General features: G+C 41.5%; 2 protein-coding genes across 2 annotated transcripts in view; both read right to left on the bottom strand.

The window, feature by feature from the left end:
• The window catches only part of LOC140494624 (acidic leucine-rich nuclear phosphoprotein 32 family member D-like), a 14,566-nt gene extending 6,795 nt beyond the window's left edge, over positions 1–7,771 (bottom strand). The window contains exons 1-2 of the mRNA XM_072594008.1: positions 7,095–7,771; positions 1,414–1,563 (exon numbers count right to left, since the gene is read on the bottom strand). Coding sequence (XP_072450109.1) covers positions 1,414–1,563; positions 7,095–7,148 — 204 coding nt within the window. The 5' untranslated portion in view covers positions 7,149–7,771. The remainder of the gene's footprint in view (positions 1–1,413; positions 1,564–7,094) is intronic.
• A 16,518-nt stretch (positions 7,772–24,289) lies between these two features.
• slc1a6 (solute carrier family 1 member 6) lies at positions 24,290–121,203 on the bottom strand. The gene is made up of 10 exons (XM_072594007.1): positions 120,809–121,203; positions 85,223–85,485; positions 78,516–78,653; positions 52,487–52,691; positions 50,952–50,994; positions 46,664–46,974; positions 33,101–33,334; positions 32,747–32,941; positions 28,621–28,755; positions 24,290–26,505 (listed from the first exon to the last, which is right to left on the bottom strand). The coding sequence occupies exons 2-10, from the start codon at positions 85,437–85,439 to the stop codon at positions 26,307–26,309; spliced, it is 1,677 nt and encodes a 558-aa protein (XP_072450108.1). The 5' UTR covers positions 85,440–85,485; positions 120,809–121,203; the 3' UTR covers positions 24,290–26,306.
• Between the last annotated feature and the right edge of the window lie 22,976 nt (positions 121,204–144,179).

Raw genomic sequence — 144,179 nt, 5'->3', positions numbered from 1 at the left:
TTTAATATGAATTGCAGTTTTTATAACTATCAATACAAGTTTATATAAAAGACAGTCCAAGCTGCAAACACCAACAGTAAATCCCAGTGGAAGTCACATACATATACCTAATTAGGGGTAGGGAAAATAATTATCGAATACCTTTCAACTAAGCTGCCTCTCACAATTTAGAATGGCCAATGACAATATCTGACACTTTTGAACTTGTGATCAAGATTCAAACTTCTAAAAGTAACTGGAACATGATGAATGCTCAGATCAACCTGAGGGGTAGGAATCTTGATGCCACTGTGAACAAGTATATAAGTTAGCTAATGTAAGTAACATTTCTAATTTACGATGGAGTATGACATCTCCAAGTGCTGAAGCTGAATGTTCTTAAATGTGTGCTTACTGGTGTTGTTTTAGCCAAGTGATAAGGCAGGCTGAATGCAACAGATTAATACCAAGATGCTGGCCTCCTCAAAATTTAAAGCAATTGGATACGTTTTTTTTAAAGAAATGCCAACTAGAACACAGCCAGCGACTGCCAATGAACTCAATTGGCTTCCCATTGCATCACTGAGGCAGTAAGTACTATTTACAGAAAACACTTCTTGAATTAATCATTTATTATCAATGGATCAAAAATCCCAGAATTGCCCTCATGGCACAATGACTAATTCAAGGCGGCTTACGGTTAATGTCACTTTCTCAAGCCAACCAAAGCTGGGCACTAAGTGCAGCCATGTTAGGGCAATTCATGTTTTGAGAATAAGTATACAATAACAAAATCAACTAATAAAATGAAAAATATGTTGATAAATGTACAATAACAGTGACTGAATACTCATAATGAGTAGCAATGGAAGAAATGTCAGATGAATCACTTAAAATACTTCTCTGTAATTTCATAGCAAAAATGAGAGATTTACCATTCACCGTCAGATTACAGGTTGAATGTGAACAGTGCCTTGGTTTAGTTTTCAATTGTTGACCATTAGCCAGTTCAATGTATGTATGCTAACACTGACAGTCAGTCATCCTCAGAAGCATTCAGCGCCCAATATTTACAATGGAAGATTAAGCCAGGCACGTATACATTAAGAAATCTACTGTACCAACACATCTAGGATTGTAAGTTTCCACCACATTATTAATCACTAAGAATAAAGATTTAATCAGTACTGAATTGAAGTTTAAATTGCTGCAGATATTTCATAAATGTACTTAGCTGAGTAGCTTTATCACTGTCTACTACTATGCTCAGAATTCAAGATCAATGTAGGAAGCACAAGTATTTATTGCTGAAAAACTTCACGGCTGGAAGACTGCACTGTTCATTGTAAGTCGGCACAGTTGACTGACTGTGTTTATAGTTTGACTTTTCTGGAATGATTAACTATTCAAAACATGAGAGCTTCTAATTCTCACCTTTCTTAGTTTATTTAACTTTGGGAGATTTGACACAGATGTCAGCATTACGTTGATCATACTGAGAAACTCTAAGCTTTCAAATGATGCAGTCAGTCCTTCAATTTTTCCATCATTTGACCTGCAATTGTCCAGAACCAGTTCTTTAACCTGTAAAAGAAAAACAAAGTGTTGCCAAAAATGCACAATACAATTCAGATAAATGCAATACACTCATTTTATTTGAGCCGTAAGTCAATTAAAATATAACTTTTTGCAGTCTTCAGTGTACTCTCAGGTGCCTTTCTTGTCACCTTTCTAAGTTGCCCCTTGCTAATAAAGCAGACAACCAGTGCAGGCCAGAATTAAACCCTAGCGAAATTAGCTCCTGCTCCAAACCTTTGGCTCTTGTAGCTCCACCCACCTTGGCTGGCTCAGGTGTACTGAAGCAAAACTAACTTACTACCTCTCAGATCCCATTCTGGTTGCATTTTCTGGATGTGTCTACAGTCACAGCATGAGGACAACGTACTGAGATGACGCAACCTGTTCATCGTGTCTAGATTCATTATTGTACTCACCCAGTGCCTCCGCTAAAAGAGTTAACCTTTCAACCATGTAGAAAGTAAACACGAAATGGGAATAAAACAATGTCAAAAAGATTAGTCAATTGTTCAGTGCTGGTATGGGGTAGAATTGGGCTGAAAGATGTGACTTGTCAACATTGCCCCCTGCTGGTAATGGTGACCTCCCAATTCAAAGGAGATTAAAATCTCTAATTGAAAACCTATACGTTGACTGAATATATGTTGATGGGATACATAGAAATTTTATAGCAGGAATTTGACAATTATAGTGGTGCTCCCTATTCTATAGATAGGAATTGCTACTGATGCTGTGGTAGAGGGAGTGCAGAATGAGAAATAATCTAATCTCACATAGGCAGAGGGGTGTGTGGCAGCATAACACCTGGAGATTGTAGAGCTACCACACCCAAAATAAACTGAGCGATTAGAAAGTCTACTGGGACACAGCAAAAAAAGAGGTGGGAGCAAAGGTCCTTCTTGAAGGCCCTGGATAAATTGCACTTTATTACAAACTAAAAATGAGTTAAATATTACAAAGATTAAAGAAAGTGGTCTTCGAAATAACTTATACATGGGGAATGGAGAAAACGCAACCCAGAATGGAACAATATTCTAGATAATGTGTTGGTGGGAACTGTAATTTGTGGCTTTTAGAGGAAATGATAGGTCAACTATTTTACATTGACTGTACATCAGCACAGTAATAAAATGTCTACTCTTTTTCTTATGAGCCTATTGACAAGTATCAGTCTTTAACAGAAATGAATTCCTGGTTCATCAGCTCAGAATGAACTAATCTGTGGTAAAAGGGGAAATGCATTCAGGGAGGTACAACTGCAGAGCTGTCCCTCAGTAATCTGGAAAATAACTCAAGTAGTGAGTACAGCTTTCTCAAAATTGGTCAAAGACCTCAATCAAGGAAGGAAATGCACTTTGACAGCACCAGGTACAACTTGAAGATGACCCAAAACCCTATAGTAATTGACAGGTCACTTGCAATATGCAAAAACACCAGAGCAAATAAACAGAGAAAGGAACCAAAAATAGCAGCAAAAGAAATAGTGGATTAAAATACTCAGCAGAGCTGGCTGAACATTGCAACATTTGTATTTTCCCAGTAACACAGTGAAGTTAGTCTGGATCATGTGCTCAGCTCTCACAGTGGGCCTTGACTCTATAATCTACTGAGTCAGATCTGTGTACTACTACTAAGCAATAACCAACAAATTAATCAGTTTATAAAGGTCAAGTATTTAAACAAACACTGAACTTGGGATATTGACAACATTCAAGGTAGTTAGCATGTTGCAAACTGTCTGCATAAATTGTTCTGATTGTCTGAAGCTTCAGGTCATAGCCCAATGGCTACCAGAGCTGAGTACACAAATACATTTAGCCAAAATTCAATAGCGATGAAAACAGTGCCGTACACAGAAACAGAGCTGAAGTTCCACCATCTACAACCAATGAAACTAAGATCAGACATTTAATAGACATAAAGTATATCCATGTTGTCAGTAGGATCCGATAACACATTTGCATTTTAACAATTGACTTGTGCTGCATATATTACCCTAAAATATTTCTGGTATCCACACCTACTAAGATTAAATTTATAATTCTAGTATCTGTCTAAGTTCAATCACTATGGTTTTATAACCTATCTTGGCAGATATAGTTCAGGAGTAAACAGTCTGGACCTGTATCTCACTGTAGCTGAACACCGTCACAGGATCTTGTACATGTACCTGAGGTGGAAGAAAAGGGCACTCAAGTCAAGACCTATAAAATTATACCTCTCCACAACAATATCTCAGCTCATGGAAATCAAGATCCCACAACCACTCAAAGAATAGACCCTTTGAGGAAGCCATCAAACATGTGTGACAGGTATTTCAAAGATTATCTAGGAATGTCCTGCTTGAAATTGGCTCCAAACTGAAACAGCTCCACAGTAAATTACAGGACTGTCAATGACTGAACTAGTCTGGCTCACTACTGACACCAGAGACTCCTACCCATGACGGGCCTTGATAGTTGACAGAGACCACGCTGCTGGGAACCTTCTGCCAGCTGCAGCTAATCTAATGTAAAACAGGCTCTGAACTGGACAAGTGACAGGAAGACACTTGATGCTCTGTGCTGATAAACTCCACAACTGCCTTTGCATATACTAGAGGATTATGTAACCTTTAACTATTACTACATTCAGGTCAAGTTCTCTGGGTCAGGTGAGAGTGACAAGTCCCTTCAAGAAAATTGTGACAATTCAACATCACCCAAGCAAAAAATGGCACTTGTGGATTTCCACATTGTCAGGTATTTGCCCCAAATCCTACACAGTAGTTTAGTGGTCAATACTGAACTGTAAAGTTGCTTTGTCTTACCAATTTTGCAATCAGATCCACAAGACTGTGCTGCTAATCATTGTGCAGTTCTCTTGAATTCATATCTGCTCTTGACATAAATACATTTCCATTTCCCAATTTGTAATAACTGAGTCAATGCATACTTCATTGGATATGAATATGTTCTACCTAGATAAATATTTTATTGCCCATCCCAGTTTTGCTTCATTATACTGTGGAATTAAAGAACTTCACAACAAAACATAAATAAAGTAAGCCATTGTTTTATGCTACTCATTAAGCAACATGAATCCCAAACAGATCATCAACATATTTTACTATTAAATCAGAACATTATTGCACTTTGAAGGATGCCAGAGAATACTTCATTGATCATCTGGTTACATAACAAAGCTATTTCAGAAAGTGTAATAATCAGTGAGCAGTTAAGAGTTGGTAAATGGGGAGGAAGAGAATTGTGGCCATTAAGAATCTTTATTTATTTACAACCAAATGTAACTGATCGTAGGAAAACAGAACATGAAATGAAAATCCAGAAGTCATGTCCATAGTTCACTCAAGTTTCTGTAAAGATATAAACGGATGAAGTAAAGAAGCCAACACCAAAAAGGCAACATTCAAATATCCATGTGCTGGGAGCAAACTTTCAGTAAAACCCCCCATGCTCACGGGAGACCCACAACAGAGTGTGTGGGGCGGTGGGGGGCGTGCGTGGAGGTGGGGGGAGTGTGTGGTGAGAGTACGTGGGGGGGGGTTTGGGGAGAGTGTGGGGGTGGCTGGAGTGTGTGGGTGTGTGTGTGTGTGGGGGGGGGGGTGTTGGGGGTTTTGTGGGGGGGGGGGGGTGTTGGGGGGTTGTGTGTGGGGGGGTGTTGGGGGGTTGTATGTGGGTGTGGGGTGTGTTGGGGGGTTGTGTGTGGGTGTGTGTGTGTGTGGGGTGTGTGTGTGGGGGGTGTTGGGGGGTTGTGTGTGGGTGTGGTGTGTGGGGGGGGTTGTGTGTGGATGTGGGGTGTGTTGGGGAGGTTGTGTGTGGGTGTGGGGGGGGGGTATTGGGGTGTGTGTGTGTGGGGGTGGTGTGTGTGGGGGGGGGTGTGTGTGGGGGGGGTGTTGGGGGGTTGTGTGTGGGTGTGGGGTGTGTGTGTGGGAGGGGTTGTGTGTGCGGGTGGGGTGTGTGGGGGTGTTGTGTGGGGGGGGTGTTGGGGGGTTGTGTGGAGTGTGTGTGGGGGTGGTTGTGTGTGGGGGGGGTGTTGGGGGGTTGTGTGTGGGGGTGTTGGGGGGTTGTGTGGGGGGGGGTGTTGGGGGGTTGTGTGTGTGGGGGGGTGGTTGGGGGGTTGTGTGGGGGGGTGGGGTGTGTGTGGGGGTGTTGGGGGGTTGTGTGTGGGGGTGGGGTGTGTGTGTGTGGGGGTGGGGGTGTTGGGGGGGTGTGTGGGGGGTGTGTGTGGGGGTGTTGGGGGGTTGTGTGGGGGGGGTGTTGGGGTGTGTGTGTGTGTGGGGGGTTGTGTGGGGGGGTGTTGGGTGTGTGGGGGGGTGGTTGGGGGGTTGTGTGTGGGGGTGGGGTGTGTGTGGGGGTGTTGGGGGGTTGTGTGTGGGGGTGGGGTGTGTGTGTGTGGGGGTGTTGGGGAGTGTGTGTGGGGGTGTTGGGGGGTGTGTGTGGGGGTGTTGGGGGGTGTGTGTGGGGGGTGTGTGTGGGGGTGTTGTGTGGGGGGGGTGTTGGGGGGTGTGTGTGTGTGGGGGGGTTGTGTGTGTGGGGGTGTTGGGGGGTTGTGTGTGTGGGGGTGTGTGTGTGGGGGGGGGTGGGGTTGTGTGTGTGGGGGGGGTGGGGCTGTGTGTGTGGGGTGTGTTGTGTGGGGGGGGTGGGGTTGTGTGTGTGGGGGGGGTGGGGTCGTGTGTGTGGGGGGGGTGTGTGTGGGGGTGTTGTGTGTGTGGGGGGTGTGTGTGTGGGGGGGTTGTGTGTGTGGGGGGGTGTGGGTTGTGTGTGTGGGGGGGGTGGGGTTGTGTGTGTGGGGGGGGTGGGGTTGTGTGTGTGGGGGGGGTGGGGTTGTGTGTGTGGGGGGTGTGTGTGTGGGGGGGGTGGGGCTGTGTGTGTGGGGGTGTTGTGTGTGTGGGGTTGTGTGTGTGGGGGTGTGTGTGTGGGGGGGGTGTGTGTGGGGGGGGGTGGGGTTGTGTGTGTGGGGGGGGGTGTGTGTGGGGGTGTTGTGTGTGGGGGTGTTGTGTGTGTGGGGGTGTGTGTGTGTGGGGGTGGGGTAATATTGCGTCTTTCCTGGAGATCGGGCCCAATCCAGGCGAGTCTCTCCCCCCCCCCAACAACACGTGGACAGGAGGCGGCCCGGGGGGGGGTGGGGGAACCCCCAGCCTCTCCCACCCCAATCCCCGGGGGTAGGGGCCTGCGGCTCGCACTCTCCCCCCTCCCTCCCCCCCCAATGGGCCCGACATTCAGGGCCGGGCGGGCGGGAAATGGGCGCAGGGGCCGCCCGGTGCGGGCCTGAACCTTTCTCCCCTGCCTCCTCCCAGTCCAGGCCGAGGGGAAGGGGGGAGGGTGTGTGGGGAAGAGGGCCCCCCGCACAAGGCCGCAAACTGGGGATAGGGGCCGGGACACCCCGTCCGCCCGCCCGGCGGGAAATTTAAACGCGGCCCGAGGTCTCTCTGACTCTCCCGCCCTCGCCGCGGCCACGCGGTCCGGTTCAATCCGCCTCTCCCCCACCCCCACACATCACCGCCCGAAATACCCCCCTCCCCCCGCGAGGCTTACATCCGCCGGAGTTCTGTTCCTCAGCTCCAGGTTGATCCTCTTCTTCATGTCCATGACTCTGGGGGGAATGGCCGCCGAGATCGCTTTCAATGAGAGGCAACAGACGGAAAACCTGGCTCAGCCTCAGCAGCTCCAACCGCGCCAAACTGCCGAAACCTCTGGGAGCAGCCGCAGGTCCGCCCAAACCACCGCCCTCTCACGGCGCCCAGAGCCACTGCAACTACGCACCCGGGTCCGCCCAAACCACCGCCCTCTCACGGCGCCCAGAGCCACTGCAACTACGCACCCGGGTCCGCCCAAACCACCGCCCTCTCACGGCGCCCAGAGCCACTGCAACTACGCACCCGGGTCCGCCCAAACCACCGCCCTCTCACGGCGCCCAGAGCCACTGCAACTACGAACCCCAAGTCCGCCCAAACCACCGCCCTCTCACGGCGCCCAGAGCCACTGCAACTACGCACCCGGGTCCGCCCAAACCACCGCCTTCTCACGGCGCCCAGAGCCACTGCAACGACGAACCGCAAGTCCGCCCAAACCACCGCCGTCTCACGGCGCCCAAGATATTGCAGCTCCGTTTCCCTACCCCCTGGCACGGGGCCAACAACGTCACGGCAGCCAGAACCACTAGAACTCTAAAACCGCGCCTTCACACCGTGTTGGTTCAAACCACAGCGCCCAAAACCACGACAGCGTCAAAAATAAATCCACCGGTCCTCCCAAACCACCGCCCCCTTACAGCCCCCATCGCAGCTGCAGCTCCGAACCCCAAGTCCTCCCGAGCCACCGCCCACTGTCGGCGCGCACTGCTGCTGCAGCTCCGAACCTTCGCCGGGTCCGCCACAAACATCGCCCCCTCACGGTGCCCACCTCCACTGCAACTCCGACGCAGAGTCCGTCCAAATCTCCGCCCCCTCACGGCGTCCAGTGTCTCGGCCACTTCAGCGAGCGTCATAGAAACCAGCGCCACCTGGGGGTTTCTTGCATCTTTGCAGCACAATGGGTTGGTGTCAGTTGCTGTTGACTAACATTGAACAAGAAACAGGAGCTGCCACGAGAGAAAAAAATAACCTAGGTGCCAGCCATTGATTAATGACAGACAGATTGGTGGCTTTCGTCATTTAGGATTCTGAAGGGGCTTGACAAGATAAATGTTGAGAGGATGTTTCCCCTCATGGGAGAGTCTGGGACCAAAGTCTCAGCAATTTCTTCTCTCATAGGATTCTGAGTCTTTAGAACTCCTTGAGAGATATGGGGTGGGGGGTGCAGGGTGGAGTCTTTGTGTATATTTAAGGCTAAGAGAGATGGATTACCTGACTGATTAAGAATCTGGGGGTAATGAAGGGCAGGAAAGTGGACATTAAATGTCAGATCAGCCATGATGATATTAATGGTGGAGCAAGCTTGAGGGGCCGAATGGCCTACACCTGTTCCTATTTCTTATGACCTAGCATTAAACAATGACCCTACCCACCATAGTAACAGAATGAACAAGTAAGAGAAAGACACAGAGACCACAAATAACTGATGCTCCTTGTCCAGCATTGAGTCCAGGAACAGAAAATGAACGAATATTAAGAAAGGATGATTAAAAATTGATCTGATAATGTACTCTATGAGCTGCTACCCATTGTTCCAAATAACCCCAGTATTGGCTTGCCTGAGGGCTGTTTAGTTCAGACCCAAGGATTGGAGAAACTTTGGTAACAGGTAACAACAGAAGCAGCCTGGAATCATCATGAGGATTGCCAGTGGCTGCATCCCCAGTCCAGGGAAAAAGTTGACTACAACAGTCTGGGCAATAATGTCACTGCAGCATTTGGTTATTAGATTCCCTATAGTATGGGAACAGGCTCTTTGGCCCAAGAAGTCCACACAGATCCTCCAAAGAGCAACTCACCCAGACCCATTCCCCCACATTTACCCCTGACCAATGCACCTAACACTATGGGGCAATTTTGCACGGCCAATTCACCTGACCTGCCCATCTTTGGACTGCGGGAGGAAACCGGAGCACCCACAGGAAACCCACACAGACCCGAGGAGAATGTGCAAACTCCACCCAGACAGTTGCCCGAGGCAGGAAATAAACCGAGGTACCTGATGCTGTGAGGCAGTAGTGCTAACTACTGAGCAACTTTGCTGCCCCAATTTAATACAGGAACTTTAGTATTAAATTGAAGTGATTCGTCTTGGCCAATATGGACTGAAAAATCTCACAAACAATGCAGTCAAAATGGTGTCTTCAGTATCTATGCATCATGGATGCTTGAGCAAATGAGGAAAAACCCGAGACAAATTCATAGGGCAAGGTAACCATTTGGGTAACTACATTCACAATTATTTAACCTCGTGATGATTCTATGGCTTTAAGAAGTGTGTTTTGTCCTGGTTTTTGAAATGAAGAAAAGTTGATACAGAGATGCAAAGCAGTCTGCTCCAAAGCTAATAAAGTAAACAGCTTGTTAGGCCTTCAGATATGTCCTTACTAGCTGCCACCTCAAGAATTTAATTCATGTCATTGTTCTGGCAATCCTAATTATATAGGGTCATAGAGTCATAGAGATGTACAGCCCAGAAATAGACCCTTCGGTCCAACTCGTCCATGCCGACCAGATATCCCAACCCAATCTAGTCCCACCTGCTAGCACCTAGCCCATATCCCTCAAAACCCTTTCCAATCATATACCCTGCCAACTGAATGCTGGACCTTCGTTTTAAGAGATCTGTAAATTATTACCGTATCTCCCAGTTTTAAAGTCATCCCACCCATCTTCCTTGATGTTGTGGAGAAATCCGTGACCATATCACCACATGTGCTACAGTACTGTTTAAAGCAGATTTCACGTAAGTGCACATCAGATGGATGCTGGTACCCACTAACTGGAGTAACACCCATTAATATTTTATATAGAGTACAGAACAAAAGGCTAATTTTAGGGGGGATTATGAAGTAAATTACCATAATTTACCATCACATGTGGTGGGGATAGAAAAATATAGTAGGCCCTACTTTAGATAGATGTTGTGTGTCCACCTCCACAATAGTCAGTCTGCATTTGATTTATTGGACAGAAAAAGCAAGATGCAGGTTTAGTACGACAGCCCACTGCATGATGAAAGCTATATGGGCAGCAGTAAAACCAACTCCTGTAGTATAACTCGGAGATAGTGCATTGCCACATCACAAAAGGAGCACCAGTATGGGAATACTCAACCCTGTTTTATAATCAACCAGACTGTATACCCAGGGCTACTGTCTCAGGTGGGAATAGTAGAATTTGTAGAAATCTACACGAGATAAACAATGAAAATTGACACTACATCTGAGACAGTTCTCCTACACAGTTCTGGTGTATAGAATAAATTGTACACTGCAACAACAAACCAGAGCATTGGCTAACAACATTAGACTTGGTTTGAGGATGGCTGGAATTGGGGATTGAATGTCTGGCTACTCCTATGGGCCAGGATCATCTCTCATCTCATGATTTGACGTCAGCCAGTTGGTATTGGTTTTATACTTAATCTGTTTGATTCATCGCATCAGAAGGACACACAAGAGATGGTTAGGAGTTTGGGATTCGGAGAATGCAGGATCGAAATGCATGAGGCAAGAGCCGGTATTGTGGGGTCAACATGTACAGATGATATAGCAAAATACCTTTACAATCCTAAACTCAATAGCCGGCTGATAGCTCCAGTTGGTGGAGTGTAAAGGGAAAGCCATTTCCCAGGAAGTTAGCTATCTTGGACCAGGCCAGGCTAAAAGGGGACAGCTGAAGGGGTAGAATCAATTACTTAGACCATTAGGATGTCTTCTGGGGAAGGTAGGACCTGTACATGAAGGATGGGTTGCACCTGAACTGGAGGGGCACAAGTGTCCTGGGAGGGAGATTTGATTGTGCATTTTGGGAGGGTTTAAACTAGTTTGGCGGGGGGGGGGGGGGGGGGGGGTGTGGGAAGCAGAGCTACATATCTGAGAGGGTTGGAGTTGTAGATGAGGCAGTGACAGGATGTAATGAATCTATCCGGAAGGTTTTTCATGTGATGAAACAAAGGGATCGATGAAAGTGTGCCTGCTTTAACGCAAGGAGTGTCAGAAATAAGAGTGATAGAGCATGGATCAATACTTGGGACTATGATGTTGTGGCCATAACGGAGACGTGGGTTTCACAGGGGCAGGAATTGTTGCGAGATGTTCCAGGGTTTAGAACATTTAAAAAGAACAGGGAGGGTGGAAAAAGAGTAGGGGGTGTAACATTGCTAATCACAGAGTGCATCACAGCTACAGAAACAAAGGTTGTCGAGGAGGGTTTGTCTACTGAGTCAATATGGGTGGAAGTTAGGAACAGCAAGGGAGCAGCCACCTCAATGGGAGTTTTCTACAGACCCACTAATAGCAGTAGGGAGATTGAAGAACACATAGGCTGGCAGATTTTGGAAAAATGCAAATGCAGCAGGGTTGTTGTTATGGGTGACTTCAACTTTCCCAATATTGACTGGAACCCCCTTAGGGCAGGTGGTTTGGATGGAGCTGATTTTGTCAGGTGTTTTCAGGAGATTCTCCTTACTCAGTATGTAGACAGGCCGATGAGGGGAGAGGCCATTTTGGATTTGGTACTTGGCAATTAACCAGGTCAGGTGTCAGATCTCACAGTGGGAGAGCACTTTGGTGACAGTGACCACAACTGCCTCACATTTACCATAGCCTTGGAGAGGGAAAGGAGCAGTTACCAAGGGAAGATATCTAATTGGGGAAAAGGAAATTATGACTCTATCAGACTGGAGTTGGGAAGTACAGATTGGGAGCAATTGTTCCACAGAAAGGGCACAGCAAACATGTGGAGACTGTTTAAGGAGCAGTTGTTGCGAGTGATGCACAAATTTGTTCCTCTGAGACAGGTAAGAAGGGGTAAGATTAAGGAGACTTGGATGACAAGAACAGAGGAGCTTCTCGTCAAAAGGAAGAAGGCAGCTTATGTAAATTGGAGGAAGCAAGGATCTAGCATAGCTTTAGAGGATCACAGCTTACTAGAACGGAGCTCAGAAATGGACTGAGGAGAGCCAGGAGGGGTCACTATAAAGGCTTGGCAAGAAGGATTAGGGAGAACCCAAAGGCATTTTACACATATGTGAGGAATAAGAAAATGATCAGGGAGAAGGTAGGGCATGTCAGGGATAGCAGAGGGAACTTGTGTGTGGAGTCTGAGCATATAGGGGAAGCCCTAAATGAGTTTTTTGCTTCAGTTTTCACTATGGAACGGGGTCTTGTTGTGAATGAGAACTTTGAGGAGCTGGGATACAGGCTTGAACAGATCAAGATTGATGAAGTTGATGTGCTGGAAATTTTGACAAACATTAAGGTTGATAAGTCCCCAGGGCCAGACCAGATTTATCCTCGGCTGCTCCAGGAAGCAAGAAAGGAGGTTGCTCAGCCACTGGCGAGGATATTTTCTTCCTCATTCGTCACAGGAGTCATACCGGAGGATTGGAGGGAGGTGAATGTTCCTCTTTTCAAGAAGGGGAACAGGGAAATCCCTGGCAATTACAGACCAGTCAGTCTATGTCTGTGGTCAGCAAAGTTTTGGAAAGAATTCTGAGGGATAGAATTGATGACTATTTGGAAAAGCATAGCATGATTAAAGGCAGTCCAGCGTGGCTTTGTGAGGGGCAGGTCATGCCTCACAAATATTATTGAGTTCTTTCAGGAGGTGACGGGGGACAGGTCAACGACGGTTGAGCAGTGGATGTGGTGCACATGGACTTCACCAAGGCATTTGATAAGGTTCCCTATGGTAGGCTTATTCATAAAGTCAGGAAGTATGGGATACAAGGAGATTTGGCTATCTGGATTCAGAACTGGTTGGCTGACAGAAGGCAGAGAGTGGTTTTAGATGGAAAGTATTCTGCCTGGAGGTCAATGTTGAGTGGGGTCCCGCAGGGCTCTGTTCTTGGGCCTCTGCTCTTTGTAGTTTTTATAAATGACTTGGGTGAGGAGGTTGAGGGGTGGGTTAATAAATTTACAGATGACACAAAGGTTGGAGGTGCTGTTGATAGTATCGAGAGCTATTGCAGGTTTCAGCACAACATAGACAGGATGCAGAGCTGGGCTGCGAAATGGCAGATGGAGTTCAACCTGGATAAATGCAAAGTGATGCATTTTGGAAGGTCGAACTTGAATGCTGAATATAGGATAAAAGACAGGATTCTTGGCAGTGTGGAGGAACAGAGGGATCTTTGTGTTCAAGTGCATAGATACCTCAAAGTTGCCACCCAAGTTGTTCAGAAAGTATATGGTGTTTTGGCTTTCATTAACAGGGGGAATCGAATTTAAGAGCTGAGAGGTTTTGCTGCAGCTCTACAAGATCCTGGTGGGACCACACTTGGAATATTGTGTCCAGTTCTGATCACCCTATTATAGGAAAGATACGGAGGCTTTGGGGAGGGTGCAAAGAAGGTTTATCAGGATGCTGCCTGGACTGGAGGGATTGTCTTACTAAGACAGGTTGACTAAGCTCAGACTTTTCTCTCTGGAGAGAAGGAGAAAGAATGGCAACTTACAGAAAGGCAAATGCAGGAATACAGGAGCGATCGATAGGGAGACATGGACATTCAGTAAAGATAAAGAAGGTGTCAGGTAAAATATAAACAATGCCCATCATTTGTATTGAGTATGTAACATTGGGACATCTGGTCATCATCGATATCCATGTTTTGCAAGAACTGCAATTTTCACAAACAGAAATGGAAGGTGAAAGATTGGATGGTGGAGAACATTGAGATGTAGACAAAGGGAGGCTTGAAGAAAACCAGAGAAGAAGCAACTCAGTGCCACTAAAGTGATAGTGAAAACAAAGAAGCAAAACATTGGTCAGGCCGAAGCCATCGTCTTTAGCCAACAGCTCAGACTAACTTTCCTTGTCCCAGTTTCATCTGAATCCCTCCCTGTCTGCCCTTTCAGCTGCATTTTCAATTTCAAATCATCAAAAATCTATTCTCCCACACAATCACCTGATATGCTTTCGATGTCACATTGCCAATTCAAAAACATATGAGTTACTAGAATCAGCGACATACTGAAATGACAGAAACAATAAAGGAATAATTTAGAGGAGAGAATAAATGAATCAATTACCATGACTTGGTAATTCTTTAAAGTTTAGTCAATAAATATTAAAATCAATTTAGTTTTTGCTGAGTGATATATGAAACTGGTAAAATGATTAAAGAAATTATATTAGCCTGGTGAATAGGTACATTATTGTTTTTTAAATTAATTTGAAAAGTTGAGACTAATATAATATTTATGAACTGAAAATTCAAAAATTGTTTGTTTAATTGGTTAAATATTAGTTGAACATGTAAAAATTATTATTTAGTACAGATGCTTGTATTAATATTGATGATTCAAATCCATGTCCATTAAAGATGAAGAACTTTTATGACAATTTAAATATAAATGATGATATAAGGAGTATACCCAACTGAAATAGTTATTTATATGAAATGGAGAACTCTAAAAGGCTTTTCTTTTATCTCCTCAGGGGCAGCAATGGGGATTCATAGGACTACGTCATAAGGTGGCAAAAGACTTAACCAAGTACCAAGGGTAAGAAAATCTTTGCAGGAGCCAAAGTTTATATAAAACTTGGGAATAGATCAATGAAGGTGGAAGAAGCAGATTACAAGCAAAAAAGACAGACTCAGGTTGAAGGGAGGTGGCAGGCAAAAGGAATGAGGCTGAACAGGCAGAAAATAACAGGCAGAGGGCCCTGGAGATCCAAGCTCGGAAACATGATTATGTTACTTGATTCTTGTCAAAAATCACACAACACCAGGTTATAGTCCAACAGGTTTAATTGGAAGCACACTAGCTTTCGGAGCGACGCTCCTTCATCAGGTGATATCACTATCACCTGATGAAGGAGCGTCGCTCTGAAAGCTAGTGTGCTTCCAATTAAACCTGTTGGACTATAACCTGGTGTTGTGTGATTTTTAACTTTGTACACCCCAGTCCAACACCGGCATCTCCGAATCATGATTCTTGTCAACACTCTTAAAATTTAAAAATCTGCGATGTGTTGAACTTACTAGACATATTTGGGCATGATTACTTGCAAACGCTTCCACCGCTGCATGAGGTATCATCCCCATCCATGTCCCTGCAGATCGTTCGTGTACTCTGAGATGGCATTAAAATTCTAAATCTCTGTGAGGAAAGCCTTAGGAGGTGCAAAAGTCAAAATAAAAAGTATAGACAGCAAACAGAAAAGAAAGGTGGCTAATTCTTCTGAACGTGCAATTATGAAAGAGGGAGATTTAAATACACTCAATGACATGCCACTGTGAAATTCCTGAAAATATATAATTAATCTGTTGTATTCTGACACTGTATCTCGTAGTGAAGGGCACTGCTGATCTATGACTGCTTGGTACTCATAATCAGATCCTATCAAAAAGATAAAAATCACACACCACCAGGTTATAGACCAACAAGTTTATTTAGAAGCACTGGCTTTCGGAGCGCTGCTCCTTCATCAGGTGGTTGTGGAGTATAAGATCGTAAGACACAGAATTTACAGCCAAACTCCACAACCACCTGATGAAGGAGCTTTTAACTTTGTCCACCCCAGTCCAACACCGACTCCTCAAAATCATGACTATCAAAAAGAGATATGTTGGGCAAAAATGATGTCTGGAAAGATTGTGCTTGTGACATATGTATTGATTTTAATTTGTCAGAAATATGTGCATTCTGATTACTGAGGAAAATTCACAACCAATTGTTCGTTATTTTTCATTTTGATTTTTATGATTTTGTTTTGTTCCATGCTACACTCAGTTGAGCTCTGTACAAAGAAACAGTTATTCAGGAGGTCAGCAACAACTTCTTCGGTCTGGACATCCCTTTGTTCTTCATTCTTCTGGTGCTGCACATCATAAACCATAACAGTAAGAAGATGGAGTTCTTGTGGCTCTGTAGAATGATGGCAATGATACTAGTACCCTTTGAACCTGAAACTTTAAGTTCAAGTCCAACTCCAAGACTTGGTGATCAGTGGAGTGTTCACAATGTGGTCCAAGCAGGATAAGAAGCAACTTGTTAATCTTCCCAGAAAAGGGAGTTGGGGAAGAGAAAAATGTGAGTGAAGGTACAAAGCAGCAAATAAAAGTGTTACTGAACCATCAATTTCCTTTTAGCCTATTTTACATTCTAATATTAAATTGGAGAGCTCCAGAACTATGAGGCTGACTTTGGATGCTTATAAAATAACACCAATTATTCACTCCTGCTTACTCATCTGCTGATCTGTAAATGGGCCACACTATGATTTAGAACACGGAGACAGAAATATTTGGTCAACTATGTGTCACAGTACAAGAAAGAAACTCAATCTTTCTCCAGTTTTGTTAGCAATTCCAAAGGACATTCAATTCTCTATGACTTCATGGAGAGTGGAAATATTGCAAGTTTTTTAATTGTCGCCTCTCTATGTCGAATGAGTAAGAGCTCGCAATGGCTGCACAGAAACAGTTGTGTGCTTGAATCATAGTTTATTAAATTGCAATCAGGAAATTCACATGTAGAATTGTGTCTAGTTTCAGGCAGTAAAACTCTTTTGCTGAAGGAGTTTTATAACAGGCCCACAAATCAGCATGTGCCTCACATATTGGAGTACATACCAGAGTCATGAGAGAGTATACTCCATTGATTTCAGTAAAAGCTATAACATGAATCACATATGGTGTGGCAATTTATGAACGAAATAACTCTTGTTTTGTTCTATAACACTATGTTTTTAATCAGAGATATTGTAGTTAGTAACTAAAATGATGTTCTTCTGCTATTTAACCCAAATATTGATCTCTTTATTTTCAATGTGTTGGTATCTTTAGTTAAATAGCAAATAATTAACTACAAATGGTTTAACTATTTGTCTGCCACTAAGCAGCTTATTTTTCCCATCTGAAGGTGGATTCAACTAGAGCTGGGATAGTGGTAATCTGGCTGTTGAACAGTGTGAATGGAAATTCCACTTCTGTTTCTGTGGTCAGCAGTTGACACGAAGGTACGGACAGCACGGGCCTTGGAACTGACCTATACCTACTCACAGGCCAAGTAAACTACTAAAGGAAACACTGAAACAAAACAAAGAACTGTGAATGCTGAAGATCTAAAACAAAAACCAAAATTGTTGCGGAAACTCAGCAGGTCTCACAGCCTCTGTTGGAAGAAAGCAGAGTCAACATTCTGAGTCCAGTGACCGTTCTTCCGAATAGAAATGTTAACTCTGCTTTTAGATTAGATTAGATTACTTTACAGTGTGGAAACAGGCCCTTCGGCCCAACAAGTCCACACCAACCCGCCGAAGCGCAACCCACCCATACCCCTACATTTACCCCTTACCTAACACTATGGGCAATTTAGCATGGCCAATTCACCCTAACCTGCACGTCTTTGCAGATGCTGCCAGTCTTGCTGAGCTTCTCCAGCTATTTCAGTTTTTGCTTCTATCCACTAAAGGGCCGAGTACAAGTACAAATTTAAGGGTTTGAAACTCTGGGGGAAGCAAATGGCCGTTCAGGGTGGTCAAGCTTCACACGCAGCACAAGTAGCCATCCATTGAGGAGGCAACTTAGGGAGAAAGAATTGTTATGTAAGTTGGGGCATGATATAATGTCCTAATTAGAGCAACAATTAATGAGGAAAGGGTGGAAGGGCTATTGAAGGTGCCAGGATGCAGCACACACTGATAGTTATCTAGATGGGGTTAAATACATGGGAAGGGGTAACAATAATGTCCAACCCATTATGATTACCTTAAACCTTTAACACAGACCCTACACAGTGGCATTTTTTCAAATACTGGGTTTGGGAAATGGAGTTTACCAAAAATGATTTAGTGAATGTTAATGCTTGGGTGCAGGTTCATAGTTTCTTGAAGGTGGAGTTGCAGGGAGACAGGATAGTGAAGAAGGTATTTGATATGCTTGCCTTTATTGGTCAGTGTATTGAGTATAGCAGTTGGGAGGTTATGTTCTGGCTGTACAAGGCATTGGTTAGCCCAGTTTTGCAATATTGCATTCAATTCTGGTCTCCTTGCTGTAGGAAAGATGCTGTTAAACTTGAAAGGATGCAGGAAAGACTTACAAGGATGTTGTGAGAGTTGGAGGGTTTGAGCTATAGGGCGAAGCTGCATAGGCTGGGGCTATTTTCCCTGGAGCGCTGGAGGCTGAGGGGTGACCGTGTAGATGTTTGTAAAATTGTGAGGGGCATGGATAGGGTGAATAGTCAGGGTCTTTTCTCTAGAGTGGGGAAATCCAAAACCAGAGGGCATAGGTTTAAAGTGAGAGGGGATAGACTTGGAAGAGTCCAAACGGGAAATGGTTTCACACGGAGGGTGGTGCTAGCATAAAATGAGCTGCCAGAGCAGGTGGTGGAGGCTGATACAATTGCAACATTTAAAAGGTACCTGGATTGGTATGTGAATTGGAAGAGTTTAGAGGGATTTGGGCCAAATATTATTAAATGGGACTCGATTTATTTAGAATACCTGGTCGGCATGGACAAGTTGAATAGAAAGATCTGTTTCCATGCTGTACGTCACTATGACTCTATGATTGATTGACAATATAGCAGCAAAGTTAGGTTCTTAGGCACTGGAACATGTCCAGGACCCGTAGGCGGCCTTTCATCCTGCCTGTTTTGGCGATGATCTATCTGTCTTCCCTGGCTGAGAATATCATTAGACAATCGAGCTTTCGGCAAATTAACTAGAGCCCCAGCTTGGAGAAAACCACTGCCAGTTCCATTTTTGTGTTGGAGCAGGGATTGGCAACTCAGAATCTAACCCATCTTTTATTTTCTGTCTCCAATGGGAAAGTCTGGGTCATGTTTAAGAGTGACATCTAGCTTTGGTGTCAAAGGGAATCATTGCTAATTTAACTGTTTTAGTTATACTTCCCATTAATTTCACTGCCTTGCCGGCTTTGATCAGGAGCTGCTTTCTTGATCGATTTCGCTTTCTATGTGTTATATGTTGGAATTTGATATACTTACTATCCTGAAAAGGAAACAGTCCTTGTTTCACCAGAAAAAAATGCATGTATGTACTGCCATATCGTGGACAATGTTTATATCATAAACAACATCAGCAAAGCAGATTATTTGTCCTTCTCACATTGCTATCTGTGGGATTTTGTTGTGAGCTATTTGGCTGTTGTGTTTTCCACATCACAACAGTGATTCCACTACATTGATTATAAGGTGTTTGACACATTCCAAGGCAGTGAAAGGTGCTATAGAAATGCATATAAATATGTGCATTCAGGCAAAATGCAAGGATGCTTAGGCTCTTTTTTTGGGGTGTTGCTGTCATCATGTTCACAGATGGTGGTGCATTTCAATAAACAAGAAGATGACAGAAATGTAAGTTGTAACTTCTAGCTGATTAGATTTCAAAACGGTTATCGGCAACTGTTCCAGACACTCTGTTGCAGATAGTCTCACATCCATACAAAAACAGGATTTATTTTCCAGATCTTCCATTGTGCCAGCATATACGAATGTGGTAGTATTTAGGATTCCAGAGATGTCTAGATATTCCAGTTTAAGGCCTCTAAGACCATGGGCACCTACATACAGCTGGTCTGCATTTGATTTACAATACTTCAATAACATGTTAAAATAGTATTGATATAAACAATTGTCAAACCATTCAGATAGTAACAAATAATAACAAATTTGGATTAATTAATTGATTGCTAATCCATAGACTGCAATTGTCATGAGAAATGTGTGGATCACTTCCCTGACATTTGCTCATCAAAATTATTTGTGGCTGACAATTTTATTCAAGTTTCCTGAAGAAGGGCTCATGCCCGAAACATCGATTCTCCTGTTCCTTGGATGCTGCCTGATCTGCTGCGCTTTTCCAGCAACACATTTTCAATTTTATTCAATAGACAAAAATATCATTTTAAGTTTTCCTTCTCCCAAAGCAGACTTCAAGGTGAAGGAACAGGTGGAATAGCAATGATGTGTTGGCATTTTTCTGCTTCACCAGGAGATGTGAGATAACCCTAGCCTGAACAGAATGCTTAGCCACCAATCTCATAAAAACCTCTAACCCTGGTTCAATAATGATTCTTTCAAAATCTGCCAAAGCTTCAAGTTCTTTATGGCTTTGAAACCATAACTAAAATAAGGAGTCAAAAATCACATGATACAGGCTCATAGTCCAACAGGTTTATTTCGCACTACAAGCTTTTGGAGCTTCGCTTCTTCAGGTAGCTACCTGAAGAAGGAGTGAGGCTGTGAAAGCTTGTAGTTTCAAATAAATCTATTAGACTATAATCCAGTGTTGTGAGATCTTTGACTTTGTCCACCCTAGTCCAACACCAGCACCTCAACATCATAAAATAAAGAGGGCTTTGTAATTTGGTGAAATCTGGAATTGCGCTGACATTTTACAAAACAGTGGGGGTTGGTTAATTCTATTGTCTGGATGGCTGGCTTGTGATGCAGAATTATGCCAACAGCTATGGATTCAATTCCTGTACCAGCTGATGTAAGAGTGAAGGACTGTCCTTCTCAATCTCCCCCTTACCTGTGGTGTGGTTAACCCTCAGGTTAAGTCACCACCAGTTATTTCTCTCTAATGAGGGTGTGGGACTATGGTGACTTTATCTTCACTCAACAATGTGGAGTAATAAAGTGGACTCCTCTCACACATGGTGTGTGGCTGTACTTTGGAGATATCACTGGTGTCAGCCTCTCCCATGCCAAAAGAAATTACTTTTTCTACTCAACCCAGAACTAGTCTGAAAAGCCCTAGATCAATTTAAAAGAAAATTGGACTCCTTCAGGAGTCCCACCTGCTGAGGAGCTGATACACATCCTTTCAGAGATTGGTGCCTCTTCACTCGATCAGGCAAGATCAGGTCCAAGTGGCAACCAGTAAGCAAACTCCCAGCGTTGCCTTATAATATATTGTTGATATGATGGATACCGACAGCTTCCTGCTGGACATATTGAAATAGCTGAATGAAAGCCTATGCAATTTCAGTAACCCAAAATGTGTGGCCAGCTGCAAAATTAGAGTATTCACTGCTGTCCTCAAAGTAAGGTAAGAACAATGACTGCAAATGCTGGAAACCAGATTCTGGATTAGTGGTGCTGGAAGAGCACAGCAGTTCAGGCAGCATCCAAGGAGCTTCGAAATCGACGTTTCGGGCAAAAGCCCTTCATCAGGAATAAAAGGTCTCACTGAGAGATCTGTGGTGAGAATACTAACTCCCTTAATCTATGATTGATTAAGGCATAATGGAGATTGCCAGCATTGAACTGTGGTCATGTCATGAAGCTGTTCCAGCAGCCAACCACATTAAAGAATTCTCACAGACAGCCAAACAGGGAAGCACTAAGAATCAAATAACTTCTTAAAATTTTATGTGCAGCAAAGTAAGGTTTGTGACATCCAGATAGGCATGAAGCAGAACTGAAATGATAGGCTGAATGTTATCAGAAATCAGTTAACTGTCAAGTTTGCCAAGTTTTATAGAGGGTTTCTCTCCGTGAACCCCAGTGGGAGTTGTCACCCTCACTTCTCAAACTTGTCTGTGCACTACATCCCTGTGGCCATTGTTTTTTGTATCCTCCCTCTTGGCATAGGTCGAAGTACTAGCCACTGCTGTCCTCCCAGGATTACAGGCACAGTACCATTTGTACAGCCCTGGCACACACCAGGATGGGTGCCACCATTTCGGGGCTGCCCTGCATGATCCATGTGAATTGCCCCAGACATGTAAGAAACTGAAATTGGCATCCAATTTGCTGAGGGGACCAGGTAGTGCAAAAGAGGACCATTCTCTTCCTTCTGGACAGAGGAGGCTTTGAGACCAGATTCTGCCAGTCTGGCCTGAAGTTGCGACCCAGGCCACTGCTGTTTCCAATGTCTGGAGAACAGCCATCAATTCAGGAAAAAGGTCAATGACATTCTAGGATCCACAAAGGTAAGTGCTACCATCTTCTCTCTGCTACCTCACACCCACACTATCTCTGCCACTGCACACATATCCCACCAGACTCATGATCTACCACTCTCACCATCGCATGCAACATTTTCCCTCACTTCCTTGCACCCACTCAATCCACCCACACCACTAAACCTGCTTACTCTCTGTGCAACTTTCTGACTTACTGAGGATGCGTCACTACCTCTCCTACACTAACAATTGTGACAGCTATTTTCATCTCATTCAATCCTTCCCTTTATCTCATTCCAGGAGAAAATGCCCACAATAGAATAGAAAGAGCCAAGATGGTGGGGTGCCCAACATTTGACTTCTCGCCCCATGTGAGGAGAGGATCTTGAAGCTTACTCCTCAAACAGCTAACTGATTGTGCCTGGGACTGAAATGCAGGTTGCTATTGACTTACTGTGTTAGGACCCCCAGACTGAAGACTGTCTTCCTTGACTGGACTAGAGACTACTTCTCTTTGAGACATGGCCATTTTGGTGAAGCACACGCAGTGAGTACTTTTTGCCTCATACACATGGGGTAGGTGTTAGATTGATGAGTATGATGCCATCCCCTTGACTGACCATTGCAAATAACTATGACAAGCTGTGCTCAAAGGCAAGGCAAGGATGCAGTGATCATCCAAGTAGACAGAAAGTGGACGAGTGCTAAGACAGCAAGTAAAGAACACTGAGATGCACCCTGCTTAAATCCATGAGTTGGATGTTTGTTCCTATGCGTAAAATGTTATGGCAGCAACATTGCAGTGAAAGATGTGTGCTCCAAAGTGCATCAATGAACTGTAGAACTGAACTGTCAGTGGATGGGAAATGTATGATGAGGGTGCATTGAGGTTAGTGTGTGCAGTGAGGTTGGTGTGTCTCCAGTGCCAACATCTGTGGACTCAATGGGCTAAATGACCTACTTCTGCTTCTGTTTCTTTGAGTCAGTACTTGCAGTTGCTGCTTTGAGATATTGTTGCTTGGTGTCCAAGATGAAAGAGCCAGGTTATCACTCTGACTTTCATGTCTGGAATTGTTGATGTCCAAGAGTGGGAGGGTGGGAAACTGCATGTCAATGAAGATGAGATTAACTAATAATGAGCAAGATTCTCATCTCACTATTCAACACTTGGTTGGAGAATGGGACGTTTTGCTCTCAATGTCAGGAATCTCCTTACTGCTGATCTCACCTGATTTTCCCAACTTTTTTGAGAATGCCCACATAGTTCAGTGACTGGGAAGTTCTTGCCCATCATACGCCAACTTTCAAAAATAACTAATTATTTTAAAATCTGGATTTAAAAAGTCATTAGGTGATTTTAACAGAGATATTTAACACCATGACAAATATGTATTGAGGTCAGATAGTTTGTTCAGCAGTATTACTCAATTATTACTCAGTAAAACACAGTTACATCTCGTTGAACAAGCCTTAATTTTTAAAATGTATTTTTAACTGTAATGCTAAAGTGGAAAAGGGGATATTCTCCCTTATTCAACTGTTTTACCAGTTGCTGGCTCAGGTGGGGGATGTCCACAGCACAGCTTTTATTGGAAATTGAGTGAATGATAGATCACAACTTCACTTCTCTGTGTTTATTTGTGCTTAAGCTGAACCCCAAAGCTGTTTTCAGATTCAGTGTGCTGAGCGAGAAAGCTGCCAATTTGCCACCAAAACGTCCACAAATTTCAGGCAGTATTCTGTAACAATCCTATTCTGATAGGATTGATTGTTGTAGCCACCCAGAAGAATATATCGTTCTCAGAACTAGCCTTCAGACTGGTATCAAAAAATATATGGAGAATAACAATTTTTAAAAATTCCAAAGCACAGGCTGCTTTGTTTAAAATTTCACATTTATTTTCCCTTTTTCAAGGAAAGCCTGATAACCTCTGTTGGACAATAAAGCTTTATCTATTTTTGTGTATGCCTGGGAAGGTATAACATTGAGAAAGAAGCAAGGCAAGTAATGGTAACTTATTCTTGTGCTAGGGTCTTCCTATGTCTCAATGCTTTTCAAATTTGTTACCAGCCTAAATGCCATTTGAAATGGACTGAGTGCTCCAAACAACATTATAGAAGACAGATAAATCTGAAAATTCTAGAAAACACAATGTTTGCAGGAATTAAATATTTAAATATAGCAAGATGCACACCCAAACTCAGTGTAATGGAGGAACAGTGGAGACTTTACTCAGAAGTGAGTCAGTGATATGGAAGTACAATGCCTTGTTTGAATTGAGTACACGTTTCTGATCTTAAGCCACATATCATTTAGAGATTAGAAGTACATCACAGATATTGTACATTTTACATCATCTGACAATGAGAACATCGGAAGGTTTGGAAACATTACGTTTAGAATGTCTAAAGGTTTTCTACGTCTTCTGATGCTGGGAGTGTGCATACAGTTTACTGAGTCTAATTGATGCAGTATAGCTGGAGTTACTCAAAGGATCTACTTTAGTGTTATTATTAGGGCTTCCTAAGATTATGTGTCTGCATCACCCTGGCAGATTAATGAATTGGGGTGTGCCTGCTACAATAACTAGCTAATAACATATTGTTCAGTATTATTTTACTTCTCTGGTCTCACGATGGTAAATAACAATAATTGGAGCAGAGCAGTTTTGTGAAAGAGGAGACATTGTGCACTTCCTGCTTTTAGGCCGGATCAGCTGAAGAGTATCAGAAATGGGATTGGATGATGTAGGAGAGAAGAAGAGTCAAACCAGACTCAAAACATTAACTCTGTTTCTCTTTCTACAGATGCTGCCAGACCTGCTGAGTCTCTGAGTTTATTTGAATACAGAGACTTGTAGGAGGGATTTCCTCAAACATTCCCACTTCGCCACACTTTCAATGTGGTTATTGTGGAATCCACCACGCCTCCCTACCCCTGCCCCAATAAGAAAACTGCAGGAGTTTGACATTAATATGCAGTAGTGCTAATCCAAGGCCTCATATGTCCCTTTCCTCCTCTTACACTGTATCTAAAATGGCAGAAATTAACACCCTATGTAACTGGATAATTGAGATCCTTCTGGGTTTCAATGGAAACAAAAATTGGAAGTGATATAAAATATTTTTGCCAGTTTACCATCATCAATTTTACACTATAGCACAAAATCGGTCCCAACACTCAAATGGATCTAGCACCACATCTTAACCTTTTAGGCATGACTTGCGTCAGATGAAGAAAATCAGCCCCTTGTTAGATGTCTGCCAAGACATCAAAACTCTGAAAAACGTAACCAGCTTGACACAGGAGTATGTCCCAATAGCATTGTGGAAATCTCAGAACAGATGGACACTATTTCAGCACTGTTTTTTGTTATTGCTCCATATCAGATCTACCTACTACTACCCCATTTCCCTGCACTTTCTCTGTCCCTTTGAATTTTTTTTGTTCTTCATCAAGTATTTTTAATGGAAGTTAATCCTTTTCTGACAGTGGGAGATTTCTTGTGTGCTGACTATAGCAAAATCAGTGATATATTTACTATTTCACTGCACCCTACACACAGCAGAAATCATGTCCCAGTTAGGAAAGTGCTACTGAGGCATCCACCTGGTTTAAAAGGCAACCAATTCCAGTTAAGGACAACTCCACATACATGCATGTACAAAGGCACACACATGTAAGAGACCTGTACACATGAATATGTATAAATACTGTCACACATGAGGACACAACTTTCCAAATTCAAACTGACTTGAGTGTGTGTTTATGCTTACATACTGTCTGAGATAGTCTCTATGTGCATGTCTGTGTGTGGATATATGTGTCTTTGTGCATATGTATGTGTGTGCGTGCATAAATATGCATGAGTATATGTGAGAGAGTGTGAGTGCTTTGTGTGTGTGTGTGTGTGTGTGTGTGTACGCGCGTGCGTGTGTCTGTCTGTCTATAATCAAAATGCACACAAACACAGGTGGAGACATTCATTCATGAAAATCCACACAAACATGGACATCCATATGTACATGAAAACACTCATATGTACACGCACACATAGGGATATACATGCATACAGGTCTGCTCTTACATTGAGAGTTTCTTACTGAATTAGGCTATTTTAGACATTCTTTTGTTGACTAGTTTGGTTAGAAATGCACAGACACAAAATTTACATGGCGGTATGTTTTTATCTCTACAGTACTAAGCCTGTCTTAGTTTCAGGGTCACATCATGGTCTCGCTATCCAAATGCTTCTGGTTTTCATGCTCTTGGCAGATGAGCTGATAAGGTTTCTCATTTTCTTCGATGACAGAATTTCCAACTTCTGCATCTGTTCTATGCAGTTCATGCCTTGACAGGTGCTCCACAATGCCTGCTCCCAGTGAATCGCCGAGTACATTTGTGGTGGTTCGCAAACGATCCCTGAGAAATAAAAGCAGCATTAATTTCCTTAGATTCAAGAAAAACCTGATAACCTCTGTTGGACAATAAAGCTTTATCTATTTTTGTGTATGCCTGGGAATATGTTGTGAATTAAATTCTGGTAATCTTACACTGTTTACAACAGGAGAATATTCTTTCATTGAGGGCGTCAACGGAAGATAATATTCTGGCCTTTGATTTCATCCATCAGACCTACTCCTTGGGATAAAATCCTTCCTCACAAAAACAACAGATTGGATTGCAGTCTTTTAGCTTTGTGTTTGATGCCTGTCAGAATGTAGCTGGCTGAAAGGAAACTTTGTGGCAAGTATATCAATGTCTTCAGAAATGCTGGGTAATTTTGCCATGACAGATTTTTCAGGGTGCCAAGCTTGTTTCGTCTATTCCCAGGTAACCTGAACATTAAATGCACTTTTTGATGCTTTTGATCACACCTGCCAATGGCTCTACTGCAGGGTAACTACAGTTTATTATCAAACAGGGAATCTTTCCTTTGGTATAGTTTATGAATAAGCAACTTCGTAACTGAATGATGGGGCTCTTTGTATGTGTTTCACTATTTCTTTTTTTCCCTCATGGTTGTCACTAAGAATACCATTACCCCTTTAAATTGGAGTTTCAACCCTGTAAGAGGATTTATCATATGCATTTGAGAAACTGTCTCTGAGGAGCTGAGTCGAGCTGGGAGTTTTCTCTCCATATTTAAATAAATTAACTCTGAAAGATTCCACTAGTTCATTTTTGCTTTGGATACATAGTAAGGTCATAGAACATCAGATTCATAGTTCAGACTCCTGGACCAGAAAATCAACATATGGCATTTATTGCCCTTCCCTACTTGCCCTTGAGCAGGTCATGGTGAAGTACCTTCTTAAGCTGGTATGTTTTGTGTGGTGAACGTACTCCCATGGTGTTACTAAAAAGGGAGTTCCAGGATTTTAACCTTGTGATAAAGCAGGAATAGCAGTATTCTTCCAAGTCAGCAGAAAAATTGACGTTTCAGGCAAAAGCCCTTTTTGGGCTTTTGCCTGAAACTTCAATTTTCCTGCTCCTCGGATGCTGCCTGACCTGCTGTGCTTTTCCAGCACCACACTAATCTTGACTCTAATCTCCAGCATCTGCAGTCCCCACTTCTCCTAGTTGATTTCTTCCAACTCAGGGCAGGCTGTCACTTTGAAGCAACTTTCAGGTGGTGGTGTTCTCATGTGTATGCGTCCCTTCTCAGTGGTAGAAGCCACATGCTTGGTGTACATTGTCGAAGAAGCTTTGGTGATTCAGTGATGGTAATGCCTCTGCATATCAACGAGAGATGGTGGTAGTCTCTCTTATTGGAGGTGGTCATTGCCTGGCACTTACGGCATGAATGATAGTTATCCCTTATTATCCTAAGCCTGAGTGTCTTCCAAATCTTGTTGCTTAAGGATACAAATTGTTTCAGTATCTGAGGAATCATGAATAGTGTTGAACATTGAGCAATCACCAGTGGTTATCCCCACTTCTGTCTTTATAACAGAGGGAAATCATTGATGGAACACTAAACTAAACAAAGATGAGTAGGTTATTGTTGAGTAAATGCTGTTTGATAACACAAACAACAACACCTTCCATCGCTTTGACAATGATTGAAAGCTAGCCAGATTGGATTCATCCTGCTTTCATAGAACAGTAGACCCTGGGAAATCCTCTTTGTGGTTAGATACCAGTGTTGGAGCTGTGCTGGAATAGCTTGGTTAGAGCTGCAGCCACTACTAGAACATAATGCTACAAGTATTTAATTTGCAATGTGACTATTATGAAAATGCTTCTGAGTACTATCTCTTATCAAATGTCAGAAGACATCATTGCAATATTCCATTCCCTGAGGTACTTGACGTTTAGCAAACTAGCTTAACTGTATTAACTCCAAAAGAAAAATCATGTTACTTCTGTTGCAAGAAGCTATGTTCAACTGGGTTAACAACATTGTCTCTTATATTAAGTAATTCTCAAGCTGATTAATCACTACAAAATAGTCTCCTGTTGAATCTTTCTAGGTAATAGCTTAGCACAAGTACTGTAAAGTTAAAAGACAAAAACAATACTGAGCCTTCGTACAGGAACCAGTCCACCGCGATGATCAGGGTGATGTCCTCTGTGGGAAGTCCAACGGATGTCAGCACTATCACCATGGTAACAAGGCCAGCCTGTGGTATTCCTGCAGCTCCAATGCTGGCTGCTGTTGCAGTGATACTACATAGTGAAATATTTAAGTTGAATAAACACTTCACACAGTTGAAATTACTACAGTTTTTATTACAAGAACAGCAATAAACTATTCAATCCTCAAGCATGTTCTGCTATTTAACTAACTTATGATTGATCTGCAACCAACTCCAGTTTCACACTATCTCTCCATATCCTTTGATATCATTTCTGATAAAACAGTAGAAAATTTCAAGTAATTCGTCATCTCATTTGAGGAATGGGAGCTCTATTGTTATTACTATCCATACAGGATGAAAAGAGCTCATGAATTTTAAAGATCATTATTACTGGTTCTTATGGGAACTCCTGTGGCTTAGATCCAGGAAACCAGGGTTCCTGCACCAGTGCCAGAAGAGCAGCATAAAGGTATTTCAAGATATTGATAGGTTAAATAAATGGGCATAATGGATTATAATGTGGGAAAATGCAAAGTTGTTCATTTTGGAAAGGAAAGGAAAAGAAATTACTTAAAATCATCAAGAAGTGACATCACGTAGGCATTTGTGCACAGAACACAGAAAGCTAGCACACAGTACAGCCCTTATTTCAAGGGAGTTGGACAATAAGAGGAGGGAAGTCTTACTGCTACTGTAGAAAGTGATGCCGAGACCACGTCTGGAGTACTGTGAGCAATTTTGGTCTCCTTAGTGAAGGAAAGATATCATTTCATTGGAGGCAGTTCAGAGAAGGATCACTAGGATGATCCCTGATATGGAGGGATTGTCTTATGATCAAAGATTAAACAGGTTGGGAGTCTACTCACGAGAGTTTAGAAGAGTGTGTGATAATCTCATTAAAATATATAGGATTCTTAAGGGGCTTGACAGTGTAAATGCTAACAGGATGTTTCTCCTCATAAGAGAGTCTAGGACCACAGGGCATTAAATCAGAATTTAAGACAGAAGAGGGGAATTTTTCCTCTCAAGAGGATTATGAGTCTTTGTAACTTGCTACAGACAGCTGTGGGGACCAAGTCCTTGTGTATATTTTAAGGCTGAGATAGATAGATTCTTGAGCAATAGGGAAATTAAGGATTACAAGGAAAGGTCAAAAAAGTGAATTTAAGGAATATTAGATCAGCCATGAAAGTAGGAATGGCAGAGCAGGCTTGAAGGCCTGAACACCCTACTCTTGTTCTTATTTCTTATGGTCACCTATGGCTATTGATAGAGACCTTGATCTGGCAACTGGGTCAGCATAAGGTGTCAGAATAACAGCCTGCAGATTTACAGGTTTTACAGAGGTGACTATCCTGACAACAGCTAGAAAATGTTTTTTGTAGAATCTGACAATGGTTTAGAGCAGGAGAAGGCCATCATACTCATCTTAGCCATGCCTGATCATTGATAGAACCTCCTTCCTGACATTTATTTTAGATTTGATTACTTACAGTGTAGGAACAGGCCCTTCGGCCCAACAAGTCCACACCGACCCGCCAAAGACCGACCCACCCAGAACCATTCCCCTACACCTAACACTATGGGCAATTTAGCACGGCCAATTTACCTAACCTGCACATTTGTGGACTGTGGGAGGAAACCAGAGCACCTGGAGGGGACCCACGCAGACATGGGGAGAATGTGCAAACTCCACACAGACAGTTGCCTGAGGCAGGAATTGAACCCGGGTCTCTGGCGCTGTGATGCAGCAGTGCTAACCATTATGCCACTGTGCCACACATTTTCTCTGTATCGATAAAATATTTATCCCTTCAACCATTTATCTAATTCTCTTTTGAATGATAATATTGAATCTGTTTCAACTATCATTTCAGACAATGCATTTCAGATCATAAGCCCTAACTAGCTTTTTTTAAAAAGCTTCCTAATGTCTCCTCTTGTTTCTTTGCTGAACATCTTAAATCTGTGCCCTCTAGTTAATGACCTTATTGACACGGGAAATAGTCATTATTTATTTTCTTTATCAAAGTCATATTTGTCCATTTCCCCAAATGTTGTTCACAATCTGTTAGACTGTGTTCTTGTGATGATAGTATATGACAGGTTTTAGCTATATATGAAGCTGAGATTTTGAAAGACTTTTGATGTCAAATCTTGTGTAACCCTCACAGAGAAGCTGGATGTTTTGGCCACATCTTGAGTTTTATTCAGCATTTGTACTGCAGCTCCATGATGCTTGTAAGGATAACACTGACTGAGATTCTTTGAGAAAGATATTGTGTTATCCATTGTCATTGATATCGTTCAATGTTTTCGTCAATGATGTGTTAATAAGTGATGGATGGTATGTTTGTTCAAATAGACTGGACAGATAAATATGCAAATAAAGGGAACAGAGAACCAAGAAGCATGAGAGAGAATTGTGCACAATAAAACAATGATAACTAAAGTAACAATAAAGAAAGAGGAAAATACATTAGAGCAAGACATGAGTTTTAATAAAAATGAAAGCAAATGAAAGAAAATATAAGTGAAATAGGGTGGATCTACTAATTATACAAAAGAATAAAGGATCGTATTATAATCCAAACAAAAAAATCGAAAGAATTATGGATGCTGTAAATCGGAAAGGTAAATAGAAATTGCTGGAAAAGTTCTGGTCTAGCAACATTTGTGGAGAGAAAGCAGACTTTAAGTTTTCGGTCCCCAACACTTGCCATGAGTGGACCTTGAAGGTCCATGCAGATGTAAAGAAACGTTATGGAACACATTGAGTGCCAGTGAATTATTGTTTCACTTGGAATAAATATAAGGTATGGGAGAAATTAAATGAATAATGTGCTGTGTCCTCAGCTGTTGCACAGACAAGTGGCAAAAAAATGGACACTGGAACAAAGGATAGTCTAAGGAATGATAAAATACTCTTGCTAAAAGTTGAAGCGAAGGAAATATGTGTCTAGCTGTGAGACCATTTTGTAAATGGCGGAAGAGGACATGTGAACACAGAGATTGCTTTGATGGAAGGCACAAGCGATGAGAGGGATAATGGATAAGACCAGAGGCTTAAGAAATAGGGTGGACACAGTTAAATATAATCAAGATAGTTGTGGGTGTCAGTGGTTTGTGGTGTTGTCAGCAGCAAGCCCAATCATCAGAATAAAACATACATAAGGTGAAAGAGAATCAAAGAATGGAACAGCCAGAGACAGTTACTTTGCAAAGATTAGTAGAAATGAGAAACGTTGCTAAAGAAACACTCCAAAAAAGGAAAGAGGAAGTGGCACTCATACAACTAGCAATATAATAGAAGAATTTGTTTGGAAATGGACGAGTGTCAGACTAGAGCAATGTTCCAGAGAGTCAACCAAATAACAGACATAACTGGGTTGATGCAATTTCCCACAGAAATGCATTTTATCAGCACGATGTGAATGAAGCTACCAGAAGATGTTCAAGGTAAAAATAAGTTCAGTCAAGTGACGAAAATGATTGTAGATAGGGACTCGTTCAATGACTGTTCAAGGTTGAAGTGAATGGTCCAGTTGGAGATGGAGGGTATAATGGAACTGGTGAAAAGGAAGTAACAGGCTGCAGGATGTACAACAGCAGAGACAGCCTGGATGTGTGTGACATTGCTAATGATCTAAAAGGATCAGAATAGTTTCATTTCAACATCTAGCCAAATATTTCCTGATACACCCCAGTACTTGATGGCACTAACTTCACATTAACATCAAGCATTCCTAAATTGATCCCCTTGGTTTAGATGTCTTTGAACAGTTTCAATTCTTTGTTTCTGTCACCTAGATGTATAAGTTGATGTCTTAAGTAGATAATGTATCTGGACAATAAGTACTTTCCTGGTATTCTTTTCTGAACATTGATATAAATTCATTACGTTTATTTCATTTGCAGGAGCTTTCTAGATCACATGGGTAGCTATACAGCTCAGTGGCACACAAGCAAATGAGATAAGTGTTAGCTGTAAATGTCAATGAACTGCAAAACTGAATCCAAATTGAATTTGAGATTTGGACTAACATTGATTTCAATTCAACTGCACTCTGAAATTCTACCTGATAGTTATGATTTGTCCGAAGTTTAGATCATAATTGTTGACTTGTGCAATAAAAATGGCAGCCAGGGCTTCATAAAGTGCTGTGCCGTCCATATTAATAGTAGCTCCAACAGGAAGGACAAAGCGAGTAACATGCTTGTCTACACCATTATTTTCTTCCAAACACTTGAAGGTGATTGGGAGAGTTGCTGAGCTGCAAAACAAATGGACTAATCAACTTAATTCATATTGATTGATGCAGAGGATCAGAGATGGGCAATTAGAAAGATTTGCAGAGGGAATAAGAGGAATGTAAATTGATAAAGAGAAAAGGAATCAATGTTTCTCGACAGTAACAGATGGATAATCTTACCTGGATGAAGTGCCAAGGGCAGTAATCAAAGCTTGCAACAACCCGCCAATAAAAACCCAAGGATTCTTGTGGGTGACTATGAAATAAAGAAGTGGCAGGACAACGAGTGCGTGAATGAGCAGCCCAATTATCACTGTCACAGTATACATTCCCAGTTGTCCACCCATCACAGTAAGGTCTTTCATTTCCATGATTTTGCCTGCAATCAGGAAGAGGATACCTATAGGGGCATACCTGTAATACAAGAACACAAAGCATTTTCTCAGTTTAGCAAGATCTTGCACCAGCTGAGTTTGGCTATGATTGTAAACAGTAAGGGACAAAATGGAGGTTTAAACTGGGTGGAGGTTGGATAGTGGAATCCCTAAAATGATGAGGGAAACCACTTCATTCCTGCCTCTGATCCAGTCAATACTGGCTTTGGAAGAGCCTTCCATGACAGAGTCACATGGTTGTGTTAGGCAGTGGGCCCTTAAAAAGTGCAAATCAGGGTCCTATGATGTTCACAGGACCTAGACTAATATTTTCAACAGTATTGGTTGGTGCAGCTACAGTGTATGGAGGTATGGCGCAAGAGGTGTCCAGTAAGTGAGATTTATTTTAATTTAGTTCCTGCCACCATGAGTATCAGAGCTGCTCCACTGGGAGCTAAAATCTAGCTGGCTCACACTCAGATCCCCATTTCCTGAAGATGGGTTGTCACAGATCTACACTTTTTCGGCCCAGTTTGTCCCAATGACAACAACTCTGAGCCAGTGGTCATCTTAGGACCATTTATTTCCCAGTTGCAGGCTGCCAGCCCTGTTCAAATGAAATTTGGTCCTTAAAATGGACTGGGCCTCCCATCACTGTTTCTGGGCAGTGTATAGGTGCCATCCACTGGCGCAACAACTAAAAACCCACCTGCAGCCAAAAGTCTATCTTTGAAACCTGTGGCAGAGATTCCAGAATTCAGCACTGAAAGCTAACCAGAAATATTGAGAGATGTTGCTGAAATGCATCAGGTCTATATTAAAACAACACATTTGTATTCATGATAATAAGAGCTAATTTCTTTCAGTAGCATGACCAGAGGTAACCTTGGAGAGACAATTGGCATAAGGAAAAAAGAATAAGATTTTATAGCCTACCTGAGGCTTCATTCTCTAAAGCAGTCAGAAGTGTACCGTGTATAGGGCGGCATGTAAAATTGATAGTGCTCTGGATCCCGTTAGTCTGCTAACTGGCAGAGTTAGGTTAAACTTACCTATGTGAGACGTACACATATGGGTGGAACAATTTTAAAACATAAATCTAATATTCAATACAGGGTTCACACCTACCACCTGGAAAAAACAGTAGGAGTCCCAGACTGAACACTTTTGGGAGATGCCAGACAATTTTTGTAGGAAATCAGTCACTTACTGGGCCATTGTTGGGCTTGCCACTGACTTAAGTCCTAAGGGGATTAGAAATCCTGCAACCTTGGAGCTGCTAGCCAATCTGAAGCTGACAGGTCTCATGTACCAGGTGTGCCCTTGTGGGTGCTGGACATTGCTGGTACTACACTTGGTCCTCTACCAGGGACTAGCGATGGAGCCCTAGAGAGAAATAGGTGTGTGAGGGAGGGGAATCCCAGTGAGGTGGGGTGGAGCTGGTTGGACAGGAAGGGCAGTGAGATATATTTTCTTCCATTCCTGATGTTGGTTTGGGAATAGTGTAGCTGAATAGGAGGGCTCCCTGCCCTCAACAGACTGCAGGTGTGGTTTTCCCAATGGTGAGGTCTCCACTGGCCAATCGGAGTGCTCTTAAGCAACTGCTAAAAGGAATCAGTTGGCATCTGGACAGCAAGTGCTTGATCCATCCTGTACCCTCCCGCCCAATCAAATGCCCTTCCTGATTCTAAGGATGTTTGCTGGGGCATGGAATTTCACTTCAATCATGTGCAATCTTGTCCACCTTTTGTCAGTTTAGATATGGAACCATTAAGAGGATTCGTATAGGAGTGACTAGGCTGACTCTCCACCTTGGGTCACCTAAGGGCAGTATTTTATACGCCTCCTTGTCCCCTGTGAGTATGTTGAAGCTTGCCCATCCTGGACCCACCACTTGGCAACAACCACTTACCATCCTGGCTGCAGCTGTGCAGATGGCAGCAGGTGGGTGACCACAGTGCCAAGGGAGGAGGGACAAGGTATTGGCTTCAGGTGGGAAAGATGGAGTAAGTGCCTCCTCTATGAGCAGTCTCTTGTAATTGTGCCCTCCCCCCCGGAAAAACCCCCTGCCACCACCCCCATCCCAGCAGTGGCCCCCGAAGGTTGATTCTTTCAGTGAGTCAGATGTCCAGCAGTTCTTGGAGGCAGGACATCCTCCTTAAATAGGGGCGGGGAGCCCAACTCCAGCCTGGCAATGCCCCTCAGGAGGGCAGCAGTAAGCATCAGGGGTACCTTTCCTACTTGCCTGCTGGTAGAATTGCCAAACCTTGGTAATGGTCCTAAACCTCCAGGAATTAAAGACCAATTTCCAGGGTTAGGCTGACAACAATTCAGGGGAAAAAAAATCAGTGGAGCATCCAAATAAAATAGTGTTTTCTTTTAATTTTCTTTGTGCTTTTTTGCTTATTTGGCATAAAAATATTGAGATATTGATATAACATTATGAGGGCAAAGATAAGGTAGACAGGAAGGAACATTTTCCCTTGGTACAGGGATCAATGACCAGACGGCATACATTTAAGGAAAGGGACAGAAGATTTAGAGATTATGTGAGGAAACACAGTGGTGATAGGTATCGGGAGCTCACTGCCTATGGAGGCAGATATCCTCATAAGAAGAATTTGTGAGGTCAAGACATACAAGGCTATGGGCGTAATGCTGGAAAATGAGATTGGAATAGTTAAATTCTTGTTCATGACCGACACGGACTCGATGAGCCAAAGGGCCTTTATCTGTGATATAGAACACAATGACTCTAAGAATCACCAATCTGGTAATAAAATGGCTATATGCTGTGCAATTGGTATGTGAAGCTAATGCACAGCATGAGGAGGAGAGTTGGACAAGCCAATGGTATGACTGTAGCTGGGAGGGGGGTGGATGGACCAGAGGTAACTGTTCCAGAGATGGTAGCCATATTTGTTGGGGCTCACGTAACTGAGAGCAGAAAGCATGCCCTTTTTGGCACTACCAGCCTAAGTGCAGCCAGTGATAAAGTTGATCAGTTAGTAAGATGTACAGGATGGCAGTTGTGCTCAAGAGGAGCGGAAAAAAACACCATAAAAGAGATCTGTTCCTTGGAAACCACTGCCAGATTGATCAGTGCATTGTTCCTATTTGAGGATGCAGCCTATTGGTGTCTAAGTAGATTATTAATGCCAAATATTTGCAAAAAGCTTTGTCCAGTTGTACAAAGGTAGTGGGAGGTTGGGACAAGAAGAGAACTAGATCAAAAATTTCAGAATACATGGTTCAAGTTAATAACAATTGAAATGCTCCCTAAAGAATCTAGGCAGTGAAACATTAAAGAAATGTATTGTGGTGCAGTGGTAATGTCTCTGCTTCTAGGTCAAAAGTTGTAGGTTTGAGTTCTACAAGAAGACTTGATTACTGGGGAAGGTGAGTTCATAATGTGGACAAACTGGCTGATAATCAAAATCTAAGTTCTTTCAGTGTGCCTATGGCAGGCAATAGAGCAGGAGACTATCTTAGTCAGCCATGTTTGATGCTGAATGGTACTCTTCAAGTTATAGCCCCTGACATCCAGTTCCAGAATAAACCACGTTTGAAAACAAACACAAACATGTGCTTTAACCGCTTCATGTATCACCAGACACAGAAAGCTTCTAAGAAACATTGATTTTGTAACTATTAGGATGTTTATGTATAAAAAAAATCTGAGCAATTTTAACTTTCCTTTCCAATTTGGCACAGTTGGATACCTCACACTGGATTATAGATGTTCAGTGCTCTTTGAACTTGGGCTATGCCTCTTGCATCTTCCATGAACTAGCTGGCTCATTTGATGCAGAGAGATTGTTTTGCAGACTGGATTCCAGGAAAACCAAACTTGACAAACAGAGTTCAATGCAACTGCTGTGAGCATATATGCTTGCCAGAATCTTTGGAACTCCCATTAAGCCTCATGAAAGTAGTGTCTGTGAAAACTATGTAAATAATTAGGAGTTGTCATTATGTTTAACTATGCCTCATTCATCTCCTGCTTCTTATGGCTTGGAGCTGTTTAAAATAAAAACCGATTTTCTCTAAATTTATTGCTGCTTTTCAGCTTCGTCTCTGCCTTGCCTTTTTTTTTTTGTCTTTGTGCTATAAATAAAGGCTAAATATTGCTTAGCAAACTCAATTTTTAACTTCGCAAAGGACACTGTCAGTCATTTAAGAATGGTTCCAGTACCTAATTTCAACTAAAGTAAAGATTGAGAGAAAATTTGATACAGCTCTTCAAAAGTGATGAAAGATGAACTTGACATGAATATGTGATTTATCTGGTCCAATTAATAGAGTCACAGAGCTTTCCAGCATGGGAAAAGGCCCTCTGGCCATCATGTCTGTGCTGACCATTAAGCATCTATCTGTAATAATCTCATTTTCCAGCACTTGGTCTGTAGCTTTTATAAGCTATGACATTTGAAGTGCTCATCTAAATACTTCTCAAATGTTGTGAGGATTACTGCCTTTACTATTCTTTTAGGCATTGTGATCCAAATATCCACCACCCTCTGCATGAAAACCTTTTGCTAAAATCCCCTTCAAACCTGCTGCTCCCTACCTTAAAACTGTACACCTGGTTGTTGACCCTTCTACCAAGTGGAAAGGTTTCTCCCTATCTACCCTGTCTATGCCCATCATTACACTGTACACCTCTATCAAGACTGCCCCCCACCCCACAACTATCCAGAACCTTTTCTGCTCTAAGGAAAACAAGGACAGCTTATCGAGGCTTTGTTCTTTGCTGAATCATTCCAGCCCAGGGAACATCATGGTGAATCTCCTCTGCCCCCTCTCTAGTCAATCACAACCCTCCTATACAGTGGTGCCAGAAACTAGGCACAGTACGTATATAGAATCAGATAGCAAGAGCAAAGTTTGGAAGTCCTGAGCAAAGTTGTAGATTACAAAACTTTATACCATCACCAGAATCAGAAAAAATGTTGATGGTTTCAATCTAAATTGACACATTTAAATGCAGCTGATTTAAGAGTCATAGGAATGCTCAAGAAACTTTGCTTCATTTTTTTAAACAGGGAACATAGAGGGAAAAAACTAATCTTCTGTGAAGGAGATCAACAGATGATGGGAATGAGGACTCCAGACAGATTAGTTTTAGAGTGATTTTTGGATGGAGTAGCTAACTAGTCGTCTACTGATCTGAATTTTCTACGGAGCCTCCAAAATGATCTATGTTGGTTTTACCATAGACTGCAGCCTAATATATTTAAGAATAAAGTATCAGACATATTAGAAATTAACCGATGCAGAATAATGGGAAATGCATTCTGCAATACTTTATTAGACATACTGCAGTTCATTAGAAATTAATTAATACTAACAGATAGATTGCAAATCTGTAGAAGCTGATTGATAATTATCAAAGATATGAGGCTTTCAAGTTTGATCCTCTCAGACAGGCTAGGATGAAGGGAGGTGTAAACCTCATGTGCACATATTTCATTGTGTCGACATCTCTGCAACCCCATAATTTTCTAGAGGGTAAATGCATAATGTCTTAAATGGAACCCACTCAGACCATAAGACATAGGAGCAGAAGTAGACCATTTGGTCCATTGAGTCTGCTCTGTCATTTAATGAGATTGAGGCTGATCTGATCATCCTCAAATCCACTTTCCTGCTTTAGCCAATAAGTCTTGATTCCCTTACTGATTAAGGATCTGTCAATCTCAGCCTTAAATATTCTTAACCATCCAGTCTTAACAGCTCCTTGTTGTAAAGAATTCCACGGATTCACTAATAGAACAAAGAACATTACAGTGCAGTACAGGCCCTTTGACCCTCGATGTTGCGCCAATCTGTGGAACAATCTGAAGCCCATCTAACCTATACTATTCCATTCTCGTCCATATGCCTATCCAATAACAATTTAAATGCCCTTAAAGTTGGCGAGTCTACTACTATTGCAGGCAGTGCGTTCCATGCCCTACTCCTCTCTGAGTGAAGAAACTACCTCTGACATCTGACTTATATCTATCACTCCTCAATTTAAAGCTATGTCCCCTTATGCGAGCCATTGCCATCCGAGGAAAAAGGCTCTCATTGTCCACCCTATCTAACCCTCTGATTATCTTATATGTCTCAATTAAGTCAGCTCTCAACCTTCTTCGTTCTAACAAGAACAGCTTCAAGTCCCTCAGCCTTTCCTCGTAAGACCTTCCCTTCATACCAGGCAAAATCCTAGTAAATCTCTTCCGAACATTTTCCAAAGTTTCCACACCCTTCCTATAATGCCGTGACCAGAACTGTATGCAATACTCCAAATATGGCCGCATCAGAGTTTTGTACAGCTGCAGCAAGACCTCATGGTTCCGAAACTCAATTCCTCTACCAATAAAAGCCTCCTTAACAGCCCTATCAACCTTCATGGCAACTTTCAAGGATCTACGTACATGAACACCGAGATCTCTCTGCTTATCTGCACTACCAAGAATCTTACCATAACCCAATACTCTGCATTCCTGTTGCTCCTTCCAAAGTGAATCACCTCACACTTTTTCACATTAAACTCCATTTGCCACCTCTCAGCCCAGCTCTGCAGCTTATCTATGTTTCCCTGTGACCTACATCATCTTTCCACACTATCCACAACTCCACCAACCTTAGTGTCATTTGCAAATTTACTAACCCATCTTCTATGCCCTCATCCAGGTCATTTATAAAAATGACAAATAACAATTGACCCAAAACTGAACTCCAGGATGAATATTTCCTATCAACTACCACTCTCTGTTTTCTTTCAGCTAACCAATTTCTGAATTTCTGATCCAAACTACTATTCAACTTCAATCATGTGCCTCCGTATTTTGTGCAATATCCTACCCTGGGGAACCTTATCTAATGCCTTACTGAAATCCATGTACACCAAATCAACTGCTTTATTCTCATCCACCGTTTGGCCACCTTCTCAAAGAACTTAGTAAGGTTTGTGAGGCATGACCTACCTTTCACAAGGTAGTAGCTGGTCCTTGAATAAGATCTACATTTCAGCTGTGCCCATCCCCTGCGGTTTCCTTCCCCATCCTATGCATCCTAAATCTTGCCTAATCACATCGTAATTGCCTTTCCCCAGCTATAGCTTTTGTCCTGCAGCATATACCTATCCCTTTCCATCACTAAAGTAAACATAACCAAACTGTGGTCACTATCTCCAAAGTGCTCACCTACCTCCAAATCTAACACCTGGCCGGTTTCATTACCCAGTACCAATCTAACATAGCCTTGCCCTTCGTTGGCCTATCTACATTCTATGTCAGGAAACCCTTCCGTACACATTGGACAAAAACTGACCCATCTAAAGTACTTGAACTATAGTATTCCCAGTCAGTATTTTGGAAAGTTAAAAATCCCCTAACAACTACCCTGACACACTCACTCCTATAGAGAATCATCTTTGCTATCTTATCCTCAACATCTCTGGAACTATTTGGAAGCCAATAGAAAACTCCCAACAGGGTGACCTCTCCTTTCCTGTTTTTAATGTCAGCCCATACGACCTCAGTAGACAAGTCCTTAAATGCCCTTTCTGCAACTTTAATACTGTCCTTGACTAACAGTGCCACACCATTCCCCCCCCCCCCCCCCCAACTTTTACTACTTTCTCTGTTCTAAATCCTGGAACCTGCAATAACCACTCTTGTCCCTGCTCTACCCTTGTCTCTGAAATGGCCACAAAATCAAAATCCCAGGTACCAATCCATGCTGCAAGTACATCTACCTTATTCCAGATAATCCTGGCTTTGAAGTAGACACTCTTCAAACATCTAAGAAATTCCTTCTTGTCTTTGACTTCAAAAGCCAACTTCCTATCTGAGATTTTGCTATCTGGTCCTAGACTTTTCCACAAAGAGAAACAACATCCCCACATCCATCCTGTCAAGCCCCCTAAGAATCTTTTGTGTTATAGTAAGGTTGTCTCCCATCCTTCTAAACTCCAATGAGTTCTGCACAACCTACTTAACTTTTCCCCTTAAGAAAATCTTTCCACATCCAGGATCAGCTGAGAGAACCCTTTCGGGAAGCCTGCAATGCTAGTGTTTCTTTCCCCAGATAAAGGGACCAAAACTGTCCCCAGTATTCCGGATATGCTCTAATTAGTGCCTTATATAGCCAGAGTCCCCTACTTTACTTTATTATCTGAGGTATAGAATACAAGATCAAGGAGGATATGCTGGAATTTGTATAAAATGCTGGCTAGTTCACTGCTGGAGTACTGCATGTAATTCTGGTCACCACATTAAGGGAGGATGTGATTACACTTGACAGGGTGCAGAAGAACTTTGCTAGGATGATGTCTGGGTTGGAGGTTCTGTGCTCTGAGGAAAAATTGGATAGGCTGAGCTTGTGTTCCTTGAAGCAATGAAAGTTGAGGGGATCTGACAGAGATGTACAGAATTATGAGGGGCACAATGGGTTGGGTACAAAGGCACTTTTCCTATCAGTAAAGAGGTTAGTTACAAGTTACCAATAGATAGAAAGCTAAGAGGAAAATTGAGGAGAAATCATTTCACTTGATGCTTGGTGGAATTCTGGAATTCACTCCTTGAAGGGTTTATGAGTCATAAAGTCTCATAACATTTAAGTGGTAGTTAGATATTCACTTGCATTGCTTTAGACTCCAGGAATGTAGGGCAAAAGCTGGAAAATAAGATTAGTGTAGTCAGATCTTCGTTAACTGGCTTCTATGTGATAGGCATGTTCGTTAATCTTAAAAAGCAAATTCTCCTTCAAGCACTGTATTCGATCCTTTTAAAGACCATTGATATCACTGAACTCACCGAAAACCTTTGCTTGTCCTTCTGCAACAATAAGGTTCCATCCCTTGTTTTCTTTTTCTCTCCAAAGTTCATAAACAAGTCACCCAACCTTTCACTGTTTGCAGATCTTCAATCCAACTTCCATTCCTTTACAGCTCAATACCAAACATACCCATTCAAAATCACAAACTACATTATTTGTGATTGTTTTATTCCTTCTTGATTCCTCTGCAGCATTTGATACAGTCAACAATACAATCCTTTCTAAACACTCCTCCGTTGACTAGCTCCTTCAGACTGCTCTCAGCTGTCTAATTATAGCTAGCAATTGCTTTTTCCCTAACCTTATATCTGTTCTCTAATTTTTTTTGACGTACAGTATTATTACATTGATTCCTGTTGAACTTCATCTACTATTGTTTCATCCATGACATATTTTGTCCAAGCCACTTTGTTGATCTGTGTTTTCTCTTTAAATTCAATTGTTCCTTCCTGACTAGCTGTGACTGAGTATTGTTTGACTGCAAGTTTTGTTTTGATGTAAGAGTAAATGTCCAGATGTTCATTAACATTGTCTAACTAGGTAAAACTGTGAGTAGAGGGCTTCTCTTTGATCCACAGCTCTCTGGCGCACATTATATCCTCACCCTCTGAGGGAATACCACAATGTGTGCAAACCTAACATCTGCTTAATGTATAGAGGTTAGAGAATGGTGATGTTATAAGGTCAGTTTCAGTCTTTGTGGGGAAGAATGTAGAACTTCTGGAAGGGAATTTGGGGCTTATTTGGTTATTAAAATTCCAGGACATTGGTCAAAGAACTGACTGAGCCACTTTCTGAACTGCACAGCATTTTGTGCATCAAAACTTCATGATGGACATGTCTGCCTTTCATATTTTGGAATGTCAATCTGATAAACTGTGATCAAGACTTTCTCATGAACTGTATTAGTAGAGAACTGTTTGTGTGCGTGTTTGGGGGATTGTGGGACAGCCCTGCTTACCAAAGATCCTTAGATAGCACCTTCCAAACCCACAACCACTTCACCTAGAAGGACAACGACAGCAGATACTTGGGAACCCCATCACCTGCAAGCTCCCCACCAAGCCACTCAACATCCTGACTTGGAAATATATCACTGTCGCTGGATCAACATCCTGGAATTCCCTCCGTAAGGGCATTGTGGGTTAACCTACAACACATGGACTGCAGCAATTCAAGAAGGCAGCTCACCACAACTTTCTTAAGGGCAACTAGGAATGGGCTAAAAATGCTGGCTGGCCAGTGATACCCACATCCCACAAGTAAATTAAAATAATAAAATCCACAGTATTCCATTCCCACCTCACCTTCCCTGCCATTTTATTAATTGGGCTCAGAGGAATTTCAATATTTCAGATGTGCCACATAGTCAGCCATTCATTGCATCAAAGTGATACTCATTTCAGGTGGTAGGAAGGAATTTGGTTTGACACCCGGAAGCAAATTGGTCTGCAGAACTAGCTAAGGTTTTATTAATTAATAATTTGCCTGTTTCGAAGTCTGGAAACTGGCAACTTAAAATTGGTTCACATTTTAATATACTTGCCTATATTTGAACAGATACATCAGATTCCTGTTGTCGCCTCTGAGGAATAATGTAAGAAGTAGTGAGGATCAAAGTACTTTGCTTTGCCCACTATTCTTCCTCCAGCTACCTGGAAAACTTGTAACCATGACAAGCCACATGGTTCTAGATTACAGAATGAAATTAATACTTTCAAAAATCCAATACTTACCTGAAACAGTGGGGCTTAGAATTGGACTTGGAAGCACCCATTAATTGTACACAGCTGATATAAAATGCACCAGAAACTATGTTAGTCAAGGAGTTATTCCACATTGCTAAATCCGATAGGAAACAGCAGAAGCAGGAGATAGGGACATTAATCAGCATGCAGTTCAATTTTGGAGCTCAGCACTCCCCTTTGATCCTCTCCTAACCTCCCACACACATTGACATTAAAGACCCATCCAATGAACTCGACACAAAGTGACCACCAACCAGTTATGAATTATTAGCTGATTAATTCTTCTAGATGCTGCTGCTATTCTGCACATTTTGTATTGTGCCATATGTGTGAAAAGTTTCATTTGCTACAAGATGCATTTGAGTCATGGTGAAATAATTTTTTCACAGCTTGTGCACACATCTATTTCTTCCATACAGGAGTGGCTGAAAAGAAGGGACCATGTGGGTGGAACGAGCAGAAGTCACACAGGGCAGGACAAGCTGCTAGAACAGGAAGCAGGGTCTTAAGCAGAAGGCCACACCTACCCAGAGTTTTCAGGTCACAAATATACTGACTCAACATCAGTGACTACCAATGTTCGGGATATCTAAGGGGGTCCCTCACTGAACTCTGTCAACCACTGCAGCCTCAACTCCAACCTCAAAGCAAGGCAAGAATCACATTTTCTTTGCCTGTGAAGGTGACTGTTGCGATGAAGTTTAATGACTGGCCTCCTTCTAAACTGCTGCTGGAGTTTATTAACAACACCTTGCACTTTGCAGGGTACTGCCAAGGGGGGAAGTCACTGTAAGAAGACAAATGGTTTCATCAAGTTTTGTCTTGCCACACAGAAGATGCCCAGTTTTAACCCAATCAAACCCACCCATGGCACAGGGTTAAAACTGGATCCAAGCAATCAGAGTGAGAATGAAAGCTGGCAGGTGTTGTGGACTTTAGCAGGCCACATAGTGTCATTAACTGTGTGCCAATGACTCCACATGAATGTTGCTTCTTATTCGCTCAAATCAACACTGTTATATATCTGAACAGAAAAGAATTTCATTTCCTGAACATGCAATTGCTGTTTCTATGCACATTGCATTATGCAGGACAGTATCTGGTATCCTAGTCACAGTCAAAATGCATTCATTCTGCAGCAGTCCTCTGTGACTGCTGGCTTTCAATCACTACAGCCTTTGATGATATAATCCATAACTAATGACCCATAGACATGAATGGAGCTGGCAGAAAATAGGAGACATAAAGCCACAAGATACCTGATAGTGCAGATTACTGCACTGTGGACACAATGATTCTGCTACCTTTACAGCTGCGGTGTTAAAATACTTGGTTTAACAGGTCTCAAGATTTGGAATCCTTCATGCTGGACAAACTTGCCATCATCATCAAAGCATACGTTCCAATCTAACTGAATCATACAAATTGCGTACAAGAATAAATTTGAGTATTACTAATAAAAAAAGACATGGTGTCAAAACCGTTTGTATTGCAGTGTTCAGGACAGTATCACAAGAATACCAAATTTCAAAGGAAATGACAATTTGTGCTGCATGGGAAGAGGGTGTTGATTGGTTGGCAACTGGACTCCGATTGGTAACGGCATTGCCATGGAGATTGGACTCGGAAATAATTCAATTCCCAGCTATGTTTAAATTTAAACCAGATCAGTCAATTCTGATCAGTCAAGGCATTCCCATGGGAAAGTAAAAAGAAAATGGCTGTTTCCCAAGCAAGGATAAACCAATTACCATTGTACAGCTAATAAACTAAAATAGATATAGGGAAGAGGAACATGTGGGATTTTAGAAAGAGGATTAGTGATGAGTGTACTCTCTTCTTCAATGGATTCCGTACCCCACTCTGATGATAGCCTCAGAAAAGCCCTTCTAATAATGGACTGTCCCCAGCACCATCTCCTCCATAGAGAATAGAATGTCCAGGTTTTTGTGTCCCTGTTTGTTAAGCTCCTGCTGCTTTCAGTTGTGTGACATCCTCTCCTGGAAAAGAAAAGGAGGTATGCCAACAAGTACAAGACAAGGTGGGTGATATCACTGTCATGGCTGAATTCCTGACAGTGTGTTCAAGTTGTGAGATGTGGGCATGAGGATTGCAACTGTGTTGAATGTGTGAGGATGAAGTGAACCATACAGCGTTAGTTATAAGTCCTGGTTGGGAGCTGAAAGGTAGGATGTGACGATATAAGCAGTGATGAGGTGAGTAATGCACTTGGTGGGATATGATGTTTGGAGATGCATTCACTGATTTTGACCACTCATTTGAGGGCATTAAGCTTCCTGAGATCAATCCTTGGAGCTATATTCCTGACATTAACCTCTGCAGTTCTTTGTTCCTACTGTCTTTCATCTACATCTCTTCTACCAAGACGAGCAGTGCAGAATCCAAACATCTGGGGATTGGGACTGCATTCTCCCATGGTCTGCACTCTTCTCCCTTTTCTCTTCTTCTACTCTTTCCAGGTGAAGTTCAATTTTGGAATGACTTCTGGCACCTGCTGCAACCAGAGTGCTCCTTTAAAAGTGTGGGATAGTTTTAAGAAGTGCAAGTTACCAACAACAGTGCGTCTCCGGCTAATGCGTCAAGTCAATGAACAGTATATGAAGTTTGGTCTGAACCTACAGAGCATCATAATGAGCAGTCATCAAGCTGCTTGCATTCCACTCAACACACCCAGGTAACTCGTGTGTTGTCGTCCCCCACCTGTTTTCGGATACTAACCAATTATAGTCCTGAATTCTAATTAAACAACAAAATACAACCTTAAAACATACCAGATTATAATTGCAACCAGTCTCATGATGGCTTCATTAAGGCAGTCAAAAAACTCCTTCAGTGCCCGGCCTTGCTGTTTCATATTGCCGATTACCAGACCGAAAGCAATGGAGAAGACAACGAGGCCCAATGCATTCACTGCATTGGAAGAACCAGCAACTGGAATAACCTCCTCAACAAACATCAACTCCTCTAAATTTTTGAAAGCTTCAGTTATGTTTTCTATCATGGATGGTTCAGTGGTGGTTGTAAAATTGATAGATGATGATGTCGGTCTCAAGATTTTTCGTGTGCCATAATTTGTTTTGTACTGCAAAAGACAAAATATTATGAGTGTTACCATTCAGAGACTTACATTTCTTCTACTTTTCCCCTATTTATCTCTTTCTTACTTTGGAACATGGGGAAGGAAAAGAACATTCCATACTCTTGAACCAATTCAAGTAGATCACGGCTGATCTGTACTTTTATTCCATTTACCCAACTTACCTCCATCGTCCCAACACTGGACTAGCAAAATGAATTAACATTACTCCTCTCTGGAAATTAGTTTCAAGAACTGAAGATGGGAGCAAGTGTCATGGACTCACAAAGCACATTAGGTGGCTGGGAACAATATCAACAAATGGATTCAGATGAAAATGAGGGCTAGAACCTGTCTTCCAATTCTTCTTTAACCAGGTTCCCTATAGCACCATTTCTTAACTTCTCAGGCAATTGCCAAAGTTTATTTTCTTTAAACCTCCTGAGAGTATGAAAATTATTTTCAATCCTGATTTTACATCTTGCCAAACATTTCCAAACCTTGTTTGAATTGTGACATCCACTCTGCTACCCCCTTTCAGACTTTGTCTCTTCTGTTGCCACTTCTTCCTGTGTTATAGTTTGCCTCCATTTGTCTCGTTGAATCTCAGTGGATTTAACATTGTCGAGGAGACTGTGTACGGCTTGTTTCAGAGGGCATTCTGTTCTCCTTATACTGCCAAACATTGTTCTAATGTGCAACTGGTTGTTTCTTTAAAGGAAATATAACCCACATATTCTATTTGCACTTCTTACATGTATAGCTGACACTTTCCAGTATGATCATTTTGTTTGGCACAGCTTCTTCAGAGGGCAAGTTCATCATGCTGATGGTAATGATAATAGCTTGCTGTGTTGAGGTTAACTGAAGGCTGCTGTTGGTGGAACACATCTCTCTAGGAATGTCTGGAGAACTGCATTTAGTAAAATCTACAGTAAGCTGAATTCTTTCTCAGGATAAAAATGACAAAGTTTAACATGATTAACTCTCTTCACAACAACTGCCCTTTAGATTTTAAGATGTTGTTCATCACACTCTAGTAGAGTCTGAACATGAAACTAATTAATGTGGTGCCAGTAACATTCTTAAGGCAGCAAATACACATGTAATCCTCTATGATTATCTGAACACTCCCTGTGATGTAGATATGAACAGTTATTGAAATAACTTAGCTAATACTAAATATTATACAGTCGAGATATGGATTTGAATGTATGTCTTAGATTCCTGTATGTTCATATCTGCAATGTAATTTCAAGGCTCAGGTCTTTTCTCTCTGTTTTTAATTGGTAAAAATGTCACAATTGCATTAACAATAATATCAGGTGCTACTGTACTACTCTACCTGGTTGGCATTATTTTGAATGCATTAATATATGGCTATTACAATGATGCTACAATTATCAGTACTGTACAAGTTGTTCTGCAATAATGCATGTTTCGTTAATGCAAATTTGCTGTAATGCGATTGATAAATTGGGGACACTGTTTCTAAAGCGCAAACTTTTAAAGCATGTATTAGTTATAATGTGATTCCGGTCCCATTAGTTTAAATGGTGCTAATGTTACACAATTTTCTTATAATTTGAATTTGCTTGAGAACGGAACCACTGCATTATAGCAGGACCGATTGTACTAGTATTTCTGGAACTGTAAAGGACTAAGGATTAAAACATATGGCATGGCTACGGGAACCTGACTTAAAAATTGCATTTAGTAAAATCTACAGTAAGCTGAATTCTTTCTCAGGATAAAAATGGCAAGGTTTAACATGATTAACTCTCTTCACAACAACTGCTGATAAAGAACACATACACCTAAAAGTCACTATCCTGGAGATCATTATGATAACAGCTAGCACTTGAGTACAATGTCAATTCAGATAAGTAAAACCACAATCTGATAATGGGACCCACGCACCAAGTCTTATTAACTTTTTGGACGCAATGCCTTTGTGAGACAGACTGCCCAGAATGATTGTGGCCGAGCCCTAGTTTTTCAAGAACAAGTTAAAAAAAACGGTTCTTGGAAGTTGACCAGGCAACTAAATTACAATGGGAAGGCCTTCTCACTCAATGTGGGATAATGATTAGTAATGGTCTATAACTGAAGCAATGACCGAGCCACCTATAATCATACGACACCAAAAGATACATGGCAAAGATCACAACCTAATCTAAATGATTACATTTGTTTGAACAGAGATGTAGGTATCAGTCACCTCCAGGTCAGACTCTTTCTGAACATAATAAGTATCACCCACTTGAGCATTAAATTATATATTGCCTTGATGTTTGAGAGCCTTTTTTAAAAAAATCTAGTTTTTGTAATAAGATTGAAGATTCAATTCTCTTGTAGAAATTAGAGTTAATTATCTGCTATTTTCAAAAGATTATTTAGCTCTGTGATTTATACTCTCAGTATAATTATATGCTTTCTTATAATATTAAAGTTCGGTGTTTACTTACAATTTAAATTGTCTCATCTAACCTTCTATTGGTGGGGGATTTCTGATGACCTTTGCAATGTTTGGGAAAGTTACAATCTAGCTAAAGAAAAAGATGCTTTTCAGACTATAGGGAAGAAGCCTTGACCGATTTCCTTCCTGGGGTGGAGAGTTAATTGGACTCTTAGGGCTCAGATAGCATGTCCTCGAGGCAGCTCCTTTAGGCTGAAGTTGTGGGAAATTAGTTGAGAGGTACATCTGATCTTTTTGGCTCCAGGTGAGAACTTATGATTATAAAAACATTTTGCAACAACTTTTCTGCACTTTACTTTAAAATCACCAAAGACTTTTAAGGGGGAATAAAAGAGGGAAACTTTGATATCGATTGATAGTATAAGGGTATAGTTTGACACAAGAGTTAAAATGATAGGAGAGAGAAAGCAAAATAGAGACAGAAAGGTCACAGACAGGAATTTCTGAGAGCACTGCGTGGATATTACAGCCAATGTGCTGAAGTGGGACACTCTGGAGGCCAAGATCATAAGACTGAAGGCTACAGGAAGGAAAGTGAACCCTGAAGAGATGAGTGAGGCCATAGAGAGTTTAAATATGAGGACAACTATTTAATATTGGATATGTTAAAAGGCCAGGAGCCATGTAGGCGAATGAGAACTGAGATGACTAAGGAGCTTGATTCTACATGGGGCAAGGTACAAGTTGGTTGGAACTTACCAAGCGCAGTCAAAGTGTAACCAGCCAGGAGAGCATTATAGTAATCAGGGTGAATTAACTGTTATATGTCGTGGGAAATATAATTGAGTTATAATGTTTTCCTGCATAACAACAGTGGAGTAACACAGCAATGTGTGAAGTAATGTCAACAAAAACAAGAAACATTTACTGAATTGTTTTCAACGGTAATTCTTTTGGGATGCTTAGAAGAGCTAGATGATGAAATCTCAAGGACATGAAATGTTAACTCTGTTTCTTTCTTTCCAGCTGCTGTCTGACCTGCTGAGTACTTCCAGTATATTTTGTTGTCAGATTGCCAACAACCACAGAATTTTGATTTTTTTTTCCATAAGTTTTCGAATAGTTTCTGGAAGAAGAAATATACTGGGTTCCAAACTCTAATTGGAACTGGAATGGGTTATATGCCTCCCTAAGTCTAGATATCCTTAAACTGCATCTTCAATCTACTGGTGACAAAAGCAGAGTTGGAATATGATGTGTTGATTAAAGATAGTGAGCCTTGGAATGTTCAGCAAAAAACATATTTAAAAATGTCAGTGCCCAGTGGATGATCTGTTGAATGTAATTGATTCCTTTGTGGAATCAATACAATTGTTTAGAAGGATTTGGGCACCCTTCCAGGGGGGAAACGTTGCCAGCTCTTGGTATAGGTACATCTGAGGACTTTAGAGGGTATACTAACTTGAAACATCTCAACCCCCCGAGAAGTTTCCCTCCTCAAGAAAAGACTAGGAATCATTTCGAAACAGATAAAAATTTGAGGCTTTGTTTAGTAACTACTCACCTGTTTGAAACAAGCCTCAACTAGATTGGGTGGGAACATATTCCTGTTGAATATAAAAGGGGAAAATTAGTACAGTGATAAGAGTTATGCATTTGTTTTTCAGTCCGTGCTGTGATATGTATGCTGTTGCCCTACACATTGGATTGAGAGAATGATGAGAGCAAATTAAGGAGTATAGGGCTGCCTTGGACGGTTATATCAAACCAATCTAAAGCTATCATTAAGCAAGTCTTAAGTAAAATATTTTAAAACACATTTTTTAGATTACTTACGATGTGGAAACAGGCCCTTTGGCCCAACAAGTCCACACTAACCCTCCAAAGGGCAACCCACCCCCATACATTTACCCCTACACCTAACACTATGGGCAATTTAGCATGGCCAATTCACCTAACCTGCACATTTTTGGACTGTGGGAGGAAACCCATGCAGATATAGGGAGAATGTGCAAACTCCACACAGACAGTTGCCCGAGACGGGAATTGAACCCGGGTCTCTGGTGCTGTGACAGTGAATCACAAAATAAAGACATGACAAATAAAAACGGTTGAGACTAATAAACCACTGTTCGACAGAATGTCCTGAATTCCAGGAGCTATGCCTGTTGTGAGCGGTGTAAAGTAGGATTTCAATGCAACAGCTTGCTACTCCATCATTGAAAATTGGCTACAACAAACACAGAAAATGCTGGAGAAGCTCAGCAGGTCTGGTAGTACCTTTGAAGAGAGAAACAAGAGTTAACATTTTGAATCCAGAACGACTTATTCATCTGAAGAAGAGTCATATAGACTTGAAATGTTTCTTTAACTCTATTTCTTTCTACATAGATGCTGCCAGACTTGCTGAGTTTCTCCAGCACTTTCTTTGTTTGTTTCAGATTTTCAGTATGCACACTTACTTTTGGCCAAAATCATCAATGGGACTTAGTCAATTTGTTGGTTGCTCCTTTATTTAGCTGCCTTTCAGTTGCTGTTTGGATATATTGTGGCACCCATTGCTGTTGTACATCATATACACTTGCCTCACGCAGAAGTAAAGAAAAATTGCTAGTGTGATCTTGTATGAAAGCAAGAATTTGCCATTGTTTGCACACTGAGCAGAACTTATAGGTTTTCTGGAGAAAATCCACTAATTCAGCCTGTATTGGGACTGACAATGGAAAGGTTGTTGAGTGAAGAAGCACTCAGCTCCTGTCTGGTTGGAATCTCTCCAAGACACCAGAAGGAAGCACAAACCTGATAGAGTCATAGAATTGTAGAGTCATCCAGCATGGAAACAGACTCTTCAGTCCAACTAGTTCACGCTGACCATGTTCCCAAATCAAACTGCTTCCACTTGTCTGTGTTTTCAAACCTTTCCCATTCAGGTTCAGCCCCAAATTCCAGTCAAAAGATCAAAGGATGGCATCTTAGTGCCTTAAGTCTGTTCTTCAATTCAAAGCCATCTCCACAAAATATAAGTCCATCGAAGCCGCTAATTATATACTTGTCTGATTATTACACAACAAATTACTTTTCATTTAGAGATTCACTGACCTGATTAGGTCCATGAAAGCATCCGCGGCCTGCACCTTCTCAATCTTTCCTTCCCGATGTAGGTCAACTTTTGATCCTTTGCCAGGATGGATGATCATTACCATGACAATTCCAATAAACACAGCGATGATAGTGGTTACCATGTAGAAAACAACAGCTCGGATTCCCATTTTACCAGATGCTTTGCTGTCCAGAGCTGCCATTCCTGATTGATACAAGGTCAAGACAACAACTCAGATGTAGACTAGTCTGCAAGGTACTGGCAGAAACTATAGGGTTACATTAAGACTAGAAGCTCTCGATCATTATTACAAAAATTACTTGAAGCTTGCTCATTACATTCACTATAAAGAGTCGAAAAGTGTGGTGCTGGAAAAGCTCAGCCAGTCAGGACGCATCCAAGGAGCAGGAGAGTCAATGTTTCAAGCATAAGCTCTTCATCAGGAATGTGGGGGGCCCCAAGAGAGCTGAGAGGCAAATGGGAGGGAGATGCAGATTGGGGGAAGATAGCTAGGGAATGTGATAGGTAGATGAAGGTGGAGGGTGATGGTGATAGACCAGAGCAGATGGTGGAGTGGATAGGTGGGAAGGAAGATGGACAGGTAGGACAATTCAAGAGGGCAGTGCCGAGTTGGAGGGTTGGTTTGGGGATAACGTGGGGGGATGGGAGATGAGGAAACCGGTGAAATAGATATTGATTCCGTGTGGTTGGAGGGTCCTGAGATGGCAGATGAGGTGTTCTTCCTCCAGGCGTCGGGTGGCTAGGATTTGGCGGTGGAGGAGGCCCAGGACTTGCATGTCCTTGGCGGAGTGGGAGGGGGAGTTGAAGTGGTCAGCCACAGGGCAGTGGGGTTGTTTAGTGCACATGTTTCGGAGATGTTCTCTGAGACATTCTGCAAGTTGGCATCCTGTCTCCCCAATGTAGAGGAGACCACATTGAGAGCAACGGACACTGTAGTTGAGATGTGTGGATGTGCAGGAAAATCTCTGCAGGATGTGGAAGGATCCTTTGGGGGCTAGGATTTGGTGGTGGAGGAGGCCCAGGACTTGCATGTCCTTGGCGGAGTGGGAGGGGGAGTTGAAGTGATCAGCCACAGAGTGATGGGATTTCTGCCTTTGGACCCTCCAACCACACGGAATCAATGTCGATTTCACCAGCTTCCTCATCTCCCCTCCCCCCACGTTATCCCAGATCCAATCCTCCAACATTGCACCACCCTCTTGAACTGTCCTACCTGTACATCTTCCTTCCCACCTATCTGCTCCACCCTCTGCTCTGACCTATCACCATCGCCACCCCCCACTTTCATTTACCTATCGCAATTCTAGCTACGTTCACCCCAGCTGCACCTCCCTCCCATTTATCTTTCAGCCCCCTTGGGACCCTCCACATTCCTGATGAAGAGCCTATGCTCGAAACATCGACTCTCCTGCTCCTCAGATGCTGCTTGACCTGTTATGTTTTTCTAGCGCTACAACGTTTGACTCTGATGTCCAGCACCTGCAATCCTCACGTTCCCCGACATTCACTATGAAAGCAATCTGTTTTGTAACCTGTTCAGAATTAGCCTTGATGGAACTGATGTCAATGTTACTGGAGTAATAATCTTAGAACCAAAGGCTCATGTTCTGGGTGACATGGGTTCAAATCCCACCATGGCAGATGGTGAAAATTGAATGGAACAACTGTCTGGAGCAAAAAATTAGTGCCCACATCCACGAATAAATTTAAAAAACATTGCTTTCCTAAACAACTCACTCACTATCACACAATTTGTAGAATCATTTACACTTAGCATGAGGTAATTTTGTCCATCAAGTCCATGCTGTCCAGTCCAGTTTGTCCCACCCACCTTGATCATCTCAACTCTGCAACTTCATTTCCTTCAACCCCTCTCCAATTTCCTTTCAGAATCAGTGATTGCGTCCGCTTTCAACATCGTCATGGGCAATCAGTTCTGGCTCCTTGTGTAAAAAGTTATTTATCACATTACCCCTTGGTTCTTATTCCATCATCTCAAGGGAAAAGATTTTATTCATCTATCTTTTATAAGCCTGTCATAAGCTAGTACACCACTATCAAATCTTGCCTCAGTCTCCTTTATTTCAAGGAAAACAGCTCCAGCTTCACCAATCCCTAACTTATGAATTACCGGCCTCTCATCCCTGAAATTATTTTTGTAAATCTCCCCTGCGTTCTCTCAAGCACTTTTATATCTCTGTTGAAGTGTGGTGGCAAGAACAGTGTACAATACTCTAGTTGGCACCTAACCAGAGTTTTAAGTTTCAGCATTTCTGTCTGACCTTTATTTGTATAAAGGTGCAAGGGCCCGAAAGGGTTACTGATGAGGAGTGCATTAAGCATCATCCAATATGAGGATGTCATATGGGACAAATAATAGCGCTGTATCTTGAAGGAATTTGATGTAACATTGTAGATCTCCCCCAAGTCTCAGTAGCAGTGACTATCACATCAAGGTAACTTGACCTAATTATTATTATTTAATCAACAATATACTGTTCAAGACTAAAGTGTCTTTTCATTAGGGTCCCAACCATTTTACCTCTGCCAGACTAGATTGAGCAGTCCATGTAGATCCTATCCAGGAAAGAGAAAGGTGGCAACAAATCTACCAAATGGATTGAACAACATGAGGAGCTATGCTGAGGATTCATCTTACAACATCTTTGACTGATTGTCCAAGATCCCATAAAGTTTACCAACAACTCTTCCAATATCCCCTTCCAGCTTCAAAGATTGATTGATACTCATGAACCCACTAGTTTCTTGTGCATACTTTTTATAAATCTATAATTAAGTCTCTGGCAGTTTCCATCTCAACTGTCAAACTGCATCACCTGACATTTCCCTGTGAAATTCAGTTTACCTTATAAAATTAATATGATTTACATAAATTTTTAATACTTAAACTTAAACACTATCATTTAACTTTCACTCCTAACTTAAACTTATGGATTAGTACCATACTTCCCTTTACAATTGTGCTTCCCTCCAACATTATCTGGTTGCTGCTACAATACACTCAAACACAAATTGCTGCTATGAACTAACTGACACAAACTGTATACAAAAGATGTAACTCTATAACTCTACACATCCAAGAAATAATGTTGTAGCTTTAGGCATGGGTACCGAACAGAAGGAGCTACCTTACTGTAATTCTCAAAAAAATTATTTTTCTTTGTCATTGATCTCTGTTTCCCATCATTTAAATAACTACTGGAGACTATTACATTTTCGATTGAGGAAGTGATTTATAATGAGAAATCTTTGCTTCCTTACAGAACAGGGAAGCAAATGGAAGAGCCCAGATTGGGAGAAATGTAAAATGAGGCACCAGATAAAATATCTGGTTCCACAAATTAACTTCTACCGCTGATATCAACTGACTTAGAAGGTTTAATTAGATTTCTCTGCCCGTTAATATCTCAAAAGATGGCACTCTCCCTCTACCCTAGGAGACTATTAATAAGGTATATGAGCTATGGGCTGAAGATATGCAACTCACTTGAACACAGATTACAGATTTATTTATATATGTAAAAATCACAACGACAACTTACATTTAATTAGTGTTTTTAGCATAGCAAAATACTACAGATTACTTACAGTGTGGAAACAGGCCCTTCGGCCTAACAAATCCACACCGACCTAGACCCATTCTCCTATATTTACCCCTGCCCCTAACACTACAGGCAATTTAGCATGTCCAATTCACCTAACCTGCACATTTTTTGGACTATGGGAGGAAACCAGAGCACCCGGAAGAAACCCACGCAGACACGGGAGAACGTGCAAACTCCACAGTCAGTCACTTGAGGCGGGAATTGAACCTGAGTCTCTGGTACTTTGAGGCAGCAGTGCTAACCACTGTGCCACCATGCTGCCCAGGGCACTTCACAGGAGAAACATTAAACAAACTTTGAGATCTCAGCTTCCTTGCATTTTTTTTGCCACTGGATCTTTCCAAATAGCTTCAAGTGACCTCTGTCAAATTTGCCAGGCTATAGTTCATTACTATCTAAAGGGCATTAATGTTTTATAGCTCATAACTGTATAAATGAAACCTGTAAAACAAAAATATTGCACTGTCAAATTCTACATATTGACGGGGTGCCAATGTTGAAAGGCATACTGTCTTGGAAGTTTCATTATAACAACCCTCTGTATTTCTGGCCCTGGCTGACCTGCTCTTTGTTGAGCAATATACTGTGAGGAACAAGGATTGATTTGAATTGGCGAATTGCAACAGGCAAACTAGACAGCCCTGTCTTTCCTCAATGTATCGACCTCCTACTGCTCTGAAGGTCAATTGGCTTTACTGGAGGCACCCCAATCATACCAGGGACTGCAGTGGTTCAAGAAGGCAACTCACCACCACCTCTTCATGGGCAACAAGGGACAGGAATCAACACCTGCCCGGCTAGCGATGCCCACATCCCATGAGTGAATTAGAAAAAAAAAGGTGCTCATTGTATTCTCAAATCCCCAGATTTGGGATGGGATCAGGCCAAAGACAAATGGGTAGATAGAAATCTTGCCTCGCTGTACTTATTCTGGTGGAATATAGCATGTGGAATGTATACACTGTTGAATGTTGAGATTACCTAACATACCAAAGGATGAACCTTCACAGTTACCACTGGGCAGAAAGTGACTGTACAGCAGTGTGCCCCAAAATGAAAATTAATCACCTTTGTTACTTTCAATTCCATCCTTAGCCTGTTTCATGCTGTACATGAGCTGCCTATTTTAGCTTCTTGTTTGTGTTTAATTAAATCAGTCATTGTCCAAACAGTAATCTGTTTTATTCAATACATTATTTAACTTCTGAGTTACTTCTGCTCATTCCATGGACTCTCTTGGTTTAGGAACATCTTAAAAATGTAATAAATTCACAATGAGTTTCTGAATCCAGTTCATTAGTGTAAACTAGAAATAGAGATATTTCCACTGCTGAGCCTGGGTCTCTGCATGAGTACTTCCCCCACCCTGATTTCATTTCGATAATAAGTAATCTTTGTTTTCCATCCTTCAGCCAAGTTATTATTTATTCCAAACACATTAACTCACAGCTACGAAGCATAATAACAATCATTTGGACAGTAACATTGTCATCCATAATCTGTAATAATGACAGTTTTTTGGAGAGTAACACTGACACATTTTGAAATAAAGACAAATATTCAGATGTTTGGAGTTGGCTTTTCTGATCCAGCAGGGTTCCTGCTAGAAATGGGTCAGGGCAGGCCCCAATTTGATTCTAGTAAATTTTATGGGGTCAGATTCTTTATTGCAACAAGGGCACAGCACCAGCTCTTTTAGCACTGACTAATGGAGGGAGGCATGGGAAATCCGGTGCTTTTGAAGTATTAACATAGGCAACAGCTTATTCAGCAGCTGGGAGTATAGACTTTGAACAGTGAGATAAAGAGCACTGTGGCTGTGGATCCTGCAGCAGGACACTGAGCTTCGAGTTCAGAAGCTGTTTTGTGGAAACACTTTGTTCCATGTAAGAGACAGAAGGCAGCAAATGCTTGTGGAGCATGGGAGGGAGCCAGAAGGTGGAATTGATCAGACTCAGAAGGAGGGAGGTCACTTGGTATTCAATGCCATCTCCACCAACATCAAATGGGAGTTTCATTGTCAGAAATCTTATGATCTTGCAGGACAGATGAGGGCAAAGAGGTGTTCAAACCTTGTGACTATTTGCATCAATCAGTATCATTGGAAGGAGAGTGCCCAACACCTGTGACATCCAAGCTGGATGTCAGGCAAGGTTGGATGTTTTAACATTTTTCTTAATGAATCAAGTTTCTCACTCATATAGTCAACATGGTAATGTGTCGGTCATTGCACTGCCAATCCCTCCTTTGCTTATCCTTGCCATTGATTGCTAACTTCTGTCTCTTACTCCTTTCTAAATCCAAAAGACAATTTAGGCAATTGTAGGAGTCTTTTGACAGGAGGAAAAAAAGGCAATGTTGCTGCTCTCATTCTTTAAGAAATAGACAGATCATAGTCAGAGAGATGTACAGCACGGAAACAGACCCTTCAGTCCAACCTGTCCATGCCGACCTGATATCCCACCCAATCTAGTCCCACCTGCCAGCACCTGGCAGCCTCCACCACTTCCTCCGGCAACTCATTCCATACACGTACCATCCTCTGAGTGAGAAAGTTGCTTCTTAGGTCTCTTTTATATCTTTCCCCTCTCACCCTAAACCTATGCCCTACAGTTCTGGACTCCCCTACTCCAGGGAAAAGACTTTGTCTATTTATCCTATCTATGACCCTCATAATTTTGTAAACCTCTATAAGATCATCGCTCAGCCTCCAACGCTCCAGGGAAAACAGCCCCAGCCTATTCAGCCTCTCCCTGTAGCTCAAATCCACCAACCCTGGCAGCATCCTTGTAAATCTTTCCTGAACCCTTTCAAATTTCACAACATCTTTCTGATAGGAAGGATTCCAGAATTGCACGCAATATTCCAAAAGTGGCCTGACCAATGTCCTGTACAGATCAGAGTGGTGCTGGAAAAGCACAGCAGGTCAGGCAGCATCCGAGGAGGAGGAAAATCGACATTTTGGGCAAAAGCCCTTCATCAGGAAGGGCCTTCAATCCTGATGAAGGGTTTTTGCTTGAAACGTCAATTTTCCTGCTCCCTGGATGCTGCCTGACTTGCTGTGCTTTTCCAGGACCACTCTAATCTAAACTCTGATTTCCAGCATCTGCAGTCCTCACTTTTGCCCAATGTCCTGTACAGCCGCAACATGACCTCCCAACTCCTGTACTCAATACTCTGACCAATAAAGGAAAGCACACCAAACGTCTTCTTCACCATCCTATCTATCTGCGACTGCACTTTCAAGGAGCTATGAACCTGCACTCCAAGGTCTCTTTGTTCAGCAACACTCCCTAGGACCTTACCATTAAGTGTATAAGTCCTGCCCTGATTTGCTTTCCCAAAATGCAGAACCTCACATTTATCTAGATCAAATTCAATCTGCCACTTCTCAGCCCGTTGGCCCATCTGGTCAAGATCCTGTTGTAATCTGAGGTAACCTTCTTTGCTGTCCACTACACCTCCAATTTTGGTGTCATCAGCAAACTTACAACCATACCCCTTATGCTCGCATCCAAATCATTTGTACAAATGATGAAAAGTAGTGGACCCAGCACCGATCCTTGTGGCAATCCACTGGTCACAGGCCTCCAGCCTGAAAAACAACTCTCCACCACCAACCTCTGTCTTCTACCTTTTGAGCCAGTTCTGTATCCAAATGGCGAGTTCTCCCTGTATTCCATGAGATCTAACTTTGCTCACCAGTCTGGGATAACAATATAAGTGTCTAGAGATAAGGCGCATGTGTCAGCAATGGCTCAGTCGATAGCTCTTGCACCTCTCAGATAGAAACCTTTAGGTTTAAGTCCCACTTAAGAATACAAAATTAAGGCCGGCACTCTAATGCAGTACTGTGTGAGGGCTGCATTGTCATGAATGTTGTCTTTTAGATGAGGTATTAAACTGAGGCCCTATTGTCTTCACAGGTGTCCTGGTCAATACTTACCCTTTAACTAACAGCAGAAAAATCAATTTGTTGGCCATTATCACATTGTTGTTTGTGGGAGCTTGCTGTGTGCAAATTTGCTGCAGTGTTTTCTCTAACAGTGGCCACGTTCATGGATATTCTGCAATGCAAAGTGATGCCAACAGTGCAGGTTCAATTCCAGTACTGGCTGAGGTCACCATGGTGACTGTGCTTCTCTACCTCGTCCCTCCCTGAGGCATTGTGACCTCTGGGTTAAACTCGCCACCAGTCATCACTCTCCAATCAGGGAACAGCAAATGGTCCTCTGGAAAGTGGCAACTTTTACTTTCAGTGCAGGTGCAGCAATTTGGTATGGTGAAAGATGCTATTTAAATGCAAGTCTTTCTTTTGATGTGATCTCCTGGACTGGGTTCAATCACCTGAGGGAATTGGAAAGGAACTTTCCTGAATATTATTTCTGTTATCACCCTGACATTGTGTCTGTGATTTTTAGTTTTGTCCCTTTTGGGGGATGGGTGAGAGAGAGGAAGGAAAGAAAGTGTTCATCATGGTATGGAGTTGGGGTAGTGAATCACTGGTTTCCCCCAATTCCTTAATTTTGTGTTCTGAGGAAAGGTCACCAGACATGAAACGTTAACTTTGATTTCTCTTCATAGATGCTGCCAGACCTTCTGCGCTTTTACAGCAATTTCTGTTTTCAGTCATACAGTCATAGAGATGTACAGCATGGAAATAGGTCCTTCAGTCCAACCCGTCTTTGCCGACCAGATATCCCAACCTAATCTATTTCTACTTGCCAGCAGCTGGCCCATATCCCTCCAAACCCGTCCTTATTCATATACCCATCCAGATGCCTTTTAAATTTTGCAATTGTACCAGCCTCCACCACTTCCTCTGGCAGCTCATTCCATACATGTACCACCCTCTGCATGAAAATGTTGCCCCTTAGGTCCCTTTTATATCTTTCCCCTCTCACCCTATGCTCTCTAGTTCTGGACTCCCCCAACCCAGGGAAAAGACCTTGACTGTTTACCCTAATCCATGCCCTTCATGATTTTATAAACCTCTAAAAGGTCACCCCTCAGCCTACACACTCCAGGGAAAACAGCCCCAACCTATTCAACCTCTCCCTATAGCTTAAATCCTCCAACCCTGGCATCATCCTTGTAAATCTTTTCTGAACCCTTTCAACTCTCACAACATCCTTCCAATAGGAAGGAGACCAGAATTGTACACGATATTCCAAAAGTGACCTTACCAATGTTCTGTACAGCTGCAACATGACCTCCCATCTCCTATATTCAATACTCTGACCAATAAAGGAAAGCATACCAAACGCCTTCTTCACTATCCTATTCTACCTGCGACTCTACTTCCAAGGAGCTATGAACCTACACTCCAAAGTCTCTTTGTTCAGCAACACTCCCCTTAATTTTGTGTGTTCCTTTGTTCTAAGCAGCAGCACAGCAATCAGCCAAGCATCCTGCAGTGACTAAGAAGGATTGATGGTCGATGATTCACACAGTAGAACTGAGCAAGGGCACTAACAAGTGAAAAGAATGGCCCAGCAATCAGTTCACTGGAGGACAAAGTTTGTGTTCTAGTGCTGCTGAAAGGAGAGTGATACAGGATTTTGGAGCCGAGACATTAAAAGAAAGTGCCTTTCCATGGACTCACAATTGCTGAATGTGTTGGACTGCCAGCTAAGTCTGCCAATAACTGGTCAGTCAGAAATCCTGCGTCCTCGTGACAACAAATATGCCCAAGATTTTCTTCCTTCTACTTTGAAATCATTTAATGCATTTGCCTTTGTCGCGCTCTCTTGTTCAAGTGCTCCTGTTCATCTGTGCATCTAAATGTCATTTCCATCCCTCCCAACCTATGGCAAGAAACCGTAAAATAGCTGGAGATACAAGGACCACCTGACAGTATCACATGTGGCTAGATAAAAGCCCACCTCGCTACTACGTTGGCGACTATAGGAAATCCAGCCACAAACCACCAGCTTGAACCTTTCAGATTACCCATGCTCTCAGCAGAAGTCGCTGTCTATGGATCTCACTGCAGAGAGCTTTCAGTTGCACAACTCGAGTGAGTGAAAGTGCACTCTGATGGTGCATCTGCAATAAGGAAAGTTCAATCGCACCACTTTCATCTGCTGTACATAATGGGCCTGTTTCCATGCTGTTTTTCTCAATGACTATGACTCAATGACAGGTATATAACCATGAAGGGTGATGTGACATAAACACTCTGCCAGGCATTAGGCAATAAGAGAAATAATCAAGATAAATTCAGTGGTACTCTTCCAGAAATGTTTTGTATATTGTCCAAAGTGTTAAGATAGAAGGTTTCCTGACAACTTAAAGACAGCAGACCATCGAATCAGCAAGCATCCAACCGTTCTGCACACCATAGCCATATGTGATTTAAATTAAACCTGATTCTTATGAATGAAATATTTATCGGTCCAGCGCTGATTAATGTAATTGCTGTGGACTCTCTGAATGTTAATTATCTTTTGGAACAAAGAATTCTGTACGTCTGATTGAGGACAGTCAACGTTTGAGGCTGTGAGAAGCTTGCCTACAAAAGCCTGATTGTTGCATGAGGTTCTGGGGCCCTGCCAGGAAAACAATTCCACACTACTGTGTTCTTCAGCAAACATTCCCAGGGGATGGTAAGAAGGGATTTGGCTTTGAGCCCAGCCACTTTGACAACTCTTCCTTGCTGAGGCAAAAGCAGCATTCAAATTTATTGATACTCCTGAAGAAAGGGGAGAATGACTGAACGAGAGGGGAAGAGAGAGAGGAGAGAGCAGAGGGTATTTCAACCAGCAAAACAGTGTATTCAAATACGAAAGCCAAGACACGGAAGAAATAAATGATTGGGTTTAACTTTTGATCTTTGCAGAGGGGTGATCTTAATGTATTGTTACTGAGATGGAGGATCAACTGAGTCTTTAAAAAGAAACAAAGAATTATAGATGCAGGAGGTATGAACCAAAAACAGAAATTGCTGGAGAAAATCATCAGGTCTGTTAGCATCTGTGGCGAGAAAGACAAATTAACAGTTCAGGTCCAATGACCCTTCTTCAGAAGCAATTGAACTTGCTATGTTGTCAAACTATGTTGATGGCAAACTATTTGAGAATTCACTCTGACACACCAGTGAATGATAAAGGAATAGTGAAATTAATGTTTTAAACAACCTAATGTAAAGTAGCACGTCCCTGTATACTTCATAAATATCTTGTGTGGACAGGTTATGGTTTCAATGTAACTGATGGTTTAATTGCAAGGTATTCGCTCTGGCTGTTCCAAATGAGATATATCAAGAAATGTATTTGTAATGTAAAGGGAAACTTCAGATTCCTAAATCATGGATCCCAGGGTTGGAGGACATTGGGCGTTGCTTGAATCAAACTGGCAATAATATCCTTGCTAATATGCAAAACAGAATAATGCTGCTCCACTGTCCTGAGAGAACAGAAGGAAAAATGCAGCGAGTTAAAGACTGGAAAGAATAAATGCTGAAGGTGGAAAGGTTATAGAAAATTATTGTTAGCAATAAAACATAAAAAGCAATTTAAAGGCTAGGCTTAACAGTCTTTACAAAAATATAGGAATGTCAGGAAAAGCTTTTGAATTAGAATTAGACAAATATAGATGCCATTAGTAGAATCGTAGAGGATGACGAAAAGACCAGTGGGAATAAATCTGGAGCTGAGAGGTTAAATACACCTAGAAATTGGATAATGTCTAAATTGGGGAATAATACTTCAGTACATTAAATGTACTATATAAATAAAACTTTTCTCACTGAACTAAATCCTGAAAGTAAACAAGATTTTAAAATTTGGTGTGAAAATTGCCTGTAAAGATTTCACTCTAATTAGCATTGTTAAGAATTTGATTTGAGCACCCATTAGCTAAATTGGGTCAACGACCAGTGAGTGGATCAAATGAAGACCAACAACATGACCCTCAATCCCTGTTCCAGCAGTAGTGATTGTAAAAAGGTCAGCCAGATGGAACTCATAGACAATGAGTTCACTGATTGAGGCTGTTAATCTGGTCAAATCAGGGAGCCCTGGCTGACAGATAAGAACAGGAGTATACTCTGAGAGTTGGCTCTGAGGGAGCTGGATCAATGTCAAGGACATTTTGTGTGTAAATGAAGGGTGACTTGGTGATGGGTTACCAGCCTCTGTGGAGTTATTTCACAAAGTACCAAAAGCAATCTAGATTTATTTTTAAATGTTGTAAGGCATAGTATCAGGAGGTTGAAGGAAAAAGGAAAGATCATCTCCAACCCACTAAAAAAGAAAAAAAAAATGAACAGGAGTATCAGACATCCTGTTCACTCTGAGAGCTGGCTCTGACGGAGCTGGATCAGTGTCAAAGACTCTCTCCATGTAAATAAAGCATGACTTGATGACAGAATACCAGCATCGGCAGAGTTATTTCGGACTGCTTCAGATTAGCCCCCTTAAGATAATCACTACGCAGTTCAGGTATTTAGTTATAGCTACTCCTTCCTATAATGTGAGCCTTCTCTCAGTGAATGGTTATGCACATTCCTCTTGCTCTTTCTGTCCATTTCACTGCCTTGGCTCGAGCTCTTTTTCCTCTCCTGTAAATGCCAGCAGATCGCAATTGGAATATATCGTACTGTTTCAGGTGTCCCACATTAAGAAAAATATGTGAACCCAGGGAAAGTCCAATGGAAAGTTAAATAGGATGATGAAATTAATTAAGATTGAATAGCAGATAACAACTATAAATCTCATTTTCTTGAGGGTAAGGGATGACCTTATTGATAAGTTCAAAATAATGAAAGGAGTTAACAAAGACAGACAGGGGATGTTGTCTCTAAAAGATAAATTTAGAAGGGGGTGGCAGAATAAAAAAAACAGGAGTGTCACCAACACCCTGGAGTTGTTCAGGGAGAGATGGGCACCGCGAGAAGTGGAGTGTATTATTTCCCCGTCCAACTCTATTTTGATTTAGTCCCTACCCTCCCCTTCACTGTTTGATCACACAGCATTGCCCTTTGATGTGAAGGGCAGTGCTTGTCACAGACCAGTCGGGTGTTTCTTTTCTTCCTATTGGTGGAAACTTGAATAAAGATTCATGCACCTTGTGTCTTTCACTGTGTCTCGCACCTGCACACACACGGGTGCTGGGGGAATAAATAAGCACTACTGCAGTTAGGCGGTAGTGTGGGGGGAAAAAGGAAAAGGAGTGAGTGGACTCTGCTGCAGGATATTGCGAACAGGCCAGCGGTAGACGTCTGGTTCGTGGCCATTGCCATTTGACGCCTTAAAACAGCGGTGCTCAGTACCAACATAGTGTACCAGTTGGAGGATGGTCAGGTGTGCGATGGAATCCACCTGCACTTACCCCAGCCCGGACGGAATTTCACATTGGTCCAAGGTCCATACTTCCCGCGGGAGCCTGTGCCCCACAACATGAGCCGCCTCCGGTATTTTAGTTTTACCCCTTTTAGGGACATCAAACGGTGGGCCCTGTACAGACTGCTGCTGCACACCGTCCACCTCTTTTCCCTCATCCACCATCCGGACATGCCTTGGTGTGCCCATTTGTCACCAGGCAGTGGGGATCCCCAGTGGAGGGTTCTCTACGCGGGAGTCCTCTCTGTTTCTCTTGGGGATCTGGGGTGGAGGGTACTGCACAGACCGGTCCCCTACAACCACAGGTTATGGTGATTCATGGACTCCTAGCCCAACTGCTTGTTCTGTGGCGCTGTGGACCATGTATATATGGGGTGCTGGCGTTTGCAGTCAACTTTTGATTTTCTCAAAAACTTTCTCCCTTGTTTTTGGTTGCACTTCAGTCCCATGCTCCTGATCTTTGAGCACCTGGTGCGGAGCGGGGGAGGGTAGGTGAGTGAGTCTACTCCTGGGCCTGGCCAAACTGGCCATAATCAGATCCAGGCAGCAGGCCATAGAGGGGGTCATTAGGGCTGATTACCTGCCCCTCTTCCACAGTTATCTCAGAGCCCGGGTGTCCCTGGAGAAGGAGCACGCAGTGTCCACCAACACCCTCGAGATTTTCAGGGAAAGGCGGGCACCACAGGATGTGGAGTGTATTATTTCCCCCTCAAATTCTATTTTGATTTAATCCCTGCCCTCCCCTTCACTGTTTGATCACGCAGCATTGCCCTTTGAGAAGGACACTGCTTGTCACTGGCCACTCTGGTGTTTCCTCTCTTCCTGGTAGTGGAATATAAATAAAGATTTACACACTTGTTGTTCTTCACTGTGTCCTACACTTGCACACACATGACATGGGTGCAGGGGAAAATAAGCAAAGAGAAAAAAAAGTAAAAAAAAACAAGAAAGAAAGAAAATCAGGGGTGTCAGACATCCTGCTCACTCTGAGAGCTGGCTCAGTGTCAAAGACTATCCATGTGTAAGTAAAGCGTGACTTAGTGATGGGATACTGTCCTCTGTCAAATTATTTCATCTGGTCCCAGCATAATTCAGGTGGATCCCTACCCGTCGGAACAGCTCCCTCCTTTCTGAGTACTGATGCCAATTCCCCTTGAATTCACAGCCATTGATCCCATACCAACCTTTCCAAAAAAAAAAGAACAGGAGTGTCTGGACTCTGCTGCAGGATATAGCGAGCAGGGCAGCGGTAGATGTCCGGTTCATGGCCACTGCCATTCGACACCTTAAAACAGCAGTGCTCAGCACCAACATAGTGCACCAGTTGGAGGACGCTCAGGTGTGCGATGGAATCCAGCCTGCACTTACCCCTGCCCGGATGGAATTTCACATTGGCCCCAAGTTCACATACTTCCCCCAAGAACATGTGCCTCACAGCCCAATCTGCCTCCAGAGTGTTATTTTTACCCCTTTTAGGGACATAAAAGGGCAGGCTCTGTATTGACTGCTGCTGCACACCATCCACCTCTTTTTCCCTTATCCACCGCCCGGACACACCTTGGTGTGCCCATTTGCCACCGGGCGGTGGGGATCCCCAGTGGAGGGCTTTCTACGTGGGAGTCCTCCCCCTTTCTCTCAGGGATCTGGGGTGGAGGGTGCTGCACGCAGCAGTCCCCTGCAACCACAGATTGCGGTGGTTCACGAACTCCCAGCCCAACTGCTTGTTCTGTGGCGCTGTGGAGTCTGTGGACCATGTATATATTGGGTGTGGGAGCTTACATTCCCTTTTTGATTTTCTTGAAAACCTTCTCCCCTGTTTTTGGTTGCTCTTCAGTCCCACGCTCCTGATCTTTGAGCACCTGGTGCAGAGGGGGGAGGGTAGATGAGAGGAGGGGGTAGAGTGCATTATTTCCCCCTCCAACTCTATTTTGATTTAATCCCTGCCCTCCCCTTCACTGTTTGATCACACAGCATTGCCCTCTGAGAAGGACACTGCTTGTCACTGGCCACTCAGATGTCTCCTCTCTTCCTGGTGGTGCAATATATTGTTTTTCACTGTGTCTGACACCTGCACATACACAACATGGAAAAAAGAAAGAAAAAAAATCAGGAGTGTCAGGGCACCTGCTCACTCTGTGGGCTAGCTCTAAGGAAAAAGATAAAAGACAAAAAAAAGAGTATCAGAAAGAAAATAAAAGAACAAGAGAATCTGGACGCTGCTGCAGGATATAGCGAGCAGGGCAGCGGTAGACCTCTGGTTCATGTCCACTGCCATTCGACGCCTTAAAACGGCAGCACTCAGACCCGACATAGTGCACCAGTTGGTGGACGCTCAGGTGTGCGGTGAAATCGTGTCTGTGCTTAACCCTGCCAGGCCAGAATTTCACATTGGCCCCAATGTCCTGTACCTCTAGCGGGAACCTGTGCCCCACAACCTGAGCCACCTCCAGAGTTTTACTTTTGCCCCTTTTAGGGACATAAAAGGGCAGGCCCTGTATTGACTGCTGCTGCACACCATCCACCTCTTTTTACCTTATCCACTGCCTGGACATGCCTTGGTGTGCCCATTTGCCACCGGGCGGTGGGGATCCCCAGTGGAGAGCTCTCTACGGAGGAGTCCTCCCCCTTTCTCTCGGGGATCTGGGGTGGAGGGTGCTGCACGCAGCAGTCCCCTGCAACCGCAGATTGTGGTGGTTCACGGACTCCCAGCCCAACTGCTTTTCTGTGGCACTGTGGAGTCTGTGGACCATGTATATATCGGGTGTAGGTGCTTACATTCCCTTTTTGATTTTCTTGAAAACCTTCTCCCCTGTTTTTGGTTTCACTTCAGTCCCACGCTCCTGACATTTGAGCACCCGGGGGGAGGGCAGGTCTGCAGACCTCCTTGTGGGTCTGCTCCTGGGCCTGGCCAAACTGGCCATAAACAGGTCCAGGCAGCGGGCCATAGAGGGGGCTGTTAGGGCCAATCGCCTGTCCCTCTTCCACAGTTATCTCAGAGCCCGGGTGTCCCTGGAGAAGGAGCACGTGGTGTCCACCAACACTCTTGAGACTTTCAGGGCGAGGTGGGCACCGCAGGGAGTGGAGTGTATTATTTCCCCCTCCAACTCTTTTTTGATTTAATCCCTGCCCTCCCCTTCACTGTTTGATCACTGCTTGTCACTGGCCACTCTACCGTTTCCTAGTGGTGGGAAATGAATAAAGATTTACACCCTCGTTATTCTTCAGTGTGTCCTACACCTGCACACACACGACACGGGTGCTGGGGAAAAGTAAGCATCACCGCTGTTAGGCGGTAGTGTTGGGGGAAAAGAAATAAAAAGAGAAGACAAAAAAACACATGAATGTCTGACATCTTGTTCACTCTGAGATCAAAACCAGGACTGTCAGAGGTTCTGTCTCTCTGAGAGCTGGATCTCATGAAACTCATGAAACAGTGTCAAGTAGTATACAGGTGTAAATAAAGGGTGACTTGGTGATGGAATACTGACCTCTGTGGAGTTAGTTCACTCTCTACAATAGCCAGCTGGGTTAACAGCAGCAAAATGTAACACATTAAATAATCTGTGATTTTATGAATTAGTTCCTTTGTCTCGTGAACGTTAAAAAAAAAGAACAGGAGTGTCAGACATCTTGTTCACTCTGTGCTAGACGGGTCAATGTTATGTACCATGCACATATAAATAAAGGGTGACTTGGTGACACCAGCCTCTATTGAGTTATTTTGTGGCGACAAGAGAAAAGCACACTCCTGAAGAAAGTTGCACACAACAGCCTTTGAGTTGGGGTAAGCATTTCTGATACCATGCCGTTATTTGGGAAGCTTGACTTGTTCAAGCCTGCCATTGAAGACTGGGCCCAATATGTCAAAAGTATGTGTTATTTTTTCTGGGCAAGTGACATCAGGGCAGATGAAAAGCAATGAGTAGTTCTCCTGGCAGCTTGTGGACCCGCAGTTTTTCAGTTACTAGGAGCCTAATATTCCCTGAATATCCCCAGATATCTCAAGAGTTGATGGATTTAGTTAAGGAATATTACGACTTCAAGCCTCATCTAATTCTGAGACGCTATTGGTTTTACTCAGCAACTCGAGAATCAGGGGAATCCGTATTGGGTTTTTGACTAAAGTAAGTTGATTGGCAGAGACATGTGACTTGTATGAACCCTTAATGAGATGCTGAGAGACAGTTTGGTATATGGGGTTAATGACGTGACCATGCAAAAGCACCTACTAACTGAAGCCCAACTGGTCTCCAACAGGCGCTACAACTGCCTTGATTATTGGAAAATGTGGCATGTGGAGGTTGAGTTGCAAGGTATTCCAATGGAAATAGACATCCTTGCCAGTCTGACTGAACTTGGGGAACACTACTTGAGTGAAGGCAATTGCATATCCTCACTCAGGACATGTCCTAATCAGAGGGACTTTAGGTCAGCCCACAGCAAAACTCCAAAACAAAACCAAGCCTGGGTCAAACGGATCACAATATAGGTTTTACATTTTCTGAACACACTTTCAGTCACAGCTGACATTATCAAACTGCTCTCGAGCCTGGCAAAACTGAAACAGCCGGTGGTGATAGGAGAAACCAAAAGGCCATCACAGCCAGATTTGAAACCTTTCAGATCAGGAAAGACCAGATCAAAGTAGAGGGCGGCATTTTATTATGGATATCAAGAGTGATTGTCCCAAGCAAAGATTGCCGCCAGATACTGGCTGCACTTCACCAGGGTTATCCAAGGGGTTCCAAAATGAAGACGTTGGCAAGGAGTTATGCCTTGTGGCCAGGAGTGGATGCTGATGTAGCTGCATTGGTGGGGCAATGCCAACAAGGACAAACATTACTGCCAGCAGATCCCCCACATTCATGGAAACGGCAGGGTAAACCCAGGACTCAAGTTACATATGCAGGTACTTTCACGGGCTCAATATTCTTATTCATTATGGATGCCCACTCAAAATGGCTGGTAGTGCATAGCATTTGTTTGTCAAACATGGAGAAGACAACAGAAAAACTGTGCACATCTTTTGCATTGCATAGACTCCCAAAAGTGTTGGTCACAGATAACGAGTCATCATTTACCAGCAGGGAATTTCCTAAAATTGAATGGTATTTGTCATGGAGGGACAGCTACATATCATCTGTCATCCTATGGTCTGGCAGAAACAGCAGTCCAAGCTTTGAAGGCAGTCTTAAAGAAATAGCCTAAGCTTCACCAGATACCAAACTGTCCCGGTACCTGTTTGATTATAGGACCACCCTTCATACAACAACAGGGATAGCTCCAGCAGAGTTGGTAATGGGAAGTACATTCAGCACCAGGTTAAATCCTGGACTTGGGATGCAGGGTGCAACAGCATCAGGAGCACCAGTGCTGGACACAAGACTCTGCTAAGTGAGAGAAACAGTTTACTTCAGGGGACAGAGTTTGGTGAGGAACCATGGGAGTGGCCCTGAATGGGTAAGAGACACAGTCGATGCGAGGTTCAGTCCAGTGATGTATAAAGTTTAGGTAGTGGTGCAATGGTCCTGAACAAGCACAGGATCATATGAAAGCTGCAAACTTGCAAATGGTGTGGGAATAAAACAAGCCTGACTGCTCGATATTGTTTCCAAATGTTCCAGAAACTGTGGATTCTCCCTCTCGGTCAGGTTGAAATCTGAGATGAACACAGCTGTCACCACTTTGACATCTTTACCACCTGAAGAGGAGAATGAATTTCTTCCGAATCAGTCTGGATTCAAGAGACGAGCTACTGTGCATTACACACCACCCAAAACAGAGTTGGAAGAACCTGGTCCAGTGCTAAAACTGCAGGAGGAGCTCAAAGGGTGAAGAATGGAGTAATTGTAATGAGGTCAGTCAGGCGGACCTCATAAAAAAAGAAGTTCCCTGATTGGGGCTGTTAATCTGGTCCAATCAGGGAGCCCTGGCTGACAGCTATAAACAGGAATGTCACCATGGATGCTGGGGAAAAAATAAGCACTACTGCAGTTAGGCGGTAGTGTGGGAGTTAAGAAACAAAAAAGAAAAAAGAAAGAAAAAATAGAAAACAGGAGTGATTGATCACACAGCAAAAAGAAAAAAAATATAAACAGGAGAATTGCCCTTTGATGTGAAGGGCCACTGCTTGTCACTGGCCACTTGGGTGTTTTCCCCCCTTCTGGGAAATTGGATCAGTGTGTGACTGTGACTCTGTGTGTGCTGACGTGCAAGGACTCTAAAGAAAAAAAAAACAAAAAAAAAATAAACAGGAATGTCAGACATTCTGTTCACTCTGAAAACTGCCTCGGAGGGAGCTGGATTAGTGTCAGGGACTCTCCATGTGTAAATGAAAGGTCTCTTGGTGATGGGATACTAGTGTCTGTGGAGTTATTTCACCAGCTGAAATAAATTTGTGGCCTGCCTTCTCAACCTACCTGTAATAAACAATCACAGGAATTTTGCCATGGTTAGGTAAGGACTTTATCACCAATCAGCGGCCTTCAGGTAGAGAGAGCCGAAAAGGAAGGTGCAAGACCTCAGCAATATATACTAGAATGCTACTACAACTGTGGGACTTAGCTCAGATTTCCCATTGCTTGCACTACACTGGCCTCTCGAATTAAGCACACAGAGGTCACTGCTTAATGCTGCTTCCCCTGAGCTTTCATTAAAATAATCTGGATTTGGACTTTTGAATATTTTGCAAATTTAATTTCTCACACCAGTTAGTTTCTATATGCTTTTAATTTTATGCAATTATTTCATTTATAAATACGCCCACTAATTTTGGACTGAGATCAGAAGAATATGGCAGACAGCCCATATAGTCCCTGGCACAATCTAGCAAGACAGAAGAGTAATTTTCAGTTCAGTGCTATTCCGATATCCTCACCAAGTACAGGGTTATAAATTTTAACAAAATAGAAATGCATCTTCTTTTTTTCTTCCCAAATCTATCTGGGTTTGCTTAACAATACGGCCTTTTTGAGCTAAAACCTATACCACATTAGTTACATTTGGAATATTTTAATAACAGGAATCAATCTGCTATAGAATGGCTCCTAAACTAATACAGTAATTTGTACGATATTTAAACAATATAATTTATAAGATGCGGGCATTGCTGGCTGGTCAACATTTATTGCCCATTCCTAGTTGCCCTTGAGAAGGGAGTGGTGAACTGTAGTCAGTTTGCTGTAGGTAGACCCACATGAGGGAGGGAGTTCCAGGATTTTAACTGACTAACGCTGAGTAATATATTTGCAAGCCATAATGGAAAGGGGCTTGGGAGGGGAAATTGCAGACAGTGGTGTTCCCACGTATTTGCTGCCCTTGTCCTTCTAGATGGTAGTGATTGTAGACTTGGAAGGTGCTATGTAATGAGCGCTGGAGGATTTCAGCAGTGCGTCTTGTAGATGGTTCACACAGCTATTACCAAATATCAGTGATGGAGGGAGTGAAAGTTTATAGATAGTGATGCTAATCAAGCAGGCTGCTTTGTCGTGGACGGTGTCAACCTTCTTGAGTGGTGATGGAGCTGCACCCATCTAAGCAAGTTGGGAGTATTCCATTATGCTCCTGACTTGTGCCTTGTAGATGGTGGACAGACTTTGGGGAGTCAGAACATGAATTACTCATTGCAAGATTCCTAGGTCTGTGGCCATAATCCTTTCACAGTTAGTCCAGGATGTTGTCAGTTATGGTAATGTCATTGATCATGGGTGATGGGGTGATGATTACATTCTCCCTTGTTGAAGATGGCCATAGCTTGGAATTTCTGTGGTATGAATGTTACTTGCCATTTGTCAGCCCGGAACCTCCATATTGTTCAAGACTTGCTGCATTTGGACATGGAATGCTTTAGTATCTGAGGAGTCATAAATGGTGCCGAACATTGATGAAGCAGCTGAAGATGACTGGGCCTAGAACACAAACCTGAGGAACTCTTGAAGAAATGTCCTGTAGCTGAGATAACCAATGTCCAAGAACCACAACCATCATCCTTGTTATTATTAGTAGAGTGTGCATAAATTACAGAATAATCAGAAACACACACACACACACACACACAGAGTTTTCAAAGCAGTACTGTCCAAGTGAAGTCAGTAACTAGCCACAAGTGTGGATGTAGAGCCTCAGTTTCAGCAAAAGGACCTCCTTCTAGGTGAAAATGCCTTAAATACAACACAGGTAAATATACTTCAAAGGACATTTTCTTGTCAAATATTTACCACTATTCAGTGTGAAACTTTGCTGCCTTTCTCTTTTGCCAGTTTAAGTTGTGAATTTATCAAATCTGAGCCCAGGTTTTTGTCCAAAGTTTGCAAAGGTTGCCCATTGCCAATGCCATTAGATCGGTTCACTTTCTTCTGCTTGCCTGCAATGGTCATTCTGATCCCTTGAGCTGACTACAAATGATGGCTCCTCTCTCTGTACAATGTTGCTAATGCTTCTATAGTGTTAGAATGTTGTTTCTAACTGCAGCACATGTCATTTCCACATGACACCAGTAAGCAGTAACAAGGAAGTAAAGCACATCCAAACATCAAAAAACCTTCACCAGTCATGCTTTTTATTTTACCATTTTGTGAACAAACTGATCACAGTCCAAATACATCCAGTGAGCTGGATTTTACAGGGCACCTCAGTCCCTGCCTCCTGGCCCAGATGAAAGGTTGGTGGAGATCCATCTACAATGCCATTAGCTGCCCATAGGTTAACACTGGATTGCAAATTGCTTTAAAGTGAGACTTCAACCCTTTTCCCAGGAGGATGTCCTGCATTAGAGATTGCGGGCAACTCTACAGTCCAAGCCAGGAGCAGTGGTCATGTACGGGCCTGCATGCAACCCCACCATGCCAAGGAACCCAGCAAAAGCAGTGAGGGGATGGGGCTCTAGATTCAAGAGGCAGGTTCCAGTGTTAAAAGGGAGGGAATAACATTTCTGTGAGGAGGGGAGATGCTTCGAACAGGGCTGCAGGACCTCCAAAAGCAGGTCTCCCCCCTATCCTCACTCGGCACCAGCCTGCGCAGTTATAGCACATTCCCTAGTGGTGTAGGCCTCCCTCCCATTGTGGGTAAAAGACAGGCAGTAAGATGAGGGCCTCTAAATGCCTCAATAGATCTGGGATGTGTAGACCACCCGTACCTGCTCCCCCGTCGCTATAAAGGTTCAGGCAGCTCCGAGGCAGATGAGTAGCAGGTGGGAAAGCCACAGCTAGATTTTCACTCCCCCTCACCTCCAAACATGCCAGGTGAACATTAAATCCAGTCAACAAAGTAAACATGAATAACCCTAACCCTATTCCCTGACCACAAGCAATGCTGCTTATTTCTTATTTCTATTTATTTATCAGAAATGTATATAACCACATCTGGATTCTGAGTTAGTCAACCGCGGCTAGGAACTAATATGTTAGACCACACTGTACAAAAGTACATTAGACAAGACAGAATGCAAAACCCAGGCTTGATACCACTGGGGAGTGAATTTTAAAAAAGTGACTGTTTTATTTTATTCTTTCCTGCAAGGTGACTAATTGGAAACAAGCGAAGAAACCAGTGAGGTGTATGAAATCTTCTATGTAAAAGTTTTCACTGGCAAGAAAAAAACTGCATTTAACTAATACCTTTAACATCCTAACTGCCAATTGACTTTGTTGTAATTTAGTTTGTTTTGTTAGCTTAAGTATCAGACAAACAGCAAAACAAGGCCCCTGAGAATTCAGAGGTAAGTGACCATGTAATGTGTTTGTTGATATTGTTTGTGGGGTGAATGCTAGGCATTTTGTTCTCCTTTGAATAGTGCCACTTTATATATTCTATGCCCATTTGAACTGACAGATATTAATTTAATATTCCAACCCTTGAACCTGTGATTCCCTCAGTGCTGCAATGAAATGTTAGTCAAGGTTCAAATGCTTGGAGAGGAGCTCTGAACTGAACACGTTTTAATTCAGAGGTAAAAATGCTGCCATTAAGGCAAAGTTATGTCAAAGGAATGGTGGGAAAAAAAAAGAGACAAAAGGTCATTTATGTGAAACGTTAACTCTGTATTCCTCTCCAGATTGCCTGAGCATTTGCAGCAATGTCATGATTTTATTTAAAAAAGAGGGAACTGTGAGGTGTTGAAGATCCTTCAGTGTTTAGGAGCTTCTATTTGCTCCTCTTGAAAATCACTCATTACTCATGTAATGCATATTATCAGTCTGTAATGAATAGACGGGAAGAGAAAAAACCCTGAACCGTTGCTGTAACAGGAAGGGCAGCTGGGATGTGCGCATGTACAATTCCGACAATGTTCTTTCCAACAATGATAAGTTATCTGACCTATCGAGCTTGGCAATTATGGAGTCTTCTAGTACAGCCTGAGAAGAACTAGACAAATATGTTTCCCAAGATAATCTCAGCTGAATGGAGCAAGCCTGAATCCATACTGCTTGCAAGTGACAACAGAGACAAGCAGATACTCAGTCCAAAGTACTGATAAACTTGTACGAAAAAAAAGTTAGCATTTGTTGGAAAACTGCAAGGAGCCTGTTTCTGTTTAACTCAGAGAATAATCAGCGCAGAGAGATACTGAACCTGGAATATGAAAAGTATTAGAATAATTGTCTAACTCCAGCAGCTGAAAGTTAAATTTCACCTGACTAAACAAAATCAATACATAATTAAACAGAATCTATCTAACCTTCCAATGGCTGTGACATAAACAGATATTCTCCTAATGACAGTCCCCTCAATATTTAAAAAAAACCCTCCAATCATTGCTCCATGTTTATACAGAGATCAAAGAATAGAATGTCCTACTGGAAATGAAAATATGTACAAAGTCACAAAAGTATAGAACTCAAATAGTTATGCAATCAAACTGTACAAAGCTACCATCAATAGTACATTTTGAGACGGCTAGCCCAGGATAACGCAACAAGTGTAATGCAAGAGAGAATTTTCTTGATATTATATCCAAAACTACAAAATCCCATACACGTTCTGGTTGTTCACCTCTATTCTGTCATGCTAGGTAATGTTCCTGCAGTCTACTAATACTCAGATTCCCAAATCTGTGCCCAGTGAGCTTAGGACTGGACTTTGAGTTCCCTGGCAATATGTACAGCTGTCACTGCTAACGGGAATACATGCTTCACTCTGCTGACGTGCAGTCACCTCTTTAGCAAACATATGGTCAAAACAATGATGGTTTATATTGTTGTTAATCAGAATTGGGAACTTAAGGATTTCAACTGAAAGCCCATATGATCACAACAATTGCCACACTTCCAACTGCTCCAAAAATGTCACAACATTGAATGACCCTGACCCAGGTCACTGCTTGAAATACTCCCCAGAGTTCTATTTACATTTTTGTAAGATTATTGATACCAGTACAGATACACTGAAGATTGACCCACATGAATGGTTCTCTCTGCCACAGCTTGTCCCAGAGTCATGGACCCTTTCTTTTTCAGTATTATCTCTCCAATCATCCATTAATATATATTATCTATTCCGAAATGTAGCATCAGGAGTAATTCCACAATAACTGTTCTGAAGATCTATCGCTTTAATATTCTAAAATATAATTCTTGAACTGTGTCTACAAGTCTTTATACTACGCTTTCTTGTGCACTCTCTGGTCTCTAGTATACCATGAATTCAGATTGTTCTTCTCCTCTTTCCAGAAGTTTATTCACTAGCTCAATTTGGTTCTGTAACTTGACATGTAAAAGTAACTCCTGATTTGGAACTCATAATTCGAGCTGCAGATCAGGCTATCCCATGGTGACTCCCTACTTGTTCTGTTTCTCATATTCTCAGTATAATGTCCCTCGCTTCTCCATGTTCGGTTCCTTGCTTTTTGATGGTGCTGGTCTTGATTACTGTTTCATTCTTATTGATGGGGTTCCTGTTGTCATAGAGTCATAGAGTTACACAGCACGGAAACAGACCCTTTGGTCCAACTCCTCTGAACTGACCAGATATCCTAAACTTATCCAGTCCCATTTGCCAGCATTTGGCCCATATCTCTTTAAACCCTTCCTATTCATATACCCATTGAAAAGCCTTTTAAATGTTACAATTGTAAATGCCTCCATCATGCCCTCTGGCAGCTCAATCCATATTCATACTACCCTCTGTATGAAAAAGTTGCCCCTAAGGTCCTTTTTAAATATTTGCCCTCTCACCTTAAACCTGTGCCCTCCAGGTTTGGACTCCCCTACCTTGGGAAAAACACCTTGGCAATTCTCCCTAGCCATGCTCCTCATGATTTTTATAAACCTCTATAAGGTCACCCCTCAGCCTCCAGCACTCCATGGAAAACAGCCCCAGCCTATTCAGCCCCTCCCAGTAGCTCAAACCCTTCAGTTGCAGCGACATCCTTGTAAATCTTTTCTGTACCCTTTAAAGTTTAACAACATTTTTCCTAGGCCAGGGAAATCAGAATTGTATGAAGTATTCTAAAAGTAGCTTCACCAATGTACTGGACATCCGTTGCATGATATCCCAACTCCTATACTCAATGCACTGACCAGTAAAGGCAAGAGTACCAAATGCCTTCTTCACTATGCTGTCTACCTGAAACTCCACTTTCAAGGAACTATGCATCTGCACGCCAAGGTCTCTTTGTTTAGCAACACTCCCCAAGGCCCTGCTACTAACTGTATAAATCCTGCCCTAGTTTGCCTGACCAAAATGCAACAACCCATATCTATCTGAATTAAACTCCATCTGCCCTTTGGCCCATCTGATCAAGGTCCCGTTGTACTCTGAGAACTTTCTTCACTGTTGTAATTTGCAGTTTGGCTTCTAACATTTTCCCCTTGGCCTTGTTTTTTCCCTCCATCTGCATGATTTATTATCTTATGAAACACATTTTGCAGAAGTAAAACTTTATCCCTGTCTAATCATTGCTTCTTCTGCATTACTTCATCTCCATAAATTCTTTGATTGTCATTATGGTTTGAAATTAGAGACCCTGTATTTTATAAAGCCTTACAAACATTCTAGACATTATTTTTGATTGACATCGGTAATAGTTTAAACCCTCTTACCTGAAACCAGACTGGAAACAATGAGTGGCAGCACCAGCATCTGCAGCATTCTCATCAGCAACTCACCCGGGAAAGAGAAATACTTAATCTCACGATAGGACAGCTTGTAGGGACGGAGGGTAAACCCTAGAATTATACCTGCCAAAAAGCCAAAATAAACTCAGTTTCCTGCAAAATATCAGGGTAAACAGAATAATAATGCTCGTGACTTTCTGTATTAATTAATAAACTTGAGACAAAAAAAGAAGAGTTTAGAAACCTAAAAGTCATCATTTTTCAGAGACACAAATACGAGCAGAAGGGAAAGAGAATGGGTCAGGGGGAATACAGGAGGTGGGAAGAGATGAAGGGGTCGATATGGAGAATATCATCTTGTTGCCGTTCCTTGATGCAGTCCTTTCAAATATTAAAGATGAATAATAACTTTAACGTGTTTGAAGTGTGTTGCATGAAAATCAGAACTAAGGGTCTGACTGTCCTTCCAAATCTAATTTTCAGCTATTTGGCAGCAATAGACATGTGGACACATGTTTGAGGTCTCTAAGGTTCAGAAAAGGTTTAATAGAGTAGACATAAATAAAATGTTTCTACCAAAGACAGTCCAAAACTTTAAGGTCTTAACAAAAAGCTGTCACCAATTAATTAGAGAATTCAAAAGAAACTTCTGTGCTCAATGAGTGATAAGAATGTGGAATACACTACCATATTAGAATTTGGATTAGAAACTGGCTTTCTGAAAGAAGGCAGCGAGTGGTGGTTGAAGGAAAATATTCAGTCTGGAGTCCAGTTACTAGTGGTGTGCCACAAGGATCTGTTTCAGGACCACTGCTGTTTGTCATTTCTCATTGGTAAAGGGATTGAGTTACAGAACTGCAATATCATGCTGCAACTATACAAAACGCTAGTGCGGCCACACTTGGAATATTGTGTATAGTTCTGGTCGTCCCATTACAGGAAGGATGTGGAAGCATTGGAAATGGTGCAGAGAAGATTTACCAGGATGTTGCCTGGTCTGGAGGGATGGTCTTATGAGGAAAGGCTGAGAGACTTGGGTCTGTTCTCATTGGAAAGAAGAAGGCTAAGGGGGGATTTGATAGAGACATACAAGATGATCAGAGGATTAGATAGGGTAGACAGTGAAAAACTTTTTCCTAGGATGATGGAGTCAGCTTGTATGCGAGGACATAATTACAAATTGAGGGGTGATAGATTTAAGACAGATATCAGAGGCAGGTTCTTTATTCAGAGAGTGGTAAGGGCATGGAATGCCCTACCTGCTAATGGAGTCAACTCAGCCACATTAGGGAGATTTTAAAAATCCTTAGATAAGCACATGGATGATTTTTGGATAGTGTAGGGGATGAGCTGAGAATAGTTCACAGGTCAGCGCAATATCGAGGGCCGAAAGGCCTGTTCTGCGCTATATTGTTCTATGTTCTATATGGTGTAGTTGAGATAAGTAGATGTATTGGGAGGAAGTTAGGTAAGTAAAGAATGGAAAGATATACTGATAAGGTTGGATGAAAGGATATGGGAAAAAAGTTTATGTGGTGCAGAAATACATTGATCTGAATGGTTTGTTTCTGTGATGTGGAGTTTATGTAAATTAATAATAAACATATTTAGAATTGTGAATTAAGTGATTCAGGATATCTCAAATTCACATACTTCAATGGAAAATAAATTACTTTGGACTTTGAATGATCCCATTGCTATTCATATTAGGGATGGAAGAGCTTTATTCTCTGTGCTCTGAGCAATCTATTATAGATATAGATATAGGTATTATATATGTAAAGATATAGATTGAGGGTGATATTGTGGAGAAATTTACTGTTCCAAAGTTTTAAAAAAGGTATTTGTAACCATGGTTAAGCACTAAATCCAGATTAGACTACTTAGATCATCTTCTGTACATTACAAGGCACCAGATGCCAAGAAATTGCGAACTGGTGCAACTGTGAATTCTATTGATAGAGCAGTCTATTAGGAAAGCTCCTGTAACATTGCCCATAGTGTTGGGTGCATTGGCCAGAGGGAAATGGGACTGGGTGGGTTACTCTCCGGAGGGTCGGTGTGGACTTGTTGGGCTGCAGGGCCTGTTTCCACACTGTAGGGAATCTAAAAAAAAATCTGTTCTGGTACCGAGGACCTGCTTCTCCAGAAAGGGCCTGGATTTTTTTCTAGATTCTGAAAGAAATGATTTCTGAATTTTATTAAAATTGGCCATAATTTTCGCAGGAACTGAAATTGTCAAACAATGAGAACAGAAAATTCTAAAATTCCATAGTTAACACAAACAAAATCAAACTCATCCAATCAACTTTCTTTTGCACTTTTTAAATGTCTTCATTTCAGTTTTTACTTGGCTTTAGATTCTTTTCAAATATCCTAACTTGACTTTGACTGCCATGAACTATAACTCTTGAGTTGAATTCTGTTGTCCGGTCTGAGTATGAAAGTATATTTGGTCTTGCAGGATGGATTGTATATCTTTTTGGCCAGATGTAGCAATGGAACAATTTTGCCTAGCTTCTAGAAATTTCTGCTCAGTAGCAGTTCTTCAAATAGTTTTATAAAACGGGAGGCTGAATCTCAAAAGCTTTACTGGAGGATACATTAAATTCAGTGTGTTTAAACTCTGTGTAAGAGGGAGAAATAAAGAGAGTGAGAAAAATAGAAGAAAATTATAAGTGTTCTGGTGACATGCCTGTCAGCATTTTTCGTTTGTATCTGGATTAGTGGTGCTGGAAGAGCACAGCAGTTCAGGCTGCCTGAACTGCTGTGCTCCTCCAGCACCACTAATCCAGAATCTGGTTTCCAGCATCTGCAGTCATTGTTTTTACCTATTTTTCATTTGTAGTCCAAAAACTTTAGAAAGAGCATTAAACTGAGAGATAAGTTAAAGGAATGAGAGAGATTGTGTTTTTCTCCAGTAATATTGTTTAAATTTTCAAAAATTACTTGAGATGAAGTCATAATTTTATCGTGTGCTTTACTAACAGAAAAGGTTTTTGTTACCACTTATTTGTATCTGAGATACTTACCTCAACCATCTCTGAAGTGGAAGATCAAATTAAAAACAAATAGAAAGAAAGATGGGTAGTTCATACCTCGTTGATTTTTTTAAATAAAACAAGTTGAAATTTGAAAGCAATTAAAGCTGGGAAAGAGACTGGGAAGTGAAGAAAAGCAGGGAAGAGCAGGGTTGAGGTTGAAGGTGTGTGTCAGCTTCCTTTAGATGTTCAAGGGAAAGCAGATGAAAATGTGGATTGGATTCAGGTGAAATGAGAGATAAACATGCAGGGGGATAGTATATCAGCCTAGCAGATAGTTCAACTGGGGTAATATGGAAAAATTGAGAGTCAAAGGTGCGAGGAAAGTGATACAGCAACAGTAAGAAGCTTAGCAACCAACTTTACATCTCTTTTTCTTTTATTTCTATTGAAATGAGTGATCCTTCTCCCGAGGTATCTGTCCTGATTCCTCCCACACCCACCAATGTCACTACCATTCCTGACCCCTGATCCATCACACCTGACATTGGCACCTCTTCAGAATTTCAATCCTCTGTTAAAGGTTTCTTCTCCTGATCTTTATCCCTCTCTGGCTCTGGTCCCAACTCAAAGTCTCCTCTCCTAAAGCATGATCCTTTCCATACACCAGTTCTGTTCCACTGTCCAACCCCAAACTCCAATTATTCTGACTACCAACTTCAGCTTCTAAGGCCCAGCCTCCACTCCCGAGCAGTGATTCTCCTTCTCAGATTCTGCTCCCAACTCCCAGGTGCAGCCTTTGTTCCCATCTTCCACCACAATTGCTATTGTTTACAAGTTCTGAATTTTTCTGCATAAATTGAAAAAATAATTCATTTTTAAAGTGAATGATTTGAGGGTAACATTATTACATAGATGTAGAAAACAGAAACACGCATAAAAGAGGAGCAATATATCAACAAACAATCATTGTTCCAGACAGTAACAGTAGCCTGTCTGGGTGGTGCAGCTTGCCCTATGATGCTATAAGATTGAAGGAGCCTTTACTGTGTGTTCATCAATGAAACAAGCTTTTTTATAAATCAGAACACAGAACTTTGTGGAAGATTGAAAGTCAAAGATTATGGGGAGACAGGATCTACCCTGAGCTATAGGACAGCATACACACTGATTATTCTGTTTTACTTAACTAAAATAACCACAGTGAGCAAAGGTAATGTGTGTTCCTTATTTCGTAACATTAGGTGAATTCTGATCATTCGATTTTGTTGCTTCACTTTACTTAGAATAAAGCAGTTTCTTATTTAAACCAAGCTTTGTTCCATCCATTGTTAAGTGGGTCCAACTTCAGAGAGACTGAAGAAGTGCTTTTGCATAAGACAGTGATCTCTTGCAGATAATGATGGAGTTTCATTCTTACAGTGTGGAGTTCTATAATTCTACAGGTAGAAATTATCACATAAACTAACTTCCATAAAAAAATAAACTGCTCAGATTGCTTATGAGAGGGACTGAAACCACAAACTCAAGTACTTACCCACCACAGAATGAACTTTGTGACATGCAGCACCAAATGGTGATGCTACACAGATCAGTGATTATATTAACCCTGGAAACCAACATGGATAGATCAGAATTATCTGTTGGTGATAAGTGTGGATATTTTCAATTTCTGTAGGAAATGTTTATATGGCTGTTGCAATGTAGTTACACGCATGTACCTTTTGGAATATACCATAGGTATATGATTATATACTAATATGTTTGATTATGTATTCATATGATGGATGTGAGTGCTGACAAAGGAACATTACTGTCCTAACAAGCAGGCCAATCTCATCCTTAGCATAGTGAAGACAAAGTCAATTTCCCTTACCACTCTTTCACCAAACACATCCTGATTTCATATAACCTAATTACTGGAGAGTTAATCTCTGTAGTCATCACCAAATTGTATCAGGTCAGGCAAGGCACAATTTGATGGAAATTGGATTAGTGGTGCTGGAAGAGCACAGCAGTTCAGGCAGCATCCAAGTAGCTTCGAAATCGACATTTCAGGCAAAAGTCCAGACTTGTCCTACCTGCCTATCTTCTTTTCCACCTATCCACTCCACCCTCTCCTCCTTGACCTATCACCTTCATCCCCTCCCCCACTCACCCATTGTACTCTATGCTACTTTCTCCCCACCACCACCCTCCTCTAGCTTACCTCTCCACGCTTCAGGCTCACTGCCTTTATTCCTGATGAGGGGCTTTTGCCCAAAACGTCAAATAAAAGAAGGGCTTTTGCCCGAAACGTCGATTTCGAAGCTACTTGTATGCTGCCTGAACTGTTGTGCTCTTCCAGCACCACTAATCCAGAATCTGGTTTCCAGCATCTGCAGTCATTGTTTTTACCTTGTACAATTTGATGGAAAGTCAGATCCCCTCTACACTGCTAATCATGCACTTCCAGGTCAATAATAGTATGGATAGATAAAGATATGTCTCCATTCTGCTCCATCAAAAGATGCTAGATTAAAGTTTTCACAGATGCAGATGAAGTCTTCCTTTCCATTAGGGTCAGCCACTTGAATATTTAGCTATGAAGTACAGACTATTCTGCATTGTTGAATCAAGGAATATTGCAGAGCAATCTAGCAGATATAGATTTAAAGGTCAATGTTGTGGGGGGGGGGGGTTTGTTTAGTCTGAACTTGTAACTTCAGTTGGAAATTAGTGGAATGTTGAAAGAAGTAGCACCGTCAGTCAGTTTCAACTGAGATTCTGGGTCTTTGTGAGTGGGACCTGCTGAGGGCTTATCAAAATTATGGTGAAAGATCGAGGGGATTTCTGTTGAGTTCCAACCAAGTACCTTTAATGTAAGTTGACCAACATATAGCAGTTGTACTTCAACATGGGTCTAACACGATTAGTAAGGAGCCAAAGAGAAGCGTAATGTGGAAAAGTGGTGTGTCATACTGATTAAGAAAGTCATATGTTTGTAGAAGATAAATCAATGAAAATTTCAACACTGTATTAATAAGCACTGGATTGCATGAGCTGTAGTACAAATGTATGTAGGCATCTTTTGGTCCAAATCGAGAATATTGGTCACTAGAGGGTAACATTGTCTTCTAAAAGGTTCACTGTTGAACAAACTGTCATTCCAAGTCAGAAGACTGCATGAGAAAAGTTGTGCTCATATCCTTTTGAAACAAAGAGAATGCTTATATTCCAGCTTTTATCCAGATGGTGCAAAACTAAATGTTTTGAACTGTGCTGAGCTATTTCCCTGCAATGCTTTAACAGTCTCTTCCTACCAGGATCATGAACATTTGTGTGAAATGCTACAGGTAGGTTAGGGGAATGTGGAGCTAAACTTGTCATCTGGAGAAGTTGTGGGAGGCCAAACCATTGCTGATGGATCTGTTCTCAAAAGGAATTTGGCTGGGCCTTTTGGCCATATTTTTGAATATATTGAATCAACCGTTAAGAGTTTTCTTTAAGAGATCACATTAAATGCAGTCATGATTGGAGATGCCGGTGTTGGGCTGGGGTGTACAAAATTAAAAATCACTCTCACCTGGTGTTGTGTGATTTTTAACATGTATATCAACTTTGGTCAAGCTGTTTTTATTTGTTGTGTAATTTGGATAAAACCCAGACTGTCATGTGTCCAGAACATGATTAGCCGCCTCTTATAGAATCATACGTAGCCGAATTTCTTACCCAGAATGACCGCAAAGATAGTTAAAAGGACAAAGGCATTTTTCTTGACGAAGCTGAGCACACTTTGGCGGCTGATGTTGCTCAAGCTCTTCTTTGCTCTTCCAGCTCGGCTGCGCACCGCCTTCTGGAAGCGCTGTACTCGGCTGTCCGCGGCGCTCCGCTTTCCTGACTCCTCGTTCAGGAACAGGCTGTTCACGTTGGTCTGCCGCTCACTCATGGTCAAAGCCAGTGCTCCGGATCTGACCTGCACCACTGGTGGGCAACTTCGGGGGGGGGGAAGAAACAAAAAAACAATGATCGAAATCACATTTGCAGAGTATTCTGAACGGAATCCAACGCGCGCACACACGCACTAAGATAGAAGCATTAATCAAGTCTTTGAGATCAACAGGACCGGAATCTTGTACCTTCCTGTTACTGATGCAATCTACACTTAGCGGGGAGCCCCAGGATGAGGTCTGGCAGTGTCATCTCTGCTCCCTCGCCAGGGTTACATCTGCGTTTGTAAGTTTTGATTTCACTTCCTAAAAATGAATGTATGATCCAAACTCTCTCTCCTGTTTCTCCAGATTATCTGGGAATTTCGGTGAGCCAAGTTGGTTGCATCTCCCTGCCTGAGCCAAACCCTGCAGGCTGGATTTCAATCCCGCTTTCCAAAGAGAAAATGACCAGTTGATACTGCGGGAACTCCCACCACCCCCGTGGTTCAAGTTTAAAGGCCGTGGTACAACTCTCGGTGTGAGTGAGCCAATAAATACTGTCCTTTATGTTTAATTATTACTGAAAGCAATAGGTAACCGAAGGCGGGCCGCTGTGCACTCAACGCTGCACTGAACACTTTCAGGGGGAAACTCGACGTTCACACATTCACACTTTATCAAATATGAACTATTTTTAAATCGGTACAGCCCTTGTGTTGGGCAGTAATTGGTTAATCCTTTGAATTTATTGTCTGAAAATAGATTTTGCAAGCAATTAACATTTGTAACGGAAAAGGCATTTTCGGATCATAATCCTTTCTTTCGCAATACTGTTACTATGAGGGAGAGCAGTGAATGAGTGCTGGACCCATTGGTGATATTCACGCGTCTGCTACTTTAGCGTCATTAACCCACTTAAAATATAAACTGGATTAAACATTCATAAGTTAAAATAATTTTCAGATCATCGCCACATTCAAAACAATTTCAGGTTCGACTAAATTCACTCCTTAAGCACAGACCAAAAGATGCTGATCGTGTCTTGCTCCTGGTATAGTTTGGATCTTCAGTGAAGTGCACGGATGATCAAATCCACATGCACTGGTTTGTAACTTCAGAATAATTTTAATTAATTATTCCTCCATATAGTACCCTGTCTGCCACTTCCCTGTCAGCTGCTGAATTTCTTACTGGATTTTGTTGTGACATAATTATCGCATGTTCTAAACTTGATTACTTAGTCTATATCTGAATTCTATGTATGTTTCGATGTAAACCACAATGCAACTCAGCCTTTGAACTTCGGAAGTGTTTTTTGATACCATTAAGGTATAGAGAGATTCACAAAATATAGGAAAAATATTCACACGTAATCATTTTTAACACAATTATGGGATATGGCTTCAATCTTATCTATAAGTCAATATTAAAATCTAGTGTTGCAGTTGATAACCGCTTCCAATTTAGTTTCATACATGATGATAATCCTTTGCTTGTCAGTCCTTTAGGATTAATGATGACCTACCTCCAGTAGAGTACTATGGGTTCTGAGATAGCTAATAAGTTCAATGTGCAATCTGCAGACTTCACTACATGTAAGGCAGGTAGTACTAGGAAGGTTGAGAAGATGAGTTATTGGGAAGTTTGTGCACGGTCTCCTATGCCTCAACTTTGCTCCATCCTAATGAAGCCTCTCAGTGTATTTCTTGCCTTCCCTAATGAATCTTCTCTATTTTGGTCAGTCCCAACCCAGGGACTCATGTGAATCAATGGGAATGTATGACCTTTATAAGTAAGTTGTTTTAATGACATCTCTAAAAAAATTTGTTATCCTCCAAAGAGTCTCCTATCACAAGTGAGTTCTAATTAGAGCAACTGCTTTGGGACTCTGGGTGTCAGACATACAAACAAAATGTCCTGCACAGCAGAGATGGTTTTGAGTGATTAGCACCTCAATTCCAAACAAGTTAGCTGAGGAGAGGACAATGCAGTTGGATACTTTTTTTGCCACTGGATTTGGAAGATTTTGTGAGGGCATCTCCAGTGCTTTGAGGCAGCTGCCTTATGTTGTTCAGGTCTCCAAACTATATAGGAACACAGGGATCCCTGCTTAGTAAACAATGATTTTGAGTCTCATGTTTGAGATCCTGGTGCTCAAATACTTTTTTCTTCAGTTGGATGAAGACTGAGCTGGTACATTGGATGTGATGAAGAATTTTGTCATTCATATCAGCCTCAGTCTAGAGGAGGATCCCAAGATATGGGTTTATGGACAATGTTAATATAAAAGGTTGCTTCTCCAATATAAGGACAAAATGGGAAGGCAGTCTATCTTTGCAGTTTGTATTGTCATGTAGAATGTAAAGTCTTGGATTAATTCCAATTACTTTTCAATCTGATCATACAATTTTCTTGTTCTTCTTTGCTAAATCATGCAGCTGTACTGTGTTATGCAAATATACAAAATGCAAAAATGGCCATTATCTGTTCAAGATGAAGGCAATTTCTTTAGCAGTAACATAGGACACCTCTTTTCCAAAACCAAATGCAATCCAAAATTCACAGATGCTAGGTTTGCTAATATTCACCACAGAAAGAAATACCATTTATTTTAATATATAAATCCCATGGCTTCCTTATGAAATAAAATGATTGTTGTTTTTAATATTCTTGTTGGCTTTTGAACAAAAAAAAACACTGCGCTATACACCTCCTTGTCATATGCTACACACTGTTTAGACAGTTGATTGGTTTATGATTCATTCTCATTAACACAAAAAATAACTATTTTCAGTTTTTTGACACCTCTGTTGTGTAAGTTTATTGCTGGAATTTGCCTTTGCCAATCATATCTGGTAATTACTTTTAAACCCTCTGGAAGATTCTGTCAGTTCAGATAAGGTTCTGTATGTAGATTAAATTTGGCAAATCATAGAAGCTTCAGTTGCCCCCAGTGACCATGTGTGCAGAAAGTATGTTCAATTGTCGCTACTGGCAAACCACATTTCAAAGCTGGAGCTGCAGGTGAAGTCACTAAGGAGCATCCGTGATACTGAGTATGTTATGGACAGCACAGTCAGTGAGGTGGTCACACTGCAGGTGAAGACTAAACAGCAGAAAGGGCATGGGTAACTACCAGGCAGAGTAGAGGAAAACAGGACCATCTACAGCCATCCCCCTTTCTTAGAAACATACTGGTGTCAGCCAACTTCATGGCTAATCCTGGGTCTAATGCACAAGAGGGGAGGAAGAAGGATGACAGACTGATAGTGATAGGGATTTAATTTTAAGGGGGAACAGACAGGCATTTCTGCAGGAGTGTATGTTGCCTCCCTCGTGCCAGGGTCCTATATGTCACTGAATGGCTTCAGAATATTCTGAAGGTTTGGTGGGGAGGTGGGGGTGGGGGGGAAGGAGGTGGTGGGGAAGGACAAACAAGTAAGACATTGTGGTACATATTGGTACCAATAATATAGGTAGAAAAAAAGAAGAGATCCTGCCAACAGAATTTAGGGAGCTAGAAAATAAATTAAAAATCAAAATCAAAAAGGTAGTAATTTCTGGATTACTTCCAGTGCCATGTGAGAGCGAGTGTAGGAATATGAGGTTAGTTCAGATGAATGTGTGACTGGAGAGATAGTACCATGAGGGAGGACTTTAGATTTCTGGGATTTTTGGAAATAGTGGGATCTGTACAAGATGAGGGACTGCACCTGAATTGGAATGGGATCAGTATTCTAGTAGGAAGGTATGCTAAAGCTTTTGGGGAGGACTAAAATTACCTTGGAGGGGTGGGGAGGTGCAATTCAGACAGAAGGTTCAGCAGGTGGAGATGAATGGCTAGAATGAAAAGAGGCAGCAAGTGAGTCAGGAAGGCATAGACATTCTGGGCCAGCTGAAGTACAAGGGAGGTTAATGATTGGATGATTTCATGCAAGGAGTCTGACGGAAAAGACAGATGAGTTCAGGGCACAAATTAAAACATGAGGTTATGCTGTTATTGCTGTCACTGAGAGATAGTTGTAAGAGGGGCAGGATTGGAGCTCAATATTCCACGATATAGGGTCTTTAAGCAAGATAGGGAAGGAGGGAAAAGAGGTGGGGAGGGTTGCAGTATCAATCAGGGAAACAATTACAGCAGTAAGGAGGGATGTCATCTTAAAAGGCTCCTGAAATAAAGCCATATGGGCATAACTTTCAAACTAAAAAATAGCAATCACATTGCTGGAAATGTCTATAGGCCCTCTAGCAGTCAGACAGAAAGAGAAGAGCAAATATGGAGGCAAATTTTAGAGAAGTATACAAGTAATGGAGTCATGACAGTATGGGATTTCAAGTCCTCCAATATTAATGGAGTAGTCAGAGACAAAATTAATCTGCACTTGGAGATGCAGGGCTTAATCAAGAACAGTCAGCATGGTTTTGCTAAGGGGAGGTCATGTCTGACTGACTTAATTGAATTTTTCAGGGAGGTTACTAGATGTGTAGACAAGGGCAATGCATTTGTTGTGGTCTGGGATTTCTGCGAGACTTTTTATAGGATCTTGCATGGCAGACTGATGACAAACATAAGAGCCCCGGCGATCTGAGGACATTGGCTAATTGGATCCAGAATTTGCTGAGTGGCAAGAAGCAGAGGATGATGGCTGAGGTGTTTTTTTGTGACTGGAAGTCCGTTTCCAGTGGGGTTCCATAGGGGGATCAGTAATTGGGGCATTGGTGTAGATATAAGTGGTTTAGATTTGAAGGTATGAGGGTTGACGAGTAAGTTTGCAGATGATATGAAAATTGGTGAGGTAGTCAATAACGAGGAGGGTAGTCTTAGATGACAGGAAAATATGAATGGGCTGGTCAGATGGACTGCTCAGTGGCAATGGAATTCAATAAGGATAAGTGTGAGGTGATGCACTTGGAGAGGACAAACAAGGTAAGGGAATTCAAAATGAACAGTAGAACATGGGTCAGAGGGATCTTGGTGAGCATGTCCACCTATCCCTTATGATAGCAGAACAGGTAGGTAAAATGATTTAGAAGGCATAAGGCATAGAGTTTATTCACAAGGCATAGAGTTCAAGAGCAGGGAGGTTGTGCAGTAACTGTATGCAACATTGGTTAGGCTACAGCTAGAGTATTATGTGCAGTTCTGGAATCTGCATTTTAGGAGGAATGCGATGACACTGGAAAAGGTGCAGAGAAGATTCATCAGAATGTTTCCTGGGCTGGAGAATTTCAGTCATGAAGAGAGATTGCACAGACTGTGGTTGTTTTTCCCTATCTAGAGAGATCAATGACAGAGACATAGATTTAAGATAAAAGGCAGGAGATTTAGTGGGGATATGAGGAAAAACCTTTTCACCCAGAGTATGGTGGGAATCTGGAACTCACTGCCTGTAAGGGTGGTTGAGGCAGAAACCCTCATAACATTCAATAAGTGTTTTAATGTACACTTGTGATGTTAAGCCATACAAGGCAATGGGCCAAGTGCTGGAACATGGGATTAGAATAGTTAGGTGGTTGTTTTTGACAACTGCTTGTGATCACATCCTTACCATTATCCTGCACAGCTTTTATTCCCAAAATTCTCTCACATGGTACCTTGACAGGTGACTTTTGAAAATCTACCTAAATCACCTCAACCACAGTTTGATTTATCTAACAGCTGTGTTGCTTCCTCAATTAATTCCTGAATGTTGGTTAAGACAGGGCTGTCATTCAGAGTTTTCTCAATAATTTCTCCATCTACTTAAAAGAAATTCTGTGTTTTGAAATTTAGTTTTTGTGGACTAATAATTCAAATAAACCTATCTAGTTTATAATTCCTTGGCTTACCCCTTTCTCTGCTTTGAAGAGATTACACACAATTTCCTCATTTCAAACCTCTTTTCCATTTTCTTTTCTACTGACCTTCAGAAAACTATATTTTAGCTTATTCCCTAACCTTCAGCGCACAGTGATTTGTTTTATTAATTTCTTTAGCACTGTCTTGCTTCAGATAATAGTCTCCATTAGTTATCCTACACTAATTACTGGTGGTTCCACTCTTTCAATATTCACATAATATCTTGGCAATTTTTACTGTATTACCATAAATTAGTTATATTTAAATTTATATTATGATAATAGTATAATGGCTCACCCCTAGCCACACACGATTATAAAATAATTTAGAGCACTACTTAGAATATCTGGCTGATCAAGCCATCCAACCTCATTGGTATGTTTTGCCTGTAATTGAGCCTGTTTCACATACCTTGGCACCTCATCCCTTATTATATTTGGCAATCAAAAATCTATCACTTTGAGAACTAAAACCATCACTGGGCCAGCATTAACCGCAGCTTGTGGGAGAGAGTTTCACACTGTTACCACCATTTGTCTGAAGAAGTGTTTTCTAACTTCTCTCCTGAATGACCTGCCTCAGACTTTGGACTTGGTGAAAGTGAGGACTGCAGCTGCTGGAGATTAGAGTGGAGGGTCGTGCTGGAAAAGCACAGCAGGTCAGGCAGCGTCCAAGGAGCAGGAGAATCGACGTTTTGGAAAAAGCCCGTCATCAGGAATGAGGACTTTGGACTTCTCCACCAATAAAACATTCCTCTCCATCTACTTTAACAAATCTATTTAATGTCTAAAATAATACTAGTCTTTAACCTTACACATCCTATGGAATACAAGCCTAAATTGCTTTTTCATTATATAACCTTAGAGCACTGATAACATTCTAGAGATTGTACATCGTATTCTTTCCAATCATTTTGAAAGTGCAGTGCCCAGAAGTGTGCACAGTACTCTGATGTAACCAAACCAGGGCTGATGTAACCAAACCAGGGCTGATGTAACCAAACCAGGGCTGATGTAACCAAACCAGGGCTGATGTAACCAAACCAAACATAACATCTGCCCATTTTTGTTCTCGTCCTCTACTTATAAACCTAAATTTCCATTCGTCTTTTTTTGGTTATATTTTGTGCTGATCACTGGGAAGATGGCTGAACTATTCAGAAGGCAGATGGGTAGGTCATATTGTTTTAGCATTGTGACAATGGGGGTTATTAGATTTGGATCTATTTGCTATTAGTGCAGCTGTAGAAAGTGATTTTTTTCCAATGATCTCTTAGCTTCAGTAATTTCCCTCCTTATAGCTTTCCTGTTTATTTTTATATTTGCTCATGATTTCTTTCATATATGAGTCTTCACTGTATCGAATTTTAGTCTCTGACAAAACAAAAAAACATCCATTAAGCCTTTCCCAGCCGCATCTGCTAAAATGGGCAATTAACTCAGAAACTAAAGTCACCAAGTCAAAGATAACTTTTTGAAAATCCATAGGTTAGTCTGAATGCATGTTACCACATGTGAATTGTCAAGCTGACCCACAGTTAAGTCAGGCAGGAGATCAAAGACGGTTTAACACAGTTTGACTGGAGCAAAATATCAATCATTCAAGATAAGAGGGGAATTGTCTTTATCATTATGCCCCATTTGTGCTTGTACAGTATATTCATCTAAAGAAAACGTAATAAGGATCTGCTACACTCTCGTAAAAAACAGACAAAATTAATGGACAAGGAAAAAAATCCCAGTGGTTTTCTAGCCAGTTGTATAATAGTTATGGTACCTTATCCAACACACTGTGGACATCTCCTGCTCAGCAGGAGTCATATAAATTCCTGGCAGATTATAAACCTTGGACAGTCATGAGAAGTAAAACTGCAAAGTTTCTCTCTGATACTTTTAGGTGTTTAAAACTGTTCCAGGAGATCATGTTGACTGATTTATATTACAGTATACTTGCCTCCTAGATGAGGGGGTATTATTCTCAGTCAGGAAAATGTTCAGCTCTTCCTTAAAGAAGTACAACCAACGCTCACCTCATGAACCTGCAACCTACTCCATTGATCTCTGGGAAAAGAAGAAGCAGATAATTTAACATTGCTCTTCCATAATAATAAATGTGACTCCTGGTCCTCCTGCTCCAAGTCTGTTTTCTCTAATGTGTAAAAGACCTGGTTTGTTCAGGTACTGATTTCTCCTGCTCCAGACATGTGTAGTAAAATGATTGTACAGCTGATTAAAGGTATCAACAGACCTGGCCTTTTGAGCCTATCTGAATAGCTTTAGTGATTTAAGCTAGGAAATCATTCCTGTGGCGTTCTTCTGTACTCTTTCCAAAGTCACAATATCATCAACCATAATAACTCAAAAATCACATGACACCGGGTTATCATCCAACAGGTTTATTTGAAATCACAAGCTTTCAATGCCCCTCCTCCTTCCTCAAGCAACTATAACTTGGTGTTGTGTGATTTTTTGGCTTTATCCACCCCAGTCCAACACTGGCACCTCCACATATTAGCAAACCAAGTCTGGACTCATTATTCAAAGTGAATCCTACCCAGGTATACCAGGTCAATTTCTTTTGTATTGAATTCTCCTACAAATTAGACTAGGACCATAAGGCTGGAAGAAATGAAAACAGGAGTCGGCTGTTTGGCCCTTCGAGCGTGCTCTGACATTCAATAGGATCATGGCTGATGCAACGTTCCTCAAGTCCACTTTCCTGCCGTCTCCCCATAACCCTTGATTCCCCTACTGAACAAGAATCTCCCTGTCTCTGCTTTAGGTACACATAAGGATTCTGCCTCCCCACCCACCGGCAATGTAGCTCTCTGTGGCAAGGAGTTCCAAAGACTCTTAACTCTCTGAGAGAAGTAATTCCTTCTCATCTCAGTCTTAAATTGGGGCCCCTTTATTCTGAGACTATATCCTCTGGTCCTAGACTCTCCCAAGAAGGGAAACATTCTCTCAGCATTTACCCTGTCAAGTCCCTTAAGGATCCTATGTAGAGTCATAGAGATGTACAGCATGGAAACAGACCCTTCGGTCCAACCCATCCATGCCGACGAGATATCCCAACCCAATCTAGTCCCACCTGCCAGCACCCGGCCCATATCCATCCAAACCCTTCCTATTCATATACCCATCCAAATGCCTCTTAAATGTTGCAATTGTACCAGCCTCCACCACATCCTCTGGCAGCTCATTCCATACACGTATCACCCTCTGCATGAGAAAGTTGCCCCTTAGGTCTCTTTTATATCTTTCCCCTCTCACCCTAAACCTATGCCCTCGAGTTCTGGACTCCCCGACCCCAGGAAAAAGACTTTGTCTATTTATCCTATCCATGCCCCTCATAATTTTGTAAACCTTTATAAGGTCTCCCCTCAGCCTCCAACTCTCCAGGGAAAACAGCCCCAGCCTGTTCAGCCTCTTCCTAAAGCTCAAATCCTCCAACCCTGCCAACATCCTTGTAAATCTTTTCTGAACCCTTTCTAGTTTCACAACATCTTTCCGATAGGAAGGAGACCAGAATTGCACGCAATATTCTAACAATCGCCTAACCAATGTCCTGTACAGCCGCAACATGACCTCCCAACTCCTGTACTCAATACTCTGACCAATAAAGGAAAGCATACCAAACGCCTTCTTCACTATTCTATCTACTTGTGACCCCACTTTCAAGGAGCTATGAACCTGCACTCCAAGGTCTCTTTGTTCAGCAACACTCCCTAGGACCTTACCATTAAGTGTATAAGTCCTGCTAAGATTTGCTTTCCCAAAATGCAGCACCTTGAATTTATCTAAATTAAACTCCATCTGCCACTTCTCAGCCCATTAGCCCATCTGGCCCAGATCCTGTTGTAATCTGAGGTAACCCTCTTCGCTGTCCACTACACCTCCAATTTTGGTGTCATCTGCAAACTTACTAACTGTACCTCTTATGCTCGCATCCAAATCATTTATGTAAATGACAAAAAGTAGAGGTCCCAGCACCGATCCTTGTGGCATTCCACTGGTCACAAGTTTTAGTGAGATCACCTTTCATTCCTGTAAACTCAAATGCGTCAGTCGCAAATGGTTTAACCTTATGCTTACAAGCCAATCCCTCCATATGAGGAATCATCCTAGTGAACCTTATCTGAATTGTCACCAATGAAATGATGTCTTTCCTTGAATAAAGAAACCAAAACTGTTCACAGTAGTCCAGATATAGTCTTACCAGTACATGTACAGTTGCAGTAAGACTTCACTACTATTTTTTTAGTTACAGTTTAATAACATTGATCACAAATCTTTGGAACTTATGCTTGACCGCACCCTGATTGTTCTTTAAACACTGGTTTGAAATCCATTGCCTCCCCATTGCTAACTTCATATTTTTCACATTGGATCTGCCCATACATACTGTATAAGTCCATATTTCCCTAAGTTAAACATCATTTGTAAAGTGTAGAGTGATCTACTTGCACTGGTTAAGCAGCCTCTGCTGGTCTAATGTATGTACATCGTGCGTACACATACAACACAAAGTTGGTGTTCATTTCTCCACACATTTCACTGTGCTCACCATAGTACAGATCTTTAAATAATTTTCTGTGTTATCTTTAACAGTATTTTATCCCTGATTTACACCCACAGTTATTTTGACAGGGAAATAAAGATAAGCAACTTTTCTTAGATGGCTACATGGGAAAATAATCCAGTGACAGTCAGGACTTTAACAATGCAAATGGATTCTGATTGTGGTGTGACCTTTCATTCACTGTGATGTTTGAACCTTAGGCAGTTTCAGTATGTAAATTGAGGAACAGGAATGTTAGGCATTTTATTATAAATTAAAATTAGTACCAAAACACACAATGCACACTCCTGTAGAAACAATCATAACAGTTACAAGTTATTAGAACAAAGTCAACCTTAATTTTTAAAAAATCATTTTGAAAAAAGCAGAATTTTATTCCATTGCAATCAGTATCTAATTATTCTGAGAGGAAAAGAAGGGAATAGAGGTTAACTAGCCTTATTTATAGGGTAACAAATCCATGCCACATAATAATACACTCCTCTAAAGTTAGGAGCATTCAGTTTTTTTCAATTTTATTAACCTTCATGAAATACAGTTTTGAATACTTTTGGCTAATAGTTTAGGGCCCAGAGCATTAGTAAAAAGTAGTAACCTAGGAATTTCAGGAAAAGTAGTAGTGTGATGGGACAGTACTTCATAACATTTAAAGTAAAGGAAAGGATTTGCATTTATGTAGCACCTTTCCTGATCTCAAGGTGTATCATAACATTTTACAGCCGATTAAGCATTTTTGAAACATAGTCAATGTTGTACAGCAGGAAACATGGTTGACACTATATGAATGTCATTGTCTCACAGTATTTATAAAGCGTTTTTAACAAACTCAAGACATACCAAAGAGTGTTCTGATCTGTTAAGTGTTTTTGAAGTATAGTCAATGTTGTGATATAGGAAACAGGGCAGTCAATTTTGGCATAGCATGGTTCCCCAAACAGCAATTGGATAATGACTAGAGAAACTGTTTTATCTTTAATCATGTTGATTGAGGTATAAATTTTGGACAGAAAAACTTCTCTCCCATTTTTAAAAATCATGCCATGGAATCAGAACTGCCAGCAGGATTATATGGACAAGACACTGAGTGGGACATGAGCCCACTGTCTTCCAACACAAACCTGAGGGCATGTTTAAATATCAAAGGAATGATATCTCATTACAATGCAATGATAATGACCCTGCCGAAAATTTATCAGACTGAATATTAACTACCAACGGATGTGATTTAACGACCTGAAAGGGGAAGTCCAAGATGGACGCAAAGTAGGACACTTCAGCTGAAGCTTGACCATACCATCCCTTTCTTTCTCTCTCCTGGTGTTTCTTTCTCTTTCTTTTTCTCTCTTGGTGTTTCCTTTCTTCACTCCTGGCCTCAGCACAGACCTGGCGAGGTGTCCTCTCGGCCTGGCTGGCAGTGTCTCAGCCTAACTCTTGGTGGCCCATGGTGGTCTCTCGGCCTGGCCTGATGATATCTCAGCGTGTCAGTGGGTCCTGCCCGGGCATGAACTGGAGGAATTGGGAGGAGATCAGGGAGGCGGCAGCTTCAGCAGCAGCGATGGCATGGTGGCCCAGTGAGGGAAGAGTGAGCAGTGAAGAAGATCCCTCAGTATCTGCAACAGCATCGGCATTGAGAACACATAGCTGAGCTCTCCTGGAGAGCGAGCTAAATGGAGGACACAAAGACTGTTGAACTTTTAGCTTTATTCCTTTATTTTACTGTTTTATTTTAAGAAGGACTTTAATGTTAACTATTACCTTTTTAAATTTTTCTACTTATTCTATGAAGGTAATGCTTATCTGTTTAATTTTGTTTCTGTTTCAACTTTGTCCCTATGATTTTTGTGTCTAGGTTCTTTTGTACCCAAGATGGTGCTGTGTGTGGCAACATTAGACATTTTTCACTGTGCTCCTGTACTTGAGTACACGTGACAATAAAATTTAAATCTAAAAGACAATCTCAGACCCAGAAGTAGAAATAAGTGGGAACACTGTCTCCTTCAGGGCTTACTCTGGGCAAATTTGCAGGAAACCCTGTGGAGCTGTAAGGTAAGTAATTACAATGTTCAGAGGGGCAGTTAACTGTAAATATAACCCGGCAGTTTGGTTTACACAGGCAGGCCACGAGTTTATTGAGTTGTGTGGAGCTCACCAGGGCCAACAAGGTACTTACCTGGTCTGGCCTACAAGTGACTCTAGACATTGACTCTGGATTCCATGAAATCTCAAGGCATCAAGTCAAACACAGGCAAGAGAACCGCTTGCTGATTACGGTCCTGCCAATCTCCCTACTCTCAGCTGATGAATCAGTACTCCTCCATGCTGAACACTACTTGGAAAATGTACTAAGGGTGGCAAAGGGACATAATGTACCAAGAACAACAGCACTACTATTGATGAGCTGGAGGAGTCATAAAAGACATTGCTGCTACACTTCGTGTGTGGCAGATGGTGAAGAAAACCAACACGAGAGAAAAGCATTCTTGACCTCACCTTCACCAATTTGTCTGACACAGATGTGTGGTCCTTGTGGAAATGAGGTCCCTTCTTCACATTTAGTATGCATTCTATCATGTAGCACTTTCACCATGCTAAATGGGAAAAATTTTGAATAGATCTAGCAACTCAAGACTGGACATCCACGAGGCACTGCAGGTCAGCAAAAGCAGCAGAATTGTCCTCCAATACAATCTGCAACATTATGGCCTGGCATATCCCCCATTATATCATGAGTAGGTGATCGATGCTGGTTCAATAGAGAATGCAGGAAGGCATGCCAGGAGATGTATCAGGTATATCTAAAACTGAGTTGCCAGCCTGGTGAAACCACACACAGAGGACTATTTATGTACCAAACAGCATAAACAAGTGATACAGACAGAGCTGAGTGATTCTTCACCAATGGACAGATATAAGCTCTGCATTCAAGTCATGAATGATGGTGGACAATTAAACAACTCATTGGAGGAGGAGAATTCACATATATCCCTTCCTCAATAATGAGGGAGCCCAGCACATCAGTATAAAAAATAAGGCTGAAGCATTTGCAATAATGATTGCAAATGAGTGTTGAGCAGATAATCCATCTCGGCCTCCTTCAATGGTCCCTGGTATCACAGGTACCAGTCTTCAGCCAATTTGATTCACTGTACATGATATAAATAAATGGCAGAAGGTATTAAATACTGCAAAGGTTGTTGGTCCTGACAACATTCCAGCAATATTACTAGATGAATGTGGTCTAGAACTTGCCGCACCTATGGCCAAGCTGTTCCAGTGCAGCTACAACACTGGCATCTACCCAGCAGTGTGGAAAATTGTCCAGGTTTGTCTTGTACACAAAAAGCAGGATAAATCCAACTTGGCCAATTAATATCTCATCAGTAAAGTGATGGAAAGGGAACATAAACAGTGCCATCAAGCAACACTTACTTAGCAATAATCTGCTTACTAATGGTCAGTATGGCTTCCTCCAGGACCACTCAGCAACTCACCCTCAATACAGCCTTGGTTGAAATATGGACAAAAGTGTTGAAGTCCAGAGGTGAGGTGAAAGTGACTGCCCTTGACATCAAAGCCTCATTTCACCAAATGTGGCATTGAGGAGCCCTAACAAAGTTTTGAGTAGATGAGAACTGGGGGAATTCTCTGCTGATTGGAATCATAGCTACCCCAACAAGAAGCATGGTTCTGTGGTCATTGGCAGTCAGACATCTTAGCTCCAAGACATCTCTGCAGGAGTTCCTCAGGGTAGTATCCTAGGCCCACCAATCTTCAGCTGCTTCATCAAAGACCTTCCCTACATCATAAAGTTAGAAGTGGGGCTATTCTGTGATGATTGCAAAATTTTTAGCATCATTAACAACTCCACTATGTCCAAATGCGGCAAGACCTGAACAATATTCAGGCTCACGTTGACAAATGGCAAGTAACATCTGTACCACACAAGGACCAGGCAATGGCCATCTTCAAGACAGAATTTATCCACCATCTCTTGACATTCAATGGTTTTACCATGGCTGAATCCCCATTATGAACATCTTGTGGGTTACCATTGACCAGAAACTGAACTGGACTAGCTATATAAATCCTATTGCTACAAGAGCAAGTCAAAGGCTAGGAATCTTGCTCAAAAATCTTCAGCTGCTTCATCGATTACCTTCCCCCCATCAAAGTCAAAATTGGGGATATTTTTATGTGACTGAAAGATGTTTGGTACTAATCACAACCCTTCAGACACTGAAGTTGACTGTGTCCCAAAATAATATTAAGGCTTGTGCAACCTCGTATAAGACTTACATAAGCTGTAAGTAGCATTTGCATCACACAAGTGCCAGATAATGATCATCTCCATTCATTTGTAGAGGACTAGAGTACAAGAGAGTACTGCTAAGAGAGTTTAAGGCTCTGGTCAGACCACATTTGGAACAAAATGAGCGATTTTGGGCCACCTTATCTCAGGAAGGATGTGCTGGCCTTTGCAAGTGGGGGTGTAAAGAAAAAAATAAATAAGGAATGAAGAAACCAGGGAAAAGCCATTCTATGTCTTCCTGCCATGTTCCTGCCTCCAGTAGTCTTCATGAACAAGTTTTCCTGTGTTTATTGTAATCCTTGTCACTCTGTAAATAGCAATGTGCAAGCAAGAAGCTAATGTTTTGGCTGGTTAGATGCCATTACAATGCCCACTGACAGAACAAATGGTTCAGGACCTGCTACCAGAGTTCCTGCTCCATGTGGATTTGTTATAAAATTTCAGCCAAGTATCTAATAGTGTGCTGGCTATACAAATTCGGTCTGCATGGTCAGGATTATGCAGCAGGGGTGAGGTAACGTGGGAGGAATGGGTTAAGAATAAGCGTGTTCTGAATGATTGGAGCATAGTGAGAGTACTTTGAGGGAATCAGAAACTAGATGCATCAGGAGATAAAACTTCATGCTGCTTAAATGGTCAGTTTAAGAAAAAATAAAACTGAGAGCAGCAAATATTTTCCCCGGTCTTTCTTTCTCCACGGACATTGACTCCCTTCTTACTCCTTAGATAGTGTTTTCAATGTCCATACTTAGATATTTAGAAATAAATACTTCATTTATTCAGTAAATCATGTAATCTTGCAAAGCCACGATATCCCAAACATATAAAAGTCATTTTTAATCAGATTATGCCTAATTTATATAGAAACTTACCAAAGTACATTAAAATCTTAGAAATTCTGGTTAAAGCACAATTGAAGAATGAACTCAGTTTTGATTAAGACCATAAGACCATAAGACATAGGAGTGGAAGTAAGGCCATTCGGCCCATCGAGTCCACTCCGCCATTCAATCATGGCTGATGCGCATTTCAGCTCCACTTATCAGCGTTCTCCCCGTAGCCCTTAATTCCTCTAGACAACAAGAATCTATCAATCTCGGCCTTGAAGACATTTAGCGTCCCGGCTTCCACTGCACTCCGTGGAAATGAATTCCACAGGCCCACCACTCTCTGGCTGAAGAAATGTCTCCGCATTTCTGTTCTGAAATGACCCCCTCTAATTCTAAGGCTGTGTCCACGGGTCCTAGTCTCCTCGTCTAACGGAAACAATTTCCTAGCATCCACCTTTTCCAAGCCATGTATTATTTTGTACGTCTCTATTAAGTCTCCCCTTAATCTTCTAAACTCCAACGAATACAATCCCAGTATCCTCAGCCGTTCCTCATATGCTAGACCTGTCATTCCAGGGATCACCCGTGTGAATCTCCGCTGGACACGTTCCAGTGCCAGTATGTCCTTCCTGAGGTGATTAGCTTGAAGATGATAAAATTGACCATGCACATTCGCCAGTCGCTCCTTCCTATTTTACTGTGTTCTGTATCTGTGATAATGTGTAATTCATAATATCCACACAGGTCACCGGAGCAGCAGAATCAATAGCAGGGATTAGTACTTGAACTGTGTTGATAGCCAGTTTAAATTTCTGACATTGCACAGGAGAGCCCAGGGTAACTAATCACAACAATTTATCTCAAGAATGGACTTTATAGACAGAGGAACGCAGAATTTGTCGATCAGTTACAAAAAGGAATAAGACAGGTAAGCTAAATGTTATGGAGTTGGTGCCTTTCACCTCCCCCCCACCCCCCCCAAGTTCCTGGTACAGCAGACATGGAGTGAATACAATGATGAAATGGGGATTTTGTTAGCACCTTCAATGCAGGAAACATTTCAAAGCACATACAAACATATGGACAGTCCCTCAGGTTCACTTTACCATTGAATCAGATCATGGCTAATCTGATTACTTCATATTTCCACTTAACCTAATAGCCTTTCACCTCCTCCCTTATCAAAAATCTATCTCCCTCTGTCTTAAAACATTTCAGTCTTCACAAACTTTTGAGGAAGAGAATTCCAAAGAATCATGATCCTCTATGGGAAGAAATTTCTCCGAATCTCTGGTTCTTAACTCTCCACATCAAGAGGAAAATCACTCTCTGCATCCTCCCTGTCAATACTGTTTGTGACCTTGGATGTTTCGATCAAATTGTCTCTTATTCTTCTAAACTCCGGTTGATACATATGTACCCTGTTCATCCTTTCTGCAGAAGACAACCAATCCATTTTAGTTATTAGCCTCATAATCCTTCACTGAAGTGCTCCCAATGTGTTTACATCCTTCCATAAGTATAGAGACCAATACTATGGACAGTACTTCAGATGTGGTCTCACCAATGCCTTGTATAATTGAAACATAACTTTCCTACTTTTGCAGTTTTCTAACAATCTATTAGCTTTTCTAATTTCTTGCTGTACCTGCATACTAAAATTTTGTGATTCATGCACTCAGACTCTCTGCACCTCAGAGCTCTGCAATCTCTCAACATTTAGATAATATGCTTCTTTTTCAATCTTCCTGCCAAAATGACAATTTCAGATCTTTCCACATGATACTCTATTTAGCAAATCTTCATTCACTCATGTATCCTATCCTATCTACTATATGTCTCTTTGCGACTTGTTTATTTCCTCTTCACAACATATTTTCCTACCTATCTTTGTACCACCGTCAAACGTAGCAACCATACCTTACATCCTTTTATCCAACTCACTTTTATAAAATTATAAAAATTGATACCTGTGGCATTTCGCCAACTGAAAAACAACCTATCTTGTCTATTCTGTTTCAACGTTCCCGCAAATATATTTTCTGCTGTATGGATCTCTGAGGTTTGTGTGTGGCAGCTGCTACTGGAAGCAGATGCCAATGCTTTGGCACACCAATTGGCATGTGCAGAACCACCCAGCATTTGTACTCTGTTTCCTATTAGCTAGCCAATCTTCTATTCATGCCAATATGTTACCTCCTACAGCGTGAGCTTTTATTTTCTGCAATAACCTTTGAAGTGCCACCTAATCAAATCCTTTTTTGGAAATCCAAGTAAAGTATATGCATTGATTCCCTTTTTTTCTACAGTATATGTTACTTCCTTAAAAGAACTTCAATAAACTAGTTTAAAATATCTCTCTTTGACAAAACCTTGTTTATGCTGCCTGATTATCTTGAGCCTTTTTCAATAACCTGCAATAACAATTTTGATCAAAGTTTCTAATATCTTCCTGATGACAGGTGTTAAAGCTAACTGATCTGTAGTTTCCCATTTCCTGCCCCTGTGTTTGAATAAAGGAGTTACACTTGCCACTTCTTTAAGCCCCTGATTTGAAATTGTAGGGTTATACCCTGCAGGGTGGTTCATGATCCCAATGATGAGCTCAGCTTCAGGTTGGGAACCATTTACATTGCAGCAGATGACACAGTTAGCGGTTTCCTGTTTGATTAGATTAGATTACTTACAGTGTGGAAACAGGCCCTTCGGTCCAACAAGTCCACACTAACCTTCCAAAGAGCAACCCACTCATACCCATTCCCCTACATTTACCCTTTCACCTAACACTACGGGAAATTTAGCATGGCCAATTCACCCAGCCTGCACATTTTTGGACTGTGGGAGAAAACCCATGCAGACATGGGGAGAACGTGCAAACCCCACACAGACACTTGCCTGAGGCGGGAATTGAACCCGGGTCTCTGGCATTTTGAGGTAGCAAGGCTAACCACTGTGCCACCGTGCTGTTAATTCCCTCCATTTCTGCCCCAAACTACTTCAAGAAAAAAAATCCACCGCAAGGACTTTTAGAATATTGCGTACAGTTCTGACTGCCTTGTTCTAGACAGGATGTTGTTAAACTGGAAGGGGTGCAGAAAGATGTTGTCGGGACTGCAGGGTTTGAATTATAGGGAGAGGCTGAATAGACTGGGACATTTTACACTAGAGGATTGGAGTTGGGGGGTGGGGGTTGGGAGGGTGTTAACCTTATAGACATTTATAAAATCATAAGAGGCTCAGACAAGGTGAATAGCCAAGGTCTTTTTGTCAGGGTAGGGGAATCCAAAACTAGAAGGCATAGATTAAATTACTTACAGTGTGGAAACAGGCCCTTCAGCCCAACAAGTCCACACTGACCCGCCGAAGCATAACCCACCCAGACCCATTCTCCTAAATTTACCCCTTCACCTAACACTACAGGTAATTTAGCATGGCCAATTCAACTAACCTGCACATTTTTGGATTGTGGGAGGAAACCAGAGCAAACTCCACACTGTGCACAGACACAGGGAGAATGTGCAAACTCCACACAGAGGATTACCTAAGGCAGGAATTGAACCCGGGTCTCTGGTGTTGTGAGGTAGCAGTGCTAACCACTGTGCCACCGTGCTGCCCATTTTAAGGTGAAAGTGGAAAGATTTAAAAGGGACCTGAGGGGAAATATTTTCACACAGAAGGTGGTGCATGTATGGAACAATCTGCCAGAGGAAGTGGTAGAGACCAGTACAATTACAACATTTAAAAGACATTTGGATGGGTACATGAATAAGAAAGATTTACAGGGATACGATCCAAACACAGGCAAATGGTACCTGATCTTCATGGACAAGTTGGACCGAAGGGTCTGTTTCCGTGCTGTATGACTCTATGACTGTATTGCAATGGTTTATGTTTTCACATGGACACTGATGCAGATTGGAGCATGTAGCTTCAGGGAACCTGCATGCTTTTCCTGCAATGCTTGAAACTTTTTACATTTTAGATCCATAATAACATTTCAGGGCTTTAATGAGTACCACAAATATTTGTAGAAAGGAACTTATTCCCCAATCAGAATATCCGTGTTCCTGTATCACGAAGCAGAAGCTGAGAAAAGGATGGGAGTCATCATACAATGTGTCATATTGCAAGTTGTTCCAATCCAGCTTGAAGATCATATTTTCATAGTAGCAGAATAGTAGAAGACTACATGTGTCCTTATGCCAGCTGAGGGTTGCAAACCTTCAGCTCAGGTTAATAAAGAGAAAATTTTATCTTAAAGGTTTTACTCAATCAGGCCCTAACATTCATTAATCTCAGCCATGCCAGCAATCTGTTGTTCAACATTGCATTACAAAATTTATATATGTTCTGCCCAGGTGGTTAAGTTATAATCTTCACCCAAGACAATGCGCAGTCAATTTTCATAAACTTATTCAGATTTTCCAAGTGTTGTTGATGGTATCGTGAGGAAACCTTTCTCAATTTTATTAACATGAATTCTATTAATGTGTAGTTGGCTTGATGTCAATCATTAAGTTTGCCTACAAATGCAGGAATCATAAGTTTTCAGTGCAATGTTACATTACAGTTGGCATGTTGGCCAATGGCTGCAAGTTGTGAAAACAGGCCATTCGAATTGGGTTAGTCTGCTCACATGGGAATGAAGACAATGAAAAGGAAAAAGAAGAGGAGAGATGGTAGCAAATTCACCAACAATTGCTTTCAATAAATATCATCACAGCATTCATAAAAACACCATGATCACCTTAATGCCCAATGTTGACCACTATCTCCCAAAACTATTTGCTTGATGAAGTCATATTACAATTGCAGTATAATTATGAATGATCAGCCTATTCAAACAGAAAAGTAGACAATCACACACTTTGACAGTTTTAAAAAATTCCATCATCTAATACCTGGGACGTTCATGGACTAAAATGACTTGCAAAAAGGAACTAAAAGAGCCACATTATCATCTGATCATTAAATGTGGATTAGACAACAGGCAGCTAAATTGAAAATAGCATTTTATCCAAGGCACTGAAAGCAGCCAGCAAGATCCTCACCTTCTCCCTACCCTCATTTCCGGGAAAGCATGAAAAAGCCCTTTCAATTACACCTTTAAGAATGTTCACATGTTGGAGATGAAAACATCACTTGGAATTATCAAGCTTGGCGATGAACACAGACACAGAAATATGTAAACAAATGTGCCTGCTTGGAGCAGAAGTGAGAAGATAGGTATTTAGTGCAGAATGAAAAAGGCACAAGAAGAACATGTGCCTGGTGACAATATGGATTACAAAGAAACATCAAAATACTGAGAACTGGAAGGATAACTGTACCATTCACTATTGCTAGTGGGCTACAACATGAACTAAACAGTGATCTCAGGTTAAAACCTTATGCCCCCAAAACACCGAAAAGAAACTGCATATTATTTTATCTTCCATTTTATACTGGATGCTATCCCTTTTGTAACACTGTACCTGTGTGTGTATGTGTGCCTGACATTTAATCTTTATTATTTTTCTTGGGATTAACAGGTGATAAACTTGCTCCTTATTAATTTAAGAAAACCTTGTAATTGTCTCCTTCATGTTACAGTAGAAATTAGTAAATTGCATTCTAATTGGAGTTAGGTATAGCCCTGTGCTAAAAAGAACTTAGATCTTTCTTGCAGCTAGCCAGGCACATTGAAAAGAAGGCAGCTGATTCACTAGTCCACACTACATTGTAACATGTTTATAATTGTTTGATTGAAAAAATAGCTTTTCCTAAAATATCAGGATAGCACTAAGAACTGCAGATAATAGTAACTATTACCATCCTGTGACTTGCAGCTGATTTCCTACTTTCCCATCTTCCCCACTGTCTTTCTACATAGTCATACTGTCATACAGCACGGAAACAGATCCTTTAGTCCAACCAGTCCCTACTGACCATAATCCCAAATTAAACTAGTCTCACCTGCCTGCACTTGGTCCATATCCTTCCCTTCTTATTCATGAACGTATAATAACTGTAAGAAATGCAGAAGCAAATCTAGAAATAAGTTTGAATCTCAGGAGCAGCTGCAAGATCCTCGCTACTCTTAGTATGATTGCCAGGTAACTGAAAGCTTTGTCTTGATGATCAATCAGTGCTTTGAGAGCAGTTAGGCATTCGGAGTATTCATTAAAGTTTAATCTCTTTCACAGTGAGGGCATGGTGTACATGCAGGTGAATCATACAATGTTTCAAGATTTTTTTGCATCTTAACACCATAATGTTTTTCAAACTTTTTTTGCACCAAGTCCAAAACACGGGAGATGAAACTGAGTTTCTGAATTATTCCCTCCACAAAGTTTGGCCCTTTTTGAATTGTTGCCAATTTTTCCAGTCTGATTTGGATGTGAACATAGGAGGTATAGTTAGTAAGTTTGCAGGTGACACCAAACTTGGAGATGTAGTGGACAGCAAAGAAGTTTACCTCAGATTACAATCAGATCTTGATCAGATGGGCCGAGAAGTGGCAGATGATGTTTAATTCAGATAAATGAAAGGTGTTGCGTTTTGGGAAAGCAAATCTTAGCAGTACTCATGCACTTAATGGTAAGGTCTTCGGGAATGTTGCTGAACAAAGTGCAGATTCATAGCTCTTTAAAAGTGGATTCATAGCTCCTTGAAAGAGGTTTACAAAATTATGAGGGGCATGGGTAGGATAAATAGACAAAGTCTTTTTCCTTGGGTAGAGGAGTCCACAACTAGAGGGCGTAGGTTTAGGGTGAAAGGGGAAAGATATATAAGAGACCTAAGGGGCAACTTTTTCACGCAGAGGGTGGTATATGTATGGAATGAGCTGCCAGAGGAAGTGGTGGAGGGTAGTACAATTGCAACATTTAAAAGGCATTTGGATGGGTATATGAATAGGAAGGGTTTGGAGGGATATGGGTCGGGTGCTGGCAGGTGGGACTAGATTGGGTTGGGATATCTGGTCAGCATGGACGGGTTGGACCGAAGGGTGTGTTTCCATGCTGTACATCTCTATGACTCTATAACTTGAATAGAAACATCGGAGAAAGTGGAGGTCTGGCCACACCACTGGAGCTGTTCTGTCTTCTGCCACTTTGCAATCTTCCCCAGTTTCCTGTTTTTTCAGCTCTGAAGTGCAGTAACAGTGCTTTTACACACTACGGCTGCAGTGCCTCATATTCTCTCTACAATTAGGCAGGCAGCAGGAAGAGGACTGAAACCATCTCCCCGTGTGTATAAATCAAGGCCATCCTTCTCCAACCAACAAAAGTGAGCCAAGTTTCCAATAGATTGACGTGGATGAGCAGAAATCCTGTCTGATCACTTTCCCAGTGGATATAAGGAAAGTTCATCACGCCGTTTTGAGGCAGTGATATGAGAGGCTTCGCAAAATGAATTTCTGACACAGTACATACAACTTAATTCAGTAAAATTTCCATTATATCAGTCTGTGTGTTTTATGTTGCATAATTATCAATTTGTAGTATTATTTGTATTATTTGAAACTCATGTATTATGTATATATTTCTACTCCCCTACACAGTCCATGTCAATACTTTCTCACCCCTTTCAGAAATACTTATGTTTTTACTTATTCAGAAATGCTTTGCTATCTCGGAATCCTGCCATATTTTTACTTCAACAAAATTTTGAGAGTCAGTTCCAATGATCACTGGGTGTACCTGGGTGGGTGTATTTAAATGAAGTGTTAATTACTTCACAATTCCATATGTTGCTTTTTTTTTAATCACTATTACCTCAGTTATCCTGGTTGCTAGGCTTGCCAGCTTGCAACATGTGTTTAGTGTTGAGTTAGCTATCTTACAAAATTTAAGTTAAGAGCTCCTGTGGTGCAGTGGTAGTGTCCCCGTCTCTAACCCAGTAAGCTTGAGTTCAACTCCCACTTGCTTCAGAGGAGTATCATAGCATCTCTGAATGGATTGATTCTTAAAACAAAATCTTTCTTTGCCCAGTTGGGAATTGGCTTCTGAATAGAGGAAGGGAAGAAGGAAGCTATAGCTTTAACTTCAGGTGTCATGTGGTACTGTGATAGTATTCCTACCTCTGAACTAAGAGACTAGGCTCAAGCCCCACCTGATCCAGATGTGTGTAACAACATCTCTGAACAGGTCGCTGAGAAAATATCTACAAAATTTAAATAAACACTGTGGGCATATCAATCAATTCAATTTTAATCTGTGTATATTTATTTCTTGATTTTTCGGGAGAGGCTACATAGAGTTGCTATTATGTAATGTTCCTTGACTCTTCAAGCTGCTGAGGGTGCTAATTTCTGAAGCAGCAGTCACCATTTGAATGCCTTTTTACTCTGTTAATGCAAATAAATTTGGAGTCCAACAGAATTATTGTAAATACCCAAGTTCAGGGATTGCGACAGAGAGCACAAACTACAAACAGCAGATGAATGGTTCACACCACCATATTTGTGGTGATTGCAATAAGGTGAGCTAAGTGGACCTTGTTGAGTATGAGTTCCCTGATTGGGGTTTTTAACCTTGTCCAATCAGGGAGTTCTGGCTGACAGAGTGTCAGGAGTTCTGCTCACTCCAGGAGCTGGCTTTATACTAGCTAGACCAGTGAGAAATACTATGCACATGTGTATAAAGGGTAACTTGGTAAAGAAATACCAGCTTTTGTGGAGTTATTTACCAGTAATCATACTGACAACATAGAGCTTAATGTCTGTATTAGTTATACATTACTTCAGCTGATATAATATGTCATACTATTTGTGTTATTTGTAATACAGACAGGCTGCACACACGTTGTAGCAGCCTGTTTACTGTTAAGGTTGAATCAAACAGAACCCATGAGGTGGTCATATGCTTGTCTGAGTTGTTACTACTGACAAAATGTTTGTTTAGAAAGTTAATTTTCACAACTTTGTGTCACTTTCCAAATACTTACACTCCTTCACTGTCTCCGTCCCTGTGAACTATTTATATTTTACTTACCACTTCACTTTGGCGTGTCATCATCCATATTGAAAACAGCAGATGTTCCTTTGTTTCTTTTCAGTGAAGAAATGCTTTGACACAGCGTTGTTACAGGCCCTGCACCATAAGCTGGGCATGTCATGAATGTCAGGTTTTGCACAGCACTAACAGACACCAACAGAAGAACAACGAGTGATCAATGTTTACCTGAAAGTACCATCCAGTGAATTTGTGCTGTGTGAGTGACAAGGAAGAAAGTAGGTTAGAGCAAGCCTTGAACTGCCTTTGATCCCCTTTTCACTCATCTTCAAAAGAAAAGTCAATTCCTGGTGTTTCAAGTTCATCAGAGAGTGCGTGCATCTTTCAGACCAGCTCACAGTGGTCTGTAATTGCTGCACTTTCAGGATTTCCATTGAGGCAGGAGGGTGTGGAGAAGAAGCAGATGCCAAACAATTCAAGTTTATGATACTTTGATCCCATTGTTTGCTTTCTTGATGAATATCAAAAAAGATCATAATTAATTTTGGTGTGAAAGGATGTAGTACATATTCAGAGTAGGTTCATGTTATGAAACAAACTCTTTATGATAAGAACTTAAGAAATAAAAAAACTTTAAGGATTGGCATTCCATGCACCAGCTTTAAAAGCATTTCAGTCAGCTACACGCTCAATTATTTCATTCTGTTTTAAAATTTTCCACATGGATTGCTGTCACTGTGTCTTTGGACCATCAACTCCATATATTCATAATTCTCTTGGTAAAGCATCAAATCTAAACATTGTGCAATTTCAATTTTCTAAATTTGCATTGAGTTCCATAGTTATCGAGCTTGGGGCAATCTTATCAATGTTCAATTTATTTATTTCCCTGCAAACCTGAGCCAAATCTTCTGTACAGTAGACTATCCCAAAAACATCACCCTCTCAAAGGTCAGATAATTTAAACTCAGTGTGACTTAGATTGCAAGCTAGAAGTAAAATTGCAATGTTTCAATGCCCTTGCAGCTACAATGTTCAGAACTCTGTCGAACATGACAGGTATAGCCAAACCAGTGGCTTGCAGAGACTCTGGCACCTCCTGGGGTTTGTGATTTATCCCTCCTGCAATACATCAATGGTTCAGTTATTTTTCATTTTGATTGTCAGACACTGTGTTGTTGCTTTCAGTGAGGTGTCCAGCAGTAAGGTTGAACAGTTTGAATATTTCTGGTGTCTTTCATATTTGAAGGATGTCTCAAAGCATTTGAGAGCCAAGGAGATGCAGTCACCATCGTAAAATCAGCAAATAAAACAGCTAATAATCACATGGCAAGGTTCCACAAATCACAGTTGCCAGATCATCTGTTTTTAATACTGGTGGTTCCAGGATAATGTTTGTCCAGGACACTTGCAACTAAGTGTGAGTATCACAAGTCTCTGTCTCTTGGGGTTTGATCAGGGGGCCTAGAAAGGGGCAGACACTCAATCCCAGGAGATGTTGAGCAACCCAGCAGGGATAGGCTTCATTATACTGGGTTGCTGAGGGAATGGTCACTCTCATGGAAGGGAATTCGAGATAAAACAGTGGGGCCTGATAGAAGGAGACTGGGAAGGTCCGGAACTTGGTTAGGGCTGAGGGGATGTTCTCAAATATCATGGTCATTCCAGCCTTGTAACCTCAACCTGGGGTGGTTAAAGGACCATCATGGGCATGGGAATTTCCAAATGTATGGGCTCTGGGGGTGCAGCCTATCGATGGCTTACTAGCAGAATTCTACTCCATTGAAACTTCAATTGTGCAATGTACGATTGGATAATTAGAGCTCAACGTTCGTGGCATGACACTGACCTCCTGGGTAAGCCTCCACATCACACTGTGTAGAGACATAGCACAAGGCTTCATTGTGATGGATGTGAGGGCTGAGGAGGTCCTTCAATAACATTGTGTTCTATTTCTGAAATTCCCACAGATTATCCACTCATGGAGGTCTCCATGGCTGGAGTCCTGAATGTTATAGGTTCAAGGAATCCTGATGTCTGAGGCATTCTGCAGCCAAGAAGTCAGTAGCTGGTGAGAAGTGAGGTGATGTTTGGAGATTTCAATTTCTTTCATTCTTGGAATGTCTGAAGTGGCTGCTTATCTCACATTTCTTGTGACTTTCTGTGCACTCAGGAAGTTTACTTCTTCCTTTGCCTGCCATTACTCTTAAGGGCAGTTTTGACTTCTGCAGATTGAGCCTGCAGATCTAGCTCCCTCTGTAGGTTTGGAAGATTTGAACAGTTACCCCTTCTGTCTTGCTGTCTCAAGTATCCTTCCTGCTAAGAGTATTCTGTCCAGATGCAAGCTCACCCTCCTTGGCTTGAACCTCTGCAGGCTTTGCTATCACAGGAAGGGGGATGTAGAAAAATTAGGAACCTCTGAGTGTACTAAGAGGAGCTTTCTGGGGTCCTGTGTGTAGTTCCTCCTCCTTCTGCATGTCTGCTGGCACCAACCTATTTCCAGGTGAGGAAAGGGCACCAGGGGTGAGGTCAAGGTTCCTTTCCCCCTTTTGTCCTGCATTGATGCTGAGCACCTGTAAAAAGAGTGATGGAATGCTGGTCTGTGCATATATTCAGCAGACATTGAGTGTGCTGGATGTGGATCTTCATAGCAGCATTGGAGACAGTCAGATGTATAGATGGTAGAGCCAGCTTACTGAGTGCCTTTGACAAACTTCCCTGCTGTTCCTCTCATATTAATACAGTCATTAATTGCCGAGACTATGGGATTATCTTCTACCAGGGGTTCAGCAGGTGCCTGGGCTGTTTCTTCCTCAAATAGCTGCAGAGATGAGCCAGTTATATCTGCACCAGAATGTGCTCGAGTTGATTCTAGAAAGAAAACCTACCCAGTTCAAACTCCTGAGCTGGTGGAGGGAGCGGGTGAAAGCTGTGTTGGTGCATTCTCTGTGAATTAGTGTCAGAAGTGGAGCTGACAGTCCCTGGCTTTCATCTCTTTCTGGAACCTTGAATACTTACAGAAGAGATGAGAGGGAATTAGTTGTCTAAGGTGGACAAATACTTGTGCCATTTAAGAATGTTTCTGTAAAGGTGTTAATGGGAGAGTAATGCAGGTTAACACAATGAAGCTTATTAGGTTAGTTGGCTATGAAGGTCCCACAGTCCCCATATGAGCACTTGTGCTATTCACTCACCATTTCCATGAAACCTTCCCTTCATCTGATTTTGGACTGGTTTATCTGGCAACAGGATAAACAGAAGGATGGAAGTGGATGTGAAAGCTGTTGGTGCTGATGCAGGAGCAGGAGAGGGCTGAGATGTCCTTAGCAAATGAGTAGAGAATGCAAAGGGCTACATGAGATAGTAGTTTGAATAACATGGTTAAGAGCTGGTGAGTGAACAGAATGCACGCAATAGTGAGTGCTTTAGTCCATGAGTCTTGATGAGAAGTGAATGCAGTGACACAGTTCTGAGTGTGAGGTAGCAAGGAGAAGATGTTTCCTTGCAGAGTGCAGGATGTCATTGACCTTTTCCTGCAGTGCTGGGTATCCTTTCTGACTTGGGAGACTGCAGTGACATGGGCTACCAACTCAGTCCACGCTGCCCTGGTGGTACAGCCTTCGATAGTCATTGATGGGAGAAAGGATGACTCTGCTCTCCTCCATCCATCCAGCTCCCTGCCCAACATGTGGAAAGTGAGCATTCCTCCCCTCTGTGCCAGTAACAGTCAGGCAGCACAAAGTGAGGGCCAGTTCCTGTCACAGTGTCTGAAATGATATGCAGCTGGGTTTTAAAACTCATCAGTGACTTGACCACTGTTAGCTCCCAGCAGAGGTGAGCACTCCCTCCTCTTTCATTGCACAATTCAAACTCCCAGCTGCTTAATCAATGAGGTGAACAGTGGAAGATTACCCAAGAAAGGTCACTCTGAGCTATGATGGACATGGTGTCATCATCTCACTGGAACAAACACTTTCAACTGAAAATGAAGACATTCTGTTCATTGAGTTGGATAGTGTTGGACACTGTCCATGAGCTTCACTCATTCACTGTTCCAGGTTCAGAGGATCCATCGAGGCCTTTTTGAAAGGGAGTCATATGCTTAACATTTGGGTGGCATCTTCTACTTTAAACCTGCTCCTTTCTTTATCATGGTTTGTGGAGGTGCTGGTGTTGAACTGTACAAGTTAAAAGTCTTTCTTTAACCTTTCCGTCTCAGCATCCTGTTCTGGAAGTGGAGACACTGTCTTCAGGGAGTGCTTGTTTAAAGAGCAAAGAAGGAAATACATGTTGGAAAGTCTGCAGTTGTGCACTTTGTTAGGAAGAATAGAGGCATAGATTATTTTCTAAATGGGGAAGGCTTTGGAAATCTCAAGCACAAAGGATTTAGGAGTTATCATTCAGGATTCTCTTAAGGTAAACATGGAGGTTCAGTATAGCCTGTTCACTTTTGCATAAGTGACCGTAGATCAGGAAGTTAAGTTGTAGTAAAGGACTCGATGTGAGAACTACCTCCAGGATTTCATTGTGACAATAATTTCACTTGTAAGCTGCAGATTGACCTTGTGCCCTATGCAGTGCTGACATGCATGGCAAACAGCCAAGGGCTGCCAAGTTATCTAAAATTGTTTTGGATGTGGCAGCAGTAAAAATGGAGCAGATTAGGTGGAAACAATTTGTTCCATGCAGGACTACAGCACCTAATTGATTCTGGGAAGCTGCTGGATGGCCTTTTTTCTGTGATCTTTTTCCTCATGAAGAGCCAATTTCCGGCATGTCGTTAACAGTCACCATTTGACTACAGCCTCCTTCAAGGAGTTTGAACATCTCTTCTCCAGTGTGCCTTTCTTTCCTTAGTAACCCCAGTAGGATTTCAAATGTAAATATGAATGTGCAGTATTCCATCTTTCTGTAACTTGTGGCCTATAAGTATTCATTGTCTGAATTCATCCATCAATCTTTTATATTTTTATCATTTGTGCAAGTGATCACTTTGGCTATATATTACACGGCTAGAACTTGCCAGTGCAGGAGAGTTGACAAAAGACCATAAGATAGAGGAGGAGAATTAGGCTATTCAGTTCATCGAGTCTTGTCTGCCATTTGATCATATGTTTCTCAACCCCATTCTGCTGGCTTTTCCCCATAGCCATGATCCTCTTACTAATCAAGAACCTATCCATCTCTTTATTAAAGATACTCAATGATCTGGTCTCAACAGCATTCTGCGGCAATAAGTTCCACAGATTAACCACCCCCTTGTGGAAGAAATTCATCCTCATCTCGGTTCTCAAGTGTCGACCCTTCACTCTGAGACTGTGCCCTTGGGTCCTTATTTTTCCTAACAGTGGAAACACCTTCTCTGCATCTATTCTATACAGGCCTGCCAGTATTCTTCAAGTTTCAATAAGATTCCTCCCCATTCTTCTAACTTCCATTGCATACAGACCCAGTGTCCTCAATTGCTCTTCATATCACAAGCCCTTCAGTCCTGGGATCACTTTTGAGAACTTCCTTCGGACCCTTTCCAATGCCAGCACACCCTATATTAGATAGGGAGCCCAAAGATGTTCACAATATTCCAAATGCAGTCTGACCACAGCCTTATACAGCTTCAGCAGTATATCTTTCCTCTTGCATTCTAGCTCTCTAGAAATGAATGCTAACATTACCTTCCTCACTACCAACTGAACCTGCATGTTAACCTTAAGAGAATCCTGAACAATAACTCCTAAATCCTTTGGACTTCAGATTTCCAAAGCCTTCCACATTTAGAAAATAATCTATGCCTCTATTCTTCCTAACAAAGTGCACAACTGCAGACTTTCCAACATGTATTTCCTTCTTTGCCACTCTCCTCGCCTGTCCAAGACCTACCGTAGCCTCCCCTCCTCTTCAACGACTATTTGTCCCCCCACATATCTTTGTGTCACATGTAAACTTAGCAACAATGCATTCAGTTCATGCATCCAGATCATTAATATATAATGTGAATAATTGTGGTCCCCAAAACAGACATTTGTGGAACTCCCCTAGTCACTGACTGCTATCCTGAAAAAGACTCTCTGCCTTCTTCCAGTCAGCTGTTCTCTTTTAATACCAATACCTTTCCCCGAACGTCATGGGTTCTTATTTATCGGTTTCCCGTGTTGTATAATCATTCTCAATACAGTTTCCTTCCTACCCCCAAATTATCACTCCCATAATCAATTTTAAATGGAATAATTCAATTTCTATTTTGTTTACAAACAAATATTTAAAAATACAATTTAGAATTTTTATTCCTTTGTGCGATGCGACGATCACTGGCAAAGCGCACATTTGTTGCTCATCTCCAACCACCCTTATAACACATAAAAGCAGGGAGGTCATTTTAAAGAAAGTCACAGTTGAAGATAAATGAAATACCTTTGAGAACATTTGTCTGAGAATGTAGAATAAGTACATAATAACAACTAGTGAATGGCGATTAAAACAACTTTGACCTGAAATGTATTAATAAGGGCATTAACAGTCATTACAAAATGAGTTCTGCATAGGGAGAGAGGTAATATTGATCATTGTAAACAATACGGAGATCTTAAAACAAATCCAAGGCAATCAAAGGGGAAAAAATGAAACCAGAAATAAGTTCAACAGTAATAAATTCTTCCTATGTTTTAACAGCAAAATGGTTCTCTAAACAGAGCTGAGATTCCCTAAATAAAGGGTTAAATTTTGAACCTTGATTTTGGCTATCAAAACTGATATGTTTTCCTAGTTTTATATTTTATGTTATATCAATCAATACTCCTAATCTTATAATTTCAGTCGACTGCATATTGGACCTTCAATGTTTTATTGCTGTTGCCTTTACCAAATAAACTAACATGATATATACATGCTTGGAATTATCCAGATTCAAAAGCATCAGACAGTATTTATCCAAATGGAAAGGCATCTGACATATATGGGTTTGTTTCCCAAATACTTCTGAATTAATGCATCACTTTTATATTATTTAAATTAAGCTATGTATGCTTTCCAAGTGAAATCACTTTAGACTGACTTAATAAGAAAACCTGTTGGAAAAATATACTTAGCACTCTAGTGGTGCAGCATGGAGTAGACACATTTTTGGTTCCTTCAATACTTACCCCACTTACTCTCCATTAACTTGAGCATGTTAAAGATATACCATCTTATTGTTCCTGACCAGAACCTCATTGTTCTTAAGTCTGTTTTGATTTTGTCAGATGAAAATTCAATCTTAGATCATCCATTCTTGCCTAAATATTCTGTTTCTCTATTGCATGTTTACCATTACTAGGTTTCAAAATTTTGAACTAATTTTTAAAACTGCTTTTTTAAGGTCAGGGTTTGGGACTAAATATGACTTCATTTTCAAAAAGTGAGCACATTGGCAAAATAGCCACTTTCCATGTTCTAAGTTTCTGTGAGTCTATAATTTTTGCATCACTGATTGTTTCATATATCTTCACGACTTAATCAATTTTAAAAATACTATATGAGCATATGATCTGTCATCAGCATCAGCAGTTCTCAATGTCTCCATCTCTATTATCAGACCATGGCGAATTGATGAAAATTAGGTCAAGAAAAGCCTATAGCTATTGTGGGCTATTCAACATGCAAAGTAGCAATCATACGACTTCTCTGCAAATAAAATCTCATTCTTGATGAATGAATGAATTTGCTTTGTTGTTACATGTGTTCCAATGAGTACAGTGAAAAGGTTACAAGTCTGTTGTATTTTAATTTAGTGCCTGTGTGATTCAAATCCCTTAGAATTTGAATTCTAATCTTTTAGATCATCTGATGTCTCGAGCAACAACTAATATTTGGTTTACTTCCTTTAATATCTGTAACAGATTGTGTATCCTTTGGTACACTCAGTCATCCAGGAGAATTGTAGTTAATATTTCAATTTGGATACATGTGACAACTAAATGTGACCAAATCAAAAATCACCACTGAAAACCAAAACAAAGGATGCAAATTTACTAAGGGAGTCATGAATTGCCACAAATTGCTGTTAGTCTCATGAAATGGCAGTTCATGAACAACCTCACCATTAGTTTCAAGCAATTATTGTACTCATGCTACTGAAATAAATTAAACTGAGCACAGAAAGTTAGGCCTGGTACTTACTAACATTAAGGGACATCTAATAATGAGATTTATTTTCCTACAATGTCAATCAATCTCAGAGATCCAGAAAGGAAATGTGAAATTGTTGGCTTGCTCCTATAGGTCATAAGATGTTTTCAAAAGGTAAAATGTTTTAATGTTGTTTTCACACTTCTCATTTCTATCTGTTTCTCTCAACATTATAATCCAATTTGTCTTCCTTTTTCTCCTCTCCAACAGCTGATTAGACTCGAAGTTAACTGTTGCCTTTTTCCATTGTTCCTTTGTTTCTTTCTCAATATTTAAATTTCAATTGTTAGAGACCGAGACAACTTGTCCCCAAGAAGCCAGTCATCCAGCAGTTAGTTGCACTAATCATGAAGGTTCCAAATGTTATTTTTGGGGGTGTTTGGGTGTTCATTTCCACATCACCATGACCTTTCCAGTGGAACTTTATGATTTCACTCCAAAATGACTTAATTCTGATGATGAGATTACATCATCTTATTCTGGATCACAAACAGCCCCAACACCAGCCTACCCATCACCACCGTCATATCACAAACAAAGGGAATAGTTTTTAAATAGTGGTGTGAAGAAGAGTCATAACAAACTTGAAATTCTAACTCTATTACTGTCTTAAGAGTTTCTCCAGCACTTTCTATTGATATTTCTGATTCCCAGCATCTGCAATACTTTTCTTCATCCTAATTCCAACAGATTTACCCAATCAAACCCCATATGATGTGAAAAACTCTATTAAAGCAACTCTGAATTTTCTAATTCAGGAGAATAAGAGCCCAACTTTTTGCAAGCTGTCCTTATGTTTTAACCCTTTATATCATGGGATCTCTATTTTCCTGTAAAGAGATCTAATTTCCCTGGTCTCTTCTCTTAAATAGAGCCTTATAGCCTTTTCACCACAGTGATAAACCTTTATATGTCCTTGATATTTCTCCAAAGGTAGGTTGTCTAAAGGATACACAATATTTAAATCGCAATTAAGCCACCAATTGGCTTAGAATTTGTGAAGTTTTGTTCAAAAAACCCAAAACAAAGCATCAATATGGTTTTGCTGACCTGTGCTATTCAGCTTTGATTGCTGACCTGTCTCACTTGGATTTTGTAACCTTAGTCTCTCCATTTCACTTAGATTTCGTGCCTTGTGTGTTTTAGTTTTACTTCATTTACTGATTTGCAAACATCAAGAGGTGGCACCGTGGTTAGCATTACTGCCTCACAGCCCCAGGGCTATGGGTTAGATTCTAGACCCAGGTGACTGATTATGTGGGTTTCTGTTGGGTGCTTTAGTTTCCTCCCACAGTCCAAAGATGTGCAGTTTAAGTGGATTGGTCATGATAAATTGTCTGCAGTGTTCAGGGAAGTCTAGTTGGATTAGCCATGGTAAATATGGGGATGTGCTTTGGAGAGTCAGTGCTGACTTGATGGGCCCAATGTCCTCTTTCCACACTGTAGGGATTTTGTCTTACATTTGACAATTTGAACATTGGAAGTGGTAAGCTTTGTGGACCTAAACCTATTCATCCCTCAGATTTTACAACTTCTCTTTGTCTCGCTTTTTGATTTGGTGACCTACATGGTTAAATAGGTTGGATTTTATAACTTTAGCATGTAAAAATCTCTTAGATTTGAAATGTACCTTTAAGTATTTTGGAATTGTAGTTTGCATTTTTCAATTTCTCTTAGATTTGTAATCAGCATCTTTTTGTGTCTGTTCGATTTCATGACCTTGACCTCCAAGTTTCTATGAGATTTGTGAACCTCTGGAGCTTGATTTACATCCCACAGGATATCTTAGATTTCTAAACATGTGTAATTCTATCTCTCTCAGACTTGGGTAACGTGGCCTCAGTTTGTTCAACTTGACTATATATTTGATCTGTGACTTGGAATCTGCATTAGAATTGATGATCCACATTTCTCAATCACCCAGATTTGATCATTTGCATCTTTCTGTTTCAACTCTTTGCTAGATTTCATCACTTTCATCTCTCAATTTCCTAAAGCATTGATGACATAAGTTTCAACCAATGGATTTGATACACAACATTTTTAGCCTTTATTATACTGGTGACCTATACCTTTCTGTGCCACTGAGACTTCAGAACTTGCATCTCAAGATCTGATGACTAGCTCCCCTCATTTCAAAGTTTCTTGAACTCTCTAACACTTCTGGAAAATTCAGTCAGCATTGTCCAGAGACTTATGCAAATCACAATAAAACATTATTGAAAGCCATGCAGTAAACACAAGAGATAGCATTATAAAGTGAACTGAACACAACAGAATAAACACTATAATAGCATCTAGAAAATAGAATCTATTCCTATGGTTATTTGAAAATTACATAAAGTATTAACAAGTGGCTTGACAGTCTTGGAATTTTGTTCTGGTTCCAGCATCTTAGATTAGATTGCCCACAGTGTGGAAACAGGCCCTTCGGCCCAACCAGTCCACACCGACCCTCCGAAGAGTAACCCACCCAGACCTATTTTCCTAACACCATGGGCAATTTAGCATGGCCAATTCACCTGACCTGCACATTTTTGGATTATGGGAGGAAACTGGAGCACCCCCACACAGACACAGGGAGAATGTGCAAAGTCCACACAGACAGTTGCCCGAGGCTGGAATTGAACACAGTGCTAACCACTGTGTCACCTTGTTCTGTTAGTTTTTACCATTCAGAACAAAAGTCAGCAGTCTGAAAAATTCATTCATTTTTTTTCATCTTACTTACATGAGCAGTCACACAGATGCTGGCTTCTTTATTCCACTAATGGACAGGAGACAACTGTTGCATTAGCTGAGTATCACTTGTTGTTCTCTGTTGTTGAAGTTTTCAGTATGTGTGTTAATGATGCACAGGGAAATGAAGCTGGTTCGGGAATCTCTTCACACTGGTTTCAAAATCTTTTTCTTTTGTCCCCTGTTGGCACAGAATGGCATTACAAACTCACCCTTGCAGGCTTCTAGCTCAGTAAGCAACAGCAGTAAATCGTACAGGAATGCAGAGTCTCTGTCTTTTCCTTTTGCTAGCACTCTCTCTGTCAGACACTCCAGAATGGTTCCACAGAGGACAGTCAAAATGCATGGTAAGCTCCGAAAACAGAGCTAAGCCTTTCAGTGATTGAAGTGGGAAGCCCATTAACAGTAGATGCTTATCAACAGCCAATCAGAGAGTACTGGAATTAACAGCTGCTACAATGCTCATTATCCCCCTCTCGCTCTCAGTGCTGGAGGTACCTCAAAGGGCGGGTGATAATGAAGACAGAATACCACTGTGAAGCAGACAAAATGTTACTGTGAGCTTCTATTTACGAAACAAGTGAATATTTCCCTCCATTCAGAGCTTTGTCACTCAGCCTCCATTTAAATAAATTCTAAAACTGAAAATGAGAACATTAGAACATTTAAGACCTGAACACAAAATGGATATTTGCACTGTTTTGCTATTTATAGTGGAAAATACAAGCCGTGATTTTAACTTGGGTAGCAATTCTTCCAGGGTCGCGGTGAGTGTTGTTGGGTAGCAAATCATCCTGATTTCAACAGCATGCGACTCAAGAAAGCTTAACCCATTGGATTTATTTGCATGTGCAAATGGTGAGAAATGTTCTGCTGGAAGGTCATCAGTCTGAAATATTAACTCTGTCTCTTACTCCACAGATGTTGCCAGGTCTGCTGAGTATTATCAGGAGTTTTAGTTCTGATTTCAGAGAATACTGAAACCTCTAACTCTCAGGTTTGTGGGAGATGACTCTCAGTCTCTATATGATTTCATAATCCATTTCAGATGCTGATCTGTGGCCATTAATTCTTGAGACTTTATGACCTGCGCCTCAAAGTGCTGTTTATATTTATTGACAAATGCCCAAAGAGGAAAACATTTTACAGCTTTCTCTATCCTTGACTCCTCTTCAAACTTCAGGCTGTCCCCAAGTACAGTTCTCTGGTTAAGAGTATACTCATGCCCCAAATACATCATCATAACACAATGTAAAAACGGTCCTGGCTGATTTCTGCCTGATATCCTGCTTATCTGTTTTAAATTATAACACATGGAAAGACAGCTGCGCCAATTGGTAAGGTCTAAATGAGATTACAACTGTCTTTCTGCTGTGTTTGTGAAAGATTGTTCAGCTCACAGTCAGTCCCGAACCTCCCACTTCACTCAATTTCATGTAATACTCAATTTTAAAGGAAAAGTGATAAATTACAGACAATTTTATAGAATCCATGCAGTGTGGAACCAGATCATTCTATGGATTGTGATGCTGCACAAAAGGCTATTCTGGGTGTGTATGAGCTAGTTCCTGAAGCATACAAGCAAAAGTTTTGCAATTTGGAGAACAGCCTGGACATACCTACGTTGAATTTGAAAGGGTAAATCCATGTAATTTTGATAGGTGGGTATGGGCATTAGGAATAATTTTGACATATGAATCTCTCAGAGAGTTCATCCTCTTTGAAGAATTTTTTAAAAAAAATTCTTATTTTGGTAATTAGAATGTTGAAGATCAGAGAGTTGGAACTATGAGACAGACAGCAGAAATGGCTGACAATTGTGTGCTGATTCATAAAATTAATTTTTTTTCTATCACCACGCTCCTCATAAATAGGAAAAGGGTAGAAGGTTGGAGAGCGAAAGGAAGACAAGTAGCCAGAAGAAGACAAGAAGGGAAAACTGGCAAGGCCCTGAGGTCTCGGTAAGTTGGGAAAGGGAGAGGTGGAACAAGATGTTGGGTGTCCTTGTACACCAGTCACTGAAAATAAGCAAAAAAGGTGCAGCAGGTAGTGAAGAAAACAAATAATACATTGGCTTCATAGCAAACGGATTTGCACGCAGGAACAGGGGTGTCTTGCTGCAATTGCACAGGGCCTGGATGAGGCCACATCTAGAGTATTGCGTGCAGTTTTGCCCTCGTTATCTGAGGAAAGACGTTTGGAATATGAAAGGAGCACAGCAAAGGTTTCACAGACTGATTCCTGGGATGGCAGGATTATCGTATGAAGAGAGACTGGGAACAGTTAAGGAGTGTACTCACTGGAGTTTAGAAGAATGAGGGGGGCTCTCAAAGAGACTTAAAAAATTCTAACAGGACTAGACAAGGTAAACACAGGAAGAATGTTCCTGATGACCAGGGAATCCAGAACCAGGGGTCACACAGTTTAAGCATATTGCATAGCCCATTTATAACTGTGTTGAAGAGAAATTTCTTCACACTAAGAGTGGTGAGCTCATGGAATTCTCTGCCACGGAAAGTGGTTGAGGCCAAAGCATTTAATGTTTTTGAGATGGAGTTAGCTATATTCCTTAGGGCTAAAAGGATCAAAGAGTATGGGGAGAAAGTAGGAAAAGGGTACTGAGTTGGATGATCAGCCATAATTATATTGAGTGGCAAAGCAGGCTCAAAAGGGCTAAATGAAATACCCCTCCTCCTATTTTCTATGTTTCTCAATCCTCAGATCTGGTGTTGAGGGTAGAAGTGAGAATCATCACAAAGAGGGGAAATTTTTATTCAGAATGTGTTCACATGCACACACACACACATAAGTCTATGGGGTGAATTTGCATTTGCAGAATTGTATTTGCAGATACATTCTATTTTTGCTCAAAAAGCACACAACCTGCAGGCAGTCAAAACAGGCAGTCAGTCTATATCACATTTTATAAATTCCTATTTTGGAAATTGAACCAGTCTGATTCAAGTTTGGGATACAGACAGACTCTAACCTCACACCTTTAATACATTGTCTGAGCTGAGATGTCACCTTTTTTTTAATAAAACTTAAGTTATCCCGAGAATATGATTTAAAAGAAGTTCTGGGATTTACATATTAATTAACCAAAACCTGCAACCCATTCTAAAAGATGAAAAACTTAACAGCAATCTAAGTTTGTTCAATATATCATTTTAATTGCACGGCACTATGATCTTTTTCCTATAAATTCTGTGTCTTATTATCCTGCCCCACTAGTTACCTGATGAAGGAGCAGCACTCTGAAAGCCAGTACTTCCAAATAACCTGGTGTTGTGTGATTTTTAACTTTTTACAACTATGAAATCAAAGGTAAACCCTGCTGTGAGTACAGGAAAGGTGAATAAGGTGGTTGAGAGATAGAAGAGGTTCTTGTTAAATAGAAAGGTGGCATACATGTTAGGTAATGGGAAAAGCTCAACATAAAATCAAACTGGCACATTTAATGCCTACTCCAGTTTTTGAAGAACCATTCAGTAAAGTGTTGTTAGACTGTGCACGACCATTACGTAAAACAAAAGTGGGATATTAAGATACCCTTACAATTCTGGACATGACAACATGATTACCAGAAGTTATTCCTTTCGGAATAATTACAGTCAGAATAGTAGAAGAAAAATAAATGCATTTTTTAACTTGGTATGGATTACCAATAGAAATACAGTCATACCAAGATTCCAAATTTATGTCTAATAAATACTTGTAACAAAACATTTGAAGCACCCTGCCTAGCATCAACAAACACAGGAAACCAACGAGATGACATTATTCTATCGAAGCAATGATTAAGGCATATTGTCATAAAATCCCATAAAGGATTGATTTTTTTTTGTTATTTGCCAACAGAGATTCCGCTACTGGTTTTAGTCCATTCAAATTGACCATGGTCACAAGATAAGACATCCATTATTTTTAACCAAGGAAATGTTTTTAAGACAAAAAGACAAATCCCAAATGTTGAATTATGTCAATTTTTTTAGAGAAACACACAGGAGCAGACAAAATAATGCAAGAGTTTTTAAAAACTTCACATGCAAGGGTGAAAGAATAGGCACACAAACATGCTGTAACTAGAATATTTCAAACAGGAGACAAAGTGTTAGTGTTATCACCTTTACAGGGTGAAAGTGAAATTCAGTGGTCAATAATTAACAGGGTTAGTAAGGTATCTTGTTTGGTAGATACTCCAGATTGTAGGAAGAAGAATTGATTATGTCACTTAAAAATGTTAAAAACATTATCATTAAAAGGGAGATAAGAAAGAGCAAGTATATCAAATGGTAAGAATAGTGAATAGATAGAGACAAAGGTAGGAGAGCTGGATAGTTCACAAAGTAATCTTCCTATAATCTTCCTATAATCCTATAATCTTCCTATAATGCTGAAAAGTACACAGACAGTCAGATAATCTTGTAATTCGAGGAAGAACAATGGGAAGATGTAATCAGATTACTTAGGAAATTCAAGGAAATCTCTAGAGATACATTATAATGTACAGTGTTAGTTAGGCATGATTTGGGAAATCAATAAAACAACATCCTTATTTTTTTAAGCCTGTGAAAACAAGCTCAGGTTGAAAAAGAGATGCAATCACGCAAGAAAATCACTTAGGTGAACCTAGCCAAATAGCTGGAGTTCACTGGTTGTGTTCACTTCTAAACTGACTTGGCCGACCAGATTCTGCACAGACTACAGAAACGTAAATAGAGTTATGAAAGCTGATTCATACCCAATTTGTCAGAAGACTGGATCTGGAATTCTAGTCACACTTGGCAGCTATGGATTGCATCAGATGACAATAAACTATAGGAATGTTAGCAGATCTGGGTTCAGCCAGAGAGTAATTGGACACCAGAGGCTCCACGAGTAAAGTTGAAACTCCTAGTGGTCAAGGGAAAAACTGTTAAAAATGCTCATTTGCAGACTGAGCAAGTTAGAAGTAAGTAAAATACTTATCGCTGAGAGAGATCATTGCCACCAAAGTAAGCAATGGCTACAATAGTGGAAATCAAGGGACATGGGTGTAATTTAAAATTAGGTCACAACACTGGGAACCAGCAAAGCCAAATTAAAAAGATAAAGATAAAGGAGCAGTTTAGATTTTGAAGCAGAGTCTAATTGAAGAGAAAGTTAACGAAAGTGACAGAGCCCCAATTCAAATTATAGTAAAGTCAGGAAGAATGTTTTTAAGGTGATTGATTCAGAGAAGCTTTGGCCTAGTAGCATTATCGCTGGGCTGTTAGTCCATTGACCCAGATAATGTTCTAGGACCATGGGTTCATAATCCTACTCCCACAAATGATGGAAATTGAATTCAATAAAAATTAAGAATCTAATAACCATTACAATTCATTGCCAATTGTTGAGGAAAAACTCATCTAGTTCACCAATGCCCTTTTGGGGAAGGAAACTGCCATCCTTATCTTCTCTGGCCAACTTGTGACTCCAGAACCACAGCAATGTGTTTGACTCATAGCAGCCTTCTGGATAAGGGATCGGTAATAAATGCTGGCCTGGCTAGTGACACCCTCATCCCATGAAGAATTTTTTTAAAAAGCTGTTAAAGAGAATGGAATCTTACTGAAATGGTAAGGCCACTGTGTGTAATTAACAGCACTGAAGATATTGTGAATCATCTAGAGAAAACATTAGGAGAACAGGATTAAGCGTAAAACCACAGAAATCAGGATTAATTCAGTGATGCCATTAAAGAGGGTAGGAATTGTTTATTAGGACCCAAGGGTGGGAATTATCCACATTATTCTCAGAAGGTGGGAAGTCTCCATTTTGACTGCAAATAGAGGAAATTTCTCCAATTCAGCAGTACAGAGAAGGAGTCGGCAAAATGCCTTTACAGTGAGAAGAATGAAATAGCTTTGTTTTGCAGCAGAACTGAAACTTTTTAAAGTAAGAAAAAGAAATAGTCACATTAAAAATAAATTAAAGCAGAATAATAGTTGCTGGTAGATAAAAATTTGGAGATGGGCAAAATAGAAAGTAGAACATCTTGAAGAAAACAGTTTTAGGATATAGAAATCCTTCCAAACTAGGCATTAAATCAAAAACTGAACATGCTTTTGTGATTATTTGAGACCACAGCTAATGATGTCATAACTCACTGCAGGAAAGCAAGCACAGGTCCTTTGATTAAATTCTTTATGTTTTGTATAACTATTTTAATCTTAGAACAAAGAAAGTTCTTTAAAGAACAAGATATAACAGAAGAGGTTTAGCACTTTTGGAAATTCACTGATAATGTCATGAATAACCTCCGTAGATCGGTAAAGAAATGTGACTATGGAGCTTTGAAATCAGAATTTAAAAGACACAAAATTATTGTTGATAGATTTGTTCCACTCAGTGAAGATTTGATTTTGGAAAATGCCATTCAGATGGCTCTGGGAGCAGTACACAAAATGAACCATAGATAAATCCTAAGAGGAGAAGGCTAATCTTATAATAGGAAAGTGACGGAATTCATTCACCTTTAAGGTACAAATAAAAACCCAAAGACCCAATGAGAAACCAGTATGGAAAGTAAACTCGACAGCACCTGGATGCCCCACGCTGGCCAATTACCTGTCCTCGACCTCTTCATTTCCAACGGCTGCCGGGACATTAACCGCCTCAACCGGTCAACTCCCTCCCCCACTCCAACCTCTCACCCTCACAACGCACAGCCCTCCAATCCCTCTGCTCTAATCCCAACCTCACCATTAAACCAGCGGATAAAGGGGGTGCAGTGGTAGTCTGGTGCACTGACCTCTACACCGCTGAAGCCAAACGCCAACTCGAGGACACCTCTTCCTACTGCCCCCTCGACCATGACCCCACCCCCCATCACCAAACCATCATCTCCCAGACCATACAGAACCTCAGCACCTCAGGAGATCTCCCACCCACAGCTTCCAACCTCATAGTCCGGGAACCCCGCACTGCCCGGTTCTACCTCCTTCCCAAGATCCACAAGCCTGACCACCCTGGCCGACCCATTGTCTCAGCATGCTCCTGCCCCACTGAACTCATCTCTACCTACCTCGACACTGTCCTATCCCCCCAGTCCAGAAACTCCCCACATACGTTCGAGACACCACCCACGACCTCCACCTTCTCCAAGACTTCCGTTTCCCCGGCCCCCAACGCCTCATCTTCACCATGGATATCCAATCCCTCTACACCTCCATCCGCCATGACCAGGGCCTCCAAGCCCTCCGTTTTTTCCTCTCCAGACGTCCCCAACAGACGTCCTTCCACTGGCACTCTCATTCGTTTGGCCGAACTGGTCCTCACCCTTAACAATTTCACCTTTGAACCCTCCCACTTCCTGCAGACTAAAGGCGTAGCCATGGGCACACATATGGGCCCCAGCTATGCCTGTCTCTTTGTTGGCTATGTAGAACAGTTGATCTTCTGTAATTACACCGGCACCACTCCCCACCTCTTCCTCCGCTACATGGATGACTGCATTGGCGCCACCTCGTGCTCCCTCGAGGAGGTTGAGCAATTCATCAACTTCACCAACACATTCCACCCTGACCTTAAATTTACCTGGACCATCTCTGGTCCCCTTCCTGGACCTCTCCATCTCCATTAGTGACGACCGACTTGACACTGACATTTTTTACAAACCCACAGACTCCCACAGCTACTTGGATTACACCTCTTCCCACCCTATCTCTTGCAAAAATGCCATCCCGTATTCCCAATTTCTCCGCCTCCACCGTATCTGCTTCCAGGAGGACCAGTTCCACCATAGAACACACCAGATGGCCTCCTTCTTTAGAGACCACAATTTCCCTTTCCACGTGGTTAAAGATGCCCTCCAACGCATCTTGTCCACATCCCGCACCTCTGCCCTCAAACCCCACCCCTCCAACCGTAACAAGGACAGAACGCCCCTGGTGCTCACCTTCCACCCTACCAACCTTCGCATAAACCAAATCATCCGCCGACATTTCCGCCACCTCCAAAAAGACCCCACCACCAGGGATATATTTCCCTCCCCACCCCTTTCCGCCTTCCGCAAAGACCGTTCCCTCCGCGACTACCTGGTCAGGTCCGCACCCCCCTACGACCCATCCTCCCATTCTGGCACTTTCCCCTGCCACCGCAGGAACTGTAAAACCTGTGCCCACACCTCCTCCCTCACCTCTATCCAAGGCCCTAAAGGAGCCTTCCACATCCATCAAAGTTTTACCTCACATCCACTAATATCATTTATTGTATCCGTTGCTCCCGATGTGGTCTCCTCTACATTGGGGAGACTGGGCGCCTCCTAGCAGAGCGCTTTAGGGAACATCTCCGAGACACCCGCACCAATCAACCAAACCGCCCCGTGGCCCAACATTTCAACTCCCCCTCCCACTCTGCCGAGGACATGGAGGTCCTGGGCCTCCTTCACCGTCGCTCCTTCACCACCAGACGCCTGGAGGAAGAACGCCTCATCTTCCGCCTCGGAACACATCAACCCCAGGGCATCAATGTTGACTTCAACAGCTTCCTCATTTCCCCTTCCCCCACCTCATCCTAGTTTCAAACTTCCAGCTCAGCACTGTCTCCTTGATTGTCCGGACTTGTCCGACCTGCCTATCTTCTTTTCCACCTATCCACTCCACCCTCTCCTCCTTGACCTATCACCTTCATCTCCTCCCCCACTCACCCATTGTACTCTATGCTACTCTCTCCCCACCCCCACCCTCCTCTAGCTTATCTATCCACGCTTCAGGCTCACTGCCTTTATTCCTGATGAAGGGCTTTTGCCCGAAACGTCGATTTCGCTGTTCGTTGGATGCTGCCTGAACTGCTGTGCTCTTCCAGCACCACTAATCCAGCAGAGATTAAGAGTCAGTGTTAGATCTGTGGAGCAAGGGAAGCTCAGAAGCACAAGTAGTGACCAGCTATTCAAAAACAATGGAACTGGACTTTCTGAGGAGCGCAATCAATCTCAAATAGCTGCTCCACTCCGATTTTATGTTATGAAAGAACTCCATGTTTTTCACAGCAAATTTCAATTATGGCTCTTTGTGAAATGTGAAGCCAGATTTTAAATCCAACAGGTCCCTTGTAGCATAGGATAGTTGAGAAAAAAAATCGTACTCCACTTTTCACCGCAACCATTAGTCGTATTCCATGATTTATATATCTAGCATCACAGGCAGCCACTTGGACAGCTCCTGTCAAAGAGTAAGTTTACTTAAGTATGAGGTGAGGATGCCAGGTGGTGAGGTGAGCAGTGTTTACTGTGGGTTGGGATAGGTGAGACTCAGAAGGTATTGGATTTGTCAGGGCTTGTGGGTCAGGATCTGGAGGGTGGTTGGAGATTTGGGGCAGGTAGGGGGTGAAGGAAATTTGGGGAGGTCATTTTAATAGTTTATCAGGTATTAAATTAGGTTTTAATATTCTAAGTTTTCTTGAGTAATTATTTAATTAACTGCAGCAGAACCGTTTGAATTCTTTGAGTTGAATGGATACTTTCAGAAGATTCCAGGTGTCAGGGGATTGCAGTGGAATCTTCAATTCCCAGGCAATTCCTTTGCGATCTGCTATGTCAGGGATTCTGCAGTGTCCCAGGTACAACTCTCAGTCTGTTGCAGAAACAGCTATTTGGCCATCAGAGAAACAGGCCATTGCTTTTCATCTGTAAATCAATAGGTCACTTCCCAGTAGATTTGCAGAAGTAGGACATGGTTGTATAGCAGCAAAATATCGAAAACCTACTTAGGAAAAGAAGTTTGTGAGCGAGATCAACCTACAAAGAAGAAAAATTGAATGTATTCATAGGGGAAATTCACAATCCAAACAAATTATTTTGGCAAGAAAAGGAATTAATTTAAAGGTTGCTACTAAGGCAAATGTCATGATATTATCAGATCGTGTGGGTAAAGAAACAAAGATTACAGCCTGTAACATTAAAATTGCATGGTCCAGGGAGAAATTGCATGATCTCAAGATTAAAGGTATGGTACAAGCAACTTTCCAACACCAGCCACATCAGAGATTACAGAATGTGTATTTCAAAATCAAGAATGATCACTTTTCGGCATGAATATATGTTTTGACCTCAACCTTCTTCAATGATGAAAGGAGTTAAATTAATTATAATTGATAATGAACTGGCACAATCTAGTTGTAAGATGCCAGTCAAGAAATAGCCAGCCATGGACAAGGAAAGATTGGTTTCTGAACAATCAGTTGAAAGAAAACTGGTAGGAGATTTCATTGGGCCTCTTCGAAGATGGAATCCCTGAGATTACCTATTTTAGCATCATAGATTTTTTTCATTATTACCATCAACAGAACTACACATAGTTGGCTGAAATGTTTTCCATTCCTGATAACACTGAAGAGAGTTCAGACGACAAAAATCAGCAAAGTTTGCAATAAGTTACAATGATGATGGAAAGAATGAGCTATATGATCCATTTGAATGTATTGGTGAATCCTTAACTGAAATTGCTCAGACAGCAACACAGCGTGGTGATTAAACTGTTGTGGTAGATTCTACTCTGATGTCAGGCACCACATAATTTCAAGGGGAACATAACAATTCTTCCATTTTTCAAGGAGGTAGCATCAGTATCGGTGACAGAGATCAGTGGTAAGTAGGCAATCATTCTCAAATAATATGATGGAGGAAGTGAACACGTTGGGTTCAATAGGGAAGGAATGCAAATAGCTAACTTTATAAACAAGATGAAGTGTAGAGCTTACACACTTCTGTACAGATTTGCTTGCAGAATGTAAGTAAGGATTAGCTCACATATATCAAAGGTATGATTTGGAGATGCCGGTGTTGGACTGGGGTGCACAAAGTTAAAAAATCACAGAACACCAAGTTATAGTCCACCAGGTTATAATCACACAACCACCTGATGAAGGAGCGGTGGTCCGAAAGCTAATGCTTCCAATTAAACCTGTTGGGGCTATAACCTGGTGTTGTGTGATTTTTAATATTGAAGATAAGCTGAATGTTACTCCATGGAAGCCACCACTGGACAAGGACATCGAATGTTCACAGATTCAGGACACAGTCAAGGAAAAAAAACATTTTGTTCAGAGATCCAATGACATGGGAAGGAAGAAAACATCTGTTTCTACACAGCACCTTCCTTCCACAAAGAACATTTATCAGATTAAAAGATCCTCCAGGTGACATTGTAAGGCAGTTACCTGTTTCTGCAGAAGAGAGGTCCTTTGTGATGAAAGGTCAGGAGATTAAGGATCCTTTAGTCAAATAATGGACCAAATGTTTGGTTCAGCAGCAATGATGTCCTCTAAAGAACATGCAGAAAATAAGAAGTCCCCCAGTTTAAAGTGATTTACAGACTTCACATGGTGAAGAACACAAAAGAGAACACAACTGGAACAACAGGAAGAGCTCCAGACCTGCTGAGCTTATAAAGACAAAGACTTGGGGCAAATAGAGCAGTGGGTAATGTAATTATCTCTGTGTATGTATCAATGACAATAATGGGCAAAAAGCTTCTGCAAGTTGGTGGAGAAGGTGTTTAGTTTATAAAATGTTCTAAAGGTTGCTGAGTTATGTATAAGGTCTGCTTAAAATGATGTCATCAGAACCTGGGTGACAAGAACAGCTCTGGATCTCGAAGGAGATAAACCTCATTGTTACAAAGACAATGTCTATTATGTCAATATATCATGTACCATATTATTATCATGCAATAAATTATCACTTATTTTCGACAAAAGTTTCTTCCAAGCCATTTTTCTCCACCATATCAGACAAAGCAGACAAAACTGAAGTGATGCTGATTTATTGTGATGGCTATAATTAAGTGTAACATTGTACTTAAAATAATTCAAATTCAGCTCATTGGGCAAAGTACTTATTACTTTTTATTGCAGTCATAAATGCAAAATTTTATGGTGACACAATTGTTTATGTAAGAGTTCTATCAAATTTACCTCTTGATTTGATTAAGATTATTGGAATATCTTTGCTGCAGATATGGGTGGGAGGCTGATGCACTTTGACACTTGGTCATAAAAAAAGGGCAAAATGTCACCAAGGACAGACACAGGCAGAGAGCCTTTGAAGCAGATTCAGTACAGGCAGATTGATCTTTGAAACTGAGAGTCACAGAGGCTCAGAAAAAGGCTGGGGAAGAATAAAATGTCGGCGTTATATACTAATTTTCAGGAAAGCAAGATAATCCACTGATGTGGAGAAATGTATCATATTCATTATTTTATATTTTCATACAAAGACAAGTGGTATCAATTGACCAAGGTCAATGCATGTTACACTATATATGCAGTTGCTGTGAAATAAAGCTGCTTCATTTTTATTAATCCAATCTGGTTTTACCAATTGTGTTTGTTCACTTCACTGTCAACAGAGATTACCGAACATATAAATCATCAGTTCACAAGGTGATATATTGTGAAAACCCAGGACTACATTATAATATATTAGGAATTGGTTGCTCACTTTCTCAGTAGTGTTGTACTGAATGTGCATAAAATAGCAGATACCATTGAATTGACATGGTATGTATAGTTGGCTCAAATTTGGAACAGTGTCTCTTGACGTATTTCATTAATAATGTCGCAATAATGTTGTACCTTGCAATGGGGCAGCACAGACACTAGAGAGAAAACAGAAATGTACACAGTGTGCAACCTTCAAACTTCCTATTCCATTCTATGGCTATTTGAATTAGGAGGACTTCTTTGGACTTTGCTTCACAGGGAGCTTTTCATTATAAACATTTGCTGAAGACCGTTGAAGTGTTTTGACTTTAGGTTTTATTTTACCTGGAATAGATTATATGAACTTATTTTGAAAAGACAGAAATTCTGTAAATGTATCTGATTTTATGATTTAAAATTACATTTATTGTTAAATATTGATCTGTCAATATAATGTTATCTGACGGCTGCATGTATCAGGAATGTACCATTGTTATGATTCCAGCTGATACTGAATATTTAACAAGTTAGTTTCCAGAGTGAAATCTGGCTTGAAATACCATAAATTCTACTTGTGTGATTTGTTTACTGTTGTGGTCAGCTACTGATTATATTCACATGAGGGTGCCAACATATTTTTACGAAAAGAACAAAGGTTTATTACAAAATAGAAGAAAACAAAAGCATGGTAGCTTAGTTAAAGAATAAGTTTGCCTGTAATAAATGTTTTTTCAGCTTATTGTTAAACCAAGTGAAAGTCTCTCTTGTGTTAGTTAACAATAATAAAGAGAAGCAAGCTGACCATTTTTGGTGATTGCGTAAGAAATTTAGATTTTTAATATGGCTCATGTCATAGTGGGCCTTGATTTCTATTGCACCCCCCCCCCCCTCCACCAGAATCAGAAAAAAAATTAATCAACTGACAAGTGCACAAGCATTTCCTTTTACATTCTATACATTCACCAGATCTGTCTCTCCCTGAGATACATAGCCATAGCCTAACTCACTGACCTTTCTCACTGAATTCTAAAAAAAATGTCGAGGGCTTTTTCCAGTTATGGCGACTACTTTGAGGCTGTTATCAGAAGATTTTTTCCTTCTTAAATGAATCTGCTTCTGGCTTCACCTTTTCTGGGTGATGACAGCACAATTTAGAAAATGCTTCAGCAATTATCTCACGAGGGAGCTTTCTAGTTATTTAGCTTAAGTCATAAGATTACCTGGAGGTACTGTTTCGTCCCACTGCTAAGAAAAATGAGTTTCTAACTCTTAATAAAGACACACAAGCTTTTCTTCAAAGAACTGAATAGAAAATAACATTTATCTTATTTTGAACCCAAGTTCTTAAATAATTATATATTATAAACATTCAGCACTATTTAAAATGTGGCATGGCAAAATGATTATCGATTTGTTCAAACCCTGCTACACTGAATAATGCACACACCAAGAGAAGCTTTCTTTGTTAGGAATTGTAGGCTTATCTATGAAAACAGTCTTAATGTTAAACCTGAGAAAAACTATTGGGAGAGACCCATTTTGTTCTCTTTCCACTCCAAGTGCGTATTGATTTGGTGTTGATACTTTTCCTTCTTTTGGTTGCTCCCTGTGCAGGCAAGTAGTTGAGCATTTTTATTTTAGCTTGTTCTCAATGTTTCCAAATTCACAGCATGAAATGTGAACTGCCAGCTGTGATGCTGGAGAACTAATTTCTGTTCATCAGGTACCATGCACGATCTGTTTTGTATGAGCATGTCTTAAACTACAACACATCATCTTGGCAGAATGGTTGACATCGCCAGATCCCATGCAGTGAATTATAATCCTAACCAATAATCTCTGACCTGAAAAATTGAGGACAACTCTTTATGTGAATCTAACTACAAATATACAAGTATTAGGTGAAAAACAACCTAGCTTAACATTTTGCCAAGTATAGCTTTAATCATGCATTTTGGCCCGAAGAGAGTAGGATGTTGGGTGTATGAAATATGGGGATCACTGATCCATGGAGAATTGTAGTATAAACTTCCTCCAGTCTAACAAATAACAGTTAATACAAAGCCTTGTTTTTTGCCACTCAACCAACGATGTTACCAATGTTGTCAGGTAAGCATGAAGTTTTAAGATGTTTTGGCCTTAACTTCTTTCTGTGGTAGCAAATTCCAGAGGCTCGCCACTCTCTGAGTGAAGAAAATTTTCCTCATCTTAGTCCTAAACAGTTTATCCCACACCCTTAAACTGTGACCCCTGGTACTGTGCTATTATTTTGTGCAGAGGCTTTAATAGCACCTTATCAAACTATTTTAGGGAATCCATACACACCATATTTGCTAGGTAAAAACAATGACTGCAGATGCTGGAAACCAGATCCTGGATTAGTGGTGCTGGAAGAGCACAGCAGTTCAGGCAGCATCCGAGGAGCAGTAAAATCGCGTTTCAGGCAAAAGCCCTTCATCAGGAATAAAGGCAGAGTTCCTGAAGGGTGGAGAGATAAGCTAGAGGAGGGTGGAGGGTGGGGAGAAAGTAGCACAGTGTACAATAGGTGAGTAGGGGAGGGGAATGAAGGTGATAGGTCAGGGAGGAGGGTGGAGTGGATAGGTGGAAAAGAAGATAGGCAGGTAGGACAAGTCATGGGAACAGTGTTGAGCTGGAAGTTTGGAACAAGGGTGAAGTGGGGGAAGGGGAAACGAGGAAACTGTTGAAGTCCACATTGATGCCCTGGGGTTGAAGTGTTCCGAGGCGGAAGATGAGGCATTCTTCCTCCAGGTGTCTGGTGATGAGGGAGCGGCGGTGAAGGAGGCCCAGGACCTCCATGTCCTCGGCAGAGTGGGAGGGGGAGTTGAAATGTTGGGCCACAGTGCGGTGTGGTTGATTGGTGCGGGTGTCCCGGAGATGTTCCCTAAAGCACTTTGCTAGGAGACGTCCAGTCTCCCCAATGGAGAGGAGACTGCATCGGGAGCAACGGATACAATAAATTATATTGATGGATGTGCAGGTAAAACCTAGATGGATGTGGAAGGCTCCTTTAGGGCCTTGGATGGAGGTGAGGGAGGAGGTGTGGGTACAGGTTTTGCAATTCCCGCGGTGGCAGGGGAAGGTGCCAGGATGGGAGGGTGGGTCGTAGGGGGTCATGGACCTGACCAGGTAGTCACAGAGGGAGCAGTCTTTGTGGAAGGCGGAAAGGGATGGGGAGTGAAATATATCCCTGGTGGTGGGGTCTTTTTGGAGGTGGTGGAAATGTCAGCGGATGACTTGGATTATGCAAAGGTTGGTAGGGTGGAAGGTGAGCACCAGGGGCGTTCTGTCCTTGTTACAGCTGTTCTCTTTATCCACTGTAAATGTTACTTCACCAAAAACCCAAATAGATTAGATAAATATAACTTCTCTTTCACAAAACTACACTAGCTTTACCTGATTACTTATGAGAATTGTATAGAGCAGTCCTCTCCAAAATGTTTGTTGGTGGGAGGAGAACATTTCTCAGTCTCATATACTGTTACAAACCCTTATGGGTATTCATTGTAGCATATCTCTGAAAACCCTCATCTAACTGCAATTGCAAGTTGAAATGGCTCATATCCAGCTTCATGGAGGACAGTTCTTCCCCCTGCCAATTTTGCATATAAATCCTCTATGTGAATGTTTGAGTATTTATCCAGCTGCAAAAAACAGTTTATTATTTGTTCAAATCCCCACAAAGGCAAACTGAATTGGGCTTCACAATCAGTACAACTGGTGCTGCCCATTCTGCAAACTGTACTAGTTTGATGATTCCTTTGCTTTCCAGCCTCCTAATTTCTGCCTTTTCCTTTGTCCAGGAGGCAAATGGTGCTTGGTAGGCTTTACGGAATTGTGGAATTGCTTCCTGGTCAATATGCAAAGTAGCCTTGGCTCCTTTCATAGTCCCTAAACTTTCCTGAAAAACGTCCAGGTATTTAATTAGAACTTCACTCCAGCAGCCATTTTCTCATCGGAAAATGCTGAACCAATCAAGGTGAATCTTTTTCAATCAATTTTGAAACTTAGGCCCAAGCCTTTTCATACAATCAGAGGTAACTGAATTAGCTACTTTTCATAGGAGAACGGAACCAAAGTTATACCCTTGTGATGAAGGTGTACCGGTGTACTGTACCTTCAAGAGAGTTGAAAAGCTAGCAAGGACTGACAAAGCACAGAGAGTATTGAACAAAGTAAGAATGTAACACTTTTTTCTAAGAAATAGCTGCAGATGAGTTGCCATGAAACAAAAACTAATTCAAATTGAGCCAATCAGTTTAAATTATGCCCCAAGATAAAAAAACTCCAATCAAATTTGAATTTAGTATTTTGATATTATTAAGACCAATGATGTTTTGGGGTATAAAATCAGACATTTTGAATAGTTAGAAGGAGAACTAACAAGGACATCCACAAATATAGACTGCTTGTTAAAGAGCTCTTGAAAAGGTACCTGTCTTTAAGACATTTGTGCACCAGAACATTGAAACCAACCTAGAGAAAATCTACAGAGGAAAATCTACAAAGAGGAATCGACAAAGCTGCTTGGTTTTTCAAACATGAATTTTTTTTTGGTAAATCTTAATTGGGATGTTTTATCAGACCAAGTGTTGTAGAGTGGGAGGTAAAATATAAGTTTAAGAGAAAGGAATTATAAATAGTTGTTGGTTTACTATTCTCTGCTGGACTAACATAATAAAATTGTTAACTTTTACTTTAAATAGTGACCTCTAGGATAATTCTTTGCCTCTTGAAATTTAACAGATTACGGTACAAGGTGAGCTTCTCTGTGTGTCAGGTTTAAATTAGCAGAGGGGATTGTCCCACATTGTAACACCCTTAATGTGTAAAGGTTCCCTGGGGGGCATAAGTTCTCAGTCTAACGGAGGTCTTATGCAAATTTAAGGACTGGAATCCAGAGCAAATTTTGTTAAAGACTGATTCTGTGATCACTGAAATGGCCGCACAGATATCGACTGGGTGACCATTTAATTGGATGTTTATTTTGATTGGTTTTGAGTTGAATGTCACTGAGCAATCTAATTATTCCAAACCAGATGTAGGTGAAATTCCCAGGGTGTGCATTCGCCTGGATATTGGCCGATGTGTTGTCTTACTCCATTTAGGTTGAGTGGGACTCTTTTGCTGTCTCAAGTCCGCATATCAGCAGCAACTACAATGGTTTGCTGGCCTGGATCCTGAAGAAAATTTCAAATGTTTGGCCATGGCTTAGCTTTGTTTTGGGTTTAGTTGTGGGCTGACCTAGAGTCCTTCTGAGGCTATGTAATTGCCTGTATTCAAGTGGTGTTTCCCAAGCTCAGTGGGACTGGTGAGGGTATCCACTTGCATCAGAATACCCTGCAACTCATATGCTCCACTTGCTGCATTTTTCCAACGATGAAGCCAGCTGTAGTGTCCAATTGGGCTGCAGCTAGTAGGTGCTTTGCATGGTTACATCATTAATCCCACATACCAAATGGTCTCTCAGCATTTCATTAAGTGTTAAAACAAAGTCACCTACCTCTACCCAGTCATCTTAACCTCGTCAAAAAGCCTGATACAGATTCTCCTGGTTCTCAAATCGCTGAGTAAAACTGATGGTATTTAAGACTTAGAGGAGGCTTGGGGTAATAATATTCCTTAACTGAATTCATCTATTCTTGAAAGGTTTTGGTATCTGGTGCCTCAGGGAAAGTTAGGCTCCTAATAACCGAAAAAGCTGTAGATCCACAAGTTGTCAGGAGAATTACTTGTTGCTTTTCATCTGCCCCAATGTCATTGGTTCAGAAAAAATAACACATTCTTTCCACATACTGTAAGACCATTAGACATAGGAGTGGAAGTAAGGCCATTCGGCCCATCGAGTCCACTCCGCCATTCAATCATGGCTGATGGGCATTTCAACTCCACTTACCCGCATTCTCCCCGTAGCCCTTAATTCCTTGTGACATCAAGAATTTATCAATCTCTGCCTTGAAGATATTTAGCGTCCCGGCCTCCACTGCACTCTGTGGCAATGAATTCCACAGGGCCACCACTCTCTGGCTGAAGAAATGTCTCCCCCCTTCTGTTCTGAATTTACCCCCTCTAATTCTAAGGCTGTGTCCATGGGTCCTAGTCTCCTCACCTAACGGAAACAATTTCCTAGCCTCCACCCTTTCCAAGCCATGTATATTCTTGTAAGTTTCTATTAGATCTCCCCTTAATCTTCTAAACTCCAATGAATACAATCCCAGGATCCTCAACCGTTCCTCGTATGTTAGACCTACCATTCCAAATATCATCTGTGTGAATCTCCGCTGGACACGCTCCAGTGCCAGTGTGTCCTTCCTGAGGTGTGGGGACCAAAACTGGACACAGTACTCCAAATGGGGCCTAACCAGAGCTTTATAAAGTCTCAGTAGCACAACAGTGCTTTTATATTCCAACTGTCTTGAGATAAATGACAACATTGCATTCGCTTTCTTAATCATGGACTCAACCTTCATGTTTACCTTCAGAGAATCCTCGACTAGCACTCCCAGATCCCTTTGTACTTTGGCTTTATGAATTTTCTCACCGTTTAGAAAGTAGTCCATGCTTGTATTCTTTTTTTCCAAAGTGCAAAACCTCACATTTGCTCACATTGAATTCCATCAGCCATTTCCTGGACCACTCTCCCAAACTGTCTAGATCCTTCTGCAGCCTCCCCACTTCCTCAGTCCTACCTGCCTGTCCACCTAACTTTGTATCATCAGCAAACTTCGCTAGAATGCCCCCAGTCCCTTCACCCAGATCATTAATACATAACGTGAACATACTGAGCCCAATCATCATCAGCAGGATCAAATAAATCAAGCTTCCCAAATCATGGCATGATGACAGATGTGCTTACCCCAATTTAAAGATGACTGTTGTGAGTGAATTTCTTCAGGGCTTTGCTCACTCCTTCCTTTGGAAAGCACCATATAAAAAATAAGCCACTTATTTGTTATGCTCTGTACAAATCTTTACTCCAGATTGAGATGTGTGTTGATAACTAATATAAACATTCTACAATGTTAATCACAAATTATTAATTATAAACAGTCTTTCTGTTTGGATTTGCAATTTATTTGTAAGGGTTGTTTTTCTTTTATCGGCATTTTTATTCATTTATTTGTTTTAATTTGGGAGGTGAAAGGAAAAGAGAAGCCTGTGAACATGTCAAAATACGGTAGGTGAATTACTGGTAAGAGCTTCATCAGGATGGTCAAAGAATGGATTACCTCAAATTCAGAGACTCATATTTCAGTCCTGTGAAATATTGTACTTCACTTTTGTTCAGAGATGGTAACCTCAGCAACTATACAAGACCAAAGGGAAGCTATTGTAAATTGAGCTCCATTGAAATACCATAGTTTGATATCTTAAAAACTTTGTGCCTGATGGAGGTACAATAATGCATTGTGTAACCATGAAGAAAGAAATAAACCCATTAGTGGCCTGGCTGCATAACTGTAGATAATGAGTGGGAAGCTTCTGGGTGCCCAGTCACTCTAATAAATAAAGCTGAAGTGAAGGACAGAGGTTTTGAAATCTGAGAATCTGCTGCAAAATGTCACAGGTGCAGCAGACAACTCCATTAATGAATTAATTATTAATAAGAGGCCTGAGGTGTTGCTAAGCCTTTCACTCACAACAGGAAGCAGTATAATTGAAATGAATGCTTCAGTGAAACATTCACAGAAGCCACCAGTCTTGCCAAAAACATTGGTTTTAATTTTGAAGATCGCGTGTAAAAGCTAGTAATTAGAAATTCATTCTGGTGTATCAAGAACTGTCAGAAATTACACATGAAAGGTGAGATACAAATAGATAGGGGTGTATGCCAACGTTCCACATCTAAACCTTTCTTTTGCGATATGCAAGTGTGCATAGATAAGATTTAACACAGAACTCATGCTTGCACTTACCTTTTTCCACGTTAAATCCTGTAGAGCTTCATAATGTAGAGCCAAATCAGCAGCAATTCTGATAATCCAAAGCCAATCTTGGGGATTCCACATTGGGACCGCAAGCTGACTTATGCTTTTGCATACAACACATATGCATGCACATTTTATATGTATCCATGTGCTGATTTTTTGCAAGCATGTAGGTCAGAATTTTCTACTGATGCCCACAACCAGATAGTGGAAGCCAAATAGTGAACAAGCAGATTTTGGCATGACTTTTTCACATAACTGTGTATCCCGCTTCTGGTTTCCCAACCAATTAGGGAGAGCGGGCAAGATTATGAGCTTTAATAGGGATCTGAATGGTTCCAGATCATCTTGCTGTGATGATTTGGAAATGCCGGAGTTGGACTGAGGTGTACAAAGTTAAAAATCATACAACACCAGGTTATAGTCCAACAGGTTTATTTGGAAGCACTAGTTTTCAGAGCGCTGATCCCTCATCAGATGGTTGAAGGAGACTTAGGTTGAAGGTAGTTAGCTCCGAAAGCTAAGTACTTCCAAGTAAACCTGTTGGACTATAACCTGGCATTGTGTGATTTTTAATCTTGCTGTGGAAGGAAGCAAACTGCTGGATAATGGAGGTGGAACATGAAAAGGCTGCTTCCTGGTTCTTTGATTCCTCGCTGGAGACAATGATGGATGAAATGAGGTCTGGAGGGAAGTTCTGTCAGTTAACAATAGAAGAAGGACATCTGACCTCATGAAGTAGACATGACTGGAAGTAGCAGAAGACTGAGGTGCAAGAGGAATGGACAGAGTGTTTTGAAAAAGAAGGAAGCATATGTCAGGTATAGACAGGATAGATCGAGTGAATCATTTGAAGAGTACAAAGGCAGTATGGAGTATACTTAAGAGAGAAATCAGGAGGGCAAAAAAGGGGACATGAGATAGCTTTCGCAAATAGAGCTAAGGAGAATCCAAAGGGTTTTTACAAATATATTAAGGACAAGAGGGTAACAAGGGAGAGAATCGGTCCTCAAAGATCAGCAAGGCGGTCTTTGTGTGGAGCTGCAGAAAATGGGGCAGATACTAAATGAGTATTTTGCATCAGTATTTACTGTGGAAAAGGATATGGAAGATATAGACCGTAGGGAAATAGATGGTGACATCTTGGAAAATATCCATATTACAGAGGAGGAAGTGCTGGATGTCTTGAAACACATAAAGGTGGATAAATCACCAGGAGCTGATCAGGTGTACCCTAGAACTCTGTGAGAAGCTAGAGAAGTGATTGTGGGGCTTCTTACTGTGATATTTGTATCATCAGTAGTTACAGGTGAGGTGCCGGAAGACTGGAGGTTGGCCAACGTGGTGCCACTGTTTCAGAAATGTGGTAAGGACAAGCAAAGGAAGTATAGACCAGTGAGCCTGACGTCGGTGGTGGGCAAGTTGTTGGAGGGAATCCTGAGGGACAGGATGTATATGTATTTGGAAAGGCAAGGACTGATTAGGAATAGTCAACATGGCTTTATGTGTGGGAAATCATGTCTGACAAACTTGATTGAGTTTTTTGAAGAAGTAACAAAGAGGATTGCTGATGGCAGATCGGTCGATGTGATCCATATGGACTTCAGTAAGGCATTTGACAAGGTTCCCCATGGGAGAGTGGGGAGCAACATTAGATCTCATGGAATACAGGGAGAACTTGCCATTTGGATACAGAACTGGCTCAAAGGTAGAAGACAGAGGGTGGTGGTGGAGGGTTGTTTTTCAGACTGGAGCCTGTGACCAGTGGAGTGTCACAAGGATCGGTGCTGGGTCCACTACTTTTCATCATATACATAAATGATTTGGATGTGAGCATAAGAGGTATAGTTAGTAAGTTTGCAGATGACACCAAAATTGGAGGTGTAGTGGACAGCGAAGAAGGTTACTTCAGATGACAATGGGATCTTGATCAGGTGGGCCAATGGGCAGAGAAGTGGCAGATGGAGTCTAATTTAGATAAATGTGAAGTGCTACATTTCGGGAAAGCAAATCTTAGTGGACTTATACACTTAATGGTAAGGGAGTGTTGCTGAACAAAGAAACCTTGGAGTGCAGGTTCATAGCTCATTGAATGTGGAGTCACAGGTAGATAGGATAGTGAAGAAGGCATTTGGTATGCTTTCCTTATTGGTCAGAGTATTGAGTACAGGAGGTCATGTTGCAACTGTACAGGACATTGGTTAGGCCACTGTTGGAATATTGCGTGCAATTCGCGTCTCCTTCCTATCGGAAAGATGTTGTGAAACTTGAAAGGATTCAGAAAAGATTTACAAGGATGTTGCCAGGGTCGGAGGGTTTGAACTACAGGGAGAGGTTGAATAGGCTGGGGCTGTTTTCCCTGCAGTGTTGAAGGCTGAGGGATGACCTTATAGAGGTTTATAAAATCCTGAGAGGCATGGATAGGATAAATAGACAAAGTCTTTTCCCTGGGGTGGGGAGTCCAGAACTAGAGGGCATAGGTTTAGGGTGAGAGGGGAAAGATATAAAAGAGACCTAAGAGGCAAATTTTTCGAACAGAGGGTGGTACGTGTATGGAATGAGCTACCAGAGGAAGTGGTGGAGGCTGGTACAATTGCAACATTTAGAAGGTATTTGGATGGGTATATGAATAGGAAGGGTTTGGAGGGATATGGGCCGGGTGCTGGCAGGTGGGACTAGTTTGGATTGGATATTTGGTCAGCATGGACGACATGGACCAATGGGTCTATTTCCGTGCTGTACATCTCTATGACTCTATGAGAGTTTACTGCCTTCATTTGGACCACAAAAATAAGCATCTTACCACATCTAGGTAGCAGTTATTACTCTACATTTCCTTCACAGCACTGCTCCAACCAACACACACTCAGTGGTGATGAAAAGCAATATACAAATGAATATTTTTTTCTCAAATCTCCATTTTGACAGCACTTAACCTTAATCTATCACAGTTCAGTCACCAGTAAAATA

Source organism: Chiloscyllium punctatum, chromosome 24, assembly GCF_047496795.1.
Source record: "Chiloscyllium punctatum isolate Juve2018m chromosome 24, sChiPun1.3, whole genome shotgun sequence".
In the NCBI taxonomy this organism is placed as follows: Eukaryota; Metazoa; Chordata; class Chondrichthyes; order Orectolobiformes; family Hemiscylliidae; genus Chiloscyllium; species Chiloscyllium punctatum.
The sequence above is the reverse complement of the archived record's forward strand: the minus strand, read 5'-3'. Positions and strand labels throughout refer to the sequence as shown.

Coding starts and splice junctions, on each gene's coding strand:
- slc1a6 (XM_072594007.1), bottom strand. CDS start 85,439: ATGAGTGAGCGGCAGACCAACGTGAACAGCCTGTTCCTGAACGAGGAG. Junction 50,995..52,486: donor GCTTTCATGGACCTAATCAG/GTCAGTGAATCT, acceptor TATATTCAACAG/GAATATGTTCCCACCCAATC. Junction 26,506..28,620: donor ATCGCGGTGGACTGGTTCCT/GTACGAAGGCTC, acceptor TTTATTTCTCAG/GGATCGTTTGCGAACCACCA.